We start from the raw sequence: 144,179 nt of genomic DNA on the forward strand, positions 1-144,179 counted from the left end.
TCAGTGATGCCATCCAACCATCTCATCCTCTGTCGTCCCCTTCTCCTCCTGCCTTCAATCTTTCCCAGCATCGGGGTCTTTGCAAATGAGTCAGTTCTTCCTATCAGGTGGCCAAAGTATTGGAGCTTTAGTTTCAGCATCAGTCCTTTCAATGGATACTCAGAACTGATTTCCTTTAGGATGGACTGGTTGGATATCCTTGCACTCCAAGGGACTCTCAACAGTCTTCTCCAGCACCACAGTTCAAAAGCATCAATTCTTCAATGCTCAGCTTTCTTTATAGTCCAACTCTCACAACCATACATGACTACTGGAAAAAACATAGCTTTGATTAGATGGACCTTTGTTGGCAGAGTAATGCCTCTGCTTTTAAATAGTCTATGTTGGTCATAACTTTTCTTCCAAGGAGTAAGTGTATTTTAATTTTATGGCTGCAGTCACCACCTGCAAGTGACTTTGGAGCCCCAAAAATAAAGTCTGTCACTGTTTCCACTGTTTCCCCATCTATTTGCCTTGAAGTGATGGGACCAGATGCCATGATCTTAGTTTTCTGAATGTTGAGTTTTAAGCCAACTTTTTCATTCTCCTCTTTCACTTTCATCAAGAGGCTCTTTAGTTCTTCTGTGCTTTCTGCCATAAGGGTGGTATCACTTGCATATCTGAGGTTATTGATATTTTCCCTGGCAATCTTGATTCCAGCTTGTGCTTCTTCCGGCCGAGCATTTCTCAGCGTACTCTGCATATAAGTTAAATACGCAGGGTGAAAATATACAGCCTTGATGTACTCCTTTCCCAACTTGGAACCAGTCAGTTGTTCCATGTCCAGTTCTAACCGTTGCTTCCTGACCTGCATACATGTTTCTCAGGAGGCAGGTCAGGTGGTCTGGAATTCCCATCTCTTGAAGAATTTTCCACAGTTTATTGTGATCCACCCAGTCAAAGGCTTTGGCATAGTCAATAAAGCAGAAGTAGATGTTTTTTCTGGAACTCTCTTGCTTTTTCGATGATCCAGTGGATGTTGGCAATTTGATCTCTGGTTCCTCTGCCTTTTATAAATCCAGCTTGAACATCTGGAAGTTCATGGTTCACATACTGTTGAAGCTTGGCTTGGAGAATTTTCAGCAGTACTTTACTAGCATGTGAGATGAATGCAATCGTGTGGTAGTTGGAGCATTCTTTGGCATTGCCTTTCTTTGAGACTGGAATGAAAACTGACCTTTTCCAGTCCTGTGGCCACTGATGAGTTTTCCAAATTTGCTGGCATATTGACTTCAGCACTTTCACAGAATCATTTTTTAGGATTTGACATAGCTCAGCTGGAATACTATCACCTCCATTACCTTTCTTCGTAGTGATGCTTCCTTACTCCCACTAGTGTTAGATACTAGTACTCTCTAAAAATTATTGTTCAGTCAGCATTATTATTTGAGGACACTGTGGTGCAGGGGTAAGGAATCCACCTGCCAATGCAGAAGACGTGGGTTTGATCCCTGGGTCAGGAAAATCCCCTGGAGAAGAGAATGGCAATGCACTCCAGTTTTCTTGCCTGGGAAATCCCACAGATAGAGGAGCCTGGTGGGCTACAGTCCACGGGGTTGAAAAGAGTTGGACATGACTGAGCAACTAAGCACCCATGCATGTCCATTATTTCACTGAGATTCCTGACCCCTGAGCATCATACAGTCCTAGAGCTAGAAGAACATTAAATGGCAAGCAGTCCACTCTACCTGATACTCAGCATCCTCACCAACAGGCCATTTTATACACCTTCTTTTTTTAACTGTACAGGTCATGCAAGGTACTCATGTATGGCCCAAGTGTGATGCAGTGATTCACCTAAAACAGGAAGCAAGAGATGGTATGGCACCCCAAAAATCCCAGTCTCATATTTTGTGTTTAAACTTTTATAAGTGCGTGACATGGGAATTCCCTAAAAGATAAACAGGGGCATTTAAACCATGTCCCTCTCCCTCAAAAGGAAAATCTCAGACAATGACTCCACATTCATGAGATATCCCTGTCCCAGTGGAGAAGCCTCCAAGGATTCCTACTACATTCTCTGCAGGTTAGCAAGGCTCCCATGTGTGAGGTAGCTGTCCTATTGCACGGTAAAGACAATTGCTTTTAAATTATTTTAAAAGGAGAAGATGAAACAGTTTTAACCCAAAAGTAGATTAAAGTTCACAGAATAGATGAGAGACCCATGCTAACCAATTTAACTTCTTATCAGATAGGAAAAAAGAGATGAACTCCAATGAAACACATATTTAGACACAAACACTAAACAACCCATATGTTCTGATTCACAAGCCGTGCTCTCCAACAGCTCAAAATGTGCACTGTTTTCCATGAAACCCTAAACCAACTTTAAGGGACCACAAGAATAACGTATAAAATGTACATAATAATTTGCCCTGTTTCTCCTTTATAGAGTAGCTTCTCATATACATTGGGGGTTTATAGTATTAAGTCCTTGGCATTTTCCTTCTTTGTGTTTTAGCATTTTGAATCTTATATTCTTTCTTCTACTTGACAAATAAGCTTTTAAGAGTAACCATGAGTGCTTACAGTACTAGATATTAGATAAATAAACTTAAACAAGACAGTGTCCCTATCCCAGCTAGTTTTATAGTGGCAGAAACAGACATGTAAATAAAACTTGCACTAACTAAATTGTTAAGTGGGCAATGATACCAGTGTAATACTGTAAAATTAGTGAATGCAAAAGAATGACCAGGCATTGATGTCTATTCCAGGAGTGGAGGCAGGTATATTGGAGATGCCTCTGAAGATGAATTAGGTGTGGTAGTAAAGCACCTTAGGCAGGTAATACATTAGTTCTAATACTTACTACACTTATTAATTAGACTTACTAACTTTAATACTGAACTTCCCAGGAGGCGCTGTGGTAAAGAATCTGCCTGCCAATGCAGGAGGCACAAAGACCAGGGTTTAATCCCTGGATCCAGAAGATCCCCTTGAAGAGGAAATGGCAGCCCACTTCGGTATTCACGCCTGGAGAATCCCATGGGCAGAGGAGCCTGGAGGGCTGGAGTCCTGGGGTTGCAAATTATTGGACATGACTGCCTGACTGAATATAGCATAGCAACTTTTTGTAATACTTAACAACTGAAACAAGTAATTTTTGTTTTTCCTCTGATCCAGCCTCCCCCCCCTTTTTTTTTTCTTTATACCACTCTCCTTTTGAAACTCTAATTACAAGTGCATTTGTTGTTGCTGTTTAGTAACTAAGTCCCGTCCAACTCTTTTGTGACCCCACGGACTGCCAGGTTCCTCTGGCCATAGGATTTCCCAAGCAAGAATACTGGAGTGGGTTGCCGTTTCCTTCTCCAGGGGATCTTCCTGACCCAGGGATCAAACCCTGGCTCCTACATTGGCAGGGGGGTTCTTTACCACTGAGCCATCAGGGAAGCCCTACATTAGCTAGCTTGTGCATTAGCTAGCTTGTGCATTAGCTAGCTTGATACTGTCCCACAGCTAGACTATTATCTGTTTGTTAGTTTTATTTATACTATTCAGTTTGAATACCATTTCAATCTGCCTTCAAGTTTTTGGAAAGTTTAACTATTGTATCCAAGTTGGTATTAATTTAATGACATGAATTTTATAGTTCAGTAATTTTCACTAGATGCTTTCCTCTTTTTTAAGGTGATGAATAAATTTAACTATACTGAAACAGGTGAGGGACTGGAGAACTGAATTAGAAACTTATGAAAAGTCAAGTAATGATTTTTGTTCTTTGAAAAATTATTTCTATTATAATTTTCAATGACAACTATGGTTTCTTCTTCTTAAGGAAAACTTTATTTACTTCCTAAATAATGAAAAAATCAGAAATTTATGTTCCAAATTACTAAATTTTGCATTCTTAACGTGGGCATTAGAGGAGCTATTAATTTTATTATAGAACAGCAATAAAACACCGGTGAGATCAGGGAGATACATACCTGATATAAAGTAACCACAATCCCCATACTACCTCTTTTCCATTGTTTCTCAACTTCAAAAATTAGAGCAAGAAGGGTGGGAGAGGAAATACATTTAATTTTTTCGTGAAGTATAGTTTCAAAAAAAAAAAAGATTAATCCAGGATATTATATTCTTCTATGGTAGTTGATGTTTACAGATCAGGAAATAAAATACTCCATCATCACATAAACACCTTATTTATTAACTAACCTACAGAAATAATGAAATTACTTACAGTGTGAAGCCTAGAGTCTACGCCATTCTCTGTTGTTCTGATTTGCATAGGCAGAGGTATAAGTTCCTTCTTACATCCGGAGAATGAAGGATCAATGTTTGTTTGAAGCACCAGCATTTTTCATCAGAGCTGAAGCCATATTATGGTAAAGATCCCTTTTCCAACATTAGGAATGAAAGTCCATATGTGTTCCAACAACTCAGACACTCTCAGGATTTGTAACTTGTCTGCTATTAATATCGACTCCACCTACCCTCTGAACCATCTCGAAGGCATTTGTTTTGCAGCATGTATCTCGGAAACTTGTCACAAGGTTAAGAACCAATTCGTTAAATGAAAACTTCTTTAAACAACTCTTGTAACTTTTGATCAGACGTGACCTCCAGTATATATATTTTTTTTAAGTGAGGAGCTTCGGATACTTTTTACCCAATCATCTCGCTGCCTGACAAAGAATCGATGCAATTCCAAGGGCGGTGTCTTAACTGTTTAGCCAAAAGCACTGCCAGCCAACTCTCCCGGTTTGCATCCACGTGTACTTGTAATTGGGGGCACAGTGATTCCAAACATGGCTTTTCGAGTCAACTTGTGGATGAATTCGCACCCGGATATGATACGGCCCAGCTGACCAGATGTACCCAGAACGCTCCAACCCCGCATCAGAAGTCATCGACCTGGAGCATCAGATGTAAGAACTCCTGCAAACTTCCGGCTCTGGAGCCCGTCTTGACGCTTCTGCGCAGGCGTCTGCCCCTCCTGGCTCAGGACCGCCTCGGTACCAGGCCGAGCTGACCCGCTCTGCGAAGCTGCTCAGGTCCGCCCATCAGGGCAGAGCTTCTGCTGAGCAGCCGCCGGGTCCGGGAGCCCTGGGCGCGGCGCTCAGCTTCCCACACCCTCTGCGGCCAGCGCCCCAAGTTCGGGCTGCTCTGGGCCCCAGCACAGTCACATACTGTGGTTCGCTAGAAGTGAAGCTGGTCCAGCAGGGCCAGCAGGGGCCCAGCAAGATGCACCAGGTCAGCAGGCCGTGGGTCTAGACTGCGATGGATACTCTGGAGAACGCGGCCGGCCTTGCTACCGTGGAAGAGCCCTGGGAGCTCCATCTTTGTCCCCCTTTCGGGAAGAAATCTTAGAACCAGAGCCTCCTTCACAGCTGGCAGCCCCTGAGCACCAGAGTGGGCCTCTCGCAGCCCCAGGGGCAAGACTCCTGTAGGGCTCGGGGCACCGAACCACCTGCTACGATAAAGAACAGAAACCTGGGCGCCATCATCTTGGTGATGGCCCAAGGGAATGCTGGGATTTTGGATGTCCGGCTTCTGCCCTCCAGTACCTATCGCCTACTCGGTAAGTTTATAATAAAGTGTTTAATGTGAACAGTTTTAATAAAGCGTATTAGAAGTACAGAAAATTGTACAGTTTTATTGGTATGTTGGTGTATAATATGTAAAGCCACCACAAGCAAGATATCAAACACTCTCAAAAGCTTCTTTGTACTCAAGTGTTAATTTCCTCAGGCAACCACTGATGCATTTCTGTCACTACAGGTTAGTTTGCATTTTGAGGAATTGTTTGTAAATTGAATCGTGTGGCATGTATATATATATACATATATATATACACACACATACATTTTTTTCTGACTTCTTTCAATCAGAATAAACATTTTGAGATGCTTCCATTGTTATCAATGGTTTGTGGTGCCCCCCCCCTTTAAAAAAAAAATTAGTATAGATATACCACAATTAGTTAACCTATTTGTCTTATGATAAGTACTTTGTTTCTAGCTTTGGACTATTGAAGTGAAAGTTTTATGAGCTTTGATATATACATCTTTCTACACATAAATTCCATTTGTTTTGGGTAAATACCAGAGAATGATAGTATGTGCATGTTTAATTTTTAAGTATTAATAGCTATCAAGTTATTTTCCAGCATGGTTGTACCACTTATATTTCTACTAGCAGTATATGAGAGTTCAGGTTGGTCCACATCCTTGACAACAAAAAGCATGGTAGGAGTTTTTAAAGTTAATTTTAATGACTCTAATCTGTCTGTAGTGTTATTTCATTGAGATTTTAATCCGTGATTTCTCTCATAAGTAATAATACTGTGCATTTTTTTCATGTGTTTATTAACCACTTATGTATCTACTTACATATTATGCCTGCATGCACATTCTTGATCTGAGCTGTCTTAAAAATGCTTTCTCCTAATCTGTGGCTTGGTTTTTCATTTTTATAATAATGTATTTCAGGTTCATGAAATCAAGTTTACAGATATAGATATGTAATTATCTATCTGTACGTATCTATAGATACATATTGTGGTTTTTATTATTTGTGTTCTGAGAAAACACTGTCTACTTCAAACTTTTAATGATTTTATTCTAAGAATTTTATAGTTTCTGATTAAACATTTAGATCTATATTCCATTTTGAGTTAACATTTGAGAATAGTATGAAATAATGGTCAGTTTTAAAGAGTATATGATTTCCAGTTGTTCCAATATAATTTGTTGAAAATAATATAATTTTCCATTGAACTGCCTTGAAACCTTTATCAGCAATCAGTTGGCCAGACTTCTGGAATCAGTTTGAAGAGGGTCAGAATACAGAGTATTGTCCCCACTCTTAATAGGAAAAAACTAAAATTAATAACTTTCTAAACCATCAGAGGAGTTGGTGGAGAAAGAATAGATTGATTGCAAAGGAGAATTTTTAAGGTTATGGAACCATACTGTATGAAATTGGATTACTGGGTATATTACTCCTTGCATTTGTCAAAACCCTTCCAGAGAGGACTTTAATGTATGCCGAATTAAAAACATCAACGAGTTTGTCAAGGGATCCTAGCATGGACTACATATAATGGTGACATATAAATCTAAACATATTATAACTGTATGATATGACTTCAATGAAAGAAATGGGGGGGGAAGGAACTAACTTAAGTAGCTTTGGAAGCAATGTTTTTGCTGAATATTGTAAGGCTACTGACAAGAGAACCATATGTAGTGTAAATTAATTATTAAATTGATTCCCACAAGAGTAGGGTTAGCAATTCTGAAACTACATGTATTCTCCTGCATACAAGCTCAGTCATGTCCAATTCTTTACTATGGACTGTCGCCTGCCATGTTCCTCTGTCCATGTGATTCTCCCAGGCAAGAATACTGGAGTGGGTTGCCCTTCCCTTCTCCAGGGGATTTTCCTGACCCAGGGATTGAACCCACATCCCCTGCATCTCCTGCATTACAAGTGGGTTCTTTACCACTGAGCCACCTGGGAAGCCTCACATGTATTCTAGGGATAATCAAATAAGCCAGTAGATCACAGATTATAGTAGCCAGGTTTCTAACTGTCAGATTTAAAAAAAAAAAAAAAACATTAAAAATAAGTGAAAGAGGAGGTCTACAATGAACCCTGAGGTACTGGATTAGCATTGGGTACTTTAGTTCTGTGCATATGTACGGCTGTGTGTACATTCATATTTTTTACTTTTGTCCACTGAGAGAGGCTAAAGATAATGGCATCTCAGTAGCAATGAGCACAACCATCACTCAGCTCTTAGTTTCCAGACACAATTCTCCAGTAAGTGTGGGCAAGGTCATTTAGGAAAAATGACTGATTCTAGCCTGAGGCTAGAAAAATGCAAGAAGATTAGGGAGATCTCTGTCTGGTAGTGCCAGAAAGGAAATGGAAAAGAAAGGGAAGGGAAGGAAAAGTTAGAAGCATGTGAAAAGGAAACAGAAGTCAGTTAAAGCAACTCCCAGTGGCCACATGCATAAAGAAAGAACAAATAATTGTGTGTCCACATGCACACAGAAATGACCTCTGGATATTAAATGTTAAAGATGAATTTTATTTTTATATAGGATTTTATATATTTTATATATTCTATTTTTATGTGTATCAGAGTTTTCTAACTTGCTATTTAAAAGCCCTAAATATATATTTTTAATAGTTTTCCATAGGAAAAGGAATTCTTAGGGTCTTCCCTTCAAAATGTAGTTCTGTTATTTTTAGAGAATTTTTCATCCAGGAGAACTCTTAAGATCTTTTCCAGAGCTGTGTTGCAAGCTTTGTAATTGTTTTAGAATTGATTGCTATACGAAATAGGTTTATGTGTTCTGACAGTGGGTTAATACAATAAAAGAAATTTTTAGTAGCAAAGGAGTTACAATTTTTCATTGGTTGTAATAAGTTTTTTTCTCCCTTTTCACTGCCGTCTCTTTGTAGATAAAATGGGATTTCATAAGCTCTTGTTTTTCAACATCAATTTCTAATTTTTTTTCATCAGGATGCCTTGTTCAAGGCTAAATACAGCTCAGAGGAAAATACATCCAAAAAAGCCTTAAAAAGATTTATTGTGTTGTGCTTAATGGGAAATATTGTTACCGTAAAAATACATTGTAAGTTGTAACCTTGAATGTTTGTTTACCAGGAAACTTGAAAGTAAATGTTAACAGCCTTGTTTTCTAACACAGATAAGCTGTTTTTCCTCTGGTATCTATGCAGTATTTTCACAATAATTTTCTTAGAAATTAAGTGCCTGTTTTATCATCAGTAGAATATTTCACATTTATATTTATCATTCATATGTAAGCTATGTAGTTTGGACTATCCATCCCGTAGTACTAGAAATGCTTTTATTGGTTTTATATGAACTACACAGTTTCTGCTCTCCATGACTGGGTATCACTGCTTTCTTCCTCACTTTTAATTTTAAGTACTATTTGTGAAAAGTATTCTTGCCTGGAGAATCCCAGGGACGGGGTAGCCTGGTGGGCTGCCGTCTATGGGGTCGCACAGAGTCGGACACGGCTGAAGCGACTTAGCAGCAGCAGCAGCAGCAGCATAGATCTACAGATGTGCACACCAGAAGAAGCTAGTGGAGGCCTACCCCTGATAGTGGCCATTAGCAGTGGCTCATCAAAGTCACTTCATACTGTTGGCACTCTGTCTGCCAGCTCCACGTCCTCCTATACAGTCATCCTAAGTGGATCAATGGGTTGTTGAATCACTGGATGTGAAACCCACAGATACAGAGGGATGACTGTGTCGCATACATTTTATATAAGGCCCTTGAGCATCATAGTGTTTTGGTGTCTGTGGGGCAGGTCCTGAAAACTGCAGTCATAAACACAGACATGGGAACAAACTTGGAGTAGAACCAATGTGTGAAATGAAGACTCTCTGTTCACAGTTGCTTTGCCAATGAACAATGGTAAAGAAATGGTAAGTTTTATGTGGCAGTCACAAATCTCCTAAATATTTAGTCACTGGTAAAATAAAACTAGCACAGGGCAAGCCTGGGCAGGGTACATTTCTCAAGCTCAATTCCCTACTCTATCCTTGCTGACTTGAGCAAGACAAACTGCTCTGTAGGCATCTGCTGTTTGATCGAGCCTTGGACACTCGCTGGCCCAAGGATTTTCACCACTGGCAGCGGGGAGAAGCCTCCTAGGACAGCCTCACTCATTCAACAGTCACTGCAGTGCCAGTCACTAGGTATATAGCTCTGAACAAAATCACATATGGTCCTTGGCTAACAGATACTTTTAGTGAGGGAGATAGATAATAAATACTAGCTATTTTGTTATAGTATTAATAATAATATTTTGTTAATGTTTGTTGGTCATTAATAATATATCAATAATAACTATTAACAATACTGTGATTAATAGTAATAATCATTATTAATGCTTTACATAGCTAATCTGTATTGAGTTATTTTCCAGCAAAATTTCAAAAGACTTTAATTCTTGCAATTCTCACCCAAATCTGTGTGGTTAAGCACATTGTCTTCAACTTCACAGAAAAATCTGGGGCACGTGAATTTCCAGTAGCATTGCCAGTTTCCAGTAGCTGGTGAACTGGAATTTAAACCCACCCAGCATAACACAGATTACCTTTCAGTGAGTAAACACATAATACAACAGTTAACAGCTTAAAATTAATTCTAAACAGGAAATGAATCCGGTGCAGCGAAAGGGGCTTAGAGAGGTGAGAACTTCGGTGTACATGTAATTAGTTAACCAGAGGAAGCCCCTCTGAAACTTGAAGGCTGAGAAGGAAGAAAACAAATGAAGAACAGGGGGAGGGTCACTTCAGGGAGTGATAATAACAGATGAAACGATTCAGAGGCAGGAAAAAAAAAAAATTGCCTGTGAGAGTAATTGCAGTGAGGCATTTGGCTGTGAGAAGAATTGCATGAGGAGGGATAATTAGACTGAGTCCAAATTGGGCAGGTAGGCAGGTCTTGGGACCAATTTCCTTTACGCTCACCAAACCCCTTCCAACCTACACTGAAAACTCATTAGACATGCTATACTGATGGAAGTGCATTACTCATTTGAATCATGCGGAACTAAAATAAAATGTGAGTCCAGTTCATCACTGAAGTATATATAATTCCTAAGGTTGTTTCAAACCTTAGAAGCCTTAAGTTTTGGGAGACTCAAATGTTTGCAAAATAGTTTACTGATTTTATGTATGTTCTAGGAAAATATAATCATATCTCACACCAGATAGCTATCCATACCCATCAATTCCTCCTCCTTAATACATCTAGCTTATTCCCAAATCCATATTTTTAATATGCTTTCATTCATCCGGATATACTTGTTTAGTGCCTAACTTGGCCCAAACATTACAAATCCTAGGGATACAAACGTAAGCAAGATAGGCTCGCTTGCTACTCTGTTGGAGTTTACAAGCTAATGGGGTGGCCGACAGGTTAATACATAACTTAAGTATGATAGAAGAAGTATGGGGAAAATATACGGAGGGGAAACAGAGACAGAGATCCCCAGAGAGAAGTAATATCTGGGCTGAGATATGAAGGAAGTACAAGTTAGGGAAAAGATTTGAGACGACTAATAATTTAGCTCAGGTGTTGACAAACAGAATCTAGCCTACACTCTGTTTTTTTGTTTTATAAGTTGGTTTTTTTTTTTTTTTTTGAGATATATTCATGACTGTTCATTTTCCTTCTGTCTGTGGCTGCTCTGATGGCAGACTTGAGTAGTTGCAACGATGACTGTATGACTCACAAAACCTAACATATTTGCTGTTTGGCCCTTTACAGAAAATGTTTTCAGTAGAACCAGTAGAGTTCCACTTGTGGATATTGCTAACAGGAGGAAAATGGTGGCTTGAAGATGTAGTTTTGCAACTTAGCAGTGTGTGTGGTAATTGAAACCATGAACATGAACAAGATTCACTCATTCAGGCCTAGGAAGATCATGTGTAGAGAGGGTCTTGGATAAATCCTAATATAGAACAATATCTAAGACTTCGGTGGAGGGAGATGAGACTTGTGAAGAAAATCAGGAGAATGTGTTGATCTTGAAGACAAGGGGACAGCCTATTTCAAGATGCATGGCTCACAGTATTTAATGTTCACTGTGTAAGATGTTTATTAAGGAGTGCTTGTAGGGTCTTCCAACTTTGGAAAAGCAAGGAAGGGAACACTTGGGTGGAAAGAGACGGAGAGCTATCTGTTCAGCTCAGTCCAGTCGCTCAGTCGTATCTGATTCTTTGTGACCCCCATGGACTGCAGCACGCGAGGCTTCCCTGTCCGTCACCGACTCCTGGAGCTTGCTCAAACTCATGTCCATTGAGCCCGTGATGCCATCAGTACAGGCTTAATGACAGCCCTGGCTGATCCCATAGGGAGCTCTGAAGCTGAACAGCGATTCTACAAGGATCAGCCCCTAGATTTGTGCTGCTAGGGCAAAGGGGAAGAGGGGCCTGGATGAGTATGCTCTCTGCAGCTGAGGCTGCCTCTGGAGGGATTTTCAGCTGGAAACTGTCTGGCACCAGCACACACGGCACGTTACAATCAATCTCTTCCTACAGTGAGAATATGGAAATCATCATGCATGTACTAAAGTTTGTACGTATGTTGAGATAAAGTTTGGGGGATCTCTTTAATGTTTTTTATACTTTTTTTCCCTGAAAAATAGTAGGTAACAGAATCCTTCTAACTGAATAACCTTTTTTTTTTTTTTGGTCTTTCTTTTGAACTTTTTATTGTGTAGCAGGTTACAGCCAATTAACAGTGTTGTGACAGTTCCAGGTGATCAGGGAAGGGACTCAGCCGTATGTACACTTGTATCTATTCTTCCCAAACTCTCCTCCCATCCAGACTGCCACATACCATTCAGCAGAGTTCCCTGTGCTATATAATAGGTCCTTGTTGGTTCTAACTGAATTACCTTTAAGCTTGAAGGGCAATAGTTGGAAATGTTCACATAGCAACGACAGTCATTATTTCCATATCCTCTTCAGTACCTGATTCCTAAATTTGAAGCCCACACTTACTGTATAATGTTTCTGCACTTAACTGTATAATCTCCGTCAACTTATTTACTTCTTTGAGACCTAGTTATTTCATCTATACAATAAAGGTATGATAGTGCCTACCTTAAAGTGTTATAATAAAGGCAGAGTGAGTTAACATGTGCAAAGAACTTAGAACAGCTCCTGATGTACACTAAATGCTTAACAAGTATTATTATTCTTAATTTTACTAATCTATTACTGTTATCCATAATGCTGTACTATTTTTAATTAATAGCAGTTTTTTTATTAATATTACAGCCTTTAACTGTCAGAAACTGTGACATATGACATACAACTCAGCTATATTTCAAATAAAACATGCATTACTCACACTAGAGAGGCACAGTTATATTCATTTTCAAGAAGAGAAAACCGAGCCTTGAGGAAACTGAAGTGGCAGCTTAGAAAAAGGAGTTGAAACTGGAATGTAGTATGCCATAATTCAGTAAATCAATGGTATCTAAATATCAGTGCACTAGCATTGGCAAACTACAAAGTGTCTTCTTTCTATTCATAACACATAGTTTCTTTCACAAAAATAAGCAATGTGTTTATTCCTGGGAAAAGGAAAGCAATGAATTTGATGCAGGTTGTTACCAACTTTCTAAATGTGTGATAGCATAGCTCAGATGTTGATGACGAACCAAATTATTATGGTTTTCCATAATATTAAAGTACTGTATTCCTTTTCATAAAATAATTTAAAGAAGTGATGTGTGTAACACATTCATTCAACAACCTTTTGGGAGAACCACTATGCACAGGCGCTATCTTAGTGTTTGGGAAACTGACATAGACAAGACAGCTCTCACCCTTGGTAATGCAGTAGTTTAGGAGAAAGAATAGAAAAGAATTGTCTGAAAGAGAAAAAGAGAAGCAAGTTATGTGACTGGTACTTTACAACCACGTACAAAATACAGAGGAGCCATGATGCAGAAACTGACTTGAGATAATGGTTCAGGTCAGGTTTCCTGGGTAAATTAAAAAAGAGAAAACAATACTCATGCCTAGCTGCGTTTTTGTGAATGATGATTTTAGAACTAGCTTGGTTCTTGTGTGAACTTGCAGTACTCGGAGTTCATTTGTGGGAAATTTCTCCTGTTTTCTGAGAGCCTTCTTCCGGGGCGGGTTGTGTGTCCTGCCAGTCACATTGGTCAAACCCCAGGAATCTATGAAGTAAGAATTGTAGTCACCAGGTAATGAGCACATACATTTCAACACCATACTGAATAGTGAAAAATTGGAAACATTCTGACATACTCACATACAAGGTTACAATGGAGCTGTTAAAAATAGTAAGTTTAAAATAATGATAGACTCTATGTACTGACATGGAAAGACAGCAAGGGTGTATTTTAAGTAGGAAAAGCAAGTCTCAGAAAACCAAACAAAACACGAATTTATTTAATGATTTCATTTATGTATGCATATGTATGTATGTGTATAAATTCAGTGTAAATGTTAAATGAATGCAAATATTGTTAATGTGATGGTAAAACCACAGAAAGCGGTTGGAATAATATACACCAAAATTTTATGTCTGGTTTCCTCCAGTGTGGAAATGGCTTTAAGAGACAAGGAAAGAGAAAGGTTTCTAAACTATTTGCATCATTTTAATGTTTTTGAAAATTTTAACTAACTAAAATATGCTGCTGCTGCTGCTAAGTCGCTTCAGTCGTGTCCGACTCTGTGCAACCCCATAGATGGCAGCCCACCAGGCTCCACTGTCCCTGGGATTCTCCAGGCAAGAACACTGGAGTGGGTTGCCATTTCCTTCTCCAATGCATGAAAGTGAAAAGTGAAAGTGAAGTCACTAACTAAAATATGATCCATATGTTAACTATAAATACTTTAAAATATTTATTATATTTCATATATGCCTTGTACATAGCAGGTATTCATCAAACATTTCCTAAATGACTTAAAATCCAAGTATGCATAATATTTATATTGTCTATATATGTTACTAATATTTGGTGATGGTCTGACCTGCCTCCTCTTCGAGTTATTAGATCAAATTGAATCTGGGAAAATTTTATTGTTTTATTCAGCCCTATTAGGGGAGGAAAACTTGGGATAAAAAAAATTATCCAAAGAGTGCAATTTAAGATTTTGAACTCAGTTTGACATAGCAAACACATACAGTGTCAAATCCTGTTCCTGACATTTACTCTTTATGCAATTCTGTGTAAATAATTTTTATTTGAAATTATTTCTTCTGTTAAAAAAAAACTAATATATATTCTATAATATTTTTGTGGGAAAGATGCTTATCTACGTAACCTCTTTAATGAACCAGTGATGCTTTGGACATGCTTAATACCCATCAATGAATGAGCCACTTCCCATGTGGCTCAGTGGTAAAGAATCTGCCTGCCAATGCAGGAAACACAAGAGATGCACATTTGATCCCTGGGTCGGGAAGATCCCCTGGAGAAGGAAATGGCAACCCACTCCAGTATTGTTGCCTGGGAAATCCTATGGAAAGAGGAGCCTGGCGGGCTACAGTCCATGGAGTCGTAAAGAGTCGTAAAACTATAAAGACACAACCGAGTGACTGAACAGCAACAAATGAATGAATGCTCAGGACACCCATATCCACACATCATCTTTTCTAAAGATCAATCTATAACATTTCCTTCTCAGCTGTTATGCTTTTTCTTAGTTCTTAAAACATGACAGTAGTAAACTTAACAATGTTAGCCAAATAATTTCGCAAAATGTAGACTAACATCTAATAGACATTGTTTAATTCTTATAATGTAATTTGGTAGAGCTCTCATTCTATTTCATCAAAACATAAAATATCCAAGGGAAAACAAATTATTGTTCTTACTTGCAGTCTCTATTTGCTAGTGTCATTTATACAATATAATATGCTGATTAATGGTTTTTGAAAGCACTACTGTAAAAGAAGACAATTTTCAGTTTTGTTTCTTCATTTATAAACACTTAATAAAATCTAATGAATTCAGTGGGAATTTGTATAATTATGAATAATTGGACTTTACAATTAAACCCACAAATCTGGTTATTCAAAAGCTAATATCTGAAAAACAAGGCCAGTTTTGTACATGCAATAAAATAATATGCATAATTTTAAAGGTTGATATACTCCTAAGATATGTCTAATTACATTATAACAGTGAAAAATATTTCTGAGCTAATTCAAAGATTCTGCCCAATTATTAATTACCAATTCAAAGAAATACAGACTTGAAGCTATGATATTTTCTCTATTCCTAATAATCAGAAATAAATATAGATTTTTATAGCAGGGCATCCAAAATAATTAATTCATTTTGTTTCCAGTCAAAGGAAATAATTGATACTGGGAAAAATATTAAATCATACAGGTCAAATAAAGGTCACAGAAACCAAGAATGCTTTTGTAAATTCAAGTATAAATAAAACAGTTTTACTTGGTCAAGGGTAGGTGGGCAGGTAGTATCTAGGGACTTATATTTCTAGTCTACTGGTTTTAAAGCTGTAGAGTAATATCTATGTATTGTTTGCATCGTGTATCCATAGTTTACTGGAAATATTTTAGAAAATTTTCTGGTTGTTATCTTGTTACTTGTGTAGATGAATATTTAAGTTTCTGTCTCCTTCAAACATCTAACACTACAAATCCAAGTTTCTCATGTGAATCAAAAGTAAGCCAACAAAAGCCATTTCTAGAACAATATCCAAGTGTAAATTGGTGGTATGTTAGCTTAGCGCATATGTGCTCAATTGCTTCAGTCGTATCTGACTCTTTGTGACCCTATGGCCTACAGCACACCAGGCTCCTCTGTCCATGGGATTCTGCAAGCAAGAATACTGGAGTGAGTTGCCATGCCCTCCTCCAGGGGATCTTCCCCACCAAGGGATCAAACCCACATCTCTTATGTCTCCTGCATTGTCAGGCAGGCTCTGTAACACTAGCACCACCTGGGAAGCTCATATTAGCTTAGTGTTCTTTGTAAATAATATTTGGTCTTGAGATTGTAGTCTTTATAGGAACTGAGAGAGTGATTTGCTTAGATACAAATGATTTTTATTAAAATAGAAATATTAATTTCACATTCATTGGGAATAAAGTAAATAGCTTTACATATAGTACTACCAGTTCAGTTCAGTCGCTCAGTCATGTCCAACTCTTTGTGGCCCCATGGACTGCAGCACATCAGCCTCCCTGTCCATCACCAACTCCCAGAGTCTACCCAAACCCATGTCCATTGAGTTGGTGATGCCATCCAACCATCTCATCATCTGTCATCTCCTCCTCCTCCTGCCCTCAATCATTCCCAGCATCAGGGTCTTTTCAAATGAGTCAGCTCTTCGCATCAGGTGGCCAAAGTATTGGAGTTTCAGCTTCAACATCAGTCCTTCCAATGAACACCCAGGACTGATCTCCGTTAGGATGGACTGGTTGGATATCCTTGCAGCCCAAGGGACTCTCAAGAGTCTTGTCCAACACCACAGTTCAAAAGCATCAATTCTTCAGCGCTCAGCTTTCTTTATAGTCCAACTCTCACATCCATACATGACTACTGGAAAAACCATAGCCTTGACTAGATGGTACTTTGTTGGCAAAGTAATGTCTCTGCTTTTTAATACACTGTCTAGGTTGGTCATAACTTTCCTTCCAAAGAGTAAGCGTCTTTTAATTTCATCTGCAGTGATTTTGGAGCCCAGAAAAATAAATAACAAGAATAGCACTATATAGACTATTTAAAATGGGCAAATTGGAAATATTCAGAGTTTATATTCTTGTTTGTGTGTATTTCTCCATGTACAATGCTTGTTACAGAGGCTTATGCTTAAAAATATATGAAGAGAGTTATGAATGTGGAAAATGGTCTCCAATAGTAAATGAATATTTAAAAATTATCTGCAGATATTTAGAAAGCTTTATTACCATTCTTTCTGCAAGCTTTTAGAAATGTAAATTAAATATATTAAGCTGCCTATGCTGCCCTGAGCTTTTCCTCATCAGTTCTTACAGTGAACAACTTTTGTTCCTGTGACCTATTTTTGCATATACAACTTTTAGAATCAGCTGCTCATTTTCTACTCCTTTCCTCTGTTGTTGCTGTTTAGTCACTGAGTCGTGTCCTGCTTTTGCAATGCCATGGACTGTATAGCCCACCAGGCTCCTCTGTCCATGGGATTTCTCAGGCAAGGATACTGGAGTGAGTTGCCCTTTCCTTCTCCAGAGGGCTTTCCCCACCCAGGGATCGAATGCATGTCTCCTGTGTTGGCAGGTGGATCGTTTATCACTGAGTCACCTGAGAAGCCCTACTCTCTTACTCTATAAAATATAATTAATTAACTAATTAATTACTATTTAAAATGCCTACTGGCATTTTAAATAGAATTTCTATAAGTCAGCTCATATTTTTGGAGGAAGCAAACATCTTAACTAACCACCGTGGTGTATCTTTACATTTACTTGGGTCTTCTTTTATTTATCTCAACAACATTGTGTTGTTTTACTGTACAGATCTGGCACCTGTAGTTTTAACTTGTATCTCACCTTTTCTTGTTATTTTAAGCTACTGTAAGTGGTATGTTTTAATCATTCAGTTTATAAAGTTTCATTGCCAGTATATAAAAATACAGTGGATTTTTATACATTGATCTTATGTTTACAGATATTTTCCAAGAATTCTAAAGAATTATATATTCCATCACATTGACAGTCTGCATGTGACTGAATACCTTAGATATCTAAGTTAAAGTTTTCAACTGATCTTGAAAAAAAGAAAATGACCCTTATTTGCTCAACTTTGTTTCTGAACCCTCTACTTTCTGGAACTCCAATTCTATCCACCTTGATAGGATCCCACATGTCTCAAAGCCTCTGTTTATATATTTCAGGTTTTTTCCCCCTCTCAACTGAATAGTTCAGTGTGATGATTTCTGGTTCAGTGGCTTCCTGTTCATTGGTCTTTGATACTGTTCTAAAGTTTAGTCTGCTAATTCCATCTAGAATAGAATTGTCTTTTATAAGCTAGTTGAGTTTGCTTATTGATAGGCTTATTTATTTTAGACTTTACCAGAGCTTGTCTGCAGTAGTTTTATTCCAGGGCTGGTTGATCCCTGCCACTGAAGTGTGGCCCTTGTCTCCCTACTTAATGCCAGTGTTTAACAAGGTCTCTCCATTATGGATTTATTGGCACTCGGATATCTTTAAGCCCTTTTGAGATCTGGAAATGATTTAAATTTAGTTTCCTGATGATTGTTCCATGCCAGTTTTCCTAGAACTAGCATGTTTCTGATAAAGCCAAGTTGCATAGGTTCTCCTAGAACCAATGTTTGCACAACTTGGTATTCAGCAGAGACTAGAGATAACTGCAATATATATGGGTTGAGTTCCAGTCCCTCTGTCCTTGTGCACCACAGTTTTCAGTTTCCCCAATGTCTGATCTCTGTGTATTCAAAGCAGCATTCTTCCTGTGGTATCCTTGAGTACTACTCCCTGTGCTAGAGTCCAGGGAGTAGATTCAGACCAAAAGCCATGGTCATCAGAGGATTCACTCTTTGTCTGGCCTCTCCTTTCAGATCCACAGTCCTGTTTTACCTATTATTGTTCAGCATATGAAAACAATTATTTAATATGTTCCCTTGAATTTTCAACTCTTACTGGGAGATAGACATTCTGGTATCAGTTTCTCCATCTTTAGATTTTGAAGGTAACAAGAACCAAAAGAATGGGTAGATAATTCCAGAAAAAAAAATCTATTCCCAAAATGAAAAAAAAAAAAAAGTATGTGAAAATTCAAAAATAGAGGTAATAGAGATAAAGTGTGTGGGAGTAATTTTTTAAGACTGGGCTTGACTTAATTTTTCAAACTTCCACATATATATTCACATTCCCTTCTTAGGAAAATTTTCCTTAATGGGACTGTGAGATGAGAAGTTCTCCAATACCCTTGAAGAGTAACAGAATAAATGTAATCAGCAAATACTGAGAACCATAAAGAGAATGCTCAAAGAGGAGAACAAAAGAGGGCAGTCAATATAATACTACTAGCTCACAGTTAATTTCACATTTTTAATACAGAAACAGGAAACAGTATTTATAATAAGGCCTATGTAATGTTTCAGAGTATAGGGAAAAATAAACTGAAGTGTCTCTGATTTAGTAGATACAAATAAAATATATTTATACTGTTACTTAATTTTAAGTCAGATTTCTGTGTATAATCTTTATAGAGCTGTATGATTTGGTTCTTCCCTTCACATCTTAATATTGTAAGAAAAAAAAGTGAGAGTGAAAGTGTTAATCCCTTGTTCATGTCTGACTCTTTGAGACCCCATGGACTCCTCTGTCCATGGAATTCTCCAAGCAAGAATACTAGAGTGTGTAGCCATTCCCTTCTCCAGGGGATCTTCCCAACCCAGGGATCGAACCCAGGTCTCCCACAGTGCAGGTGGATTCTTTATCATCTGAGCAGGTTAGAGGCATGCAATAATTCATTGAAGAATCCATATTTTCCTACAACATCCTTTCGGTGTATTCTTTTAAGTATTGTTTTATTTAATGTGTGCAGTAGTGACCTTCACTTAAAAAAATTCCTAAACAAAAGATCAGCCAGTTCAGTTCAGTCACTCAGTCGTGTCCGACTCTTTGCAACCCCATGAATCACAGCACGTCAGGCCTCCCTGTCCATCACCAACTCCTGGAGTTTACCCAAACTCATGTCCATCGAGTTGGTGATGCCATCCAGCCATCTCATCCTCTGTCATCCCCTTCTCCTCCTGCCCCCAATCCTTCCCAGCACCAGGGTCTTTTCCAATGAAAAAGGTCAGTTTTCATTCCAATCCCAAAGAAAGGCAATGCCAAAGAATGCTCAAACTACCGCACAATTGCACTCATCTCACACGCTAGTAAAGTAATGCTCAAAATTCCCTAAGCCAGGCTTCAGCAATACGTGAACCGTGAACTTCCAGATGTTCAAGCTGGTTTTAGAAAAGGCAGAGGAACCAGAGATCAAATTGCAAACATCCGCTGGATCATTGAAAAAACTAGAGAGTTCCAGAAAAACATCTATTTCTGCTTTATCGACTATGCCAAAGCCTTTGACTGTGTGGATCATAACACACTGTGGGAAATTCTGAAAGAGATGGGAATACCAGACCACCTGACCTGCCTCTTGAGAAACCTGTATGCAGGTCAGGAAGCAACGGTTAGAACTAGACATGGAACAACAGACTTGTTCCAAATAGGAAAAAGAGTACATTAAGGCTGTATATTGTCACCATGCTTATTTAACTTATATGCAGCGTACATCATGAGAAACGCTGGGCTGGAGGAAGCACAAGCTGGAATCAAGATTACCGGGAGAAATATCAATAACTTCAGATATGCAGATGACACCACCCTTACGGCAGAAAGTGAAGAGGAACTAAAAAGCCTCTTGATGAAAGCAAAAGAAGAGAGTGAAAAAGTTGGCTTAAAGCTCAACATTCAGAAAACTATGATCATGGGATCTGGTCCCATCACTTCATGGGAAATAGATGGGAAAACAGTGGAAACAATGTCAAACTTCATTTTGGGGGGCTCCAAAATCACTGCAGATGGTGATTGCAGCCATGAAATTAAAAGATGCTTACTCCTTGGAAGGAAAGTTATGACCAACCTAGATAGCATATTAAAAAGCAGAGACATTACTTTGCCAACAAAGGTCCATCTAGTCAAGGCTATGTTTTTTCCAGTAGTCACGTATGGATGGGAGAGTTGGACTGTGAAGAAAGCTGAGTGCCAAAGAATTGATGCTTTTGAACTGTAGTGTTGGAGAAGACTCTGGAGAGTCCCTTGGACTGTGAGGAGATCCAACCAGTCCATCCTAATGGAGATCAGTCCTGGGTGTGCATTGGAAGGACTGATGTTGAAGCTGAAACTCCAGTACTTTGGCCACCTCAGATATTAGCATTTAAAATATTTCAAAAGACAAAATGAAAATTGTATAAGTTTGAAACTCAGCAGATATAACTGGTTATGTGGAGAACATTTTCTGCAGCACTTAAGTATGTGATTGGGCTTCCCTGATAGTTCAGTTGGTAAAGAATCCCCTTGCAATGCAGGAGACCCTGGTTTGATTCCTGGGTTGGGAAGGTCCCCTGGAGAAGGGATAGGCTATCCACTCCAGTATTCTTGGGCTTCCCTTGTGGTTCAGCTGGTAAAGAATCCACCTGCAATGAGGGAGACCTTGGTTCAGTCCCTGGGTTTGGAAGATCCCCTGGAGAAGGGATAGGCTCCCCACTCCGGTATTCTGGCCTGGAGAATTCTATGGGCTGTATAGTCCATGGGGTAGCAAAGAGTCAGACACGACTGAGTGACTTGCACTTTCACTTTCACTAGGTACGTGATTACCAGTGGCTACAATCTTTGTTACAATAGCAATATGAAAAGAAAAAGCGAAGTTCTAAAACGGGCTCTTACAGCTAAATATTCTCAGCTCTTCCAACCTGTTCCCTACCACAGTAGTTTGCTAATACTGCTAAAAATAAGAGATACCAAAGGCTGAAGAACATAGGGGAATAATTTCATGGAAGATGTTTGTGATTATCACCCATTATCACCTCAGAAAAAGGCATAATTTATAAAGCACCCACTTTAAAAGCATGGAAAACGTACTTTTCTTACCTTCCAATAGTTTAGTGTCTGCCACGGAACTTACTAAATACATGAACAAAGAAAAAACTGTTAAAAAATGAAAAATATAGTCAGAGAAATGAAACTTCCAGAGAAGAAGACTGACAGAGGGAAACACACCGACCGAGTTACTGAGTTTTTAAATATTGAAAGAAAAAGGAAGGCAGAGAAAATAAAGGCCTGCTAACAAATAGAGAGGGACATAAAAATCAATGAGCCTTTGATAATGTGTTATAGATGCTTGTTTTTTAAAGAGGAAAATGAAGAAAAGAAATGTGGGAAATTGGGAAATAATGACCATCTGGTTAAAGTAGTTATTGATGAAATGTGGGTAAGAGGATGCTGGGTCTTTGGGGACTGAAGAACAGGTTCTTCCAAATTTGGGAGGAATGTCTAATGAGGCTCGATTAAGATAGATCATCATCCTGTTCTAATTCAACACCGTTCTTAGTGACACAGAGGAAGGAAATATTACATGATTGAAGATTGTACAGGAATTGAGTTTACAGTTACTGCTGGAAATATTGCAAACAGAAAAGAACCAAAGAGCCAGTGGATTTAACAAAAGTGAATATAGATATATAAGCCAAAATAAAATTATCTCTGCCAAGAAGGCAGCCATGAATATTAATAGAGGAAGAAGAAAAGCAAATATAACCTCTAATTGATATTGGCATATAATCTGTTATAATCATTATAACAGATTATAACAATTATATAATTTGTTATAACATAATAATCTGTTAACTAGTAATGTACACATTCTCTTTATTCTTAGAATCTTACATAGAGTAAATCCCTTATAGACACTACATATCAGAATTATGATACTCTACGGACTGACTCTCCAGACCAGAGAAACACAGGTTCAGTCCTCATTTCTACAGATTTGTATCATATACTTAGCTGTTATTAAACTATCAAATTAATTAACCAAGGGAACCCTAGCTCTGTCTTCTAAAAGCTAAGGTTTAGCTAGCTTTAGTAGTATGAGGAGGAAGGGAAATTGCCTAAAGAAAATTTTTCACGTGACCCTCTAGAAATGGGGAAAATTAGAGAAAGCGATAGCAAGAAAGTTAACAGATGACAGTTTCATGAAAGGAAATGATAACCTATATGCCAGATGATACAGAAAGGTCAAATGAAAGAGGAGAGAAATGTTGCCATTGAATTTGGCAATTAGGATGTCATCTATGAGAGCTGACAGGTAGTTTTTTGTGCAGTGGCTGGAGCACAGACTGGATAGCTGTGACGGATGAGTGATTGGTTGTTAAGAAAATAGAAAGTGCAGATATAAACTGTTTTCTCAAGAAGGTGAGTCCTGATGAGACAAAGTGAAATAGGATGGTCACAGGAAAAAGACATAAAGGATAAAAAAAAAATGATGTTTTAAGATGAGAGATCTATGCTGAAAGTAAAGCATTAGTAGATGGATAAAGGACTTTATTATTGAACTCATACTGATTTTTCATGACTCAGTTCAAAAGCCACCCCCCTTGTAAGCTTTCTGATTGCTCACTGGACCCCCTCTGGCTAACTTAGGTTATCTTTTTTGCTGCACCTCCTCTGCCATTACACACTACCTTGTCCACACCTCAATGATAGCTCTCTCTGTAGTATTCTAATATTTTTTCTCTACTCTGCTAGGTTGATTTTCTTTAGAGTAGCTATTATGACTGCATCCTCAGTCTCTATCAGTTAATGCTACATCATTTTTGATTAATAAAACTTGCATTAATGAATGAATCAACAAATGGCAGAGTTGATATAGTTTTCTAAACCATACAGAACTCTTAGCTAAAACTTAATCTCAATACAAGAATATAGATTCTGGAGTAACCAAGGACAAGAAACAGCTTAAAGAGGCAATGGAACAGAGATCAGAAAAATAAGACAGAAGATCTGACTTTGAGACTAGAGGGCCACAGTGATGAGTAATCCTAAACAAACCACCCAAAATGTTAGTATATGAAACACTGAAAATAAAGGTTCTGGAAGACAGATGCTAATGCACAAGGAGAACTTTTAAAATTCTGAGGCTTCAATTCCTTCTTACGTTAAAACTCTCTAAGTACGCAAGGGAATGTTTCATGGGCCAACAATTGATATAATTTCAGTTTCAGTTTATAGAGCTAAAAGAAATTCACTCCTTTAATTATTGATATAAGTTGAAAGAGTAGAGATGTATTGAGAACCTCTTTCCAGTGGTTTAAAAGGAGAGAGTTGGAACAAAAGTCCTACAGAGAACATAAATGGGAGAAGCTTTTATTAAAAAAAAAAAAAAAAAACGAAGTAACACTAGGAACAAAAAATATCTCCAAAGTGGTTAAGATCAAGATTTTCATAACGGACTTTGTGAAAGATCTTGTGGCCCTTTTCATCCTATCTCGTGTTAAATAGTTGGCAGTGAGAATATGAAGATCTTTGCTAGCATCAGAATGCTTGACAGACTGTACAGTTATTAACATGACTTGCTTACAGCCCTGAAGTCATGTACAGTCTGGCTTCAGGCTTTTAGGCTTTCATCATCTTCATGGTGCAGTAGAGATGATCTGAAAATTAATGGTGCCAAAGGACAGGTCAGCCATACCACCACTTGAGCTGATGATCAGAATCATCCACAGTTGAGGGATGTATGCAATCCACTCAGGAGAGAGTATTCCTGACACACTGAACTGTCAGCGAAAAAAAAAAGAATGAGTCCATAACTCTTGTTGGTCACTATGGATAACACTAAAAATAATATGACTGAAAAGTTGTAGAACGTGATGTATATGAACCAAGACCTTGGAACTTTGACTTTTAGCTTCAAATGCCATTTGCAACAAACTAGGTATCTTAGATCAGGCTGCCATAAGCAATTATAACAGACTGGGTGGCTTATAAACAACAGAAAATTTCTCACACTCCTGGAGACTAGAAATCTGAAATCAGAGTGCCAGCTGTTTCGTTTCTGATAAGGCCATCATCTGGGTTGCAGACTGCCCACTCGTCCTTATGTCCTTCCATGGAAGAAAGGAAAGAGAGCTCTCTGGAGGCTGTTGTTTGTTTTGTTTTGTTTTAAGCTAGTTTATTATCATTTGAAGCAAAAGGAATTTATACAATGGTTATTTTCTGTGCTCCCATAATACTTGTTCTTCCCTGGTCTGGAGTCTTTTTTTTTTTTTTTTTTATAAATTTATTTATTTTAGTTGGGGGCTAATTACTTTACAATATTGTAATAGTTTTTGCCATACATTGACATGAATCAGCCATGGGTTTACATGTGTTCCCCTTCCTGGACCCCCCACCCACCTCCCTCCTCATCCCATCCCTCTGGGTCATCCCATTGCCCCGGCCCTGAGCCCTTGTCTCATGCATCGAACATGGAATGGTGTTCTATTTCACATATGATAATATACATGTTTCAATGCTATTCTCCCAGAACGTCCCACCCTCACCTTCTCCCTCAGAGTCCATAAAATTGTTCTATGCATCTGTGTCTCTTATTCTGTCTCGCATATAGGGTTATCGTTACCATCTTTCAAATTCCATATATATGCATTAGTATACTGTATTGTTGTTTTTCTTTCTGGCTTACTTCACTCTGTATAATGGGCTCCAGTTTCATCCATCTGTGTCTCTTATTCTGTCTCGCATATAGGGTTATCGTTACCATCTTTCAAATTCCATATATATGCATTAGTATACTGTATTGTTGTTTTTCTTTCTGGCTTACTTCACTCTGTATAATGGGCTCCAGTTTCATCCATCTCAGTAGAACCGATTCAAATGTATTTTTTTTAATGGCTGAGTAATATTCCATTGTGTATATGTACCACAGCTTCCTTATCCATTCGTCTGCTGATGGACATCTAGGTTGCTTCCATGTCCTGGCTGTTGTAAACAGTGCTGCGATGAACATTGGGGTACACGCGTCTCTTTCAATTCTGGTTTCCTCGGTGTATATGCCCAGCAGTGGGATTGCTGGAGTCTTTTTTATAAGGGCACTAATCCCACTGATGAGGACTTCTCCCTTGTGACCTAATCAACTCCCAGAGTCTCCACCTCCCAGCACCATCACCTTGTGGATAGGATTACAATATATGTATTTTGAAGAGAGACAGATGTTCATTGCATAACAGTAAGTATCCTCTCTGTTAAACATTCAAATGAAATTGCCTTTAGCTAGTAGGTCATGAAGAATTAAAAAAAAATTTCTTGTATTTAAATCATTATATCTCTTCAATTCTAGCATTTGCCCTTTAATCCTAGAATTTGTCCTCTCTTTCTCACTCCCATCGCCACCTCATTGCCAGGCTTTGCTGTGAAGAAAGGCAAATGCAGAGAAACCGCATGGAAGAGAGAAGAGGGGAGGTGTTGACAGGGCAAGGAGTGATCTAAAACCACAGCCAAAAATGCTGAACCTACCCCGAGTCTGAACGTACAAAGCCAAGTGACCGAGTGAAATAAAATACAGTCAAGGGAAGGTGTCAAAAAGTACATGTGGTTAGGGAATTCCCTAGTGGTCCATTGGTTAGGACTCCAGACTTCTATTGTAGGGGCCACAAGTTCAATCCCTGGTTGGGGAACTGGACTGCACAAGCTATGTGGCCAATAAAGAAGGACACATGGTTTGAAAAGATATCTTCAAAACACTTAGTTCTGGGGGAGAAGAAAAAGCAGGCAGTCAGGAAGAAGCCTCTTTTGAAAAGATTGGGTAAAGAAAAGACAGGACCCCAAAAGGACCACAAAAAAAAGGAACCACAAAATCAGAGGGACTCACTCTCCCTCTCTCTGCCACCCAAACAAAGAAAAATAACAGTAAATTTTTTGCACTTTGCTATACTGATTGCGGGAAAACTTGCAAAATTCAAGTCAGCCCTGTAGATTACTTAATAGGACTGCATTATTATTAAATTTCCTGGTTTCAGTAATTGCCCAGTAGGCACGTAAGGTATTGGCGTTAGGGGAAACTGAACGAGTTATCCACAAAGATTGCACCTCTCCAGTAAGCCTCAATTACTTCAAAACAAAATGTCAAAATGAATGTTACACACAAAGAAATTGCTCATGTCATGACTTACATTCTAAAACTGTGAGAGCAGGCTAGCCCATGTACTGTCTGGAGGAAAAAAAGGTGTGAATGGCACATCTCATGCCAAATAGGTGCTGTCCCTGCGCTGGCACCCGAAGGCTGCCATCTTAGAGCTCCGGAGGCGTGACTTTGGCCCTCGGGAGGCGTGACTTTGGCAGGCAACTTCACTCATCTGAATTTTTGCCAGAGAAACCGCTTTTCTCACCCTTATGAAAGGTTGTTGCTGAACCGTGAAAGACGCCGGGATTCTTGGCCTCCAGAGAAGAAGAATTCAATCCGGGGCCAGAGACGACGCTTAATCGCTCAGAGCTTTTGTGTAATAAAGTTTTATTAAAGTATAAAAGAGATAGAGAAAGCTTCTGACATAGACATCAGAAGGGGGCAGAAAGAGTGCCCCCTTCACTAGTGTTAGCAAAGGAGTTATATACTTTTAATTAGTTATTACAGTGAATCAAAAGAATGTCTGGAGGGTGTAAAGACCTTACTAGACCCACTCCCATAATTTACATTTTAAGATTACAGGATTAGCCAGAAGGTTTTTTCCAGAAATTGTCCTCAAGCAGGATACATTATTGTTGTGTAATCCTAAGGAATGTAGAGGGAAAAGTTTGTCCTTTCCTCCTCCTTAAGAATTCCAGACCCCTCTCTCCTTGGGGAACCCAGGACTTCTTATCCACCTGCCTAGGAATTGACTCTCACTTATTTATTATACCTTGCTTTGTGTTCTGTAAGACTGTCCCAGATCTGGTTTCCTTCTTTATCTCTGCTACAGCTTCTATTTAGATTCTCAGAAATACTGAGTGTTTCCTTTCTTACTGACCCTCCTAGAACTCAGATGTTCAGCTCTCTTCTCTTGTCCATTATTCCCTTTTCTCTGGATTCTGCTGTCCCAAAGTGAATCAGATTATCTGAGAGAGGCTGAAAGTATAATTACTAGCCGATCTGCTTCTGTGATTAGCAAACTTATAGCCACTCTATAAGCCAACTGAGAGGTACAAAGATTCTTTCATTTCTGTGTTTTGTCAGCGTGAGTACAATTTGGCTTGGCATCTATGGATTGACTAAAACTTAAAGAAGCAGTAACGATGAAATAGTAATAAATAATAAATAAAAATACCAAAGTTTTCACTTTGTGTCAGGCTGAGAGCTTCACACTTGCTACGTTTGAGGCAGGTAGTGTTCCCAACCACATTCTAGAGACAGGGACATTGGGGGACACAGATGTCCAAAGTCACATAGCTGTTAAGTCACAGATACTGCAAGATTTGAACTCAGGCAGTCTGACTTCAGAGTCCATGGGCCATTCTGTTTCTATAATGCAGTATTTTATACTGTTTCTAAAGTGGAATTGGAAATATGCTCCCTTAACTGTAAAAATGACAGCCATTTTCCTGGTGAATTGCCGAGATATTCTAACACAGTATAAAGAAGGACACGTTGCATGTTTGCAGGTTTGGGGAAGCACCTAAAGAAGATCATCCACCTCACAATGTGATGGCTCTTGGTTTCTGGTTGAAAGATATAAAATTAGATCCAAGATAGGAAAACAGGGAATGCAGTGGGAGATGAGAGGAGGGTTCATGTTCTTAAGACAGATCTCGGACCCCTGAAGGAGAGAAGGGAATACAAATAATAAATTAAACCCCTCAAGGAAATCCAAGCAAGAGACACCCTCACCCCCACCCCCTCCCACCCTGAAGAACATCTGAAGGAGGAGCTTTGGCCGCACTGGTCCATGGAGCATCCAAACCCAGAAAGCCTATGAGAAATAGGAGTCAGGGATTCCCTAGGGGGCTCAATGATAAAGAACCCGCCTGCCAAAGCAAGAGATCTGTGTTCGATCCCTGGGTCAGGAAGATCCCCTGGAGTAGGCAATGGCAACCCACTCCAGTATTTCTTGCCTGGAGGATTCCAAGGACAGAGGAGCCTGGCGGGCGATGGTCTACAGGGTCTGTAGGGCTCCACTCAGCACGATGCACGTGCTCACAGACCTTGACCATGCTGTACCCTCATCGCTCATGTCAATGTGCTACAAGGTTTGAATTTGTTTATTTTCCCTTGATCCACTTTTTTTGCATAATTTCTTCACAAGGGGTTACAATGAGAAACTGTGACGGAGGAAGTTGTTAGCACTAATGGCTCTGAAAGTTGTTAACTTTAATGGATTAGAACTGGAGGCATTTTCAACTCAGTAATTTCAGGTAGCAGGGGAATTGAGCAAAAGACTTTCTAGGCTCTGGCTGGAATTTCAGAGTTCAAATCACATTAATGCCATTAGATCAAATCCACCTAAAGAACAGTTCAAGCACAAATCCTGTCATTGCCCTGAGCTCCCAGGATTCACTGCCTGGTGAAGTTCAGACTTGGGTAGCTCCAGTGGAAAAATCAGAATGATTTTGTCTCATTGCATGAACATTGTATGTATGTGCATATATATATGCACATATATACACACATATATACATACATATATATGTGTGTGTGTGTATATATATATCTTCTCAAAACTTAATAACACGGATTTTTCTGAATACACACATTTTTTCACCCAGGTCTGGGGGTGCCTGAGGTGACCTCCTCGAACAGCCAGGCATTGTTTTTTGGGGAGCTGTCAGCTCCTCTCCTGATTTTGTACCAAAGTGCTCAGGTTACCTAGTGCTGCCATTTGTGCTTTTTATTCTTCAATAAAGAATTCTTATAGAATTGTGTCAACTCTGCAAAGGAAAATGGATTTTCCTGGGTGGAGAGTTTATCAGAGTACAAGAAGTTGTTTCCTGAAAAGAATTGCCACTCATCCTGACATCGGAAAATGGATGACTCTGGGGGAAAGAAGAAAATTGTTCTAGTCCTGGAATTAATGGGATGCTGAAATTAGGAAGAAGGCCATTTCGGGGGCCAGGATTTGACCAAGACCCCAGACCTATCAAATCCAGCCTAGCGTGTTTTGTGTTTTAATCACCCAGCAATCTGTATGGTCGTCATGGCCTGGCTCACATGCTCTGAGAAGGTCAGGACACTGGTGGGAGGGGGTGCTTCCTTGAACATTTGAGTGGACCCATGTGAGGCCAAGAAGTCTCAAGTCTCAAATCCCCAAGATCCTTTGCTGCCATTGGAGCCAGTCCATCTGCTCCTGTCTGTTGCTACCCAGACTGTGGTACTTTGTTTTGATGACCCTAAAAAACTAACAAAACAGCATTCTGTATAATAGCAGATTCTGGTGATGTGAAACCAAAATGTTTTTACACAAGTCCCTATCTCTGAATCTGTTCCACGAGCACTAAAGTTAAATCGATTCTTTCCGTTATTGTTTTAAGTGTGCTGAGAAGTCTCCTTGGGGCTCTGGAAAGAGCAAAGAGCAACATCCAAAGCAGTACTCTCCCTTGGTCTTAGGGACTGTGTCACCCCAGAGGCGCTGACACAAATGGCTTTGCCCCCCAGGAATCTCCGCGAGTGCAGAGATCCACCAGGGCCGCAAAACACAGGCCTCTTAGGGGCTCCTCCTGGGGCTTGTGTTGTTTCCCTGTTTTAAGATGCTGCCTGGGGAATTGAGGGAGTATTTACTCTGAAATTTTACTTTACATTCACTGCCTTTTAAATGCTGTAGGGGAGATCAGAAAGTTTGTTGCAAAAATGTTACATGAAGCACAGTTGTATCAAGAAAACTGTATCATAAAGTTCACAAGCTGGACTTCCCTGGTGGTACAGTGGGTAAGACTCCACCTACCAATGCAGGGAACACAGATTTGACCCCCTGGTCCTGGAAGATCCCACAAGGCTCGGAGCAATTCAGCCTGTATGCCATAGCTGCTGAGCCCGGAGCTGCAACTACCGAGCCCATGAGCCTAGAGCCCCATGCTCGGCAACAAGAGAAGCCACCGCATTGAGAAGCCAGAGCTTACCACAACCAGAGAAAGCCCAAGTGCAGCAATGAAGACCCAGCACAGCTAAAAAAAAAAAAAAATCACAAGCTTTAAAAAACAGATCCTTATATATATATATATGGAATTTGAAAGATGGTAACGATAACCCTATATGCGAGTCAGAATAAGAGACACAGATGCATGGAACAATTTTATGGACTCTGAGGGAGAAGGTGAGGGTGGGACGTTCTGGGAGAATAGCATTGAAACATGTATATTATCATATGTGAAACAGAACACCATTCCATGTTCGATGCATGAGACAAGGGCTCAGGGCCGGGGCAATGGGATGACCCAGAGGGATGGGATGGGGAGAGAGGTGGGAGGGGGGTCCAGGAAGGGGAACACATGTAAACCCATGGCTGATTCATGTCAATGTATGGCAAAAACTATTACAATATTGTAAAGTAATTAGCCCCCAACTAAAATAAATAAATTTATAAAAAAATAAATTAATTAATTAAAAAAAAAATAGATCCTTGTAAAGATTCTTGGTAATTGTAAGGTACAGTCATAACATACTAAAACTTAATCACTTATTCAGGAAATACAAAAATTAAGCAATATTCATCACTTATTTCATCACTAATGCCATGAAGTTAGCATTCCTATAATGGAAAGAGCCCAGGATAGTGAGTTAGGAAACCATGACTTTTGTCTCAATTCTACTGTAATTTTCTTTGAAGCTCAGGCAAGTAGCTTGACTTTTTTTCATTCACAGGTGCCTTTTCTGAATAAAGGATGAGTTGCAAATAATCTTGAGGTTCTCTTAGTGCTTTAAAAGGGTTATATTGCCATACTTATCTTTCTAATTAGTAACATTACTGAATACTAAGTAGTTCATTCATAGAAAGACTTCCCTTTCCCCTTTTTCCGTTTATTACATGGAGAGGGCGGGATTTACTCTGATAGATCCATTCCTTACCAATAACACACCCTCTCTGATTAGAGAGAAACCTGCATAGTGGGAAAAATTTTATTCCTGAGGACTGGCCTGTACTCGGAGTGTATTTCTCAGGACAGTGGTGGTCAATGCATCCCTGTTCTAAGTATTTATCATTCATTCACTGACTCCTGTACATAATTCCCTCCTTCATTTATTCAACAGAGATTTATTAAGCACTTTCTGTCTTCTAAATCAATCAGTGCTCACGATAGCGACTAAAAGACTTGAAATTATGATTCCTGCCAGTAAAAACTTAACAGAATACTCAAAGGTAATGGAGTAGAGGATGAATCAATGGAGAAATCATGTCAGAGTAACACATAAACAGGATCATGGTGTTTTAGTGTAAAACAGAATATATGTAGCCAATATGGATGTCTGATGCCTTATATACATTGTGCCTATGTTGAGGGCCACAGCAGTGGCCAGGACTTGACCTCTTTTAATAACATAGCATCTAATGTAGGAGGTTTGGGTGGTATGTATTAATTTTAAAAAGAAGATAACAATTCTAGTGTTAGAATAAAGGGTTACACATTATCTGTAGGAAAAAAAAGGAAGACTAATCCTTCCTGGCTAATTAGAATTTCATATGAAGAGTAACATTTTCCTGGAGCTTGATCTCAGTAGGGTTTGGCAAGTGGAGACAAAGGGAAAAAGTCATTCCTATGAAGACAACTGTGTGTGTGGCAGGAGCAGTCATCATAACTCAGGGTGAGGTTACTGGAGAGTTACTAGACTGACAATGTAACTCAAGAAGGGGCAGAAGTAATATTAGATTCAACTAGAAACACAGGCTCAGAGAAGGCATTGAAGGAATGATTAGATATATTATGTTTGTATATAAGCAAATGGGAAAAAGTTTCACTGATGATCAAGAGTTTAAAATACTGAATGATAATCAAATGGGTTAAGAGCTGAGAAGAAGCCACACAATTTCATTTCAAGAAGTGTATCTCTTGAGATAAATATGTGTACTTTCATTTGTTGGAACATGACAGTAAGTTAATCATATTATGTAAGAAAATGCTTTCACCATAGTTCCCATGATATATAAAGAAAATATGATTGGTGAGTTATAATATTTGGCTCATCTTTTGTGGGTAATGGTATTTCTGTTTAATATTGTCCTTGACTGAATTCTGTTCTGGCTTTATGCCTAATAAACTACTACTTCAGGACCAAGCCCCTGCCTACCTGCAATTCAGTCTTAGCTTTGTCTCTGTCCCTACTTCGTGCACATTCTATCATATATTCCATTAATTCAAAATTAGTTGTTATTTCCCAAATACACTCCTATCTTTTGTATCTCCATTCTCCCTCCACCTGTAATATACTTCCTGAATTCTAAGTCTCATATCAAGCTGAATGTCATCTACCTCAGATACTTTCATAAATTCATATACTTTAAATTCGTAATAGATAAAGGTATTGTGGTAAACTTTTAATATAGAGTGTTATAATTTTTTCCATGTTTAGGCTTACCACCTTTTGTGTTTTCTAAACATAGAGCTTAAAGCTACTTATGATTTATTATATCGTAGTTATCTAATGGACTTCCCAGGTGGCGCTAGTGGTAAAGAACCCACCTGCCGATGCAGAAGACATAAGAGACACGGCAGATCCCCTGGAGGAGGGCATGGCAACTCACTCCAGTATTCTTGCCTGGGCAATCCCATGGACAGAGGAGCCTGGCGGCTACAGTCCATGGGGTTGCAAAGAGTCAGACGCGACTTAGCATGCACACAGTTATCTAATAATGGGAGTAGAGTTGAAATGTCTCAGCCAAAATTTATTACTCATTCAGTAGATTCCATTACATTATTCATACTATTACTATAAAAAAAATACCTCACTCCCTAATGAGTGTCAAAATGTGCTGAAGTCAGGTCTGACAATTGATTATGCAGAATTAGTGGCAGTCATTTGGCATGTGTTTATGAATTACCTTCTTCAGGATATAAGGAGGCAATTTTATTCATCTCTTGAAAGCTAGCTAAAATCCCATTGTGAGAGTCAGCTCAGGGACTCTAGACACCTGTTCTCTGTTCTCCACAGAGACAAGGCACCTGTTGTCAAAGTGCTAATAACGAGTGCAAATGTGTGCACAGCATTGCTTGTTAACGCCGCTTCTAAGGTAGACTTTTCTTTTACAAGAGACAAATAATCGGCACATCAGCACACCAACTGAAATTATAGAATGCCTTTGATTCCACACAGGAGACGCGCAGGAAGTATTTGCAGCAACTCTATAAAAATACATATAACTCAATATAGAAGTTTAAGATGGTTTCCTTTTTAATAATACACTTATACGACTTTTTTCTCTTTAACTAGTATTTTAAAGTAATAAAAGAAGATAATAAATTCCATCCAGAACTCTAGCCAGTCTTACAACTTCACTCCTTGGTAAGATGTGTGGAGAGAGAGAAAGAGAAAGAAAGAATATTAATGAGAAAGGTAGAATGAATTCATGAGCAAAAGAAAAGCAAATTTTCACTTCTCACCATTCTTTATTTTTCCTAAGACATATTGTTTACAAAGATTCTATCACTTACCTCAATCACTTGATTCCTAAATTCCAGGGGAAAAAAGAATCAGAAGATATTAACATACTCCTGAATATTGGGTAACAAGAGATGATATTGGCTCAGACAGTCAACAATCTGCCTGCAATATGAGAGACCTAAGTTCTATCCCTGGGTTGGGAAAATTCCCTGGAGGAGGGCTGTCAACCCATTCCAGTATTCTGGCCTGGAGAATCTACATGGACAGAGGAGCCTGTTGGACCATAGTCCATGGTGTTGCAAAGAGTTGGACAAGACTGAATGACTAAGCAAGCACCTTATTCATCAGAGGGAACATTCTCTGACCCACATTTTTCGACTAAGTTGCTATGTGACTTTAAACAAGTGATTTCTCTCTCTCTCAGATTCCTTATGTGGAAATTAAACTAGAACATTTCTATATTCTCATTCAATTCGAAAATTCTGCCTATCATCAGATTCATAGACTTCCTTAAGTCTAAGAAGATGCGGGTTTGATCCTTGAGTCGGAAAGATCCTTGAGAGAAGGAAATGGCAACGTACACCAGTATTCTTGCCTGGAAAATCCCATGGACAGAGGAGCCTGGCAGGCTACAGTCCATGGGGTCACAAAAGAGTCAGACTCAACTTCGCAAGTAAACAACCACAACGAATCATTCTCTTCTATTCCTGTCTGTGAATATTCCAGGCTTTCACAGAAGTCTCCATCCACACTTAAGATCAGCAGTAGTCCTTTGGTCTCTCTTAGCCCCTCCAGTTGGAGAAGAAAATGGCAACCCACTCCAGTATTCTTGCTTGGAGAATCCCATGGACAGAGGAGCCTGGTGGGCTGCTGTCTATGGGGTCAAGCAGAGTTGGACATGACTAAAGTGACTTACCAGCAGCAGCAGCCCCTCCAGATCAGCTCTTTACCCCTCACGCTGAATCTTTGCACTCAGAAAGCTTCACAGTTAGTACTCTATTGTACCTTCAACATTCTCCTTTCTACTGTTGCCTTAGACTCTAAATGTACTAAAGCCTCTGCTAGCCAGTTCCCAGCCAGCTGTGCTGTGCTGTGCTAAGTCACTTCAGTGGTGTCCAACTCTTTGTGGCCTATGGACTGTAGCCTGCCAGGCTCCTCTGTCCATGGGATTCTCCAGACAACAATACTGGAATGGATTCCCATGCCCTTCTGCAAGGGATCTTCCTCCCCAAGGGATCCAAATGGTGTCTCTTACATCTCCTGCTATTGGCAGGCAGGTTCTTTACCACCAGTGCCAAGGCCAGACCTCTCCGACACCCCCAGCCAGCTAGTGTTCCATTTATAGCTCCTACTTCCACCTGCAATTAACCAAAGCTATGTTCCCACCCTTCTCAGCCTCTCCTTACATTGAATGCTCCAGTGCCCTGGACATGGGCTGCTACTCTATCCATGGTACTGAAACTGCTTTGGTAGTCATTGGTGGTCTCCCAATTTTGAAACCAGTTACTGAGCTCGTTTGCTACTTTGGAGGACGCTGCTTAATTTTTTATTCTTGATGCTTTCTAAGCTCTTGGGTTATATCACACCGCAGAGTGCACTGAGCTGTCTGTTTTAGGGACTGGCCTCTGATATTTTATGTTCTCTACTAGAGGATTCCCCTTTTTTAAAAGTTCCACGTTCTTGTTCCCACAGTGTTATTGTTTGCTTCCCTATTATTCTGACTTGATATTTTACCCCAGGCTAACTCACTTATTCCCATGGTTTAAACTGCCACAGACCACTGAGAACTCCTAACTTTATTTTTCCAACCCAGGCCTCTCTACCAAAACTTTATATTCAGAGCAATATCCTTGGATATATTCTCTTAATTATCTCACATAAGCATCAAGATTCATGAGATAAAATGATAATTTCTCATTTTTCCCTCTCAACTGACTTCTCTAATGCCCCTTTCCTTGTGTTCTGTTTCTTACTCACTTTAAATATAATAATAATAATAATAATAATAAAATCTTTCCTAATTTTGCCTCTTCTACATTTTTTATCTGTCTGCTTCCCTCCATCTCTGCTAATAAGTTTCACACGAGGTACCATCACCTTTCACTTCGGTAACTGTGTACATTTCTAATTGTTGTCTTTCTTTCTGGTTTTGCCCTCCTCAGATCTATCCTCCACTGAGCTGCTAGTGGTAATTGAAACCTAAATATGCATAAATATTTATCCCTATTTTTATGACAATCTGTATATATTTCACTCTGTATAACTAGGAAGAGAATTTTTCAGGGTAAGAAATTAGGCTTTTTCATGTGTGTATTATTAGTAGTATATCAGGCACACAGGAAAGAACTAGAAATATGTAGAATAAGACAGAAAGCAATGGTAATTTCCTAAAAGAATACTAATTATCCTTCTTTGGAGATATGAAAGATTGTAATGTCAATAAATTCAATTTATTGTACTCATTCAGTAAATACTTATTTGAAAGTGAAAGTGTTAGTCGCTTAGTCATGTGCAACTCTGTGACTCCATGGGCTGTAGCCCAGTGGTCTCCTCTGCCCATGAAATTCTCTGGGGAAGATTATTGGAGTGGGTAGTCATTTCCTTCTCCAGGGATCTTCCCAACTCAGGAATCAAACCTGGCTCTCCCACGTTGCAGGCAGATTCTTTACTATCTGAGCCACCAGGGAAGCCCCAAATATTTATTTAGTATCTGCTCTATAGCAGGTCCTGGTTGTACAGCAGTCTAGAATATGATCTTTGTCATTGAAATTTAAATTTTTAATGGAAGATACAGATAAAAATGGGTGACATGAAATAAAAATAAAAAAGCAGTGGATTATTTTTAAAAAATGTAGTGGAGGCTGGTTGCAATTTTAAATATTGTAGACAAGGTAAGTTTCTTTGAAATTTGATAATAGGTTTTTAAATACAAGAAGGGAGCAGACCAAATTAGGCAACACAGACATTTAAGGGCATCTTATATGGAGGGAATAGAAAGTATTAAGACCCTGAGAATGGGGTTTTCCAATGGGCTTGAGGAAAGTTAAGGAGATTGTTGTGGTTGGAGCAGTTTTAGTGAGTGACAGCAGATATGTGTACAAAAAGGAAGTGGCCTTATAATCAACGTTGCAGAGTTTTAAGACCTTGGAGAGATTACAGTCTGAAATTGGCAGAGGAGCAAGGAGAACATTTACCCCAATGTTAGCCCACTGGGATAAAGGCCAACAGAGATGATGAAACAGCTTCCACCTGATTGCCTGCAGAGGCAGCCACATTCTTCAGGGAGATTTAAGTTTCACTGAGAGTGAGTCAAAGGTAGTTTTTAGAGAAGAGAACATGGGAGTTTTATTTATGATAGACCGTAAATTCCATAGGTCTCACTAGAGAGGCTTTAGGAGTTAGTGAAGATGCAAGACATGGACATTAAAAAAGGATATGCAGAAATGTATAGTGATTAAAATGTGTGCAGTAAGGGGAAACCTGGAAGCCCAGAACTCCTTGTGTGATTGACATAAACAGGTAATAGGCTTAGTGAGAATAGTTCTGGCTGGTCTCCAAGTAGACAGTGGTGGCTAGACTGTCACTGTTTGGGGATAGGTCCCGCTTTTCACCTGCTGGTAGAGTTATTGAAGCCTGAGTGGGCAGCTCTTATCCCACTGTGTGGACCTATCCCTCCAGACCCTTGTTCATGATTATTTTGATAGAAAAATATACATATTTTTAGCTTAAGTATGTGTGTGCATGCTCAGTCACTCAGTCGTGTCCAACTCTTTGCTACCCTTTGGACTGTAGCCTGACATGCTACACTATCCATGGGATTTCCCAGACGAGAATACGAGAATGAGTTGTTATTTCCTACTCCAGGGTAATCTTCTTGACCCAGGATAAAACCCACATCTCTTGTGTCTCCTGCATTGGCAGGCAAATTCTTTACCACTGTACCACCTGGGAAGCCCCAGCTTAATTATAAAGCTGAGTAAAATATCCTTGTCTTCAGAATAAAATTTTGTGGAACTTAACATTGTATTTTAAAACACTTGATGGTTTATTCGGACAGTTTTCATTGGAAAATGTATCCAGAGATACACTTTTACTAAATTCATGTTGTGGTAAGCCTTGCATTATTTCAGTGGTATTTAGACTCTCTGAAATACATAATCTAGCTTGTCTGCTAGCATTTCCACTCTGGAATTTATTCTTTATGTTTAAGTCATGTACTCAGTGGAGAGAAGATGTCTGTCACTCACTCACATGTGGGGAAGCAATTTGTCCAAATCCTCCAAGCTTGAAGATGTCAAGATGATTAGACATGCAAGAGGTTACTGAGGCAAGTGCCTGGGAGGGAAAATGAGAATGGAAAGCCGTGAACCTACAGCATAGCTCTCACCTTGTGAAGGGCAGGGAAAGAACGGAAGGTCTTAGACTGCAGTGCAGTTCATTGACAGTTTAATGAGACTGCTGTGAGACCTTCAGGTCAGCATCTCCAGCCAGAAAAGCTCTGCATCTCCTAGGAGAGCACCTGCCTTAGGACCCTTGCTGCACTCAGCCACCAGCTAGGAGCAGCCAAGGGGAGTGGCACCTTGGTGCAGATACAACAGAGGACTTGGAGCACTACAGCCAAGACTGTTTGTCAGTCAAGCTCACTGCAGTAGAAAATCTAAGAGACAGAGTCTCTCATCAGCTACAGTAAATCAGCATGCATTTTCAGATAAGTTCAGTTAAATATCGTGCAGCAAAGGGCATGGGATTGATGCTGCAAAGGCAAGTATTGAGACAGAAGAGGGTGTTGAGTTGTAGGAATCCAGAAAGCATCCTGTGGGCAAAGAATGGTGTTGTGAGTTGAATTGTGTCCCTTCTAAGCTCACATGTTGAAGCCTTCAGTTCAGTTCAGTTCAGCTCAGTTCAGTCGCTCAGTCGTGTCCGACTCTTTGCGACCCCATGAATTGCAGCACTCCAGGCTCCTCTCTATGGGATTGAAGTTGAAGCCTTAACCCACATTAAATCATAGAAAATCAAAAAGTAAAAGTGTTAGTCACTCATTTGTGTCCAACTCTTTGCAACTCCATGGACTGTAGCCTGCCAGGTTCCTCTCTTGTCCAGGCAAGAATACTGGAGTGTGTTCCCATTTCCTTCTCCAGGGGATCTTCCCATCCTAGGGATTGAACCCAGGTCTCCTGTATTGTAGGCAGACACTTTACCATCTGAGCCACTAGGGAAGCCCCCCAATTTTTATAGGACCACTGAAGAGGTGATTAAGCTAAAATGAGACCTTTAAGGTGAGTCCTAATCCAATTTGACTGCATCCTTACACAGAGAGAAATTTTGATCAGAATGAGACATCAGGGATATGTTTACACAGTTGAACGGCCTTGTTAGGACACAGCAGAAGGTAGCCAAGTGCAAATCCAGCAGAGAGGCCTCTAGAGAAACCAGATCTGCCAACACCTTGATCTCAGAATTAGCCTCCAGAATGGTGAGAAAATAAATTTTTTGGTTTCAGTTCAGTTCAGTTGCCCAGTCGTGTCCGACTCTGCAACCCCATGGACTGCAGCACGCCAGGCCTCCCTGTCCATCACCAACTCCCGGAGTTTGCTCAAACTCATGTCCATCGAGTCATTGATGCCATCCAACCATCTGATCCAGTGTCGTCCCCTTCTCCTCCCACCTTCAATCTTTCCCAGCATCAGGGTCTTTTCCAGTGAGTCAGTTCTTCCCATCAGGTGGCCCAAGTATTGGAATTTCAGCTTCAGCATCAGTCCTTCCAATGAGTATTCGGGACTGATTTCCTTTAGGATGGACTGGTTGGATCTTCTTTGTGTCAGCCCAGGATATTTCATTATGGCAGCCCTAGCGAATTAGTACAGATGGTCTCCTCTGCAATGTGTTTGCATAACAACAAAATTTCTTATCCATGGAATAGCAGAGCTGCTTGGGTTTTCTTTTACTTTTTTACTTATCCACGAAGGTCTCTGAGAAAGTAATGTTTGAGCAAAGACCTAAAGATAGTAAAGGCCCCAAGTCTGCAAAGTTCTCAAGTCACAATTATTCTAAGCAGAGGGGCACACAAGAGTGGAGACCCTGAGTGGGGAAGAAAGACTAGATGAACACCTATCAGGAATGTAACAGGAGGAATTTCAGCATTATGTATAGTACTCCCAGGGCCTCTCTGCACCATGAGGGCAGGAGACACCATCAACCCTAACATGGCTTAGTGCTACAGGAGAGTCATTTTCTTAGGCCCTTCCCTGATGGCTGTATGAAAAGTGAAAGTGAAAGTTGCTCAGTCGTGTCCGACTCTTTGTTACCCCATGGATTGTAGTCCATGGAATTCTCCAGGCCAGAATACTGGAGTGGGTAGCCTTTCCCTTCCCCAGGGGATCTGCCCAACCCAGGGATCAAACCCAGGTCTCCTGCATTGCAGGCAGATGCTTTACCAGCTGAGCCACAAGGGAAGCCCAAGAATATTGGAGTGGTTAGCCTATCCCTTCTCCAGCGGATCTTCCTGCCCCAGGAATCAAACCAGGGTCTTCTCCTGCATTGCAGGCAGATTCTTTACCAACTGAGCTATCAGGATGCCTGTATGCGGGCTATAAAACATGGCCGCAGGTTATGTGTGCCTAAATGATCTTTAGAGGTCATTTCTTAGTTGTATCAGGTTGGCCAAAAAGTTCATTCAGGTTTTTCCATGAGATCCCTTGGAAAAACCCAAATAAACTTTCTGGGCAACTCACTATTTTGTAGAGTTTGGTTAAAATACAAGTTAGTGAGAATACAGTGACATACTTGGCAGCTATGGAGAACCCTGTAACACACTCTTAAAAAAAAAAAACAAAAAAAGAATCTGATTCTTTCCAACTTTGCTCAAGAAGCAATGCCCTTTATTTTTATTTTTACAAAAATAACATAATATACATGAGAGGGTTCTTATAGCCTAGTTTAATAAAACGAAAAGAGATTGAATTTTTTCCTTTATATGAAGCAAACTGTGAGTCTCATTAAAGACAAAGTTTGTTCTTCATGCAGCAAGCTGACAATTATCAAAATTAGCACCAAAGGCCCTCATTAAGTAGAAATATTTGTAGGTCAGAAATAGCCATGATAATAACTACAGATTTGGAAATTAATAAGCTGAGGATATGTATGTAACATGAGTTATGTGATTTACCAGTTTGATAAGAATAAACTCAGACTTATATTTGGATAAATAAATAATAGTTACTTTGTGTAGAATATATGTATAACAGAAAAAAAAAATAACCTGATTGTCAGTATCAGCCTATCCCTTATATTGGTCAAATTTGCTTTTAGACCAAACCCATGTAGCAGTATAATTAATTTACTATGACATACAGATGAGTAATGGAACAGTCACATGGGTTATCATTTAGTTTTAATCTGAGAAAAAAGGCATGTAATCTTACTATATAAATCAGAAATTAAGGACATTTAGGAATTCAGTGATTCTAAAGTTCAAAAGAACAAAACAGGTTGCTTAACATTTTTATAAGAATTACACTAAGATGATTACAACTCTAATTGTACATTCAACTTTTGACAACCCATTTCTGCTCCTACTGGTTTCAAAAGAATTCAAGGAAAAATGTTCTATGAAAACATTAAAAAAATATGTCATGATGTTTCTTAACTACATTTCTAGATTAGATTTTTTAATGTATACTTCCCTTGAGCTCTCTGTGGGAGAGATTTAATTTATCTAAGCACAGTTCCGAGCTTGAGTATTGCAATTTCCCTGACAAGGGTTGAGATCAGATCTTTAGCTTAACTATCTAGGCTTGCATTTCTACTCCACCACTTATCTATAGTAAAGGACAAGGAAGCCTGGTGTGCTGCAGACCATGGGATCTCAAAGAGTCAGATATGACTTATGACTGAACAGCAACTTATCTATGCAAACGTGGACCACTAAACCATTCTATGCCTCAGTGAAATGTGGATAATAATAGTAACTTTCCCAAAGGCTGTTACGAATGATAAAGGAGTTAACACAAGTAAAGCATTTAAGGCTGGCATGACTCTATGTGTTTAATACCTATTGGCTCCTCTTACTCCCTGAACTACAGAAGAATCCAAAACAGTGTGCTTGGATATTTTGTTGTTATTCAGTTGCTAAGCCACGTCCAACTCTTTGCGACCCCATGGACTGTAGCCTGCCAGGCTCTTCTGTCCATGGGATTCTCCAGGTAAGCATACTGCAGTAGGGTGCTATTTCCACCACCAGGGATGTTCCCAACCAAGGTATCAAACCCATGTCTCTCGCGTCTCCCACATTTGCAGGAGGATTCTTTGCTGCTGACACATTGGGGAAATATATAGTCATTGTAGAGTGTATAGACTCTCCAAATCCCCCACCCCATCCCTGTGATGACCCCTTCATCCTGTAGAGAGGGAGTGGGGGAAAAATTCACTGATGCCTGGTATTTGGGTGGGTCTAGTATAGGTCATCTATGCACATGGAATACAGTCACTGTTCAGCTCAACACTGACACCATCTGCATGGACACAGGGATGAACCGCAGCAGCCAGTGGGCTGAACTCAGAGGCTTTGGCAGGTGGTCACTCATGAACCTGGTTGTTAACTCTTTACACTGTCTGATGGGCTGCCTAAAGGGACTGACCCTATGACTTGGACAATGGGAAGCTAAGGGGAGGATGATCATGAATAAACTCTTGTGGGGTCAGGATGTGCGGAAAGACATTTAGGTTCACCTGCAAGAGCCTGAGTTTCAAGTCCTGGCTCCTAAGGCATTGATGAAAGTGAAAGTCGCTCAGTCCAGTCGTTTCTGACTCTTCTTTGAGACCCATGGGTATAATCCATGGAATTCTCCAGGCCAGAATACTGGAGTGGGTAGCTTTTCCCTTCTCCAGGGAATCTTCCCAACCCAGGGATAGAACCTAGGTCTCCGGCATTGCAGGCAGATTCTTTACCAGCTGGGCCATAAGGGAAGCCCAAGAATACCGGAGTGGGTAGGCTGTCCCTTCTCCAGTGGACCTTCCGACCCCAGGAATAGAACTGGGGTCTCCTGCATTGCAGGCAGATTCTTTACCAACTGAGCTATCATGGAAGCCCACCCCTCTGGCAGTCAGGAAGCATGTGCCCTGACCCAGGTATGACCCCCAGCAACTGAGCCTTCAGGAGATCCAGCTGATGGACTGCAAAGAAAGAGCGGCCACTGCAGCTCCCAGGTGCAGTGGTACATAGTCAAGGGTGCCGGATTGCCCTTGAACTACAGTGCTCCATTAATGCAGTAATAGCATGTCCTGTGTGTTCTAAACAACCCAAGGCAGCTGCCAAAGGAGCCATTCACAGATTCGCAGGAGTTCCCAACCAGTGAGTGGCTGTTAAATCGATCATATTAGGCTCCCCTTTTTGACTGAAGGTTCTAAAGACGCCTTGATTTGTGTGGACTCCAAATCTGGTGTAACCCAAGCTTTCTCCTGTCATTGTGGCAACCACGCTGCCACCATTAGGGGATCAGGAGAGGCTGAGCACCATGTGTGAATACACTCATCAAATAGACAGTGATGGGGGTCACATTTCACAGGGCATGATATGCACAGCTGGGAAAAAACATCATCAGGTTGAGTGGCCCTTGTATCTCCTCTATAGCCCACATGCAGTAGTGTTAATAGAAAGGAAAAAAGGATATTAAAGCAACAGACACCCCACCTGTCAGTCATTCAAGTGTATTAGAGCCTGAGATAGTACCCAACTTAAGTGGTTTACTTCTTGGGAAAATTGTCTTCATCTGTAATATTTGTCATGAAATAAAAATTAGCTATCAGATAGGGCAATTCTAATTTTTTGTGTTTAAATATTTCCAACTAAGTATGGTAGCTTTTAAATGTTAAGTAGCATTATTTTGTGATAATATTTTCTTTAAAGCTTCCTATTAACAAATGTACATTTAAAGTCAAAATTCAGTTCAGTTCAGTTCAGTCGCTCAGTCGTGTCCGACTCTTTGCGACCCCATGAATTGCAGCATGCCAGACCTCTCTGTCCATCACCAACTCCCGGAGTCTACCCAAACCCATGTCCATCGAGTCGGTGATGCCATCCAACCATCTCATCCTCTGTCGTCCCCTTCTCCTCCCGCCCCCAATCCTACCCAGCATTAGGGTCTTTTCCAATGAGTCAACTCTTCGCATGAGGTGCCCAAAGTATTGGAGTTTCAGCTTCAACATCAGACCTTCCAATGAACACCCAGGATTGATCTCTTTTAGTCAAAATTATTTTACATTTTATCTGTGATGGCTATTTTCATGTGTCAAGTTGGCTAAGCTGTCAACGCCGCATTATTTAATCCAATATTAATCTCAGCTTTGGGTGGAGGTATTGTGTTCAGCTCAGTTCAGTTCAGTGCAGTTGCTCAGTCGTGTCTGACTCTTTGCAACCCCATGAATCACAGCACACCAGGCCTCCCTGTCCATCACCAACTCCCGGAGTCCACCCAAACCCATGTCCATCAATTTGGTGACACCATCCAGCCATCTCATCCTCTGTCGTCCCCTTCTCCTCCTGCCCCCAATCCCCCCAGCATCAGAGTCTTTTCCAATGAGTCAACTCTTCGCATCAGGTGGCCAAACTATTAGAGTTACAGCTTCAACATCAGTCCCTCCAATGAACACCCAGGACTGATCTCCTTTAGGATGGACTGGTTGGATCTCCTTGCAGTCCAAAGGACTCTCAAGAGTCTTCTCCAACACCAGAGTTCAGAAGCATCAGCTTTCTTTATAATCCAACTCTCACATCCATACATGACTACTGGAAAAACCATAACCTTTACTAGACGGACTTTTGTCAGCAAAGCAATGTCTCTGCTTTTAAATATGCTACCTAGGTTGGCCATAACCTTCCTTCCAAGGAGTAAGTGTCTTTTAATTTCATGGCTACAGTCACCATCTGCAGTGATTTTGGAGCCCCCCAAAATAAAGTCAGCCACTGTCTCCACTGTTTCCCCATCTATTTCCCATGAAGTGATGGGATGAGATGCCATGATCTTAGTTTTCTGAATGTTTAGCTTTAAGCCAACTTTTTCACTCTCCTCTTTCACTTTCATCAAGAGGCTTTTTAGTTCTTCTTCACTTTCTGCCATAAGGGTGGTGTCATCTTCATATCTGAGGTTATTGATATTTCTCCTGGCAATCTTGATTCCAGCTTGTGCTTCTTCCAGCCCAGCGTTTCTCATGATGTACTCGGCATATAAGTTAATAAGCAACGGTGACAATATACAGCCTTGACATACTCCTTTTCCTATTTGGAACCAGTCTGTTGTTTCATGTCCAGTTCTAACTGTTGCTTGCTGACCTGCATACAGGTTTCTAAAGAGGCAGGTCAGGTGGTCTGGTATTCCCATCTCTTTCAGAATTTTCCACAGTTTGTTGTGAACTACACAGTCAACAGCTTTGGCATAGTCAATAAAGCAGAAATAGATGTTTTTCTGGAACTCTCTAACTTTTTCGATGATCCAGTGGATGTTGGCAATTTGATCTCTGGTTCCTCTGCCTTTTCTAAAACCAGCTTGAACATCTGAAAGTTCACGGTTCATGTATGCTAAAGCCTGGCTTGTATAATTTTGAGCATTCCTTACTAGTGTGTGAGATGAGTGCAATTGTGCGGTAGTTTGAGCATTCTTTGGCATTGCCCTTCTTTGGGATTAGAATGAAAACTGACCTTTTCCTGTCTGTGGCCACTTTTGAGTTTTCCAGATTTGCTGGCTTATTCAGTGCAGCACTTCCACAGCGTCATCTTTCAGGATTTGAAAGAGTTCAACTGGAATTCCATCACCTTCACTAGCTTTGTTCGTAGTGATGCTTTCTAAGGCCCACTTGACTTCACATTCCAGAATGTCCAGCTCTAGGTGAGTGATCACACCATTGTGATTATCTGGGTCGTGAAGATCTTTTTTGTACAGTTCTTCTGTGTATTCTTGCCACCTCTTCTTAATATCTTCTGCTTCTGTTAGGTCCATACCATTTCTGTCCTTTATCGAGCCCGTTGTTGCATGAAATGTTCCCCTGGTATCTCTAATTTTCTTGAAGAGATCTCTAGTCTTTCCCATTCTGTTGTTTTCCTCTATTTCTTTGCATTGATTGCTGAGGAAGGCTTCCTTATCTCTCCTTGCTATTCTTTGGAACTCTGCATTCAAATGGGAATATCTTTCCTTTTCTCCTTTGCTTTTCACTTCTTTTCTTTTCACAGCTATTTGTAATGCCTTCTCAGACAGCCATTTTGCTTTTTTTCATTTGTTTTCCATGGGGATGGTCCTGATCCCTGTCTCCTGTACAATGTCACGAACCTCCGTCCATAGTTTATCGGGCACTCTGTCTATAAATTGACCTTAAGTAAAGAACACTGTCCTCCGTGATATGAATGAACCTCATCTAATCAGTTGAATGATTAAAAAGAATAAAACTGAAAGTTTCCGAAAGAGAAGAAATTCTACCTACAGACTGCAACCTCAGTTCCTCTGCAGGCCTGCTATATAGATTTCAGATTTACCAGCTCCAACAATCACATCAGTCGGTTCCTTAAAATAAACCTCTGAATACACACATACACACACATCTTGATTTTGTTTCCCTAGAGAACCCTGACTGATACAGTACTGGTACACATCATCTTCCTAGTGTATTTGTACTTAATAGTAGGACATGCTATTATTATTATATTTTTATCAAAAAAATTTTAAAACTTTTTGTTAACCTTATAACATAAAAAAGTGACTTATTGATTATTATGCTGGGTGTTGTTGTTGTTGTTTTTATTCCTGAGTGTTAATAAGTGTTAGGAGTTTAGAAACATGGAAACCGTTGAACAACGATAAGAAATGGAATGGAGCATCAGTTAATCAAAGCCAGTTAACAGTATGGTTGGAGGCTTTATGCTAATAGTTTTCTTGGCGATCCCCCAATACTGAGGAGGAACGGGTGGAAACCATCAGAGATGGGCTTTGCTCCTATTTCCGACTTCTGGTCTTCAGCTCTCTGGTTGACTCATTTTATGTATCAGGTCTCTATACACAGCTTCATTGGAACATAGAATCCCACTGCTAAAGTTTGATAAACATTGCCTTGCCAAATGAGTTGTCATGAGCTTAGATGGGAAGCATATGGATAACAGAAATAAGGACATGGATGTTTCATAGACACCTCTTCCTCCTTTTTTTGAAGAAAATGTCACAGAATTTGTCAAGTCTAAGTTTGGGAGATTTTTTTTTTTCCCCAGAGAAAGCAAACAGCTTTTATTTTAAATAGAAAAGTTTGCCCAAGTCACAGACTTTCTTCAGAGTTGTTTGGAAATACACAGGACCTTAAGGAGAATTTTCAAAGTTAATTTTACGAAAGGAAAATATAGTCATTAAGTGATATTAATAAACATAATATTAATCTTAATCGATATTTTCTTCCTTCTGTTGTACTAATGGTTTAAGAATCTCATAGAGTTAGGTTTATCCAGCCTTTGCTGCATTCTGCCTCTGTAGTTAAGATACTGTCAAGTTTTCCACTCTAATAAAATCTCTGTTTGGGGATTTATAATTTCATTTCACGTCTTCCCTATGGAATGACACTTCGTAGACAACCTTGCCTGGGAGATAGCTTCTTTAATTTTGAATTGAGAGGAATATGCCGAGTAGATTTTTCACTAATACTTGTATAGTTCCTCTTTTCCTTTAATAGAATATTATGTTTATTTTTTCATAATGAGCAAGTAATTTAATATTAGAACTGTTTATAAAATTTGAACTCAGAAACATGGCAAATATTTACTCAACCATTATCAAAATAACGCACACAGGGTTCGTTTTTTTTTTTTTTTAATACACTCAAGCCGTAAGTTTCTAAATAATTTAATGTGACCTTACATTCTTAGAGAATGGAGAAATTTCCCGAGGCTGAGACAGTTAAAGTCGCTTGGCATTTGTGCTATTTTTGGAGGTAATAAGCTATTCCCTCCTTTTCAGTGTCACAGACCCTAGTGTTTACACCGTATTGTAAAACCTGATGACAGACAGCACAGCACCGGCTGGCAATGTGACCTTTCTTTCCCTTATGATTCCATACAACGCAGGCACTTTCTTTTCACTCCATCTTTCTACACTTTTCCTCCTTATAGTCTTAGCTTTAGCTACTATAGATTAGAGAATTAAATGAGATTATACATGAGTCACAGCAAAGTGCAAATGAAAAGTAGTTAGTATTTATATTTTAGATAGCTGCTTAAATGGTTACCTTCCTCTCCTGATGCCTGAATTTTATTATTTGCTTTCTTAGGTAACCAGGTTAAGTGGGAAGAGCATAGGCTGTGACCATTGACAGTTCTGGACTTGAGTGTATGTTAAAACACCAGCCAGTAATGCATGATGGCAGAGGATTTGACCTCTTCGCATTTCAGTCCCCTCATCTGTACACCTGGGATGATAAAACCCACTTTTGATTGTATTTTATTTATTTACCTTTTTATTAGAATAGAATTGATTTACAGTGAGTGTTATGTTAATCACTGCTGTACAGCAAAGTGATTCAGTTATAGATACATTCTTTTTGAGTATATTTTTATGAGTGTTATAAAGTGTTGGCATCCAGTGGGCATCCGTGCATTGGAGTTGTAATAATAACTGTAAAGCTTAATTTTTAAGAAAAATGATATTGATGAAGACTAATTTTTATAATTTCATAATTTGCTAAGAGCTTATTGGCCTAAAAGGTTTCATTCATCACTGCTACTACTGCAGGATGGAGCAGGAACAGTCACCAAGGGTAACCTGGAATATGACCGAGTGAAAATCCACCTGTCCATAGTTCGCTTGCACGTGCTCAGGGCTTCCTGCAATGTACACAGTTTTCTGTCACTCTGTGGACAGCTCACTGTTGATTCCTGCATTCATCAGGGCCTGGACAGCTGCAGAAAGAAAGTGTTGTTTACCAATCCCATTATAAGAAACAAACAACAAAAAAAAAGCACTCTAGTTAAAAAGAAAAATTCCTGGAAAAAGAAGTTTCCCAAATGAACAAATAGCATGGAGTTGTGGGATATAATGTCTTTCATCAAAAAAAATAAAAGGAATTGTGGTTTCTCTGTCTAGCTTGAAGTATTAGGAAATTCACAGGCTTAACCTCAAATAGGCCTGTATTTAAATTTCATCTCTGTAATTGTTTATTTCCATTTCTCTATGTGAACAATTATATTGCAAAGGACTGATCTGACAAATACAGAAGGGATGAGAGTTTATGAGATTGATGGACAATCAGGCAAAGTTGCCTCAAATGCTAATTCTCTAAACTTGAGCCCAGTTGTATACACTTGCTGGATAAACTGTGCTCACATGCTGTGAGAATTAGTTTTCCCCATAACATCAATGCTTACTTTGTGAAACAGCAGGACAAGCTATTTCAGAGCATGTTCAGAGTCCATTACAAACAGTCTAAGTGGGATGAAATTTTAAAATAAAACCCTAAATTCTGATTGATTCTTTCCCAGAGCTTATAAACTTGAGAGTAATGCAGCTCAAATATCTGTCTGCATCCTGCTTTTAAAACCCTCAGGGCTCAGTGGCTTGTCTGCTCGCTTACCTGCCTAGGCTGAGTCAAGGAGGTATTACCCTGATGGACTGTAAGCAACCTTGCCTTTTTATCTCCGTAGGTATCAATGATGGGGCAGGATTCTTCTTAGGATAGTTTATTTTCTGAGACATATACATCAGCCGTTCCCCCCAAAAAGCATTGTTTTATATACCAGACACTTCTAAGTAACTAAAGAACAGTGAAATAGTTAACTCCACAATAATTAGCAATAAATCTGAAAACATTTTAGTTTACAAAGCAATATCCTTTTTTTATTTTGTTGTTCACCTGTAAAGGACAACAAAAAGATAAGCCAGGAAACTCATTAAAAAAACAGTTCATTGCTCCTAGAATATATATTCATATTAAGCAAAAGGAGGAGAAATAAGTTAATAATTATAAAATGAGTGTTTCCATGAAATTAAAGGGGGCTTCTCTGGTGGCTCAATAGTAAAGAATCTTCCTGCCAGTGCAGGAGACACAAGGTTGATGGCTGGATTGTGAAGATCTCCTGGAGTAGGAAGCGGCAGCCCACTGCAGTGTTCTTGCCTGGGAAACCCCACGGACAGCGGAGCCTAGTGGGCTATCATCCATGGGGTCTCAAAAGAGTCTGATGACTGAGCAACTAAACAATAGCAATAACCACCCAATGAAAACATTGTGTTAGATATGATGGAAAAATAGACTCCTTAAGTCTTTACCAGAAAAAGAAGCTTATAATCTAGTAATTACCCTCTTATAACAAATGTCATATCGGGTGTTATTTCTGTTTTGGAAAGAATGTAAATCATAATCTTAAAAGTGACACTGGTCACGTTCTACATCATTAAAATTGTATAGGAGCGGCTTCACCGTACACCTGACAGAAATTAGTTTTTCTTAAAATGAAGTCTTCTAAATAATTTTATCATAAATGTTTAAAACATAAGAACACTACATTCAAAACAAGCAATAAGATAAAGAACAGCCTTCAAACCCAAACACCTGGAGAGTTCATTATCTGCTTTGTGAATTCTCTCAACTGGATGTGCCTTTCATACAAAAGAGTTTATTAAGAGCAGGGTAAGCGAAAGGCTATTTTGCCAGTCAGGGAGAATTGTCAGCATCTCTGGGAAATATCTAGAGACTCTTGTTTTTGGCTGTGTTGTATCAGAAGGAGTTTTGTGGGTTGTCAATGCTCTCAATCAAATCACTCCTTCATTCATATGTAATATCAATAGCCTCAACTGCAGTGTTGTTTGGAAGTAATATGTCGATGTAGCATGATTGATAACAAATTGAAGGAAGCAGAAACTGATAATACCAGAAGTGCATTCAGTTGATTTTGCTTCCAATTGCTAGCGGTGGTGGTTGTATATTTGTGGAAAAGAGGCAGAGAAAGAGAAGAGAGCTCCATTTTCTATATATGTTTCTATAAATTTCTATAAACCATGGTAATACACTCAGAGTTCAGGATTTAAAAAAAAAAAAGAGAAAAAAGCAAACTAAACAAATTGACAGAATAGGCTAATTTACTACTCCTGATTTTTAAAATTATATATTCATATAAATGTATAATAATTGTAGCAGAATAAAGTGATAGTTACCATTAAACTTATAGTTAAAAATAAGGCAAACCCATTAAAATCAGAACGGTTAAACAGTTACCTGGTTTTATAATCATTAGGTAATAATATTTAAATGATAGCTCAATGCAATGAGATAAAAAGGCAGAAATGAAAGACTAACATGCTAGAAATGAGCAGATTAAATTATTTCCACATTCTGTGATTATACATAAAATATGCCACAAAATCAAGTAAAACACTATTCATGTTCTTTAAAAATTAGCGAAAATGAGAAACATAAAATCAGCACACATAAATAGATATAAGATAATTTTAAATAGAACAAAGGTCTTGGTGGCACGGTGATAAAAACTCTGTCTGCCAATGCAGGAGATGCAAGAGACATGGGTTCAATCCCTGGGTCAGGAAGATCTCCAGGAGAAGGAAATGGCAACCCATTCCAGTAATCTTGCCTGAAAAATTCTGTGGGCAGAGGAGTCTGACAGCCTACAGCCCATGGGGCCACGTAGAGTGAGACACAACTGAGTGGTGGAGCATGCAAATAAAACAAAGGGGCTATATGTATTGATAGCAGATGCTAGTGCTAGAGAAGGCATAATATGCTAGCCTTAAATTCTTATGCAGTGCACAATGTAGTATCTGTTTATATACACCCCAGTTATTAGAAGCACAAAAAGTCTGACTACTCTTACTCACAGTAGATTTTAATGCTTAATTTTTCTAGATTTGATAGAGCAAGCAGGTACCGTATAAATTAGATTTGGAGCAGAAGTCCTTAACATTGGCAAATAGACATAAAGGAATCCATGATTTTCTTTCAGAGGAACCAGGAGCTCCTTAATTTGTATGTCATATTTTACCTGTATGTTTTATGCATCTTCTACAGAAGGATATGGGCTTCCCTAATGGCTCAGCGGTAAAGAATCCACCTGCCAATGCTTGAGATGTGGGTTCAATCCCTGGTTTGGGAAGATCCTCTGGAAAAGGAAATGGCAACCCATTCCAATATTCTTGCCTGGGAAATTCCATGGACAGAAGAGTCTGGAGGGCTACAGTCCCTGGGGTAGCAAAGAATTGGACATGACTGAGCAACTAAACAAAAACGACAGAAGAATATCCATCACAATGTAATCTGAGATTCAAAAAATGTTACTTGGTATAAGATATCTAAATATCATCAAGGTTTTGGATATATATTTTTTCAAACCCTTAACTCTAAAAAGAAAATAAAATATTATGAACTGCTTGTGGATAATTTATAAGACTTTATGATGATACACCAAAATATAAAATTGAAAATAAGAAAACATTCTCATATGAAAGTATTTACCAGTTAAAAACAGTGAAAATAAAACACAATGGCAGCCCACTCCAGTATTCTTGCCTGGAGAATCCCAGGGACGGGGGAGCCCGGTGGGCTGCCGTCTATGGGGTCGCACAGAGTCGGACACGACTGAAGCAACTTAGCAGCAGCAGCAGCAGCACTAATACATGTGCATATGCTATTTGCAAATACAAGTAAGGTGAAATATGAAAGATGGATTTGAACAAAAGCACACAGTCTCCCTGGGAAACGGAAAAGGAGGTTTGAGTAAGTTGAGAGATAGAGCATGATCCTTCCAGTTTACACCAAATTAATCTTCTTTCAACTTAGTAGGTTCTTAGAAATCAAAATAATGAAACAGTGTTTGTTTAAAATAACAGTAGTAATTGCTATGCTATCAAGGGAAGAAGGCAAGGTAGATCATGCTTGCCATATATACCAGGATGAACAATCAGCAGGAAAATAGCAGAACTGTCAAAAATTACATTGAAACAGACATATAAGCTGTGATATTTTCAATTGTTCTGCAACAGTATAAAGCATATAATTTGCCTTAATAATGAAACAGAAAGCTAATTATATGAACTCTTCCCACAGATCATCTGATTGCTTCTTTGTGGAAGAAAGACTTGCACAGCCAGAAGGCTCCCAGTTACTAACATGTAATCCCACTGATAGAGTGAGGCAAAAATCAGTTAAAAAATAATAATAATTCAGAAATAATATGTATCAATAGCTAGCTATTAAAATCTTTTTTTGTCATCACTTTGAAGTGGTAAGATTCTGAGTGATTTTTATCTTCTTTTATCTTCTTTGTTTTGTTTCTGAATTATAAAGAAAGGAATTCTATTTGTTGGAATTAGGTGAAGATGAAATCTCTTCCATTATATAAAAATCTTTAAAGAGCATATATATAAAGAGCATAAATTATATTTAAATAAAATAAAATGGAAAAAGTTTGTAGACTTTAATTCATACAAGATGGAAAATTAAAAGACAATTTTAAAAATGAAAAGAAAAAAAATCAGAACCTCCCTGGCAGTCCAGTGCTTAAGACTGTGCTTCCAGTGCACGGGGTAAGGGTTCAGTCCCTGCTTGGAGAACTAAGGTCCTGCATGCCACAAAGTGCAGCCAAAAAAAGAAAAAAAAATCCAAAAATGATGAAAATAGTTAATGGACCCAAATAAAAATTGCTTACAAATATTCAAAATTAATGTATACAATATGCTTATGAAGAATTCATTGCCACTAGAAATCAAAGAATGAAACTTAAACCTTTTCATAGGGTCTCTGCTCAGATCCTTCTGCTGAGTTCCCCCGGATAAAATTTGATGTCCCTGTCACACCCTACAGGGCTTTATGTTATCTTTATGGGCATCCTCTTCACCTCACGATCTCCTGGGCCCCGTATGATGCTGTCCCCTTCCTCACTTTCATTACAGGAGCTTCCTTGCTCTTCTTTCTACTTTCCAAGCAATTCACATCTCAAGAGTCTCAGTACTTGCTATTTATTCTGCTTGGAGAACTCAGATCCCAGAAACTATGTGCATTCCTCTCTTCTCACTGCCTTCCAGTCATCGATCATTCTTTACATGTCACCTTATCAGAGAGGTTTTCTCTGAAATCTTTATAAAATAAATCTGATTGCATAATACTTGTAAATCATTGACCATATATATATGTGTGTGTGTGTATCCCCAAGGTTGCAAATTAAAAATTATAATAATGTACATTCTCAACTTTGTTTAAATAGAGATCAAAAACAAACATAAGTGCAAATATACATGAAACAGAAATCAGTTGAAAGAATTACACCAGATAATTATTCATTCACTCAGTCATGTCCAACTCTTTGCGACCCCATGGACTGCAGCATGCCAGGCTTCCTTGCCCTTCACTGTTTCCCGGAGTTTGCTCAAGCTCATGTCCATTGATTTGGTGATGCCATCCAACCATCTTATCCTCTGTCCCCCTCTTCTCCTCCTGCCTTCAATCTTTCCCAGCATCAGGGTCTTTTCCAATGAAACCAGCTCTTCGCATCATGTGGCCAAAATATTGGAACTTCAACATCAGTCCTTACAGTAAATACTCGGTGTTGATTTCCTTTAGGATGGAATGGTTGGATCTCCTTGCAGTCCAAGGGACTCTCAAGAGTCTTTTCCAACACTACAGTTCAAAAGTATCAATTCTTCGGCTCTTAGCCTTCTTCATGGTCCAACTCCCATATCCGTGCATGACTACTGGAAAAACCATAGCTTTGGCTGTACAGACCTTTGTTGGCAAAATGATGTCTCCGCTTTTTAATACACTGTCTAGGTTTGCCATAGTTTTTCTTCCAAGGAGCATCAGATAATATCATTAGAAATATTTACCAAATATTTTAGTTTTTCCTAACATATGGTGGAATCATATGACTTATCCCCTTGAAGGTAGGGATCCTGAGCCACTTGATTTGGCTGATCAAAGGTGAACCCTTTACTCCCCAAGGACTTGTAGCCAGAGTTGGTAATGAGCCTATATTCCATTGAGTCACTGTGGTTTGGGGGTTTATTTATACCTCAGCATTCTGGCTGACATGAACTTTTATAGATGGATATCTCTGGGTGGTATGAGTATGTGTGATTGCTCATTTTTTTGCCTCTATATTATTTTACATTTTGTAAAATTTATAAAATAGCCTAGGCATATTACCTTTTGCTCATTACTAAACTTACTTTAAAAAAGGACAGGGACTTCCCTGGTGGTTCAGTGGCTGAGACTCTGTGCTCCCAATGCAGGGGATCTGGGTTCAATCCCTGGTCAGGGAACTAGATCTCACATGCTACAACTAAGAGTTTGCAAACCACAACTAAAGATTCCCCATGTGGCAAGGAAGATTGAAGACCCCAGTGCCACAAGTAAGACCCAACACAGTCAAATAAATAAATGTTAAAAAAAAAGAAGATGGATCTAGAGAAATAAAGAGATTGAAACCTAGCACTAACTATGTGCGAAACCCTTCTTAATGTTGTCAGCTTCTCATGTATTTTTTTTTTTTTTAATTCGAGTTGATACTCCTGATTTTGGTCCCCAATTTCTATTTTTTTTTCCTCAATATTTTGCTAGTAGTAGTTAATCCTGATAAATCTAAGGAAATTCCAGTATTTGACATTGATGGAAAAACACAGTATATATTGAGTGTTTCACGTATATTTTGTAGTTTAATTCACAGATAACCCACTTAAGTTAAGCTCAATGCCTGTGTGCATTTTACTGATGTGTAAATGTAGGCATAGTAGGATAAGGCAATTTGTAACTAGTTACAAAGAGGAAAGTCTGGAATAACCACTGCATGGGGCACTTTAGATGGACTTTATTTCCTGCTACTTTCTGCCTCTTGTTGTTACTGTGTTTTTGTCCCTGTCAGAGCCAGCTATCTGACTAATAGCATGTAGATTGTAAAAGACTAAATGTAAGGACCCGGTATGTATGCCATAGATCTGGAAAGGCTTGATTTCCCAGGAGTGTGAAATTATGTAAAGTATAGTAACAGGGACCTGGCTGCTACTGATTATTCTCTTAATACATATTAAATCTAATTGCTATCTAAGTCAGAATCCTTCTCATCTTTCCCTATGCCCATTAAAATGAAGCTATGACTCTAGGATAGCCTTATTAAAAGGATTGACAATAAAATATTAAGTCAAAAAAGAAATAATGTGATCTTAATTAAAGTGGTTATTTCTATTCTACTCCTATGCAGATAATTCAGGAGGGAACAAGTGCCAAGACCCAGCTTGGGGGTCAATAGAAATCTGAGAATCTCATTTAAATGGTCTGAGGAACATTTACATAATCACTAGTTTTCTTTCTTTTAAAATACTATTAATTTTTAATAATCTCAATGAATATATTGTTGAATAGTCCTTTTTAAGCAAATATAGAATTAGAAGCCAAAAGTTACATGGATGTAGTTGTATGCATACACATAATATTCACTCCTTCTAGGTAATTATGTTTTCTTAAATAGCCTTTTCTAATTACAGCATTCACACATGTTCGGGTTTTGAGATATAATCTCTACCAAAAGGTAATACAGTTTCCCTGCAGTGATTGCTTAAATAATAACAATAATTTACATATTTTAGAATAGCTTTAGATTTAGAGAAAAAAATATGAAAAATAGTACACAGAGTTCCCATATAATCCACACCCTGTTTTCCTTATTGTTAAACGCTTATTGTGGGAATGGGTCATTTGTCACAAAAAATGAACCAATACTGATGTTAGACCATTGGGGGACCTTTTCTACTTGGCTCCTTTTTCCCTTTGAAATCCCTTTCATTGTGTTTGTTTACTAGCAGTTTCTTACTTTCTGGCACTATAAGATACTACAAGATATTCTAGGCTCATGTCTCCAGCAAGCCTGAATTCCTTTCAATTAAGGATGGTAATAGAAACCAAGATTGCGGCTACACGTGCTCATTATCATTGGTGGTCATTTAGTTTAGGCCGTCTAAGCATGGAGATCAAACACAGGAGATCAAACCAGTCAATCCTAAAGAAAATCAACCCTGAATATTCATTGGAAGAACTGATGCTGAAGCTGTAATACTTTGGCAACCTGATGTAAAGAGCTGACTCATTGGAAAAGACCCTGATGCTGGGAAAGATTGAGGGCAGGAGAAAAAGGGGGCGACAGAAGATGCGATGGTTGGATGGCATCATCAACTCAATGAACATGAGTTGGAGCAAACTGCAGGGCAGGAAAGCTTGGCATACTGCAGCACATCAGGTCGCAAAGAGTCGGACGTGACTTGGCAACAGAACAACAACGAAAGCAGGGAGATCGAGGAAATACAGGTGTGTACACAACCTATGTATGTACACATATCTATAAATATCTCTATGTGTAGCCTTTAGTTTCTATATTAAGCTAAGCATGAGTTCACACTAATGTCTCCAACTGGAACCCATTACCACATGGACCTGTTCGTTTTCATTGGTTGTTTCTTTCACTAATATGACCCTTGGTAACTGTACATGCACATCTCCATCTATGAGGGTGAGTTCTCCAACTTTGTTGTTCTACTTCAGTATTGTGTTGAACATTCTATATTGTTTCCATTTTCATATGAACTTTAGAGCCTGTACAAATAGTTTATTGGTACCTTCATTGTTAGTACATGGAATCTACACATCAGATAGGTAAATGAAATGAACTGCAGGTCACTCAGTCGTGTCCCACTCTTTGTGACCCCGTGGACTATATAGTCCATGGAATTCTCCAGGCCAGAATACTGAAGTGGGGAGCCTTTCCCTTCTCCAGGGGATCTTCCCAACCCAGGAACTGAACTGGGGTCTTCTGCATTGCAGGCAGATTCTTTACCACCTGAGATATCAGGGAAGCCCAAATAGGTAAATATTGACGCAATAGCAATATATTCCAGTGCATGAGAATGGAAAAACTCTGTATTTAAATAAAACTCTGCATTTATTTATTTAGGTCCTCTTTGATTTGTTTCATCAATGTTTTGTAGATTTTTACCCACAAGATTTTCCCTAATTATTTTTCTCCTTTTGGTGCAATTGTTAATTGTATATTTTAATTTCAAATTCCAGTTGTTCATGACTGGTATACAGAAAAACTATTAATAAATATTATATATCTTTTATTCTGCATACTTGCTATAATCACATATTAGTTACAGGAATTTTGTAGATTATCTGGGATTTCCTATATAGATAATAATTTCATATGCAAATAAAATACATCCATGTCTTCCTTTCAAATCCAAAGTTTTTTTTTTAGTGTTTTTTTTGTCTTAATTGCTGTAGGTAGGGCTTCAGAGTAATATTAAATAGATGTGGAGAGAGATGATATTCAGATGATATTCTGAATTTTTTTTTTTTGGTGAGAGTAAGGGGGTTAATCTGACTATAGATATATTAATTTTACTGGTCTTTTCAAACAACCAACCTAAAAAATATATATTTTTATTTTCCTGGCTTCAATTTTATTGATTTTCACTCCAATTTTGTTGTTTCTTTTATTCTACTTGATTTATGCTTAAATTGTTCTTATTTCTCTAGTTTCTTTAGGTGATTGCTTGATTATTGATTTTATATCTTTTCTAATGTATGTATTTAATGCTATAAGATTTCCCCCAAGCATTACTTTCACTGCATTCCACAGATTTTTATGTTTTACTTCTGTTTTCATTTAGTTCATAGTTTTTTTTTTAATTTTTCTTGAGACATTTTCATTGATTCATATGTCTCTTAAAATTATTTTGTTTAATTTCCTAATATTTGAAGATTTTTCAACTGTCTTTTTGTTATTGATTTCTAGTTTAATTCCCCTGTTGTATGTCTTTGTGAATGTTCTATGTAGGCTAGAGAAAAATGTATTCTTTTGTTGTTAGTTAGAATTAAATTATTTTAATTTATAGTATCAAGCTATCTGTACTTTACTGATTTTTAGCCCCCACTATTTATTTATTAAGAAAGGGACATTAAGGCTCAATTATAATAGCACTTTTTTCTGCTTCTCTTTTCAGTTCTACACATTTTGGTCTCAGATATTTTTACACTCCCTTGCTGGCTGTGTAAATGATAATGTTCTTGTTCTGATGTCTTCATTGTCTGAAAATAATGTGGCTCTTTATACAGCATAGAATTGGGTATTGTTTATTTATCCACTTTTTATAGTCTGTCTTTTTATATGCATATCATGAAATTCATAATGTAATTATTGATATATTTGGATTAATGACTACCACGTTTGTAACTCTATTCATTGCATTTGCATTTGGTTTTCCATCTTAATCCTACTTTTTTTCTTAATTCTTTGGTTTCATTTGTTCATTTGTATGCTTTCCCTTTATCAGCAGTGTATAAAGTATAGTTTAAAAAATTTAGTTGTTTCCCTATAGTTTACAATATATATATATTTTAACTAATTTAAGTCTACCTTGAAAAAATACTGTATCACTTCTCAAATAGTCCATAAACCTTACAATAAAGAATCCCCAATTGCCCCATCTTCCTTCCCATCACTTTTTTTATTGTTGCCATCCATTTCAGTTATCCACACAATGTAATAATCATCCATATATCATTATTATTACTGACTACAGAAAAGTAAGGATTATATAAATAAATGTTATATCAATTCAAAATAAGAAAAGTAAAATGTCTTATTTCCATTCATTCATGCCTTCTCTAACTCCTATTTTCTTTGTGTAGATTAAAGTTTCTGACATATATCATCTGCCTAACAAACTTTAAAATCCTTTCTTGCAAGGCAGATGTGCTGGTGATGAAAGTACTCAGTTTCTATCCGCTTGAGATAGTATTTCTCTCTCATTTTTGAGGGAAAATTTGAATGGATATAGAATTCTAAGTTGGCATGTTTTTTCTCTAGGCACTTCATATAGCTGGCATGACTTTCTTCCTTGCATGGTTCCTCATGAGAAGTCTACTGTAGTTTTAGAGATGTTTCTCTCCAGGTAAGCTGTACTACTTCTCAGGCTCAGAGACAGTGGTACAAAGTTGGAGAAGGACAGAACATCCCTTTTCTTGTTTTCACAGCACACACCAGGGCTTCCCTATGTAATTGCTTCTTTGACAGGTGGTTATTTAATTCCTGCTCTCTTCCTGTCACTTTTGTGAAACTTTTAGTGTAAATAGTACAAAGACTTTTTTTTTTAATTTTAATCAATGCTGTTATTTCCATTATAGTGATATAGAATCCACAGATTTTTGAGGCACATAGTTGTCAGCATACCACTTTAGTGATTCTAACCTAAATAAAATAAATTCCTATGATTTTTAGCAATCAAAGGACATTTCATTTAAAAGCAGCTGAATGTTTAACAGCACAGAGGCAAACAGCCTGGATGAAACATTATTGTGTCACTTACTCATGTGATTCTGGACCAGTTAATGACTCCCTGTGTGACTACTTCCTCATCCATAAATGAGGATAATAATGATGTTTGTTGCCTCAAAGGGTGGTTGTAAGGATTAAAAGAATTGACAAAGTAGCAAACACTTAGAACAGTGTTGGACTATGGTATGGACTATATACATAAATGTTATTACTTAGACACTGAGCATAATTTATTATCCCTAGTATAATTTTTCATCTTTTTCATCTTCGTAAGTAAGAGTTTAATTAGGGGAGTATGATTTACAGTGAATAAGAAACACTGTTTTTTTCAGCTTTCTATGTATACTCTTCATCAGACATGTTCAGTTCAGTCGCTCAGTCGTGTCCGACTCTGCGACCCCATGAAACGCATCACGCCAGGCCTCCCTGTCCATCACCAATCCCGGAGTTTACCCAAACCCATGTCCATTGAGTCAGTGATGCCATCCAACCATCTCATCCTCTGTCGTCCCCTTCTCCTCCTGCTCCCAATCCTTCCCAGAATTAGGGTCTTTTCCAATGAGTCAACTCTTCGCATGAGGTGGCCAAAGTATTGGAGTTTCAGCTTCAACATCAGTCCTTCCAGTGAACACCCAGGACTGATCTCCTTTAGGAAGGACTGGTTGGATCTCCTTGCAGTCCAAGGGACTCTCAAGACTCTTCTCCAATACTGCAGTTCAAAAGCATCAATTCTTCGGTGCTCAGCTTTCTTCACAGTCCAACTCTCACATCCATACATGACCATGGGAAAAACCATAGCATTGACTAGATGGACCTTTGTTGGTAAAGTAATGTCTCTGCTTTTAAATATGCTATCTAGGTTGGTCATAACTTCGTTTCCAAGGAGTAAGCGTCTTTTAATTTCATGGCTGCAATCACCATCAGCAATGATTTTGGAGCCCAAAAATATAAAGTCAGCCACTGTTTCCACTGTTTCCCCATCTATTTCCCATGAAGTGATGGGACCAGATGCCATGATCTTAGTTTTCTGAACGTTGAGCTTTAAACTAACTTTTTCACTCTCCTCTTTCACTTTAATCAAGAGGCTCTTTAGTTCTTCTTCACTTTCTGCCATAAGGGTGGTATCATCTGCGTATCTGAGGTTATTGATATTTCTCCCTGCAATCTTGATTCCAGCTTGTGCTTCTTCCAGCCCAGCGTTTCTCATGATGTACTCTGCATATAAGTTAAATAAGCAGGGTGACAATATACAGCCTTGACGTACTGCTTTTCCTATTTGGAACCAGTCTATTATTCCATGTCCAGTTCTAACTGTTGCTTCCTGACCTGCATACAGGTTTCTCAAGAGGCAGGTCAGATGGTATGGTATCCCATCTCTTTCAGAATTTTCCACAGTTTATTGTGATCCACACAGTCAAAGGCTTTGGCATAGTCAATAGAGCAGAAATAGATGTTTTTCTGGAACTCTCTTGCTTTTTTGATGATCCAGCGGATGTTGGCAATTTGATCTCTGGTTCCTCTGCCTTTTCTAAAACGAGCTTGAACATCTGGAAATACACAGTTCATGTATGCTGAAGCCTGGCTTGTACAATTTTGAGCAATACTTTACTAGTGTGTGAGATGAGTTCAATTGTGTGGTAGTTTGAGCATTCTTTGGCATTGCCTTTCTTTGGGATTGGAATGAAAACTGACCTCTTCCAGTCCTGTGGCCACTTTTGAGTTTTCCAGATTTGCTGGCATATTGAGTGCAGACTTTCACAGCATCATCTTTGAAGCTTTGAAATAACTCAACTGGAATTCCATCACCTCCACTAGCTTTGTTCGTAGTGATGCTTTCTAAGGCCCACTTGAGTTCACATTCCAGGATGTCTGGCTGTAGGTGAGTGATCACACCATCGTGATCATCTGGGTCGTGAAGATCTTTTTTGTACAGTTCTTCTGTGTATTCTTGCCACCTCTTCTTAATATCTTCTGCTTTTGTTAGGTCCATACCCTTTCTGTCCTTTATCGAGCCCATCTTTGCATGAAATGTTCCCTTGGTATCTCTAATTTTCTTGAAGAGATCTCTGGTCTTTCCCAATGTGTTGTTTTCCTCTATTTCTTTGCACTGATTGCTGAGAAAGGCTTTCTCATCTCTCCTTGCTATTCTTTGGAACTCTTCATTCAGATGGGAATATCTTTCCTTTTCTCCTTTACTTTTTGCTTCTCTTCTTTTCCCAGCTATTTGTAAGGCCTCCTCAGACAGCCATTTTGCTTTTTTGCATTTCTTTTCCATGGGGATGGTCTTGATCCCTGTCTCCTGTACAATGTCACGAACCTCCGTCCATAGTTCATCAGGCACTCTGTCTATCCGATCTAGTCCCTTAAATCTATTTCTCACTTCCACTGTATAATCATAAGGGATTTGATTTAGGTCATACCTGAATGGTCTAGTGGTTTTCCCTACTTTCTTCAATTTAAGTCTGAATTTGGCAATCAGGAGTTCATGATCTGAGTCACAGTCTGCTCCTGGTCTTGTTTTTGCTGACTGTATAGAGCTTCTCCAGCTTTGGCTGCAAAGAACATAATCAATCTGATTTTGGTGTTGAACATCTGGAGATGTCCATGTGTAGAGTCTTTTCTTGTGTTGTTGGAAGAGGGTGTTTGCTACGACCAGTGCGTTCTCTTGGCAAAACTCTATTAGCCTTTGCCCTGCTTCATTCTGTACTCCAAGGCCAAATTTGCCTGTTGCGCCAGGTGTTTCCTGACTTCCTACTTTTGCATTACAGTCCCCTATAATGAAAAGGACATCTTTTTGGGGTGTTAGTTCTAAAAGGTCTTGTAGGTCTTCATAGAACTGTTCAAGTTCACCTTCTTCAGCGTTACTGGTCGGGGCATAGACTTGGATCACCGTGATATTGAATGGTTTGCCTTGGAAACGAACAGAGATCATTCTGTCATTTTTGAGATTGCATCCAAGGACTGCATTTCAGACTCTTTTGTTGACCATGATGGCTACTCCATTTCTTCTAAGGGATTCCTGCCCACAGTAGTAGATATAATGGCCATCTGAGTTAAATCCACCCTTTCCAGTCCATCTTAGTTCGCTGATTCCTAGAATGTCGACATTCACTCTTGCCATCTCCTGTTTGACCACTTCCAATTTGCCTTGACTCATGGACCTAACATTCCAGGTTTCTATGCAATATTGCTCTTTACAGCATCGGACTTTGCTTCTATCACCAGTCACATCCACAACTGTGTATATTTTTTGCTTTGGCTCCATCCCATCATTCTTTCTGGAGTTATTTCTCCACTGATCTCCAGTAGCATATTGGGCACCTACCGACCTAGGGAGTTCATCTTTCAGTGTCCTATCTTTTCACTTTTTCATACTGTTCATGGGGTTCGCAAGGCAAGAATACTGAAGTGGTTTGCCATGCCCTTCTCCAGTGGACCACATTCTGTCAGACCTCTCCACCATGACCCACCCGTCCTGGGTGGCCCCACACAGCATGGCTTAGTTTCATTGAGACATGAGAGAACCTAAATGGAGTTTGAAGAATAATAATAAGGTTTCATTCTTATGATGTCTGTGACCCAAAGTCCTCTTATCAAAAAATTAAACTTCTTATTGATATTGTGTTAGAGTAAAAGAATAGGAGTTTATTCCAGAATATCAGAGAATGATACAAATTATGGCCTGAATTCTGATCTTTTGCCCTGTTCAAGAGATTAAGATACACTTGAAGACTTACATGTTCACATATACTGAAAGTTGGCCCACAAAAAGCAAGAAAAACTGCGTATGATTATAAAGGATCCATCATATAAACTATAAATACTTCTTTAGCTTCTGAAGGCTCCTTTTGGGGTTTTGTCTTTTTGGTTTCACATGATTGCTTCCGTACCATTAGCAGTGAGTCCATTCGAATAAAAATAAAAAGTAGCACTTAAAAATCCTCTTTGGCACTTCAAAAGGCCATATATTAGAGAACTAATTGGTGTAGCTTTTACAACTTTCACATTGATTTTTTTTCCCCCATTGATTTTTTTCCCCCTCCTTTGAGCAGTCTTTTCATCCTGCTACTACTGTGAATTCTTCTTCTTAGTTCTTGGGGAGTAGATTATATGCAAGAAAAGATAGTCAGTGAAAGTGACAGGATTCCCAAGAACTTTTTTGTTCTTCTGTGCTGCTATATTTTAATTTCAGATAAGTAGAACTAGTTGAGAGTATACTGATTGGACTATGTCAAAAATCTTTCTACTGCAGAGTCTCCATGAAAAGGAGATTCTCTGGCAATTCTGCCTGGGAACACTGAATTTGTGTTTTACAGAGAGGGTCTCCCATCTTAAAAAAAAAAAAAAGAGAGAGAGGAATGACAAGATTTACTTTTGAAAGCTAATTTCCTTCTACACATAGGGTCATGAGCTAAATGAGAAATACGCTCAGTTGCTAGATCATGTCTAACTCTTTGTGACACCTTGGGCTGTACCCCACCTCTCTAGGGAATCTTCTTGGATCAGGGATCAAACTCTAATCTCCTGCACTGGCAAGTGGGTTCTTTCCACTGAGCAATCCAGGAAGCCCCATCTAGTTCTGTACTTTTATGGAAGTGTTTTCTACTGCAACCCTGCCTTTATCCCAACATATGATTCATGAATTTGACTTTGCATAAAGTTTTCCTATTTATCACACCCTCACCTCATCTAGAATCACAATCTTTCCTTTGGAAAAATCACAGAATTCAGTTACATGTTGTTATTAGAGTCATTTAAAATTTTGATGGCCCCAGTGTAATTGCGTTGAGATTTAATGAAAAAAGATATTTTTTATTAGGTGAGAAGATTGGCCCCTGGATGGTAGTCCTTATAAGCATAAATTCATGTTTTTGCTTTTCCATGTATTTCAAAGAAAAGTTTAACAAATTCTCTGAAAAGTATAATATCCATAATTTAAATGAGGAAATCTTCTGGCCAACCCGAGGTCAAAAAGTATCTCCTAATTATTATTATTATTATTTTCAATGTCTACTCTAGTATCATGCTGTCAGAACGGACTGGCAAAGCTAATAAAGATCCGTAGTTTAAGTCTTTAAAAACAGGACTCAGCAAGCTTTCTGACAGAAGGTATTATATTGATATTGCAGTTTCACTAATCAGCTTGAAACATCTCTCAAATGGAAGGAAAACAAGATATCCTTGCAAGTAAAATTCACTATCTAATCTCAGAGGGAATCAGTTAATCTCTGTCTTTCCATTTGCACTACTTCATAAACAGGTGAGCAGTATGGCTTATTCCAGAGCATTGGAAGTGTTATATGTCTCTTAAAATATTTGGGGATTATTATATCTAATTTTATAGAGAATAATGTTATTTTAAGTGGAAGTTTTTTGTTTCAAAAGGGAAACAATAATATTGCCACACTATTTGAGGGCTGTTAATTAAAATGTGATTATCTCAGAAGGGATAAGTTCGTTTTTGTACTCTGACAAAAATATGCTACTCCACTGTATTACATATGTAAAACATATTGCAGAAGGTATACTTTACCTACAGGCTTCTCTAGTGGCTCACTGATAAAGAATCTGCCTGCTAATGAAGGAGACATGGGTTTGACTCCTGTGTTGGGTAGATCCCCTGGAGAAGGGAATGGCAACCCACTCCAGTATTCTTGCCTGGGAAATCCCATGGACAGAGGAGCCTGTCCGGCAACAGTCCATGGGGTCACAAAGAGTCGGACATGACTTAGCAACTGAACAACAGCAATACTTTACCTACATGAAAGTATTTTAAGACATTCTTTTGATGATCACAGTAGCAGTTTGTGTTAATTCTATAAGGTTTGTACAATACAGACAGGCATGCAGGCAAAACCGAGATCAGCTGTGATTCCAGCATGCCGCCATTTAATAGTTCATTATAGTTCAAACTTTCTCCGCTTCTCCAAAGATAATTATATAAATACGTATACTTGGTGCTACATATTTAAGACTTATTTTACTTATTAATTTGTACACTGCTGGTCTTCTTTAGTAAGGGACGTAGATGTTTTCCCAAGATATTAAATATTCTTTTACAATATATTCTTCAGTATTTTGTTGCTTACTATTTCCAGTTTCACCAATCTTTGGGGATACTTTCAAAGTATTGTTGTTTTACTTATAGGCAAACAAAATGTTCATTACAAATTTTAATGTACTCATAAAATGATTCCCTGAGGGATCTCCAAAAAATGAATTTTTGGTTGTTTTTATGTTTGAATATTATTCAAAATACCTTAAATAATTAAAATGAATCAAGCTGTTTTATTTTAAATATTTGCTTGAATTAGTCATTAAGTCAGTCTGGATATGGCTTAAAACATTAATGACACATGTACACCCATGGCCGATTCATGTCAATGTATGGCAAAAACCATCACAATATTGTAAAGTAATTATCTTCCCATTAAAATAAATAATGAGAAACTCTGGGCTGCATGAAGCACAAGCTGGAATTAAGATTTCCAGGAGAAATATCAATAACCTCAGATATGTAGATGACACCACCCTTATGGCAGAAAGTGAAGAAGAACTAAAAAGCCTCTTGATGAAAGTGAAAGTGAAGAGTGAAAATGTTGGCTTAAAGCTCAACATTCAGAAAACAAAGATTGTGCCATCTGGTCCCATCACTTCATGGCAAATAGATGGGGAAACAGTGGAAACAGTGACAGACTTTATTTTTGGGGGCTCCAAAATCACTGCAGATGGTGACTGCAGCCATGAAATTAAAAGATGCTTACTCCTTGGAAGGAAAGTTATGACCAACCTAGACAACATATTATAAAGCAGAGACATGACTTTGCCAACAAAGGTCTGTCTAGTCAAGGCTATGGTTTTTCCAGTAGTCATGTATGGATGTGAGAGTTGGACTCGAAAGAAAACTGAATGCCAAAGAATTGATGCTTTGGAATTGTGGTGTTGGAGAAGACTCTTGAGAGTCCCTTGGACTGCAAGGAGATCCAACCAGTCCATCCTAAAGGAGATCAGTCCTGAGTGTTCATTGAAAGGATTGATATTGAAGCTGAAACTCCAATACTTTGGCCACCTGATGTGAAGAGCTGACTCATTTGAAAAGACCCTGATGCTGGGAAAGATTGAGGGCAGGAGGAGAAGGGGATGACAGAGGATGAGATGGTTGGATGGCATCACTGACTCGATGGACATGGGTTTGGGTAGACTCTGGGAGTTGGTGATGGACAGGGAGGCCTGGCGTACTGCAGTCCATGGGGTCACAAATAGTTAGACACGACTGAGCTACTGAACTGAACTGAAAATAAATAAATTTTTAAAAAAATTATTTGCTTTTGAAATAGAAAATACCCGGAATAAAATCTTGATTTCAGGAACTATTATATCAAAAGAAACATCTAGAAAACTATAGTTTTATTCTAATATCTGTGCTCTTGCATGTCATGATATGAATATGGGAAAAATAATTATAGTTTCATTTCCACCAGGAAACAAGCACAGAGGAAAAAAAGAAGCTAGAATCTAGAGATAATGTCCTGTCCACTTCTTTGGTTTAAATGTAGAAGATTCCATTTTTTGTAGAGTCTTCAACAAGCACATTTTGAGAATTCTGCTCAGATGATTTATTTCTTCAGAGGGAAGTTTCATTTTGTACAACAAGAAACCCCAAAAGAATCAAGTCCTCTTAAAGGGAAAATAGTACACAGAACATTTTGGAAGGGAGGGGATCTTTGCTTATGCCTGATAGAGAAGAAATCGCTTTTCATTTAAAAAATAGGTCTTTCTTGGGGAGTTCTGTTCTTCTTTCTGCTAAATAAAACAGCTTGAATTTCTGATGAGAGCTCTTTAGAGTATATTTCTCTTCTGCTGACACTGAGATTCATGGGAATACTTGCCATTAACACAAATGAGAGCTAAACACATCAATTGCTTCATGTGAAGATTAAAATGCTCCTCTTCATTTGAACCCAGTACATTATTGGTAATTACATTATGTGTCAATAATAATTACTCTTACTCTGTTTAACACTGCTGCTTAGAAACAAGCATCTTATTGCACCACAAGGATTATTAAAAAAAGAAAAAACATGGAGATACTTTATTTCAGAGTTTTACAGGGCTCAGCCTGAACACAGGAAAATTTGTTAAAATTGTATCTATTGCCAACAGACACAAAATAGAATAAAATATTTAACACATTTATATAGAATGCTGGATTTACAAAATTTAGTTTTTCCAGATGAGATTCTCTTCTAATATGTGCCAAAACCAATTTGAAGATGATAAAAAGATATCTTAAAATATGGTATATTTGAATACTGACTTCTCTAATAAGGCCAGTAAAGCTTGTTCATGTTGTTTTATTTTTTAAATAATAATCATATTGTTTACTTAACAGTAAGTGAATGCAACTATAATTTTTTCTAAATATTCCAAATATTCTACTTTTTAAACTATTACAGAATATTCTTAAATTTATTATATATATCTTATTTTACTTTATAGAATTGAAACATCTTTCTAGACATTTTTGAAGATATTTTATTATTTATCATGCCATAATGCATATAATGTAAAAATTCAAGTAAAATAAACTTACCAAAGTTTTTTCCAAAATGCTTTTCAAACTCCTTTGACAGTCATTGTAGTTTGTCTTTTACTTTAAAATATACTGTACCATCAAGAGCGTTGCTGATCTAGAATTTCTTAAAAGAATGTTCCACTATTATATCTGGTATTTTCTTCTAACCCATTGACACACATTTTGAAAATTTTGATGCTGGTACCTTCTCACTCTTGTGAAAATGCTCAATAGGACATTTTCTATACAATGAAAAAAGTGAAAGTGAAAGTCACTCATTCCTGTCCACCTCTTTGCGAACCCACGGACTATACAGTCCATGGAATTCTCCAGGCCAGAATACTGGCGTGGTAGCCATTCCCTTCTCCAGGGGTTCTTCCCAACCTAGGGATTGAACCCAAGTCTCCTGCATTACAGATGGATTCTTTATCAGCTGAGCCACAAGGGAAGCCCAAGAATAATGGAGTAGGTAGCCTATCCCTTCTCCAGGAGATCTTCCCAATGCAGGAATCCAACCGTGGTCTCCTGCATGGCAGGCGGATTCTTTACCAACTGAGCTATCAGGGAAGCCCCAATAGTTTTAGACAACTTCTAGGCACTGTGACTCCTCATTTGCTCTGCAATTGCTTGTTAATTGAAATATCGAGGAGTTGGCACTACCTATTGATACCATAAGGAATAAACAGCTAATTTCCCTCATCTGAGAAAATTGTAAACCATATCACCTGAACAACAGCGACTGTAAGATGCTACTAATTGTAAAATTTATTTTAATCAAGAAATGTTAAAATGCACATGCATATCCTTTAACAATAAAATGGGAAATGCATATTGTGGTATATTCATACAAGAGGTGCGTTAATAACAATGAATGTGCACAGTAAGCTTGTTTCAGAAACATTATGTGTTTTCATAAATGTGAATCTGGTCTCATAAAATATTGTTGAGTGAAAGAAACCAAAAATTCATGAATATATCCTGTGTTATTCCACTTCTATAAAGAACACCATTCCATGTTCGATGCATGTGACAAGGGCTCAGGGCCGGGGCAATGGGATGATCCAGAAGGATGGGATGGGGAGGGAGGTGGGTGGGGGGTCCAGGAAGGGGAACACATGTAAACCCATGGCTGATTCATGTCAATGTATGGCAAAAACTATTACAATATTGTAAAGTAATTAGCCCCCAACTAAAATAAATAAATTTATTAAAAAAAAAAGAAAAAAAAAAAAGAAAAGGAATTTGAGGAAAAATAAATAAATAAATAAAAAACAGGTAAATATATGGTCGATGGTGTTTATAGCTAGGATAAGGGTTTCTCTTTAGAGAAGTATGATATATACCACTACATACACAGGCAAAGCCATCTTCTGTTAGAGGTCAAGGTTACCATTGCTTTGTTGTTTAGTGGCTAAGTTGTGTCTTACTCTTTTGCAACCCCATGGACCGTAGTCCGCCAGGCTCCTATGTCCACAGAGTTCTTGCCAGAGTCACCTGCACTGGCAGGGGGATTCTTTACCATTAGTGCCACCTGGAAAGCCCATGGTTATTCCACTAGTTTCTGCTTATACCTCTCTGTATTGAATAATCACTTGGTAATGCCCCCATCACAGAAGATAATTTAGTATTCTTATCCTTCCTGCTGCTAACTTTCCCTTTATTTCCTTCTTTTGTTTTTTGTCTTGTTTTGTCTTTTTTAATGTAATTACTTCATCTGGTGTTTTTAGACTTTTAAAGAAATGAGTTAAACCTGTTTTTTTGTTTTTTTTTTCTCTTTGAAACAACTTCAAATTTATGGAAAAGTTACAAGGATACTACAAACAATAATTCTATTTGACTCACCAATTAATAAGACTTTGACCCATTTGCTTTCTCTTTCTTGTGCTCATGCTGTCATTCATATATATTTATACATACATGTATAAGCACATAAATAGCATAGCTATATATCTACATAGATATATGAAAGTGAAACTGTTAGTCATTCAATCGTGTCCAACTCATGATCCCATTGATTGTAGCCCAACCAGTTCCTCTGGCTATGGAATCCTCCAGACAAGAATAGTGGAGTGGATTGCCATTTGCTTCTCCAGGGGTTCTTCCCCACCCAGGGATCGAACCTGGGTCTCCCACATTGCAGGCAGACTCTTTACCAACTGAGCCACCAGGAAAGCTTATGTAGATATAACGACTTAAGAGTAAATTGCAGACATCATGAATCTTTACCCCCTAAATAATTCAGTGTTCCCGTGTATTTTCTGTTTCTAAAGGAAACATTTTCCTCACTGAAAAACAATCAAATTTGGGAAATTTAACATCGATATGCTATTTTCTGATACAGAGTCTGTATTCAAATTCTGATGATTTTCCCAATAGTGTCTTGTAAGCTGTGCGCACCACTTGTTTACTTTAAGATCTAAATCTGCTTTATTTGGACAAGCCCCTTAACCTTTCTTTGCCTTTTGCTGATGGTTTTGAAGATTCACAGGCAGTTCCTTAGAATCTCTCTCAAATTGAATTTGTCTGATGAATCCTCATGCATTCAGGTTATGCATATTTTGTAGGACTACATACGAATGACATCTTTTCTTTCTTAGTACATCACATCAGAAGGTGCTGCTTTGACCCATTATAGATGGTGTTACCTTCAGTTCTTTGGTTAAGGCTCTTTTCAAAAAATGTCTTTGACTTGCAAGTATTGAATAGTATGAGGTGATATACTGTGGACTTACATAAGTATCTTGCTCCAAATGAAATTGTACTGAGTAATTTTAGAGTCTGTTGAAAATCCTTGCCTGAAATAATTATTTTCTAATGGTTGTAAAATGACTTACCTAAATCTATAATGTCTTCTACATCTATTTATTGGTTGATTTGCTTTCTCACTTGTTTTATTATCAATTATGGAATTGTATTAAATAAATTATAATACATTACTATTATTACTCATTATATATTCATCTTCTCCACAGATTTGGTCCATTGGAAGGTTTTCATGCTGGCTGTTTTTTGTGTTTTGAAATACCTTTATCTCTCGTTTCTTCTTTTAATTGTTAGCACTTTTTTCCTGACACAACTCATCATTCCCTTCCGTGTCTCTTGTATCAATCATATCACCAATAAGTCCTAGTTTTTTTTTCAGAGCAGAATATTACTTAGAAATCCAGGCTCTCCAGGTAGCAATTTTTATAATGCTCTCTGAGTTCAATGTATATGAGGATCCAGGAGGGAGGGGGAAAATGGAGGAAGGTGTGGAAAGCCAACCAACACAGTCATTCTATATAGACTATTTCAGCTGTCACTCTGCCGAATCCTTGTTCTTACTTTTGTCCTTGAGAGTCAGTTGACTCTGGTCTTAGAGCCTCTGAAAGGTTCTACTAGCTGTTCAACTAAATCCTTCACTGAAGCTCTTTCTTCTTGATTTTGAGTCGTTGCCTCCACTTTCTGTTATTCCTTGGCAGGTGTCCATTCACTTCCTATGATCTAGATAAATGTGGATGTCTTTTGTGCACTGGTGTCTTCCATGCCACTCTCCTATTCTTTTTGCTCTCCTGTGGGGTGAGTAAAGAGTGGAGAACCCTCCAAAACACTCATATCATTGTGAACCAGAAATATGTACAAAAACACATTCTGAGATTACATCTATATACATATGCATACACACACATCGCCCATAAACAGTGTCTCAATAAAGTGCTGCACTTAGAAACTATCTTGTTCTTGTTCAGTCGCTAAGTTGTATCTGGCTCTTTGTGACCCCATAGATTGCAGCACATCTGGCTTCCCTGTCCTTCACTATCTCCCAGAGTTTGTTCAAACTCATGTCCATTGAGTTGGTGATGCCATCCAACCATCTCATCCTCTGTCACCCTTTTCTCCTCCTGCCCTTTGGGAAGATGAGAAAATTTATTCAGAAGATTAGTTTTATGTCTTTTTCCTTACTGTGAATTTCATAGGATGTTTAAATTAAAATTGTAAATTTTTAAAATATCCTGATAAGGCTAAGTTTGTGGTCCAGAGTTACAGTGTGGAAAGGAAAGCCGATATTATACAGTTGGATCTGATTCTTTGTTTCTGTCTGTTGAAAATTAATAGATAAAAGCTGGGGTAATTTTACACATGTCTCAGTTCATTTGGGCTACTGAATGAACATACCATATACCAGGCAGTGATAGAAACTATATTCAACAGTAATTTATTTCTCACAATTTTGGAGACTGGGAATTCTAAGATCAAGACACCAGAATGGTCCAATTCAGGTAAAAGTCCTTGTTCTGGTTCATAACTGGTGGCCAGTGCCTTCTCACTGAATCTTCACATGGTGGAAGGAATTAGGGATTTTTAGACCCTCTTTCATAAACACTAATCCCACTCATGAGGACTCCATCTTCATGACTTAAAGTGAAAGTCGCTCAGTCATGTCTGACTCTTTGACACCCCATGGACTGTAGCCTGCCAGACTCCTCTGTCCATGGAATTCTCCAGGCCAGAATACTGGAGTGAGTAGCCTTTCCCTTCTCCAGGGGATCTTCCCAACCCAGGGATTAAACCGAGGTCTCCCTCATTGCAGGCGGGTTCTTTACCATCTGAGCCACCAGGGAAGCTTCATGACTCTAAGCACTTTCTAAAGGCCCTGCCTCCTAATACCATCATCTTTGGGGGTTGCAACATAATAAATTTGAAGGGAACAAAAACATTCATAATTCATTGTAAAATAACTTTTTTTTAAGATAAATGTTAATTCTGTTAAGGGGCTTCCCTGGTCCTCAAAGAATAAAGCGTCTGCTCGCAATGCTGGAGGCCTGGTTCGATCCCTGGGTCAGGAAGATCCCCTGGAGAAGGAAATGGCAACCCACTCCGGTACTCTTGCCTGGAAAATCCCATGGACGGAGAAGCCTGGTAGGCTACAGTCCATGGGGTCGCAAAGAGTCGGACACGACTGAGCGACTTCACTTTCGCTTTCACTTAATTCTGTAAAAGCATTTTATAATTACAAAACCTATTACCCAGTAAGTTGATTTATTTATGAGAAAAAGTGGAAGTGTTAGTCCCTTATTGTGTCCGATTCTTTACAACCCCCAGTTCCTCTGTCCATGGAATTCTCCAGGCAAGAATACTGAAGTGGGTAGCCGTTTCCTTCTCGAGGGTATCTTTCTGACACAGGGATTGAACCTGGGTTCTCCTGTGTTGCAGGCAGATTCTTTCCCATCTGAGCCAGCAGGGAAGCCCATTTGTATATTTTACCAAAACGCTGATTGTATATCCCTTTATTTTAACTTAATTGTGAAATCCAGCTCATTTATTATATAGAGCAAATCAGATCTTTGAATCTAGGTAGCATAGGACTGAGCTCATCAGCAAAAATCAGAGCCAACATATTAATTCCTAATTACCATTTTATTTAGATAAAAACATGCTCAAATCATAAAAATACTAACATTCCTAGAATATTCAGATTCTACCTCCCCAAATAACTTACTGTTATTTAAAATATTCGGTAGTGGGTTAACACAATTTAGACTTTAGCTGTGTAGTTTGAAGTGGAAAGTCAGAAGGAAAAATATAACTTTTGTAGGCTTGCAGTGGAAATGAATCCTTATAAATCTAACTTAGAATAATGCAATTGATTATTTCCAGGTTGGCTTTCTAACACAGCATTGCTAAAGAAAATTACTGGATGTTTCTGCTAGTCTGCAATTAGATGCAATCATGTTTATTTGTATTTGCAAGTGAAAACTGTAATTTACCAGTAGCTCTTCTGAGAATAACTGTCTACAAAAGGATTTTTAGCAAACCCCTATGTATGATCGAACTTGCCAGGTTATACTTTGGGGAAATCATGTTGCCCAGTTTTTTTCTTTATGAAAGGATTCTGCTACAAATCGAATGTTTGTGTTCCCTCAAAATTCATATATTGAGACCTTAATCCCTAAAGTGATGGTATTTGGGCATGGGGTCTGGGAGATAATTAGGTCATACAGTTGGAGCCCTCATGATGGGATTACTGCCCTTATAAGGAAAGAACTTATGCTTACTTCTCTCTGTCCTTCCTGCCCCTCTCTCTGCCATGTGAGAACACAGAAACCAGGAGATGGCCATCTGCAGACAGAATGAAGACCATCACCTGAACCTGAGCTTGGACTTCCCAGCCTCCGGAAATCTCAGAAATAGATTTCTGTTGTTTAAGCCACCTGGTCCGTGACAGTTTGTTACAACACTGCAAGGAGCCTCCATCAGGCTTCTACCTCTGTGATATGACTGTCGACTTAAAAAATAGCCACGGCCTAGAAATTGAGAGGTATGTTTTCTTTGGTGGGAATTTTTAGGAAAATTTCACAAAACTTCGAGATCAACTGCCAACTTTTTCTTTTGGGCACAACAGCGTGTACTAATCCCGAATTTATGGATTTTTTTTTCCTTCTCTCTTGCCTTAATAATTATTAGGAAATATTGAAGATATAAATCAATTTAATAACTCAAAATATACTTTGGCATTCACACTGCCTCTCCACTGTTAATGTGATTGTGGATATGAAAACATTGGGTGGAATTAGTAAAAAGAAATATAAACAGCTTGAGACAGAATTCAAGACAGCATGCTGAGCAATTACCAATCTACATCAGAAATGATGGCCCTGATATAGACGCCCTCAGAGTCGGGCCGTCGCAATCTGTCTGCAGCAAACACAGGAGCTGCCCGCTCCACGCGCCCACCTGGCCCCACAGCATGCGCAGCGTGGAAACCACTTGCCGGTCTCATCTTCAGATGCTTAGATTATTCTTTTCAGAACAGTGTCTACTTTGAAACGTTCAGATGGATTTATTCAACATGACATTTATGGCAGAGAGGACAATATACCTAATGTTGATCCTAGAAATGTGAAATTTTATTGTTTGGGGACATGTGGTTTTGTTTTTGTTTTGTTTTTTTGCCATTTCTTTTTTTTTTTTTTTTTATAAATTTATTTATTTTAGTTGGGGGCTAATTACTTTACAATATTGTAATAGTTTTTGCCATACATTGACAAGAATCAGCCATGGGTTTACATGTGTTCCCCTTCCCGGACCCCCCACCCACCTCCCTCCCCCTCTCATCCTTCTGGATCATCCCATTGCCCCGGCCCTGAGCCCTTGTCACATGCATCGAACATGGAATGGTGCTCTGTTTCACATATGAAAATACACATGTCTCAATGCCATTCTCCCAGAACGTCCCACCCTCACCTTCTCCCTCAGAGTCCATAAAATTGTTCCATGCATCTGTGTCTCTTATTCTGTCTCGCATATAGGGTTATCGTTACCATCTTTCAGATTCCATATATATGCATTAGTATACTGTATTGTTGTTTTTCTTTCTGGCTTACTTCACTCTGTATAATGGGCTCCAGTTTCATCCATCTCAGTAGAACCGGTTCAAATGTATTTTTTTTAATGGCTGAGTAATATTCCATTGTGTATATGTACCACAGCTTCCTTATCCATTCATCTGCTGATGGACATCTAGGTTGCTTCCATGTCCTGGCTATTGTAAACAGTGCTGCGATGAACATTGGGGTACATGCGTCTCTTTCAATTCTGGTTTCCTCGGTGTATATGCCCAGCAGTGGGATTGCTGGGTCATATGGCAGTTCTATTCCCAGTTTTTTAAGGAATCTCCACACTCTTCTCCATAGTGGCTGTACTAGTTTGCATTCCCACCAACAGTGTAAGAGGGTTCCCTTACAAGAGGGAACCCTCTTACACTGTTGTTTTTGTTTTTGACTCTAAAGCAATATTCATAGAGAAAATTTGTTTACCAGAGGTCTTATAACCACTGAATTTTCTAGCTCCTGTTACTCTGAAACATGTCACTTAGTTTACATCTGTTTAAAAAATCTGCTCTGGCTTATGGTGAGAGTGATTATAGAATTTAAAACACTTTAATCGGTCCAATTGTGGAAGTGGGTTGTTGTGTTATTTGTTGCTTTTTAAAAAGTGTCTTCCCCATTGAACATCAGACCTCTGCTTTGAATTTAGAGGAAAACCAGGGTATTTCCAGATAGGCAGCAGAGAATAGAGAGTAAGCAGAGAGCATTAGTAACTCAGAGCAAAACAGAGCGAAGGCAAATTGCCAAGAGCCTGCTCTTGAAAGAATCAGTAGCTTGTTTTCTAGATAAACATCTCCCATTTTGTTTAATCCATCAGATAAAGCGTTCTTGCAAATGTAGCCATTTGAATCCCTGTGATCTCAGTGTTTGTATTTTAGCAGCTAGAAAACCTTGAAAATATGTTCCCTTTCATTCTTACCCCATTAGTTTAAAATGATGAGACTATTCTTTGATGATGGATTCCTGCTGAAGAAGAACCGGGCTTAGGTGTTAAAAAAGAAGCTAACAATTTGCTATCCATCTCCTCTACCAGACAGGTCATATTACAGAAATGTATGTTACTATTCTAACTGTCCCCCTCAGATATTGGATATTTTGTCTTCCACCCTTTTAAGACACAGCACCATTTCAGTAAAAATTACAGTACCCACTCCAACTGTGACTTGAGTTAAATTAGGATTCCACGGATCAGGTTGATGTGGCCAAGTCCATTTCTTGGTTACTTGGCTAGTATGAATAAGCAGAAGTGAATGAGAAAGCTTTTTGTATCATCAAAAAAGGAAAATCAAAAACAAACAAGAATAAAGTCCCAACCAATTCTTACAGAAGGGTTATTATTTAATCTAATATTGATAATAATGTTAATATGGAATTTTTGTTAACATCCAGATGTTCTGCTAATCAGGAAACATGCTTTATTTGGCTTAGCCTTCTAAAAATACCTTGAATTAGGCATTGTTGTTGTTGTTTAGCTGCCATGTCCTGTCTGACTCTTTGTGACCCCATGGACTATAGCCCGCCAAGCTCCTCTGTCCATGGGACTTTCCAGACTAGAATACTGGAGTGGATTGCCATTTCCTTCTCCAGGGGATCTTCCCGACCCAGAGATTGAACCCACATTTCATACATTGGCAGGTGGATTCTTTACCTCTGAGGCACCTGGGAACCCCTTTGACAATAAAGAAACTGAGTCTTAGAGATATTGCATAAATAATGAATAGTACCCAGTTCTCTTTTCTGCATTCCTCTGACCCCAACCAATATATATTAGTGACACCTCTATATTTATTGTTTAACATTAATGATATAGATAATGTCAATATTGGAAAAATAAGGATCATGGTCCAAAATATTATGGTGATGTAAAATGTCTTGTTTTGGGCTACGGCATAATAGGATTCCTTAGGTATGCTTCTATAGAAAACTCTCCTAATTGTGTCTGGTGAGAAGAGAGGGTTATCATTTTTATCTTTGTTTTTAATACTTTGTTTTCTTAGAGCAAATTTTAGGTTCACACAAAACTGAGAGGAAGGTACAGATATTTCTCCCCAAACCTCTGACCACACATATGCATAGCCTTCTCTTTTAGCAACATCACTCCCCAGAATAGTACATTTTTTTACAGGGATGAACCTACATTGATACATCATTACCCGAAGTTCGGAGTTTATCTTACATTTCATGTTTGGTGTTGTATATTATTAGGGTTTGGACAAATGTATAATGACACATATCCATCATTCTAATATTATACAAGGTATTTTCTTTACTCCAAAAATCTTCTGTGTTCCACCTATTCATCTCTCACCCTCCATCCCCCAATAACATATACTGTGGAGTCTCTTTTATTTGCCATCTTTGTATCTTTGGGAAGATATGGTATATTATGGTTGACAACCCTTTATCAGAAGTCTTTTGCAAATATTTTCTCCCACTCCTTTGGCTTGTCTTCCAATTCTCTTGATACTGTTTTTACACAGAACAGAAGTTTTCATTTTAATGAAGTCCATCTTATTGGCTATTTTATGAACTGTGTCTTTGATATTGTATCTAAAAAGACATCACCATACCCTGGATTGTCTAGGTTTTGTCCTATGTTATTGTCTTAAAAGTTTTTTATTTTGTGTTTTGAATTTAGGTCTAGGATTCATGAGGGTTATCTTTTTATTAATGTTGGGATGAGAAACCCTAAGCCCATACTTTGCATATCCTCACTAAAAGCAGCAGCTGAAGCAATTTAAAACAGCTTGGAGGAATTTGGTGGAGTGAGTTCCTATGCTCCTTGCCTCTCTGCCCCCACTCCAGGAAAGCAGCTAGTCTGACTGGTGAGCACATGAGCTAGGTGTGTTAGAATCAGAGGCCAGACCAGAGGACCTGAGCTCAACCTCCAGTCCTGCTGCTCTTTTTGTGAACTTGAATAACTGACCTGACATCTCTATATCTCAGTTTTCTTTGTAGCAAAGTAAGGTTCAAATTGTATCACCTTGTAGGTTTGTTGTAAAGATTTTATGAGTCAATAGATGCCAAGTACTTGGAACTGTGCCAGATGTATAGCAAATACTCAAAATACATTAGAACAGGTAGGCTTTTGGTTGTATTACCAGTGGGCATTGTTATTGTGCTTTAAAATTAACAGTCGGACCAAATCCCATATCTTATCTTTGATTCTGCTAAGAGTCTCCTTGCTGCCTGATCTTATGTTTTCCTTCCTATAAGTTCAATGGAAGAAATTCTCCTGATTCTGGTGTAAGGACAAAGGTTGTCATTGTTGTTCAGTCGCTAAGTGGTGTCCAACTCTTTGTGACCCCATGGACTGCAGCATGCCAAGCTTCTTTGTCCTTTACTATCTCCTAGAGTTGGCAGTGGCACCCCACTCCAGTACTCTTGCCTGGAAAATCCCATGGACGGAGGAGCCTGGTGGGCTGCAGTCCATGGGGTTGCTAAGAGTCAGACATGACTGAGCGACTTCACTATCACTTTTCCCTTTCATGCACTGGAGAAGGAAATGGCAACCTACTCCAGTATTGTTGCCTGGAGAATCCCAGGGACGGCGGAGCCTAGTGGGCTGCCGTCTATAGGGTCGCACAGAGTCGGACACTACTGAAGCGACTTAGCAGAGTTGGCTCAAACTCATGTCCATTGAGTCAGTGATGGCATCCAACCATCTCATCCTCTGTCGTCCCCTTCTCCTCCTGCCCTCAATCTTTCACAGCATCAGGGTCTTTTCCAGTGAGTCGGCTCTTCAAATCAGGTGGCCAAAGTATTGGAGCTTCGCTTCAGCATCAGTCCTTCCAATGGATATTCGGGGTTGATTTCCTTTAGTATTGATTGGTTTGATCTCCTTGCTGTCCAAGGGACTCTCAAGAGTCTTAGGCACCACAGTTTGAAAGCATCAATTCTTTGGCACTCAGCCTTCTTTATGGCCCAGTTCTCACATCCATACATGACTACTGGAAAAACCATAGCTTTGACTGTATGGACGTTTGTCAGCAGAGTGATGTCTCTGCTTTTTAATATGCTGTCTAGGTTTGTCATAGCTTTTTTTTCAAGGAGGAGCAAGAGTCTTTTTTGCTCACCATTAGCTCTATTCTTGGAGAAGGCAATGGCACCCCACTCCAGTACTCTTGCCTGGAAAATCCCATGGACGGAGGAGCCTGGTAGGCTACAGTCCATGGGGTCACGAAGAGTCAGACACGACTGAGCGACTTCACTTTCACTTTTCCCTTTCATGCACTGGAGAAGGAAATGGCAACCCACTCCAGTATTCTTGCCTGGAGAATCCTAGGGACGGCGGAGCCTGGTGGGCTGCCGTCTATGGGGTCGCACAGAGTCGGACACGACTGAAGTGACTTAGCAGCAGCAGCAGCAGCTCTATTCTTTGATTGATGTGGGAAAAGAATGGAAGGAGGCCCAATTGAACACTATTGTAAAGTAATTAGCCTCCAATTAAATAATTAATTAAAAAAGCAATTAGAAAGTGACATGTTATAAATAAAAATGCAAGCTTTAAAAAAAACAGAGAAACACTCTTTTTCATCAAGTGTTTATAGGAGAGACTTGTTTTGGATTTAAATATTTCTTTACAGGGCCATTCACATAAAGCCTACCATTTGATTTGCATTTAACTGCTGTTTCTTGCATGTATTCCATCGATAAAAAGCCAGAACAGAATAAGAGGATTGGGTTACAAGAATATGTCACCTGACCAGAGAAGTTCACATAAGAAATCTATGAATTATGAAACATTCGTTATTTGCAATTATTTTCCCTCAATCTTGAAGAAACAAAGTATCATTTTTATGGAATTTAAAAGGATATGTTGGAGGTGAAAGAGATTGTTGTCATCAGCTAGCCTAGAGGTCTCCTATCTTCAGAACCATAGACTTCTTTTGCATTGTGAGGTTTTTGGACTTCTTTAAAAATAGTATATTTAAATGTATAATGTAAAATATGTGGAATTATTAAAATATGTGTATATTATTATTTGTCTTTACTAATACAGAGATGACAAGATATACCAGTAGGTCTAATAGTTATTAAAATTTTGAAGCAGTGATGAACTGAAAAGACAGAGTGGATTATCTATAGTATCGTAATGTAATATGAAATGCCTGTCATTCCTATTGTTGATAAAATCACAGGTACTGCTGATACTGATGTGGTCTATATCTATACTCAAAATTGAAATAAATGCTAAATTTCAGATGGAAGGTCAGTAATGTCGAGTAGTTGTAATTTCCTGTCTGAGATGCCATCCTTCTTCTCCTCACCTCACCCCCCAAGGATACGTTAGACCATGGTTAGGTACCTTGAATCTCAGGTTCAGGTCTTGGACCTAGGCTGGTGTGATTACTTAACAGATATGGACACTGAGGCTCAGAGAGTTAGAGTTCATACTTTGTTAATTTCAGGCAAAGCTGAATTCAGAAGGAAAAGTCCCTGATTACTAATCCATTCATTGTTCATTGTCTCATGCTGTTCTGTCTGCTGTGAAGCTATTTCAAATGAAGATGAAGAAAGATTTCCTATCATTATTTTCTAACTATTGAATTAACTTCATTCTAAACTGGAATAGTACTAAAGAACTTGTAAAAAATGGGCAACTTCAGCAGATTAAGATCCACTAAGAATCTAGTTTAAAAAAGAAAAAAAAAAGATCACCCCAGGAGAAAATCAGTCAGTTCTTTTGAGGTTTTCATATAATCCTGATTTTTCATCTCACCAAATGCAAATTAACTTTTTGTTTTAATTTGAAGATGCTGAGTACAGCTAAATTAACTTTGATGAAGGGTTGCTTCAGCTTAGAGTAAAGAACTATTTGACTCCTCTAATAAAAAAAAAAATCAAGGTAGTATTATCCATCAGATTTTTTTTTTTTCCTACTATTGTACCCTTTTGCTTTATTCTCTTGAATTCTCTTTATTTCTCCAGCTAACCTGGCTCAATAGTTATGTGATTCCTTGGATGTTGCTTATTGTTGAATGCATTAAATGAAAATTTTTAATTTCAGAGCAGAATGTGAAATTTTATGCTCATGCAAGTAAAAAAGCAGCCTAGTTAAACTTCTTGGGGAATTATAAATTAGCCAAAGATAGAATATTGAACTTGATATTTAATCCTAAAGGGTGCATTCTCACAGAGGTCATATTTTGTCTTGTAACTGCACAATATATAAACAGGGATCATCTCGCATCTAAAATGTTCCCAGGTTATACTTGTTAACAATAGCTTCTTATACCGTAATGATGGAATCCTAGTGCAAAACTGTTGAGTCCTTTTGGAGTGTTTAAAATGGGGACTAGGATATTCATGGGCTTCTCTGGTGGCTCAGTGGTAAAGAATCCACCTACCAATGCAGGAGACATGGGTTCAGTTCTTGGGTCAGGAAGATCCTCTGCAGTAGGAAATGGCAACCCACTCCAGTATTCTTGCCTGGGAAATCCCATGGACAGAGGAGCCTGGCAGGCTACAGTCCATGGAGTCACAAAGAGTCGGGCACAACTTAGCAATTAAACAACAGCAACAGATTCGTATTTTGTTAAAATTAATGATTTGAGGGTAGTGTTTGATAGTAAAGTTATTAGCAATATAATACTATAAGCAGCAATATTACTTTCTTCTAATGAGTCTTTCTTATAAATGTTTATAGCTTAACTCCTTTTGAAAACTAATGACTGGCAATAACTCTCAGAAAGATTTTTTTTTTTAAGGCATTTTTTTTGCCATTGCATGCAAATTATACATTCTTTGCAACTAGACAAGAATTGGAAAAGTTAATAGGAAGGGGAATGGGAGAATTGTAGGCAGAAAAACCAAAGCCACAAGGGACTGGTCAACAATCTGTGCAAAACAGTGAAAGTGGATGATAAGCATTTGGTGAAACAGGATGTAGAGAGTGATTGCCTGAATCCAGTTATTCATCTGGAAAATGTGTTGAGATGTCTAGGATTGCCAGGCAGCTCAGTCCACCATGAACTCAGATGTTGCAAGTGTTGGAATAAAGGATGCTTTAGAAGCAGCATTTATATGGAATGTCGTATACCTAAAGATGTGATCACTAGAGTGTAGTTGGTAGGCATGAATATTGTTTCAATTTTTCTTTCTTTTATTCCTAAATGCACACTTTCCCCCCCTCAACCTCCCAAACAACAGGCCACCATTCTGATACTGTGTGTACATTTTTATATTTTTTAAACTGTACACTGTCTTTTAGATTTCATTACTGCTACTATTTTGAGCATCTGATTTTCTTTACTTCTTTCAATAAGCACTACATTTTAAAGGTCTTTCTATGTGTTCAGCTAATTCTCTGCTCCTTCTTGTTGTGTGATGCTTCATGATGTACACGCAACACATTTTTTCCTATCTCTTCTCTTAACAAGGCTGTAACCCCGTGTTGATTTCAACTCTTTGCCATCAAGCATGATACTACAGTAAACATCCTTGTATATGTGAGGATGCAAAGTTTTACACAACGGTTTGGTGGTGGGTATTTTGCATCTGAAGTGAGGGTGCTGGTGAGTACACCCCTTTTCATCTGGATTCGGTTCGTAGTCACTATGGGGCAAAACTATATTGATAGGAGCCCAAGTGGATCACCAGGGTTCAACTTGTATTCCAGCCTCTCACATTTCTCCTCTTGTTAATTGTAATAAATTACTTCTGTCAAGTTGGGTGACTTCTCTTCTTGGACACAGTGAGTCTAGAGACCCCTGTGGGAAACCATACCTTGGGATGCAGTAAGGACTTTGATGTGTCCTGTGCCAGGTGTTATGGTTGGAACTGGGTGTGCTCCCCCAAAAGTAATAGGTTGAAGCTTTAATCTGCTGTGTTGCATATACAGATAGGGCCTTTAAGGTGGTCATTAAGGTTAAATGGGGTCATAAGAGTGGAGCTTTAATCTGATAGTCTGGTGTCTTTAAAAGAAAAGAGGAGACACCAGATATATATGTCTTCTCCACACACACACAAGAGGAAGAGGCTCTGTGAGAATAGCAGACGGTGGGTACCTGTAAACCAAGAAGAGAGGCTTCCATAGTAACCTACCCTGATACATTGATCTCAGACTCCTAACCTCCTGGACTATGAGACCATACATTTCTGTAGTGTAAGACACCAGGGCTGTGATGTTTTATTATGGCAATCAGAGAATGCTAATACAGATGGAGTCTATCCCTTTGGAGAGCCATAACTTCCAATGTACATAGTTTCAAGTTGTGAGAACTCTTTCCACCCCAGGGTCACCAGTTCCTACAGAGAACATCATGCAATGTAGAAATCTTGGCTTTGATATATACACATCACATCCTGAAGGACAGCACCCATTTTTTCAAAGTGTTTTCTCTGAGTTAGTGTTTCAGATGAGCCATTATAAGACCATTTCAGTGTTCTCTGAGACTGGGTACCTTCAGATATTCTCCATATTGGTGACCACTGACCATACCTGAGGCCTCTGTAATCTCCAGCAATGATACTACATCTGGCAAAGCAAGATGACCAGGCCTTCTGCTTGGTTAAGTTTGTAGTGGCCTGGAGTTATTCTCCAGGATTCACTCCGTGTCAGAGTGACAAGTTAAACGAAGATATCACAGAAACTAACACCTCTGTGTCAATTAAGTTTTTAATAATAGCCATCTGGTGGCTCAGTAGAGACAGGGATTCGATCTCTGGGTCGGGAAGATCCCCTGGAGTAGGAATTAACAACCCACTTCAGTATTCTTACCTGGGAAATCCCATGGACAGAGGAGCCTAGCTGGCTACATTCCATGGGGTCGTAAAAGAGTCGGACACAGTTTAGCGATTAAATAGCAACAATCCTCCACGGGGACTTTTTTTTTTAATTTACAATCTTGATTGGGTAGTGATTGGAAGGTAAGGGTTTATGCAAGTTCAGAACATTTCACTTGGCCTGTCTGCTCCAATAACTCTTATCTGGCAGAATAGAGAACCAATATGGTGGCAACACCAAATGCCAAGCATATCAGTTCCAATTATATTCACAAGGACAGGAGAAATGACCACTGATGGGTTCAAGGATATATCTGACCCAATGTCAATGGACTTTCATTATCACAAGCGCTACTTAATATTTATGAGCAAATTCTGAGAGATATTGGAGGACGGGAAAGCCTGGCACGCTGTAGTCCATGGGGTTGCAAAGAGTCGGTCACAACTTAGCAGCTGAATGACAACAGCTCCATGCAGGTCAAACACCCTGACTACCAAGCCCAGCTCTGTGACTGCCTCTCCCATGGTGGACCCTGGTCTGCAGAGGAAAGCCTCTACTGAAATTATTGATGCTCCAGCCCTCTGTCAATCATCCTCACTGTAGTCAAAGATCTGAGCAGCTCATCCCGTATGGCAATCACATTTTTACAACCCTGGGCTCTCAGGACAGAATGACTCCTTCTCTTTATGTTCCTGGAATTAATGACTTAAGCTGCATAAGAAACATAAACATAAAAGCAATATTGCATGCATTGAGGGAGAAGAAAAAGGTTGACAAATGTATAAACACTTCATTTACCTTCATCTTAAGTTATTTGTGGGATTATATCAGCAGGTTCTACAACTGAGTTAGGAAGGGACTTAATGACTTAATGTGGGTAAAACTACATATTGGGAAGACTGAATAAAAATGCAAGGAACAAAAAGGAAATAAAAAATACTAAATGTGTAGACATGTATACTAAGGGTAGTGAAAAACAAACAGAAAAGACAAATGGAAAACAGAACAAATGGAAATCTAATGAGAGAAATGGGTAGACAGGGAGATGACAGAGAGCTCCAAAGGTCATTAATAATAATAATAGTTTTAAAAGGCAGTTGGAAACTGTATGGGATTTGAAGGCTATGGTCAGAGTAATATAAAACTGAAATCTCTTCTGATGAAAAGTTAATATTATGTTAATTATGCTAATTTGAGTCCTCTGAAGAAAGCAAAGACTCCAAAACCAAAATTTTAAACTAAAATTAATTCATGCATATTTCACACGTACAGCATGTTCTGGCATTACATTTATTAAAGTCACTAGTGGGTGGAAGTAGTAAGCAGACCGCACTTTTCCAGTGCCTTCATAAATCCAAAATAATTAGCCAGAGATTTTGGAGACTACTCATTAGTAAATTATTTTTCACAGGATGCCTCCAACTTCAAATCCCTTTTAATTTGAAAAAGGTATATGTTATTCAGCCCGGACATTAAGAATATTCTTATCACTGATTTCCATTAATTTCTTAACCAGTTCCTATGAGGGTCCTGTGTCCTGATCACTGTAGGGTTGCCGTGGAGGACTGTACAGATGTGTTTCCAGTTCTCATGGAGTCAAATGATCTACCCTCACTGCTCTATTAAAGATTATTTCTTTTTTCTAAAACATTTTTATTTCTCTTTAAATTTTAACATATAACCTCACTGTATAATTATTTTTGGTAGCTTATTGTTGTTGTTTCAACCATTTAAATATTTCACTCCATAGTTTTCTTTGCTTGTCTGGTTTCTAATGAAAAGACCTCTGTAATTCTTATACTTGTTCCTCTAAAGTAAAGTGTTTTTCGTTTGTTTGTTTATTTGTTTTTCTCCACTATGGTTTCTTTTAACATACTCTCTTTGTCTCTGGTTTTCTGTAATTTGAATATGATATGCCTCAATGTAGGTTGGGTTTTTTGGGTTTTTTTGTTTCTTTAATAACCTTCTAGGTGTTCTCTGAACTTGGTGTCTGTCAGTTTTGGAATAATCTCAGCTATTATTACTTCAAATAAATTCTCTTCACTGTTCTGTTTTTCTTCCTCTGGTATTCCAATTAATCATATGTTCTACCTTTTGAAATAGCCCTGAAATTTTTAGATAGTTTATTTTTTCTTCCATTGAATTTCAGGTGAGACATTTCTATTTATACATGTTTAAGCTCACTGAATTTTCTTTTGGCCATATTGAGTCTACTGATGCACCCTTTGGAGATTCTCTGAATTGTTGTTTCAATGTGTTTTATTCCCAGCATTTCTTTTTGATTCTCAGAGTTTCAGTTCTTTGAATATATTACACATCCTGTGATGCTGTATGCTTTTTCTAATACATCTCTTAGCATACTAGTCTTAGTTATTTTCAATTATCTGTCTGATAATTCCAATTCTATGTCATATCTGAATCTTGTTCTGATATTTGTATTATCTCTTCAGAGTAATTTTTCCTTGCCTTTTGACAGCCTTTGTAATTGTTTTTTGTTGTTGAAGGCTGACTACTTTGTGTTGAATAAGATGAAGCAAGGTTAAGCGGCCCTCAGTGTGACATCTGTGTCAGCCTGGCTAGGGATGGAGCTGTGTTTGATGTTTGCTGGAGCTGTTACGTGTCAGAAGGGTCCAACTCCTGCACTGTAAGTTTCCTTCTGTCCTCTCAAGCTTGGGTTTCTCTGTGTACTCCTCCTCAGATGGAGTCTGTCTTCTTGTAATGCACACTTATTTTACTGCAGCCCTATTATTTTGTCAGTAACAGATGAGTAAGGGGAGGTTTTCTGTAATCTAATGGTCACATTTCAGTTTGCAGTGGGCAGACTTGCGACTTTCACAAGTGTTTCTCTGGTGTTAGAATACTGTCTCTCTCACACAGGAGAGCAAGAAGTGTCTAAAGTGGGGAGAATGCCCTTCCCCAGCTGGGTGATGCTCTGGTTAAATATTTTCCCCCAGAAAGCACGCCTTTGTCATGCAGAACACTTTGGGTGTATTTTATGTTGATTTCTCTCCCACATCTCCTACCAGGTCCACGAAGCCCTTAGAACCTGGTGGTAAAACCAGAAGCTGGAGTTCCTGAAGGTAAAACCTGTGTAACTGTGTGGGCTCCCCAAGGCTCCTGCTGCTTCCTTGAAGTTTTTCTCTTCAAGCTAGTGGACACCCTGCCTCCAGCAGATCTTGACCTTGATTTTCTGTATTCACCTGTTCCTCCAGATTTCGAGGTGGTATCTTATGCTGTTGGGCTTCTGTGATGGCTCAGCAATTAAAGAACCTGCCTGCCAATGCAGGAAACACGAGTTCAATCACTGGGTCTGGAAGATCCCTTGGCAAAGAAAATGGCAGTCCACTCCAGTATTCTTCCCTGGGAAATCCCATGGACAGAGGAGCCTGGCGAGCCACACGTCATGGGGTCTCAAAGAGTCAGATACGACTTAGCGACTAACAACAACAACTTATGCTGTTAACCATGTTTCTGTGAAAGAACAAGAACAGCCATTGATTTTTCAGTTTGTTTATCTTTTACTTGCTTTAAGGATAGAAATGATGACTTCCAAGCTGTTTAAATGTCAAAACTGAGATTGAAAGTCCCTCTAATTTTTATATACAGTATTTCATTTTTCCTCTCAGAGTTCATATGAGCTATATAGTGAATTGCTGCATCTTAAAAACAGGTCACTTCTTATCAATGATGTAAATTTTTTCATTTTGAAGAACTTAGGGACATGTAAGTATATGACAATATTAAATTAAAAGATGCTTGCTCCTTGGAAGAAAAGCTATGACCAGCCTGATAGCATATTAAAAAGCAGAGACATTAATTTGCCAACAAAGGTCCATCTAGTCAGAGCTATGGTTTTTCCAGTAGTCATGTATGGATGTGAGAGTTGGACTATAAAGAAAGCTGAACAGTGAAGAACTGATACTCTTGAACTGTGGTGTTGGAGAAGACTCTGGAGAGTCCCTTGGATTGCAAGGAGATCCAACCAGTCCATCCTAAAGGAAATCAGTCCTGAATATTCATTGGAAGGAGTGATGCTGAAGCTGAAACTCCCAATACTTTGGCCACCTGATGCGAAGAGCTGACTCATTTGAAAAGACCCTGATGCTGGGAAAGATTGAAGGTGGGAGGAGAAGGGGAGGACAAAGGGCAAGATGATTGGGTGGCATCACCAACTCTATGGACATGAGTTTGAGCAAGCTCCGGGAGTTGATGATGGACAGGGAAACATGGTGTGCTGCAGTCCATGGGGTTGCAGAGTCAGACACAACTGAATGACTGAACTAAAGTATATGACACAGAAAATACTGAAGTTCTGTTTTCCATATTCTGTTTGTGATGTATTATATTACATTTCTCTCTTGAAGGTAGAAAAAATTGGCTCAAAAAGCTTGTGTTCAGTAACTCATTCATTCACTCAGTTACAAGTATTAGGAAGAATGTACTATGGGCTGAGCATTGCATAAGATCCTGCAGGTACTCACAATGAATAAGATAGGATCCCTGTTCTAAAAAAAGAAAAAAACACTCCGAAATCCAGTGGAAAGTACAGAAACCTAAACACATAATTTAAATACTTTGAGATAAGTGGCACAATTGTAAGGGGTACAATTCAAGTTTAAGGAATGAGAAAATAAGTTTGTAAAATCAGAGTTGCTTTCCTAAAAGAATTTATGTCTCTCCTTCCCAAGAATAATTCCTCATATAGTGTTCTTGATATTTTAGCACTCAGCAAATATTTTGTCTGTTTGGCACTAAAACACCTAAAATTTTTTAAAAAAAATTTAAAAAAAGACATATTTTGCATCTTGGACTGTTAATGGAAGTACCATTTTCACTAGCAATTTAGTGTCTGAACGATAATAATTTTACTTTTTGTTAGAACTCAAAGGTCTATCCCATTTTAGAAACAGACTGTTATGTTTTAAAGGGAGCTCGAGAGGTCTAGGTGTACTGACACTGATATTTTTTAACAACTCTTCCAAAATGTATGTGCTCAAGTGACTTTTGCTCCCTCTAACACGATAGTCACCTTCAGAAGCTATTCTGTTATTTCAGTAATGCTGCCGTTGACCAAAAAATTAGTGGACTGTCTCTCTTGGAATTGCTTTTAGACCCTGAAACACATTATTTTGTGTACCTCCAATGGTAAAAAATCTTCTTCCTCTGAATGTGACTTATGAACATAACCCAAAGTCAATTGTAAGCTAAAGATATTTATTAGATTTATCTAAATGAATAAAACAAATTTTAGTCATACTGAGTTTCCCTTGAAAACAGAAATAATTTTAATGTGATTCATAAAAACATTCATCTAATATAAAACTTAAAGGGCACGGATCAAAATTTACCGTATAACACCTAAGAGGATTATTTTGTAGGCAATATTATTTTAATTTTATATTTTTGAAGCTTTTAAAAACACTATTACTATAATAATGTATCAAGCTTAAACTTGCATCCGAACCAAACTTCCAGCATTTGTATTTAGTAGACGACAAACAGATTGGATAAGTCAGAAATCATTACCCCAGAATTATAGGTTTCAATCAAAATTGGCTCAAATACATGAAAACACAATGAAAGTATAACTTTCCTCTTAATGCATGCTTGACATCAGAGTCCTGAATCCTTCCTTTTCCTTTAAACACTTTCACCATATTTAAGAATCTCATCAGTGTCTATTGTGTCTGCAGAACCACTTAAAGAGAAAACAAAGAGGAAAAAACATATATTAACATATAAGCAGATGATAAATATGTATCAACCAAGGCAGAGGTGAAGATGGAGATGGGAAGTAATAAAATAAGTGCTTGTTCTCCCAGTCATTTCTTTCTCCATGGAATAAAATTGCACTATGAAATACCTGACATTGCACACATTGCTTTGAAATTGTATCTTGTGGGTGTCCCTATAGTCAAGGCAATAAAATGTGATGGATTCCCAGCCTCTATCGCTTCGGGTAGGATAAATTTAGGAAACAATCGGGGTGTAATTGAGATCAATACCAGGTGCTGAGAAACTTTACAGCAGTCTCCCTGACTGATGGGGAATGCGGACAAGCCCCAAGTAACCTGCCTTTTTGCCAAAATCTCCGTTTTTTAGTCTCACCTCTTAGAATTTGAGGACTCAGAGAGGGGAGAAATCGGTTTCCTTTCAGTTCAAGAGCCATCTATGGTGTGTCCGGACTTAAGTACCAGGATTCCTGTTAGTTGTAAAACATCACTTATAAGTGCAGAATTATAGTTTAAACTATAGATTCAGCTGAGTATGTTTAGGTAAGGAAATAAGTGCAGCTTTGTAACACTGTTGAAAAACAAAGTCATTCAAAAGGAAAATCATCTTGCTGCAGAATGTGATGAATAATAATACCTAATATTTATTGAGAAGTTAAGATATAGCACTTATTTCATCCTCATAGCAACCTTTCAAAATCAGCCCTAATGCTATTAACCTTTTTTATATCCGTGAGTAAATATCAGCACAGAGAAGTTAAGTTGCTCAAGCTTTCACAGCTGACAAGTAAAGATACTGGAATTCAAATCCAGGTAGATGGACTCCAACGTTGAGTGTTTAATGCAATGCTGTACCCAAAAGATGGGCTTCCCTGGTGGCTCAGACAGTAAAGAATCTGTCTGCAATGCGGGAGACCTGGGTTTGATCCCCGGGTTGGGAAGATCCTCTGGAGAAGAGAGTGGCAACCCACTCCAGTATTCTTGCCTGGAGAATCCCGTGGACAGAGGAGCTTGTTGGACTACAGTCCACAGTGTTGCAAAGAGTCAGACAAGACTGAGTAACTAACACTTTCACACTTTCACCAAAAAGATGCCATGTGGGCTGGAAGAATTGCAGGATGTTCCTCCAAAAGCCATGATGTTGTTTTTGCTTGGGATATATATATATAATTTATTTATTTTTGGTTGTGCTAGGTCATCATTACTGTGCAAGGGCTTTCTCTAGTTATGTCACGAGGGTCGATTCTCTAGTTGTGGTGCGTGGGCTTCTCATTGTGGTGACTTCTCTTGCTATGGAACATGGATTCTTCTAGGTACACAGACTCTGGTACTTGGCAACACTCAGACTCAGTAGTTGTGGCTTTCGGGCTCTAGAGCACAGGCTCAGTAGTTATGACTCATGGGCTTAGTTGCCCTGAGCTTTATGGGATCTCCCTGGACCGGGGATCAAACCCGTGTCCCCTGCATTGGGAGGGGGACTCCTATTCCCTGAGCCACCAGGAAAGTCCCAAAAGCCATGGTTTTGACTCCATAAATACCAGAAACCATTTTAATCTCTCTCAATTTGTTTGTTTTGTCTCCGAGTCACGTCCAACTCTTCTGCAACCCTATGGATTGTAGCCTGCCAGGCTCCTCTGTCCATGGAATTTTCCAGGCAAGAATACTGGGGTGGGTTGCCATTTCCTTTTTGAAGGGAACTTCCCAGGGATCGAACCTTTGGCTCCTGCTGCATTTCTTGCATTGCAAGCGGATTCTTTACAGCTGAGCCACCAAGGCTTCACTCTGTTCACAGGTATAAGAAAAAGTCTGTGTGCATTAATCATGCTTAAGAATGTAGCATTCTTTTTTGTTTTAAAGGTTGGTACATGCCGTGCAAGCTATCTGGTTATTAGCTTCACAATTGCAGTAGATTCGGCTCATCCTCATGTAATAAGTTACCAAGTTCAAAGATCAGAAATGTAATGGCAGTGCCTTCAAAGGATCTAGGGCTGTGTATGCTGGTCTCCCCTCCACTTCCCCTCCTTTCTTGAGTTTCTTTTTGATCTCAAGCTAAACATCAGAATCTGCCTTTTAAAAGGACTTGAAGTGCCTTTCATTTTCCCTCAGCTGCCTGAGGAGCAACAACTTCTGCATCTTACATGAAAAAAAAAATGTCATTTCTCCCTAAAAATAACTTGGGTTTCAAATGCCCCCTGCAAAGAGGTTGAAATAATTTATCTTGAACTCTGAGAAGACAAAAGAAGGTAATTGCATGGGTGAGCCATTACCTGCAGCAGGGGAGGCAGGCAAGGAGTCATTACCAATCCGGCATAGGCAGTAACAGAGTATTTCCTGCTTATGGCTTTGCGGGAGAAGAGGTCAGGGTGCAGGCAGGCTCTTCAGAGCCATTCACATCCTTTTTTGGATTATGAACACTGGCCGCATCAATGTACACTCCTGGAGGTGCTCTGGTGGTTTTGTTCTCTGTGGTTGTCTCCTTCCTCCCATTAATGCTGTAAGGGCTGTGAGTAGCAAGTGCCCAATCTATGAATTTTCTCGCTCTTTAGCTAAAAATAAACTTGTTCAAGGTAAACTGCATATGAAATGAAATGATGTATTAAATTAGTAGGGCAAGACATGAAAACGTAAAGACCAGAAAAGGAATATACAGGCAAATGTGTTAGTGCTTTGCCTGTGGTAAACACTTGCTATGCATTAAATTTCAAAATGAGTTAATACATTCATTTGGACTTAAATTCTCTGTTGCTGCACAGAGTCTAGAATGTTCACAGAAACTTTGTGCCTGAAAAATATATCTTTTGCAATGGTCTACTGTTCTGCCAAGAACAAGTTCTTCTATGTCAAGCTTAGTCCATTTAATAAAAAGGTACTTTTTCAGTGATTGAAAAAAAAAACAAAAACTGTGTGTTTAGCACTAGCTATAGCGCATCAGTCATTCATTAGAATTATACATTTCCTTTCTTTCTCACGTTCTTCAATCTCTCTGTTTCTTTTCTCCCTACTGTTCTAATCCTGCTTCAACTACTCAGTTATTTTTTTCCTACAGTGGATGAGGTTGTAGTGATTTGATTTTTTTTCTTTTTAACTGCTTACCACATACTTCCCTGCAAACACAATGATATAAACAATAGTTATATTCCTAAGTAAGCCTACAAAAACCATAATAAACCTGAAATACTACATATTTGCAATAGTAATTTCTCTTGCTATTGTTCATTGCAAGTCATCTAGGCAAGTCATTTAACCTCTGTGGGCCTCAATTTCCTCTTCTATAAAATTAGGGGGCTGGACTCTGTGACATCTGTGGCCCCGTCAGCCTCAATCATCTGTGGTGACATTTCTACTGCATTGTGAATTAGGGGGAACGAACCGTGAGCCTAACCAACATCTCCAACATTTTCAAGTTTCTGTTTGAAACCCTAATTGGTTTCACTCTGATAAAGGATCCTGTTGACAAACTTGGTACTTAAAATACAAACTGTTGGTTTTTTTTTTTTCTTTTTAAGTTGCCTTACATTGTATAAAACTAGGAAAGGTGAGATATAGATAGGAAGGTCAGAAGGCTATAAGTACTCTCAGGTCGACTCAAATTTAAGTCAGAGTAAGAAGACCACAGTGCTGCTGGGAGCCTGGCCATTGAGGTCAACCCAAGTTCAAGGTCCTGAGACGTTGACTCACTCTGTGACTTTGAGTGAGTTATTTAGACTAAGTATGCTTACCCTGGGCTTCCCTAGTGGCTCAGTGGTAAAAAAATCCTCCTGCCAATGCAGGAGACGTGGGTTCAGTCCCCAGGTAAGGAAGCTCTCTTGGACAAGTACATGGCAACCCACTCCAGTATTTTTACCTGGGAAATCCTGTGGTCAGAGAAGCTTGGTGGGCTATAGTCCGTGAAGTCACAAAGAGTCAGACGCAACTTAGCAACTGAACAACAATAACATGCATGTTAGGTGGGAGGGGGTTTCTGGATGGGGGGATACATGTACACCCATGGCTGATTCATGTCAATGTATGGCAAAAGTTACCACAATGTTGTAAAGTAATTAGCCTCCAATTTTTAATAAATAAATTAATTTAAAAAAATTATGACATTACTTGCATTATAGGGTTTTTATTAGGATTAAATGCAGAAGTGAATTAAAATACCTGGTGAATACTTAATAAGCTATAGCCATCAGTGTCATGAAAGGTAATATTTAGAAATTTATCTTCCGGTTAAGTCAGACTGCACAATAGTCCACTGTATTCTAATTCATTATTGCTCTTCTACAAACTTATGCAGCACAAAATTTTTAATACAACTTACTCTGTTACTTGTCTTAGATTTAAATTTCTTTTTATTTTTTACATGTGTTATTTTTTCCTGTTATTTCCAACCTTTTGAGATATAACTGATGTATAACATTTAGTACGTTTAAAGTGGTCAATAAAATGATTTGATATGTGTATCTATTGCAAAATGATTACCATAGTAAGATTAGTTAACACCTCAATCACCTCACATAGTTACCATGCTGTTGCTGGGGTGGTGTTTGTTGAGAACATGTATGATCTACTCTCTTAGTAACTTTCAAGGATGCAATGCAGTATTATTAATTAGAGTCACTACTCTATGCATTAAATCCACAGACTGTATTCCTCTGATAAGAAAGCTTTTTTTTTTAACAAGAGAAAGTGGATAAACAAAAATTGCTTGGACTACTACTGTTGCTGCTGCTGCTACTGCTGCTAAGTTGCGTTAGTCGTGTCCGACTCTGTGCGACCCCATAGACGGCAGCCCACTAGGCTCCCCCGACCCTGGGATTCTCCAGGCAAGAACACTGGGGTGGGTTGCCATTTCCTTCTCCAAGGCATGAAAGTGAAAAGTGAAAGTGAAGTCGCTCAGTTGTGTCCGACTCTTAGCGACCCCATGGACTGCAGCCTACCAGGCTCCTGCGATTTTCCAGGCAAGAGTACTGGAGTGGGTTGCCATTGCCTTCTCCGTACTATTTTTGAGTCGTAGTCATTTATTCATTTATTTTAACTATGTAGATTTCATGTATACAAGTCTGATTTTCTGTTTGAATTTAGGATTGATATAAATGTTTCAGAGTGAAATAAATAGATACAGTGTTAAAAAAATAAATAGTAAAGCCAAATCTGTTTTTAATACATTTTCTAAAAATAAGTGTTCAGTGTATATTGTTAATGAGATAACATTTTAAAATAAATGTAGTTCTCTTCAATCTACTGCTTCCTCTCCATTTCTCTAAAATGGCCAGGCCAGGAGTATGAACTCTGGACCTTAGAGTGTGTAGGAATTTCAGACAAAAGGGAGACTCAGGCCTCATGTACTGTAGTTGCTTCTGTTCTGCCCAGAGGAGCCGGCACATGATGTTATCTTCTAACACTGCTAATCAATTGTGAAAATATCATTGATTACTGGTGTGTATGGATTGCTAGTCACATCACTTTGAAATGGTAAGAGTAATTCATGAGCTATGCCTTCTAGAAAACCAGAGTCAAAGTTTTAAATGATCAGCTATAAAACACTGGAAAGATCAAGACAGAAAATCAGAATTTCTGACTGGGAGAATGTTAGGGCAACTTCAGTGTGTTGATATAATAGTGATAGGGAACTGGATTTTTGAATGAATAAGGTGAGGCAGAGAGGAAGGAAAGCTATGATTACAAAGCAGACATACCTACCAGGATAAGACAAGTCACATACATTTCTCATTTAAGCCTCAGAGTAATGAAACTTCAAACTTTCAGATGAAGAAACCATCAGTCAAAAAGTTAAATAATTTGGCCCAGCATCGTTAGCTATAAATTGTACAGATAGAATTTAAATGCATGCAAAGCCTGTGATTTGTCCTATATGTTCATCAGAGTAGGAAATGAACTAGAGAAAACAGAGAATAAATAACACTATAAAAAAGTTTTTATAGTAAAAAAGTATCTAGAAGTTGATTGATTCCCAGGATCAGGACTTTTACATACGTTACTGGCAATTATTGAGTACCTAGTATGTACTTTAACCTGTACTTTTGTCCTTGTGAAAGAAAATGAGAAGACTATTATAATTTTTATACGTTATTATTTAGACTTTTTAGAGCTTATACTCTAAGTTGCAAATTAAACGGTAACAAAACATTGCTATAATATTGGAGTCTATGTGAAAATTGCTACAGAATGACAGCAGAGAGAAATTTGAATTCTTCTTGGCAGATCAGGAAATAATTTACTGAGGTATTATTTGACATAAACTTTGAAGAATGACTGACAGTTTTAACAGATGTCGGAAAGAAGATGAGCATCACAATAGAAAAAAATATGAACTTAACAGGGCAAGACATTTTCTGAGCAAAGTACAAAGTTTAGAATAGAAAGAGTAATAAGGAAGAAGGCAATCAAAAGATGGTCAATAGATGAAACAGGAAAAAGAAATTGGAGCTAAAAGTTAGCAATGGAATGAGTAGATTCTATCTGTGAAATGTGAAGAAGAGGGCAGAGATCAGTGTGAAGGTAATTTAAAGGATTTTTCCAAATTATGATAAAATCCTGAGTTAAGTAAATGATCTTGGAAGAGATAGAGACATTTTAAAAGCAAAATTATTTGGGTTAGGGGTTAGATGAAATAACACATCTAAGAAAGAAAGAAAGGGCAAAGTGACTCAGTATTTATTGAGAAGAGTGACATTACCTGATTTGGGAAGTTGGGCAGCTTCCCTGGTGGCTTAGACAGTAAAGAGTCTGCCCGCAGTGCGAGAGACCCTGGTTCAATCCCTGGGTTGGGAAGATCCCCTGGAGAAGGGCTGGCAACCCACTCCAGTATTCTAGCTTGGAGAATCCCATGGACAGAGCAGCCTGATGGACTACAGTCCATGGGGTTGCAAAGAGTCAGACATGACTGAAGCAGCTTGGCAAGCACACATGAAGAATATAGGTTGAATGTGGGACATTTGGTTGAAAGCCTGGTAGAAAGTCTGCGATGGAGTGTAGAGCTTAAGACGTGGACTGAGAATTTTGAGACACATTTAATTCTAAAAGAACAATAAGTGGTAGTTAAAATGAAGGGCATGGCTTGAGTGGTGTCATTCACATCCTCCTTCTCACAGTGAAAGGGTCAGGTGTGCCCTTCATGCATGTAGAGGAGATGTGCATTCTGGAAGAAAACTAGAACGCCTTCTGTCCTCAGAGAACAATATCCAAAAGCTGGAAAAGCCTAATGTAGACAAAAGTAGATACTGAAGAGTTATTTGTGGAAATGAAGAGGAGTGTTCAATTTTATAACACAACGTAAAAGACGTTATGGATAGATGATAGATGAATGGATAGAGAGATGAGGGAGGAGATCATAATTGACTCTTCTGAGCTTCAAAATCAAAGTTAAGAGCAGTAATATGGACTCTGGGTGATTATGATGTATGTGTCAATGTGTATTCATCAATCATAACAGATACACCCCTCTGGTAGGGGAGGTTGATAATGGAGAAGACTATATGTGTTGGAGAAGGGGATACATGGAAATTTCTGTACCTTTCCCTCCATTTTTCTGTGAACCTTAAACTCTTCTAAACACTAAAGTCTTAATTTAAAAAAAATAAAATGAAGTTAAAATCTGCAGTCATGTATGTGATTGGAAGTACAATTGAAGTCATAAAGTTAAAGACATATAAAGGTATAAACCTATTAAAACAGATAACAGCCTGAAATAGATGCACAGCACAGCAAAGGAGAAGGAAAATGAACTTTGAAATTACAATGACTTGTGCTCTAAGTCCCAACTCTGCCTCTTAATTAGTCATATGACTTTGGGCAAGTGATTCAACCTCTCTGAACTGAGTAATAATATCCATCTTACAAGATGTCATTATGAGAATGAACTAGATAATATGCATAGTATATCTCAAAATTCCTGGCAAATGATCAATAATTAATAGACAATATTATCACTATTATAACACCCACACTATAGAAATTCACATGGCCTAAATTAATATTGTTTTGGATCTATCTGTAGTCTACTATTGGTGATACTTTCTGAGAGCCTGAAGGAAAAGTGTGATGGAGAAAGAACTCTTTCTGCCATTTTGTTATTATTACAATTGCTGAATTAGAGTGAAGCTCATTTTAATTTAGAAAGTATGAATATCAGCAATTTCCAGAACTTTATTGTAGCCTGGGAAGAGGATCAGAGAAAGGCAAGGGTCTGTAACAAAGCACTGTGCTCAGAGACTGACCATCAAATAGAGCAAAAGTTTTACATCACACTGGAAGGGGGGCCAAAGATATTAGAAATGTCACAGCAGATGTGGTTTCATCCATGCTTCCTTATTCTGCTTACTGCAATCAATGGATCACATTGACAAAACGGAATAGGACATTGTGTAGCCTTCAGCTGCCTAATGAAGCTTTTCGCTCAGTCGTGTTCAACCCTTTGCGACCCCATAGACTATACAGTCCATTTGGTAGCCAGGCCAGAATACTGGAGTGGGTAGCCATCCCCTTCCCCAGGGGATTTTCCCAACCCAGGGATGGAAACCAGGTCTCCCACATTGCAGGCGGATTCTTTACCAGCTGAGCCACCAGGGAAGGCCAAGAATACTGGAGTTGGTAGCTTATCCCTTCTCCAGCAGATCTTTCAGACCTGGGAATCGAACCGGCGTCTCCTGCATTGCAGGAGGATTCTTAACCATTCTGAGCTTCCAGGGAAGCCCTAATGAAGCTTGTCCTTACTTACAAATGCACAATGGGATAATCTAATATTTTATGGTCATCTGATGAATTGAATTAAATTGAACACTTTTGGTGTGCTCAGCATAGTCCTGGTTTCCAAGTAAAATGCAAAATAGATGATCTCTGCCTTAAAGTTGAATCTCCTTGTTGACTCAGATGGTAAAAAATCTGCCTACAATGCCAGAGACCTGGGTTTGATCCTTGGTTCAGCAAGATCCCCTGGAGAAGGGAATGTCAGCCCACTCCAGTATTCTTCCCTGGGAAATCCCATGGACAGAGGAGCACAGTGGACTATAGTCCATGGAGTCAGAAAGAATTGGATACAACTGAGGTACTAAAACCTAATGCCTGCCTTAAAATCACTTTAAGTGAAATGTAATTGCAGACTGAACAGGAAAAAAAATGTTAAATTACGAGTATGAAATAAATATTAATATAGAATATAATACTACTCATAATAATAATGATGATGACAGTGGTGATGATGCTAGGTAATATTTGCTTGCAACCTCTATGTTCCAAGCACTGTTAGACACCTTATGTAATTGTGAGCATGTACTGTTTACAACTACAAACCAGTTAGAAATCATCCTCTTGAATTTAATGATGAGTAATATGCACTGAAGACTATATCCTTGGATCTCAGACGTGCAGTACTCTTATCTAAATAACTAGTCAAGAAAGAGTTTATAATCAAATACCACAAAAATTGGAAAAATTGGATAAATGTATACAATTGCAATTGTTTCTCCAGTGCATTCACAAATATATAAGAAGTACAGGATAGTGTGAGTTTTAATAACCCTTGGTACAAGGAATTTACTTTTTTATGGACTCGTAAAAATGTGTTTATACCACCAGTAATTTAAAATAACGATGCTACATGCAACAGCTATTATTGTAATACGTAACTTCAGTGAACCAATAATTATATAACACTTCAAGTTGTTCCAGCACTTCTGTCATGTATTTCTAAAATGAATTGCCTTATATCATCAAAGCCTCACTTTTCTTCATTATTTGAAACAGTTTCTGAGACAGGGATTTCCAACAAGTGTGTTTTAGTGCAAGCGCAGTGTATATTTCTCTAATGCACTCTCTTTTAATGGCTTGGGTATTAAGCAAACAGTGATAATATATAAAAGTAAGACTGTCTTCCCACAGTGCAATTAATTCAAGATCATGTTCCAGCGATGATTAGCAAAGTCCTTTGTTCCTCATATTCAGTTGAAGAGAGGGTTGGTTTGGGCAATGCTTTTTACAAGGGATTAAGTCTGAGTGTGGAAATGAATATAGTGGCAAGTCTGCCCATAGCATTATCATTCAAATTAAAGTTAATGCTTTAATGATCACCTTATAAATATTAATATACTCATTAGTTCACGTTGGCCGCAGTTACTTTTCATACCTGTGTCATATCCTACCCCAATAAAACGAAAAGAAAATGTCAGTAAGGGAGTTTGTATTTGACAGTATCCTGCTCACTGAGGGGTCCTTCTTCATTTATTTTACTTAAATTTAGGGAAAAAAATTTGGAAGCATAAATATAAAGGAAACAGTTTAGCTCCCAAATGTAAGCTTCTTGTACCATACACAGAATAACATAATTATTTAGTCTTCTGAACATTGGCTCTAAAGGGTCAGAAAAATGCAAAAAAAATATGGGATTTAGATAATATCTGTTTTATAAAAAAGTAAGTGTTAAACTGAAAGATAACATAAAGGCAGAGTAAATTAAGAGGGAATAGAGAAAATGGGGAAGTAAGAGAGAGAAAAGAAGGGAGAATGCAACAGAGGAATAGACGGAAGGAGACCACATAGACAAGAGAGGCGGTGTCTTCCATTTGGATCTATGGGTGAACAGGGGCTGAGTTCCCTTAGGATAAGCCTGAAATGTTTTTTGTTTTTTTGTTTTCAAGGTCCCGATGAAAGTTTTGGCAACAGTGCGATGCCAATACAGAAGTCTCTGCATTTCTCCCTGCCTCTTCCTCTCAGTCCTTGGTGTGGATCCTACAGTGGGAAGCACCTTTGTTCAAGTCAGGGAAAGTGAATACAGTTCAGTTCAGTGGCACAGTCATGTCCAACTCTTCGTGACCGCATGGACTACAGCACACCAGGTTTCCCTATCAGCAACTCCCAGAGATTACTCAAACTCACGTCAATCGAGTCGGTGATGCCATCCAAACATCTCACCCTCTGTCATCCCCTTCTCCTGCCTTCAATCTTTCCCAGCATCAGGGTCTTTTCCAAGGAGTCAGTTCTTCACATCAGGTGGCCAAAGTACTGGAGTTTCAGCTTCAGCATCAGTCCTTTCAATGAATATTCAGGACTGATTTCCTTTAGGATGGACTGGTTGGATCCCCTTGCTGTCCAGGGACTCGCAAGAGTCTTCTCCAACACCACAGTTCAAAAGCATCAATTCTTCTGCGTTCAGCTTGTTTTATAGTCCAACTCTCACATCCATACATGACTATTGGAAAAACCATACCTCTGACTAGATGGACCTTTGTTAGCAAAGGAATATCTCTGCTTTTTAATATGTTGTCTTGGTTGGTCATAGCTTTTCTTCCAAGGAGCAAGCATCTTTTAATTTCATGGCTGCAGTCACCATCTGCAGTGATTTTGGAGCCCAAGAAAATAAAGTCTCTCACTGTTTCCATTGTTTCCCCATCTATGCCATGAAGTGATGGGACCAGATGCCATGATCTTAGCTTTCTGAATGTTGAGTTTTAAGCCAACTTTTTCACTCTCCTCTTTCACTTTCATCAAGAGGCTCTTTAGTTCTTCACTTTCTGCCATAAGGGTAGTGTCATCTGCATGTTTGAGGTTATTGATATTTCTCCCAGCAACTTTGATTCCAGCTTGTGCTTCATCCAGCCCGGCATTTCGCATGTTGTACTCTGCATATAAGTTAAATAAGCAGGGTGACAATATACAGACTTGACATACTCCTTTCCCTATTTGGAAACAGTCTGTTGTTCCATGTTCAGTTCTAACTGTTGCTTCTTGACCTGCATACAGATTTCTCAGGAGGCAGGTCAGGTGGTCTGGTATTCCCATCTCTTGAAGGATTTTCCACAGTTTATTGTGATCCACACAGTCAAAGGCTTTGGCGTAGTCAATAAAGCGGAAGTAGATGTTTTTCTGGAATTCTCTTGCTTTTTCGATGATACAAAGGATGTTGGCAGTTTGATATCTGGTTTTTCTGCCTTTTCTAAATCCACCTTGATCATCTGGAAGTTCATGGTTCATGTACTGTTGCAGCCTGGCTTGGAGAATTTTTAGCATTACTTTGCTAATGTGTGAGATGAGTACAGTTGTGCGGTAGTTTGAACATTGTTTGGTACATTCTGGGTTATATTTTTTATGAAAACAGGAATCCACGGTTTGGATGTGGGGCATGAAGGAAAAACAAGAAAATAGCCTTAATTTTAGTTTTGAGGCATTAAGTGGATGGAATGGGTAAAGGAATGTTGAGAAATAAGAGAAATCATGATGTCTGTTTCGGAGAGTTATCTCATCTCTTTTATCACAGATGTTCTAATGGGTGTGAGGTTATAACTTGTTGTGGTTTTGATTTGCATTTCCCTGATGACTAGTGATTTTGAGCATCTTTAAATGTACCTATTGTACATGTCTTCTTTAGAAATTTCCTATTATGGTTTATCCTTTGCCCATTTTTAATCAGTTTTTTTTTTTTTTATAGTTGAGTTGTGTAAGTTTCTTATAAATTTTGAATCTTGACTCCTTACAAGATACGTGGTTCACAAACATGTTCTCCTGTTTCGAGGTTGCTTTTTCATTTGTTGATTATGTCTTTCGTTGTACAATTGCTTTTTAGTTTGATAAAGTCTCACTTGATTTTTGCTTTGATTATTTGTGCTTTTGGTATCATATCCGAAAAATCATTTCCAAGACGAATGCCAAGAAATTATCCCCTTATATATTGTCTTCTAGGAGTTTTACAGTCTCCTGAAATTACATTTGCATCTTTAATCTGTTTTAAGTTGATTTTTGTTAGCGATGTTCCAATTTAATTATTTTGCAGGCAAATATCCAGTCTTCCCAACATATAAAGTTTTCTTTTCTTTATTGAATAAATTATCCTCACTGATTATTCTTGATTATCCTGTCAAATACTAGCTGACGATATATGCCTGGGTTTATTTCTAGATTCTTGATTCTGTTCCGTTGATCTATGTATCTGTTTTTGTGGCAGTACTATACCATGTTGACTGCTGCAGCTTGTAATATCATTTAAAATCTTGAAGCCTGATGTCTCCAGTTTTGTCAAACAGGTCATATTTTATCCATGACTTCCAGGCTCTCCCTTTCTGTTGCATCTCTCTGACTGTCTCTTCATCTTCCTTCAGTTGGACACAGTTCCACTCTCTTCAAGGTCATAAGAATCTACCCATCTAGAACCTGCACATCTAAAGCCCGTGACCTTAATTCCATCTGCAAAGACCCTTCACCATAGTGTCGAGATTAGCATCTGGTTGAATAATTAGGGGATGGCGATCTTATTGGCAATCTTATGGGGTCATCTTTAGTATTCAACACTTTGCCTATCATGTCTCCCATCACCCAAAAACACATCACCCCTTCCTCTCATAAACCTCCAGATCTGTCCCTTTTTTTTTTTTTAAATCTCTCTCACCCCCATATGAAACCAGCAGCTTGTCAGAGCCTGTGCAACGATGTCAGTGTGGCATGAGGACTGAGGAAGTGGAGAAGGAAAGGTAGAAACAAGAGTCTGCAGTAATTACCTAGAGATCACGTCTTGAGTTAACATGCTTGGTTTCATTTCTGACTTAGGTCTCCAACCACCGCTGTACCTCAGACCACCGCAGTCGGCTTGTCTCACCTGTCACCTCTCTGCTTCCACCTGGGCATTTAAAAAAATTTCTAATGTTAATATGCACAATATGATTTTCATTTGTATGTGATGAATAAAAACACACCTCTGAATAGTACTCGATGAAGCAGTTGGGGGAGAAATAAGGTACTGTCTTATAAAGCAGATTGTATAGATTATAAATGCAACTCAACTCACTGATTTTTTACCATTTTTTCTAACATTGATTAATCATATATTGCTTTCTCCAATACTCCACACAACCAATTTAGTGATTACAGAAAAAGCACCTCAGCTTTCTTGTTTGTAAAATAACTGAGATCAACCAAGGCACAGCAAATATAGTATCCATAATCCTAGTTCCCCTTCTGTGTCTATAAATGATGACAGTGGAAAACTTTCTAATTAAACATAGTGTCAGTTGCCCAGTCATGTCCGACTCATTGCAACCCCATGGACTGTAGTCGGCCAGGCTCCTGTGTCCATGGCATTCTCCAAGCAAGAATGCTGGAGAGGGTTGCCATTTCCTACTCCATAGACATGAAGCAGTTTCAACGTAATATTTGTATTTAAAGGTTTATTGTAAGTTAGCTAAACTTATATATTTTTTTCCCTAAATTAAAAGTATCATAAAAAGTAAATGAAGTAATACACACAAAGGACTTCCCACACTGCCTGGCCCAGGGTGGCAGCCTCTGCCGATCACAGAAGCAGCTTACTCCAGGGATGGAAAATTGTATTTTGTATGTTGCCTGGAATAAGTGGTTTCTCGTTGCTTGGAACACTTCTGCAAGTGGGAGTAAATGATTCTAATGAGAAGAAAAAATAAAAATCAGTAGTAAGGATACTGGCATTCGTTGTTTCTTCAAGGAATCTCAATGCCTCTCCCCAAGTTGAGGAGGGAAAAGCAGATCCCCTGAAATCTAAGTTAAATGGAGAGCAAAAATCAAATGTGGCAAACCCATAAAAATGCTGAAAACATAGTAATGAAAAATCTAGTGGCAATAAATTTTGTTAATAAGGCAGAACCAGGATTTTGCTTTAGTGGCAGCATCTGAGGCACTCATAACTGTTCTTGTATTCCAGTGCAGATGATTTTCTACTCTGAGATGTCTTGTTAAAATGTCTTTGTAATAAAAGTGTGCAGGCATTTTGATGGCTTTCAGTGGTACTATTTACTGATTATCTGCTTGTTGAGCGCCAACTGTGGTACCAGCCTAAGCAACAGAGATGACAAGTCCTGATAAAATAGGGGCTGTGTTTACAGAAGTGATTCTCCAAGTGTGATGTCTAGAAGGCAGCACTAGAGACCTTATTGCAAATGTAATTTCCTGGACTCTGGTTTCATCCCAGGCCTACTGAATTAGATACCTGGGTGGAGCCCGGAGCCCTTTGGTGTTTAACAAGCTTTCTGGGAGATTCTGATGGACACTAAAGTGTGAGAGCCTTTGATGTGGTTTATCAGTAAAAGAACCTGGAACTTCGCCTCCCTGTATTTATTACAAAGATGTTTTGCACATGTGAAACCTGTTAGACAAATGGATTCAAAAAAATCCCTAAGTAACAAGAATCCTTCATCAGCTTTAGATCAGATAACAAATATCCAGGAGCCATTTAAAGCTCCTCAAATATTCCTAGTTTTCTAAATTAGAAGTATTATTTGTCTTGCATTTCTGCAGTTGGATATTATTTCCTAGATATGAATAATTTCCTTTGAAGTCCCTCAATCCAATTATTCCCTACTTGTTTATTAATATAAATAGTCCCAATTTATGATAGGATTTTTTGCCTTTACAATGCTACAAAAGTGACACGCATTCAATAGAGACTGCACTGGAAATTTTGCATTCTGATCTTTTCCTGGGCTAGTGATAGGAGGTAAAATGCTCTCTACGGACGCTGGGCAGTGGTGGGGAGCACAGTTTTGAATCAACCAGAGGCTCGGAAGAGTGAACAACTGATATACTTACCACCATTCTATGCTCAGTCAGACAGTCATTCTGTTTTTCCCAATGGAAAATGTGTTAGATGGTTTTGCCTAATCGTCGGCTCATGGAAGTGTTCTGAGCACGTTGAAGGTAGGGCAGGCTAACCTATAATATTTGGTAGGTCAGGTGTATTAAATGCATTCTCAACCTATGGATATTTTCAACTTACAATGGGTTTATTGGGTTGTAACCCCATCATAAGTCAAGGAAGACCTGTAGTTCATCGTGAAGCAGCCCTGAATGGTTAGATAAAGGCCAAGAAGATATATCTGCTTTGTGTTGAAATTGCAGATTCAGGATCTTTCAGTAGTGGAGAAGTACTTTGAATATCTATCAGCTTACCAATAATTTTTTTCAGCCTGTCAGTCATTCTAACACCTGGGACAAACAGTACCAAAGCATCTAATAGTAAAATGTGGGGCTCAAAGAATCATACAAGTTTTCTCTTTCTAATTCTAAATTTCTTTCCAGTATTCTGGTTTATTTCAAATGATTCTGATTCTGAAAGTATAAGCTCCTGATTTATGGCATGGATAGGTATTTATGCCCTGTGATAAAAAACACCAATAAAATATATTCCCAAGCACTGTGGTTACTCTGAATGACTGGAGCCCAAGCCTTTTGCTGTGATATGATGCTTCCTGATATAGGTGCTTGTGGTAAGAGAAATTTGGGAGCCCGGGTATCTATGAATTTCATGTCCTCGCTTTCATAACCTTCATAATATGACACATATTCAATCATCCAGGGAAATGGCAAGTGGATAGAGATGCATGCATAATTAAGAGACAACCAAATGGCTGAAAATAAACAGTTAAAGCTTGCTGATTGGGCAGAGGGGCACAGTAATTTTATAATTAATGCTAGATACACATTCCCTTTAATTACATAAGGAAGACTTGTTTGGAGGGATTTGTGTATAAGTGTGAGCGTGTGCATGTATGTTTCTCTGCAGAATGAGTGAGCCTCTAATGAAGGAGTTTTCTCCCTTCAGATAGAGTGCTGGGCCAATCCAGTTCAAATTTTCTGCTTGGTGTGAGGGCAGGCAGAGTGGAAGAGAAAAATAAGATGCACAGGAGACAAGTTAAACCAGAAGACATCTCAGGATGTTCTTCAGGGAGAAATGATTTTATTGATAATGGACAGCAGAACTGACGCTACGTTGAACTCCTGCTAGAAAAGCATTCTGTCGGTTGTTGGGCAAATGCTCTGACAAAGCGAATTCTCTGAAGGTGTTCAGATCCAGTAAGCAATCAGTAACCCTACATTCAGGCCAGTATTTGTTTTCACCCTGAGTATTTGTCTAGGTGGCAGTGTAGATGGTTAGAAATGATTTACTTTCTTGATTTATTGAGTTTAGTTCCGTAATAATCTATAACCATGCGGGCTAGATGGAGACAATGAGTCTAAAGCAGAATTGTGTAGGAGCACTGTTCAGTTCCAGTGGCTATTCCTTCTCCTCCAGATCCCCATCACTTCTTGCCATTTTCTGGCTCTCTAGCAGTTCTCAGTCAACCTCACTTGGACCTGTCTGGTTAAGATGTGTGCTTGCTTTGGTCAAAGGTACCCTGGTGGCTCAGACTTGAAAGCATCTGCCAGCAATGCAGGAGACCTGGGCTCAATCCCTGGGTCAGGAAGATCCCCTGGAGAAGGAAATGGCAACCCACTCCAGAATTCTCGCCTGGAAAATCCCATGGACGGAGGAGCCTGGCGGGCTACAGTCCTTGGGGTCACAAAGAGTCGGACACGACTGAGCAACTTCACTCACTTTGCTTTGGTCAAAAGCACATAAACCAGAGCAGCAGGAGTGGAGTCGAGCTGCTAGAAGTGTTTTTTTGGCCCATAGGATGTTTTCTATAGATTTTTTGTTTTGTTTTGCTTTTTATCTTTTTTTTCTCACCTTTAAAAAAAACTGAATTAAGTGCCAGCAATTGGCTCCACTAGAAAAGCCTGCAGGACCAGCCACATCCCACCTCCATTCTCCCTGTGGGACCATGCTTTTGAAGAAGGGCAAAAAACTACCCTTTTAGAGGTAAATTTACATACGAATGGGCTTCCCTAATCGCTCATTTGGTAAAGAATCCACCTGCAATGCAGGAGACCCCTGTTGGATCCTGAGTTGGGAAGATCTCCTGGAAAAGGGATAGGCTACCCACTCCAGTATTCTTGGGCTTCCTTGTGGCTCAGCTGGTAAAGAATTTGCCTGCAGTTCGGGAGACATGGGTTGGATCCCTGGGTTGGGAAGATCCCCTGGAGAAGGGAACGGTTACCCTACTACAGTATTCTGGCCTGGAATCTAGATGATGAATAAAAACAAAAATTTCCACTACCTAAATAATCATTTTTAGTAAAATGATGAATATTGGTATATCCATATGATAGAATACTAGGTTTGTGTTACTCACTCAGTTGTGTCTGACTCTGCGACCCCATGGACTGTAGCCCATCAGGCTCCTCTGTCCATGGGATTTCCCAGGCAAAGATACTCGAGTGGGTTGCCATTTCCTTCTCCTGAGGATCTTCTGGACCCAGGGATTTTACCCACATCACCTGTGTCTCCTGCATTGGCAGGCAGATTCTTTATCGCTGCACCACCTTTTTCAGTAAAGTGATAAATATTGGTATATCCATATGATGGAATACTATTGAGTAATAAAATTAGGGATTATGGTGAATTTTGGGATAAAGGGAAATTGTTATATGAAAGAAACAAAGGATTATTCTGGAGTACCACCTGATAATATTCTGTTCCTTAATCCACCTGTAGGTTATATTATGTTCTGTGTACTTTTAATGTGTGCATATATTTCATAATTTTGAAGAACTAAAAATACTTCCTGTTAATGGTGCACTCATATTATGCATACTAGTATTTCCCATCCAGACTAGGCATAGCTAAACCTACTGGGCTTCCCTTGTGGCTCAGCTTGTAAAGAATCCGCCTGCAACGTGGGAGACCTGGGTTCAATCCTTGGGTTGGGAAGATCCCCTGGAGAAGGGAAAGGCTACCCACTCCAGTGTTCTGGCCTGGAGAATTCCATGAACTATATAGTCCATGCGGTTGCAAAGAGTAGACACGACTGAGTGACTTTCACTTCACTTCACTTCAAACCTATTAAAGTGTTTGTCAAAAAAATAATAGCTATTCTATCAGAGATCCCCAGGTATAGAGTAAAATTATTAATATATTATTATATATTAATAATTATATATTATATATATTATATATTAATTATAGACAATATATAATATATAATAATGATAATTATATATAAATATATAAAATATATAAAAATACATAATATAAAAATATATAAACATAATTATAATTATATATAATAATTAATAATATATTAATATATAATAATATATTATATAACACATAATATATTATTATAGCCTAGGAATCATAAGGAATCCCTGGTTGATATGAATCAGTAATATGATGCAGTTATTTTTAAGACAAATACGCAACCTGGGCTGCAATAGCAAAAGTATTGCTCTGAAAGAAAGTGTTGGTTGTTGACCAGAAACCTGAAAAAAATCACCAGTCCAGTTTTGGACTCCATAATTTTCAGTGAGCATAGTCAAGCTGAAGCATACCTATCGTAGGAAAACGGTGAATGCATGATTTAGTTAAACGACAAAAGGTAAACTCATATGAGGAAAGTCGATGACTTTTTGATTTCTTGCTGTTGCCTACAAATGACACTAAATACTGGAGAGTGATTCCTGTTGACCAGACTCAGCCCAGCAATGTTTGTGAGTCTAGTGGCTGTTCTTAGTGCAACCAGCCTCTGCTGCCCCGACAGTGGACCTGCTAGACACCAGCAGGAAAAAGAAGGAGAAGCAATGATTTCCTGACATTGCTGCTGAGTTTTTAGTACCAAAGACCAGAAGAGTCCAGTTGAAAGTGTAGCAGACCACAGCACAGTAGTTCCCTCTGTCAGATGACTTCGTGTTAACCTTGAATCTGCGGCTGAAATCTCAAATATCACAACAGATCCTCCATATGCAAATATGGCTACAAACATCCTTTCATCTAGATGAAAGGTAAGGGTTGTATTTTTGAGACCAGAGTACGTAGCAGTCCCCAGAAACCCTACAGCCTATCTACATGTGTTACAATTTAGTTAAACTATGCTGCCACCTACCACTTGATACTGACTTTAAAACAGCCCACCCCAAACATCCCACGTATAAACCTGAGTAGCACTTCTGGTCCTCCAGAAGGAAAATAATGTTTCCTTCACCAGCATCTCTCAATAGTGCTACTGGGACCATCACTCTGAGTTCTGAAGAACATAGAAAATAGCTTGTCAGAGCTGGTCAATTATCAAAGTTTTGGAAGGATGTTGGTTGAAAAAATTAATATTAGTTCTGCTAATTTTTATTTCAAGGACCTTCTGAGAGTCAGAAGTGAAAGGAGATCTGATAGTTGTGCAGCCATGTGCCTGGAGTCCTCATGTGGTTATATAACACAGATGAACATAATCCTTCATCCTTGTTGAAAATAAATAGTTGAGCTTCTTTGTTCTAAGCTCTCTTGTCCCTTTCTGTCCACATACAAAGCCACCATGGTTGCCATGGTAAAAACCTTGATGATAATGTTCCCAAACAGTCTTGCAACATCACAAACAGCGCTGAGAAAAGACCTCACCATGTACCTTCACACAGTTGGAGGTAAGCAAGGACTACCCCTGGAACTCATGTGTTAGCTTTTCAGCAATTAAAGACCTTCCTGTGAGAAACACACACGCACGCGCACACACACACACACACACACACACTCACCTTGTCTTCTTGGCACATCCCAGATTTTCTCTTCTCCATCCAAGAATCTCTGTGCATCACAGGAAGGACCACCTCTACTAATTCTAGCAGATTTAGAATCTATTCACTCTCAGACCTCGACACTGCAGATGACTGTCAGAGTGTCTGCTCGGCCCATCTGTTTGCACTAAGTGAAGACAGATCACTGTGTGTGGCTGGAAGGGCCTGTTACACCTCCCTCAGAGGAACTTTTCAGAAAGTCCCCAAAGAACACTGTGATTGCTCTGATTCCTTCTGAGTTATATTTACACAAGTCATCAGTGATGGGTACAGATGAAAATGTATTGAGAAAAGATAGAAGTTGCAATAATAGAGATCTGGCTCATCAAGGATCGAGAGTTCATTGGTTACCTGCATGTGTTCACTTTTTGAGAAAGAGAAGTCTTAAACAGTCTCTCTTCTCATGATCTTTTATATCTAGTTGGAGGGATGGGTCTAAGCATATAAAAATAAAGGTCACTCTGCTATATTTAAAATGGACAACCGATAAGGTCCTATTGTATCGCACAGGTACCTCCTCTGTTCATTGTTATATAGCAGCCTGGATGGGAGAGGAGATTGGGAGAGAATGGATACATGTATACGAATGGCTGAGTCCCTCTGCTGTTCACCTAAAACTATCACAGCATTGTTACCAGGCTGTGTGTGTGCTAAGCCACCTCAGTCATGAGGACTCTTTGCGATTCTGTGGACTGTAGCCCGCCAGGCTCCTCTGTCCATGGGATTCTCCAGGCAAGAATACTGGAGTGGGTTGCCATGCCCTCCTCCAGGGGATTTTCCCAAGCCAGGGATCAAACCTGCATCTCTTATGTCTCCTGCATTTTTGGCAGGCAGGTTCTTTATCACTATTGCCACCTGGGAAGCCCTGTTAATTGGCTATACTCCAATACAAAATAAAAAGTCTTTTTAAAATGATGGTCAAACAATAACTGAGGTTACTGTAGCACACGACACTGTCTCTAAACCCTAGAGGAGTGTCGAGAGAGAGAGAGAGATGAGCAGTTACAGCCTCCCTGAAGGAGGTTGGGGTTCCCACATCCCCCAAGCCCATATTCCTAAAGAGTGTGGTCTCCATAGTCACAAAAGGAAAGCCAGCATGCCTGAGATGGAGGCATAGAAACCAGCCCAAGGTAGCCCGGCATCACAAACACAAGGCGATTTCTGGGAGCCATCCTTAGAATGGGGAATCTTCTTCCCCAGGAAAGGCTTCTTTTGATTTAGGATTCTTTACAGCAGAGCTCTCCCTGAAGACTTAAGTAAAAAGAGAGATGAAGCTGTAAGCTTCCTCCTTTTCTTTTTAGCCATGGCCCCTCCCCAAACCCCCTTCACATACTGCTGCAATCTTAGCATTCTGTGCACCTGAATACACGTAGCCCCAACTACACACTCAGCAACATGTTCAAATGCTTTCGTCCTTTGAGGCTAATTACCCTCAGATTCTATAAGGTGAAAGTAGTGGCAGCAGCCTTTACATCCTCGAAGATACATCAAACACACTGATGTAAATCTGTGGAGCCGGGAAGCAAATACCTAGCTTTTCTGAATTAAATTGAGAATCTTCCTTGACATCTGAGGTTTGATATCTTTCAGCAGAGATGACAGCCCTGAAACTGCTCTCCAAGTGCCAGGCAGAATATAAAAACGATTCAGGGCATCATTTACATATCACACAGACACCTCAAGCTGGCAGGCTTGTTGCTTAGTAAAGAAAATATAAATGAAGCATGGCTTAGGCGATGGGCCCTGGGACACTTGAGTTAGTGTGGTAAGTGCTGGTTGGCTAATTAGGCAGTGTTATGCCTTGGAAGGGTTAAGGCAGAAGCACAGTTTAGTAAAGAGGTGTTTTCCTTCTCACTGTTCTCCACTTATCACCTCTCACCATGAGACAAGGCTCTGTGCAACCAGAAGCAATGATTGTGCAAATTATTTTCTTTCAAACATTGACGTGGTGTTGAGTTGAGGAGCAAGGTGGTAGGAAAAGAAACAAAATCAAAACACACAGATGTGTTTCTGTGATGCAAAAAAAGAAAAAAAAATCAGCTCAAATAGCTCTAAGTCAGGCTTCTTCAGTAATAGAATGCTTTCCACTCTTAAATCTCATATTTCTGAAATTGATCCTTATCTCTTTCTTACATCTTATTATATAATATATTACCTTGTCTTCCTTAGGCTGCTATAACATTCCCTATTCCTAAATTAGTGTTTGATACACAGTAGACATTCAATAAACAGTTACTATATAAAATATCAATTAGTTAAGTCCATACATAATAATCTGGATTTCATTATTTATTAACAAAGAGAAGGAACAATGAAATTCTGGAAAGACTTTTTGTATTAGAGTCATAAACAGCTTAATTCAAATCCTGGTTCTGAAATTATAGTTTCTGGGGGGAAGGATGAAGGGAAAGGACAGTTAGAGAATTTGGGATGGACATGTACACACTGCTGTATTTAAAATGGATAACCAACAAGGACCTACTGTATAGCACATTGAACTCTGCTCAGTGTTATATGGCAACCTGGATGGAAGGAGAGTTTGGGAGAGAATGGAAACATGTATATGTAAAAAAAAAAAGTATCCTGGTTCTGTCAATGACTATATGATCGTCATCAAACTAAATCATGTAAGCTTTAAGTTCTTTATTTATGTTAGAAAGACAAGAAGGAAGAAGCCTCAGAATAACAATGAATATTAATTGAGTGCTTAGTACAAGCACTGTTCTGAAAATTTTGAATGCATTAGCTGATCTAATACTTGAAAAAATTATCATCCCCATGAGAAAACCGAGACATAGAAGTTAAATAATTTTCATAAGTTTACACAGATGGTAAGTAGAAGAAATGGGATAGAAATCCAGACAATGACTCAGTTCAGTTCAGTCGCTGAGTCGTGTCCGACTCTTTGCGACCCCATGAATTGCAGCACGCCAGGCCTCCCTGTCCATCACCAACTCCCGGAGTCTACCCAAACCCATGTCCACCGAGTCGGTGATGCCATCCAACCATCTCATCCTCTGTCGTCCCCTTCTCCTCCCGCCCCCAATCCTACCCAGCATTAGGGTCTTTTCCAATGAGTCAACCCTTCGCATGAGGTGGCCAAAGTATTGGAGTTTCAGCTTCAACATCAGACCTTCCAATGAACACCCAGGATTGATCTCTTTTAGGATGGATTGATTGGATCTCCTTGCAGTCCAAGGGACTCTCAACAGTCTTCTCCAACACCACAGTTCAAAAGCATCAGTTCTTCGGCGCTCAGCTTTCTTCACCGTCCAACTCTCACATCCATACATGACCACTGGAAAAACCATAGCCTTGACTAGACGTACTTTTGTTGGCAAAGTAATGTCTCTGATTTTAAATATGCTATCTAGGTTGGCCATAACCTTCCTCCCAAGGAGTAAGCGTCTTTTAATTTCATGGCTGCAATCACCATCAGCAGTGATTTTGGAGCCCAAAAAAATAAAGTCTGACACTGTTTCCACTGTTTCCCCATCTATTTCCCATGAAGTGATGGGACCAGATGCCATGATCTTAGTTTTCTGAACATTGAGCTTTAAGCCAACTTTTTCACTCTTCTCTTTCACCTTCATCAAGAGGCTCTTTAGTTCTTCTTCACTTTCTGCCATAAGGGTGGTGTCACCCGCATATCTGAGGTTATTGATATTTCTCCCGGCAATCTTGATTCCAGCTTGTGTTTCTTCCAGCCCAGCGTTTCTCATGATGTACTCTGCATATAAGTTAAATAAGCAGGGTGACAATATACAGCCTTGATGTACTCCTTTTCCTATTTGGACCCAGTCTGTTGTTCCATGTCCAGTTCTAACTGTTGCTTCCTGACCTGCATACAGGTTTCTCAAGAGACAGGTCAGATGGTCTGGTATTCCCATCACTTTCAGAATTGTCCACAGTTTATTGTGATCCACACAGTCAAAGGCTTTGGCATAGTCAATAAAGCAGAAATAGATGTTTTTCTGGAACTCTCTTGCTTTTTCGATGATCCAGCGGATATTGGCAATTTGATCTCTGGTTCCTCTGCCTTTTCTAAAACCAGCTTGTACATTTGGAAGTTCACGTTTCACGTATTGCTGAAGCCTGGCTTGGAGAATTTTGAGCATTACTTTACTAGCATGTGAGATGAGTGCAATTGTGCGGTAGTTTGAGCATTCTTTGGCATTGCCTTTCTTTGGGATTGGGCTCAGGATACTGTTAATCATGCCCCTCAAACACACATGATTCTCCCTCTCACAAGACTATAATATACTGCCTCTTAGACTACGGTGGGGATTGAATAAAATGATGCATCTTAAGGATATCACTTGCCAGTAGTGTTCCATTAGTGTTCTTTTGATGAAAATGCAGAATAGGCATTCTCATTCCACCTGGAGCATGAGCCAGCTCTGAGTCCTACCCCGTTCTTCTCTCAACTTTACAACCTTATTTGGAAGACATGTCCACCCACATTCATCTTTGATCTTGTTGCAGAACAGAACTTCTTCAGTAATTTGACTTCAGGGTGTATGTGTAAACATGACCTGTACTCACTTTCTGGCTTCAGATGTTTGAAGTTAGTCTGCAGCTAACTGTCCATAGACTTTTGTTTCTAGTGAATTTGTGCAGATACTCTGACTCCAGGATAGTTTGCCAGCTGTTGGGGAAATTTAAAAGATATGGATGATTGTTATTAATGATCACGTGAAAAATCATGGCATAAGGGAATCATATATCTCCCAACATCTACCTCTTCTGTTCTTTTCTTCCCTGATTATGTAATGGACCAATGTTTTTCTCTTATTGTGCAAATATTCCTTCTACACTTTCTTCTAACTACTCCCAGTCAAAGAAACTGACCTTTATGTCCATGGGTCAATCTAGTTAAGCAAGTATTTGATTTGGTAAATCCGTGTTACATATGTGAATGCCGGATTAACACACACTCTTTCCTAGGGTTTTATATGCTTTCATATACACTTTTAATTTGCGTGAAATCAATTATAGTCAGGGAAACTTTTCTAATATGTAGGGTTTAAGGCACTATAGACAATATAAAGCATTTGAAAAATCTGTATGTTCAGAGTGATCAGGGAATATCTCCAATTACATTACCTGGACCACAGTCTGCTTCTCATGAGTTGGGGAATATTCTAGATGAATTCTAGCTTCACAAGGTCTTTAAGAAGAGACTCTCCAAGAATCCTGATGAACTTAGGTGGCTTTATTGAACAAAGCTAGTGGAGACGATGGAATTCCAGTTGAGCTATTTCAAATCCTAAAAGATGATGCTATGAAAGTGCTGCACTCAATATGCCAGCAAATTTGGAAAACTCAGCAGTGGCCACAGGACTGGAAAAGGTCAGTTTTCATTCCAATCCCAAAGAAAGGGAATGATAAAGAATGTTCAAACTATCACACAATTACACTCATCTCACACACTAGAGAAGGAAATGGCAACCCACTCCAGTGTTCTTGCCTGGAGAATCCCAGGGATCGGGGAGCCTGGTGGGCTGCCGTCTATGGGGTCGCACAGAGTCAGACACAACTGAAGCAACGTAGCAGCAGCACACACTAGCAAAGTAATGATAAAAATTCTCCAAGCCAGGCCTCAAAAGTACATGAACTGTGAATTTCCAGATGTCCAAGCTGGTTTTAGAAAAGGCAGAGAAACCAGAGATCAGCTTGCCAACATCCATTGGATCATCAAAAAAGCAATAGAGTTCCAGAAAAACATCTACTTCTTCTTTATTGACTATGCCAAAGCCTTTGACTGTGTGGATCACAACAAACTGTGGAAAATTCTTCAAGAGATGGGAATACCAGACCACCTGACCTGCCTCCTGAGAAATCTGTATGCAGGTCAAGAAGCAACAGTTAGAACTGGACATGGAACAACAGACTGGTTCCAAATCAGGAAAGGAGTACCTTGAGGTTGCGTATTGTCACCCCGCTTATTTACCTTATATGCAGAGTACATCATGCAAAATGCTGGGCTAGATGAAGCATAGGCTGGAATCAAGATTTCTGGGAGAAATATCAATAACCTCAGATATGCAGATGACACCACCCTTATGGCAGAAAGTGAAGAAGAACTAAAGAGCCTCTTGATGAAAGAGGAGAGTGAAAAAGTTGGCTTAAAACTCAACATTCAGAAAACTAAGATCATGGCATCTGGTCCCATCACTTCATGGGAAATAGATGGGGAAACAATGGAAACAGTGAGAGATTTTATTTTGGGGGGCTCCAAAATCACCACAGATGGTGACTGCAAACAGGAAATGAAAAGACGCTTGCTCCTTGGAAGCAAAGCTATGACCAACCTAGACAGCATATTAAAAAGCACAGACATTACTTTGCCAACAAAGGTCTGTCTTGTCAAAGCTATGGTTTTTCCAGTAGTCATGTGTGGATGTGAGAGTTGGACTATAAAGAAAGCTGAGTGCAGAAGAATTGATGCTTTAGAACTGTGGTGTTGGAGAAGACTCTTGAGAGTCCCTGGACAGCAAGGAGATCCAACCAGCCCATCCTAAGGGAAATCAGTCCTGAACATTCATTGGAAGGACTGATGCTGAAGCTGAAACTCCATTACTTTGGCCACCTGATGGGAAGAACTATCTCCTTGGAAAAGACCCTGATACTGGGAAAGATAGAAGGCAAGAGGAGAAGGGGACAACAGAGTGTGAAATGGTTGGATGGCATCACCAACTCAATGGACATCAGTTTGAGTAAACTCTGGGAGTTGGTGATGGACAGGGAAGCCTGGCATGCTGCAGTCCATGGGGTCACAAAGAGTTGGACATGACTGAGTGGCTGAACTGAACTGATTGAACTAAGTCTCATCGGGTCTCCACAGAAAACCCTAGTGGCTGCTTCCAAAACAAGTCTTATTTTAGAATCTTCCTTAAGGGATGTGATCCTGGATATAAAGGAATTCAACCTCCTAATCCCCTTGCACCCTCAAAATCTAATTGACGGACTCCAGATGTTCCAGAACATTCTCCAGGGTGCTGACATTACCAAACTGCTAATGAAGCAAATACTTCCTCAGCAGAGAAATAATACAAAGGGCTACTTGGGAGCTGGGAAACAGGGTATAGCAGCAATATTTACCTTCCAGTTACATTTCAGAAGCTGAGATTTCTCAAGAATCACTACTAATTAGATATTCAAATTAAGTTTAACTAAGACTAAGCAAAGTCTCACTCAAGCAAATTAAAATAGGCGAAGTTACTTTTCAGCATTTTTAACCATTTCTTCTCTAAGGAACAAAGGACCTCCTTCTGGTCAACGTCTTTCATCCTTCTTAGCACTCTGGGTAATTCTCTCAGCTCAACTGAGCTCTCCATCAACTCCTGGTCAGACTCACTCTTTGTAATGACTCTAAAAGGCTGTTAAATTCAATCATGCAACAGTATAATAACTAATAGACTTAAATACTACCCTATGTTGTGAGGATCTCAATTTTATAATCAAATAATATTAGAGTTATTAGATTTTAAAGGGACCTCAAAGATGTCTTGCTAATTTTCCCACCTAACTAAGAAATTTTATTTATAGATTTTTCCTCCCCACAAACATAAAATAGCCCTTCCTTGAACCCTTCCTACTACTGGTTGCCTACTTTATCACAAAAAGCGTTTCCATTGTCTAATGGCTTTAATTACTAGAGTTATTTCAGAGGTTTAGCCATATTTATTTGATGTATTCATTTCTGTTATTTTTGTTCATCGTGGTTTCTGAACCTTTCACACTTTTTTACTCTCCTGTGAACATGGTAATAGTTACATGTATGCCAGGATATAAGGTAGGTGCTTTAAATTATATTATTAGTCCTTGTCACAGCCCTATAAGATAGTTCTTTCTAATGATAAAATAAGTTATTTCTTACCAAAGGATGGTTATTTCTAATGGTAAAGGAAGGAAGAAAGCCATAGAGAGTTAAGTGAATAGCACAATCTTGTCCTACTCCAAAGTCTACATACCTCTGCTGCTGCTGCTGCTAAGTTGCTTCAGTTGTGTCAGACTCTGTGAGACCCCATAAACGGTAGCCCACCAGGCTCCCCCATCCCTGGGATTCTCCAGGCAAGAACACTGGAGTGGGTTGCCATTTCCTTCTCCAATGCATGAAAGTGAAAAGTGAAAGTGAAGTCGCTCAGTCATGTCTGACCCTTAGCGACCCCATGGACTACAGCCTACCAGACTCCTCCATCCATGGGAGTTTCCAGGCAAGAGTACTGGAGTGGGTTGCCATTTCCTTCTCCGCTACGTACCTCTACGTTAAGATAAATTGCTTCTTACTCTTTCTTATATTCAGGAAAGTTCTCACTATGATATATTTTTGGGCTTTCCAGGTGGTACTAATGGTAAAGAACCCACTTGACAATGCAGGAGACGTAAGAAACTTGGGTTTGATCCCTGGGTCTGGAAGATCCCCTGGAGAAAGGAATGGCTACCCACTCCAGCATTCTTGCCTGGAGAATACCATGAGAACAGAGGAGCCTGGTGGGCTACAGTCCATCGGGTCACAAAGAGTCAGACACAACTGAGCGAATTCACACACACAAACATAATGTATTTTTATTTTCTGTATTTCATATTTAATTCACTTAATATTTAATATTATATGATAATACACATCAATATATGTCATAAATGTAATTGCATATATTTTGTTATATAAAATACATTTATTAAATATACTCAACTTATTATATTAATATTTAATATAAAGTTGATTTTTGGAAACATCTAGCAGTGTATATCTCAGCTCCTCTGTGAGGAATCAGGAAGGGTTTTGTGGTCCATAAATGTGACAGTCTTAAATTTGGAACAGAATATTCTTGAAGGACTAAAACAGAGTTAGCAGCAGGAATCAAAATACTGACAGAGAGCTGAAACAAAAACAGGTAAACATCACAGCCTAAACTGACTGTGGCTGAGTTCTTCCTCAGCCATGCCAAATGGATACACAATTCCATCACCTACTGACAACTGTAACATTGACGTCAAACAAGTCTTAATCATCAGAAACACTTTAGAAACCAAACTTCTGCTCTGGTTCATCACAGCCTCAAACTCTAGGGGAGGGTGGTGTAGATCAAAGACGGGCTGAGGGCTTTAGGAGCTCACTGTTCACAGTGGGAAAAGCTGAAACTTCCGCAGTGACAGCTACTTAAAAATAAATTGTAATATCAGTCACATTGTGAACTGGCCTTCATTCACAGACCCTGAATAAGTCAGAGAAAGCTGCTGCTAGGGATGTGGAGCACAGATAAATGCAGGTTCACTTACTAGTGATGGAGGTAGAAAAGAGAATCTGGCTACAAACCAGGAAAATCTGAGTTCAGTCCCATTTCTGTAGTTCACATATCTGGGAAAACCTTTTATTTATTCATTTATTTACTTATTTATATTTTGGGCTGCACTGCGGGGCATGTGGGATCTTAGTTCCCTAACCAGGGACCGAACCCACACCCCCTGCATCAGAAGCGTTGAGTCTTAACCTCTGCACCACCAGGGAAGTCCCAGGAGAACCTGTTAGATATTCTGAGCCTGCATTTCCTTACTTGTATTATAAAATAGAAATGGGATTATATGCCTAACCCGCAAAGTTATCATAATAATGACACAAATATTTTAAATATGTTGAAGAGCTTTATAATTTGACAAAGAAAATAAGAATCAGTGTGTTTCATCAGCAAATATTAATTTTATACCAGGTATTCTGTGGAAGGCACAGAACACGGCATAATTAGCTGCGTCAAATGGGTCCAGGTGTCCCAGCTCTAACCTTCTGAATGGAGCTCTCAATGGAGGGTCAGCTGAGTCAGGAGAGGTCACGCAAACTGACATAACAGGAACAGGGTCACCAGTCAAAAGACCACTTCCAAAGTTCACATTGCAGCTGCGGGGGCTCATACAACAGCAACTGAATTGAGGATAGAGAAAGGGAGAAAGATTTGAGCATTATTTTGGAGGTAACAGTTACACAACTTAGAGATTATTGTTTTTGATGAAGTAGAGGAGAAAGTGAAAGAAGGGTGAGAAATTCAAATAATTCTGTGAATTCACCTCTCATTCCATGACTTTTCAGTGGGTGTGTTTCCACCAGGATAGGAAATAAGGAAACAAAGTTGTGGAGGAGTTTGGGGTATGAATAGAGGTGTATATTTGAGCTGAGTAGCCTAAGATCCAGGAGCAGTGCCTGACAGTGAATTACATCTGAAGCTCAGGAGAGAATTCAAGGTAGAGGTTTGAAAGTTATCACATCATAAGTGATAATTGAATCCATAGGAAGAGTGCGTAAAATAAAAAAAGGTGAGAAGAGACAAGTGAGATGAGAAGAGAGCCAAAGACAAAACCTTGGGGGGAAAGTGACACTTAAAAGTTAGGCAGTGAAAGAAGAATTAGAAAGAGAAAGTGAATAGCGAGCATAGGTTGAAAGAAAACAGAGAGTGGTCCCATAGACATCAGGAGAGAAATATATTCAAAATGGAAGTGCTCAATTTTGTCAAAAACTAGGAAGACTTGTATCACAGCCATCAAGAACTTCATAGTGAAATGAGCCAGTCTTTGAATCCTGAGCTTGCTGGTTATGGAGGGCGATTTACACAACCTCTCCAAGCTTCAGTTCCATCTTCTTTTATTTGGGGGAAAGCACATGATCTCTTCTGAAAGGGTTAAATGCTTAACCCTGTACTGATTACATAGACAGCACTCAACAGATATTACTACTGATGAGTAGTATTAAACAGATATTTAGCTATCTTTATATCCAGAGAAGTGAAGAGTTAATTCTCACATTTTGTAATTAGGATGTTACTTGTGTATCTTCAAGAGTAGATTTAGAGTGGTAAAGCTAGAAGTCTGACACTAATGGGTTGAAAAACATTAAAGTAGACCAGATATAACTGTCATTTTGTGCCTCGAAACCACCTGGTGGTCAGCAATTTCATATCATTCACCTTAATAGGCAGTTGATTCGTTGTGGATATCTTAGATGCACGTTATCCTTTTAAAAGTCTTGAGACAGGTTTATATTAATTAGTGTAAGTTTTCAGGTTTGAGGAGTTGGTTTTTATTCTGGTTTAGGACTGAGAGGTTTGAGTTCATTTCAAAAGGAGTGCTGTTGCTGCTGCTGCTGCTAAGTCACTTCAGTCGTGTCCGACTCTGTGCGACTCCATAGACGGCAGCCCACCAGGCTCCCCCGTTCCTCGGATTCTCCAGGCAAGAACACTGGAGTGGGTTGCCATTTCCTTCTCCAACGCATGAAAGTGAAAGTGAAGTCACTCAGTCGTGTCCGACTCCTTGCGACCCCGTGGACTGCAGCCTACCAGGCTCCTCCGTCCATGGGATTCTCCAGGCAGGAGTACTGGAGGGGGTGCCATTGCCTTCTCCGCAAAAGGAACGAGGAAGTGCAAGGAAAAAGCATAGAACTGTACAAGAGTATGTTTTGTACCAAAAGAAATTCGAGGAAACATAGAATAATTTTCATAACCACAGGCTTTCTCACACTATAGCTATTGACTCTGAAGAAGTTACTTAACTTTTCTATTCTCTAGTTTTCTCCATCCTTAAAAACAATAGCGATTGTGAGCTTTAATATTAATACCTTTCATGGTTCCCTTTCATGCACTGGAGAAGGAAATGGCAACCCACTCCAGTATTCTTGCCTGGAGAATCCCGGGGACGGGGGAGCCTGGTGGGCTGCCGTCTATGGGGTCGCACAGAGTCGGACACGACTGAAGCGACTTAGCAGCAGCAGCAGCAGCAGCAGCAGCATGGGCAAGGAGTGCCCTAAATAATAGCACATTACTTTTGTCATCACTATTACTTTTAAAATCAACATGGTCAAAGCACTAGAGATGAGTTTCTCATAATCTGACACACATCATCAGGGGAGGTTTTACAAGTCAATGAAACCATTTGTTCCCTCCATGCCTAAGGACCACAAAAAGAACCAGTGTAAACTCTGAAATTCTACCATGAGAGCATCCATCACCTTTGAACCTCAAAGGCTTTAAGTTGCCAAAAGAGTTCAATTAGAGTGAAAATATGAGAGGGGATGCACTAGTTCCCTAGAGACCCTGCAACAAATACTACACCCTTGAAGGCTTAAAACAGGAAAATTTATTTTCTCACAGTTCTGGAAGCCAGGAGTTCTAAATCAAGGTGTCAGCAGAGCTGCACCTCCTCCGAGGCTCCAGGGAACTGTCCTTTCTTGACTCCTCCACCTGCTGGTGGCTCCAGCTGTCCCTTGGCTTGTAGGTACGTGTGTGCTCAATAGTTTCAGTCATGTCTGACTCTTTGTGACCCCATGGGCTGTAGCCTGCCAGGCTCCTCTGTCCATGGGATTCTCCCAGCAAGAATATTGGAGTAAGTTGCTGTTTCCTACTTCAGGGGATCTTTCCAACCCAGGAATTGAACCTGCATTGGCAGGCAGATTCTTTACCAGTATAGCAGATATATCTTAAAACCTTTCATCCTCTTCTCATTACTCTACCAAACGCTGGGTGAGATGTAGATTTTGCTTCTTCCTAGATGTCATGAAATAAACAAATTTGCCTCTGTTTCAGTACCTTACCCAATAGTATGCCTATTAGGTGCACAGTTGCTGCTGCTGCTGCTGCTAAGTCGCTTCAGTCGTGTCCGACTCTGTGTGACCCCATAGACGGCAGCCCACCAGGCTCCGTCGTCCCTGGGATTCTCCAGGCAAGAATACTGGAGTGGGTTGCCATTTCCTTCTCCAGTGCATGAAAGGGAAAAGTGAAAGTGAAGTCGCTCAGTCGTGTCCGACTCTTAGCAACCCCATGGACTGTAGCCTACCAGGCTTCTCCGTCCGTGGGATTTTCTAGGCAAGAGTACTGGAGTGGGGTGCCATTGCCTTCTCCGAGGTGCACAGTAAATATTATTAAATAAGAATATTTGAAATAAGCAATATAGGGTTCTACTCTCAAGTAGGTCTTGCTATGCACAACATTTCAGAGTAATTCAGTCTTTTGATTTTATTTAATTCTACTACACACATGACGATAGCTTTTGGGAATAGTGAGAAAAAATGGTAAAAAAAAAAAAATAGTCACAATTCAAAATGCCTACTTTGAAAAAATAAAATTACAAGGTTTTACAGCCTTTACCATGTGTATATTTTCTAAAAAATGGATTATTTTATTTATTCTTTGTTGTCGTTATCGTTGTTTAGTCTCTAAGTCATGTCTGATCCATTTGTGACCCCATGGACTGCAGCCCACCAGGCAAGAATACTGGAGTGGATTGTCATTTTCTTCTCCCAAGGATCTTCCCCCACCCAAGGACTGAACCCACTTCTCCTGCTTCTCCTGCCTTGGCAGGCAGATTCATTACCACTGAGCCACCAGGGAAGCCCTTGTTTTCTCTATTTTGTACTAATGATCTCCTTACTGAAAACATGAAGCTGAAATGATTTATGAATTTGCATTTTAACATTGACATTATAAAAGATATACATTTCATCACTATTATGATCCATAATAATCACACATATTATGTATTATTATGGCTTCACGAGAAATAGATTTATATTATTTTCATAGACCCATCAAATCATGAATAGACAGAGTAATATATTTAAGTCAATACTTCCTTAAAATAGGACACTAGAGCTGAATTCTCAATTTTCTTACAGTTAAACACGCTTGGGGTTGTCACCCTCCGATAAACCTTGGTATCTCTAACGCATTAGATTTAAAGACATGAGATCTATTATGTAGTTATCATATGATTGCTTCTGCATATTATGTGCTGCACATTACATAATTCTTCTCTCAAAAATGATGTTTCTGGGAGGGCTTGAAGAGATGGTCTCTAATACCCCTTCTGGTTTTCACACTCATAAGTCTCCCGACCTGTCAGCAGGTGTGTCTGAGTTCATTTTCCCATCAGGAAATAGTGCCAACCCCCTCCTCTTCTGTCTCCAAACTGTTTCTGTGACACATGACAAATGTTTACAAGATAAGTGATCTTGATCAGAGGTGCAATCTGTGTGGCCTTTGAGCAGAATGGCACTAATTGCCCTGCAGGAAAATAGATCAATGATCTCGATAACAGAGCACTCTAAGCAAATGTCTCTATACAACAGGTTAGATTCCATGTCTACACAGAACTAGATTGTACTGTAAAGAGACTTGTGATGTACAAAACAAACTCAGGCCCTTTTCACTTTCTAGAGCCACTAATCCCTTTAATCAAGGTAACATGCTTTAGTTTACACAAATAAGCATTTCTATGGCCTTCCCTGGTGGTTCAGACAGTAAAGAATCTGCCTGCATTGCAGGAGACCAGGGTTCCACTTCTGGGTCAGGAAGATCCCCTGGAGAAGGAAATGACTACCCACTCCAGATTTCTTGCCTGGAGAATTCCATGACAGAGGAGACTGGTGGGCTACAGCCCATGGGGTTGCAAAGAGTCAGATACAACTGAGCGACTAACACACATACTCTGTACATGGTAACAGGAGCATCTCAAACTCTGTGTTTACATTCATGGTTTCTTTCTTTTTGGGAAAAAGATAATATTTTAATCAATGTGCATGTGTGACTATAATTAAATGTGAATATTCAGCAGGTTAAATATTTAAGTCAATGATAGTGTTAAAAAAACTTCTGTAATCAATAACATTTCCTTAAAATTGGATCACTGGTTTTCTCATTTAGTGGAAGGCAGACAAATGAGATATAGCCATGTGTTCATTAATTTTATGATGTCCATCTCAAGGATCCAACATGCTCTCTGATAAAGTTCGGAAATGACATTCCAATTTTCAAAGAGTCTGGCAAATATATTGCCTACTAAATTTCTATCTTCTATCCAAGTCCGGAGGCACCTCTGGAGCTCAGTAATCCAAACAACATGTCATTCCTAGAGGGCCAGAAATATTGCTATTTGAACACAAAAACAACCTGGAAAAAGATGCCTTTCTGCTACGATATATAATAAACCATGGGAACTTTTGTTGACAATATAAGACATAAAGGAACTTTCACTACCCCAAACGGAATCTTGCAGCACCTACAGATTCATATGAACATGGGTCCTTTTCCTTAAATTTCAGTCGCAGACAGTTCTGTGGACATAGTTACACAGTCTTCCAGACATATATTGAGATATATGACATATATTTCATTTCTCTGAAGAAATGGGACTTGTCCTATCCAAGCTTATTTCCATAATATATTGTGGCTTTCTCCTAATATTTAGGATATTAAGCATCCCACTTATACAGAATTCTGTGGTACCTAAATGTTTGCAGACTTTTGAAATTATCTTTTGCTTTCAGTCATTTCTGTTTTGATTTAGATTAAGTCCTAATTTTGATGCCATATTTTTATGTGAGTGCATTTGGAAAAAAAAAATCTTCCAGCTAAGTAGGTGAATTAAAGTAGGTAAAAGAGAAAGATTTCATTACCCGAAGGTCCCAAGATATGAAGCACAGACCATTCTTTTTAATAATCTTTCTGTTTTTTTAAGAAAATTTTCATGGTGTCTGTTGTCTCAGTGCTGACCAGTCAGCCTTGTGTGGAGTGAAGGAAGATAGGTTTTTGGTCCAGAATATTACCAATGGGGAAAAAAAAAAAAATGCATGCACACTCAGTCATGTCTGACTCTTTGTGACCCTGTGGACTATAGCCCGCCAGGTTCCTGTGTCCATGGGGTTTCCCAGGCAAGGATACTGGAGTGGGTTGCCGTTTCCTTCTCCATCTTCCCAAGCCAAGGACTGAATCTGTGTCTCTTGATGTCTCCTGCATCCTGTGTCTCAGTGGTAGATGCTTTACCACTGAGCCACCTGGGAAGCTCTCACCAATGAAAAGACTATTCAAAGATGCATTTAGCACTAAGTCACACTAGTTTCCTTTGCCTGCACTGAAATATTGTCTGACTTGCTCTCAGGACAGAAAGTGAAAGGCTAGCTTCTCAGTGTGGCTAGGTGTAAGGATGTAGCATTGACTGAGCCATACCACAGGGCTACCCAGACACAAGCGTGCTGATTCACAGCACTCTGAGTCAGCTTGACCTCCTGACAGCTGCTGTCAGACGGCTGATCTCAGAAACCTTACTTCTTCCATCTCATCTGTAGTAGACCTCTTCATTTATAGTCTATTATAAAATATCTTGTAGTATATTTCTGAGAGTTAGGTGTGTGTGTGTGTATGTGTGTGTATGGCCATACACATGTAACAAATATCAGAACTATGTGATTACTGAGAAATTCCCTTAGCAGTTTGACTATTATAGTTCAAATTCAGCAATATGTGAATTTCCAAGAAACGTTAATCCCAGTTTCTTGAGATGTGATCATTTCAACACGGTCTAACAGACACTTCGTACATGCTCCCTTACAGTTTGATAATGCATCTTCCTATTCATTATCTGGGATTCTCACACTAACCCAGTGCTACAGATTGAATGTCATGAGCCCCACAAAGATTCACAGGTTGAAACCTAATCCCCAGTGTGACGATATTGGGAAGGAGGCATTGGGATGGTGAGGAGGTTGTAAAGGTAGATTAGGGCTTCACAACCTGGATTACGGCTCTTATAATAGAGACCTTGAAGAACTCCCTGTCACCTTCTGCTCACAGAGGTTGTAGCAAGAAGGCACCGTCTGTAAGGAAGGAGAGTTTCATCAAACACTGGAACCGTCAGCACCTGGATCTTGGACTTCAAGCCAACAGGAATAAATTTCTGTTGTTGATAAACAGCTCTGTCTATGATATTCTGTTGTAGCAACTGGGGCAGACTCCAGCACCCAATGAGAGAGCCGTTCTTGTTGTCAGTAGCCCAGGCTGAGAAACAGGCGTGAGATGAAGGCCGTGCACGGCCTGGCACCCACGTCAACACCACTTTTGCAGAGCAGGAAAAGGCACCTGGAACTAAGAAGTGAATGCAAGCTGTCTTTGTTTCCTTCTTTTCATCTTCTTCCCCTTGGCTTCTTCACAGAGCACTACCCAGTGATTTCTCCTACTTTAAAAAGTCCTGGCCTAAAAGAAGAAAAATATACATGTGAGGGACACAGTAGAGTCAGATTTTTAAAACCCATTCACAGAAATATCTTCAATAAGAAATATTTTGTAATTTTGCCATGTCTTTGTGGGAGGTCTGTAAAAGCAGTGTGGCATTGTCGCATTTACGATTCTCGTTAGGCAATGAGCCAGCATGCAAATGTTTTCTGGTGTCTATGTTTAGGTAACATTTAATTATCTAAAAGATGAAATTTCAGCTAAGGATTCACCTTTTCATCCATTTGCTCATATATCACTATTATCATTAGGTGAGAGCTTCTCTTTATTGTACTAAATTCTACTTGATTAATTGCTTCTATCAGTGTCTGAAAGTAAGAGATAATCTGCCTGCACTTCACAAATATCTGTCAGTTCTATTCCACTCTTACTTTTCCCAATCAGGTCTAAGCCTCACTCAATAAATTTTATAAAATTGACATTTCTCATACTGGCAAAGCATCTTATTAGAGCTAATAAACAATTATACATCACAGTAAAACTAAGGAACAGAAGCTTAATTGGTACATATGCTATTGACTGTTCTCTGTTTATGAAGTTGAAACTTGATATAGAATCATAGTCATCCAATAGGGAAATCATTTGCATACTTTGCTAAGGAACCGTGCTATGAATTTCATTAGTATTTATAAAATCTTTTGAAGGCCTCCCTGGAAGAGCTGTTTTTAGGAATAATTGTTGACTCTAAAGCATATATGGTAACACAGAAATGCTAACTAGTAGCTCAAAAAGGTAGCATAGCAGTAAAAATAACGATGAGTTGACACTCTGTAGCTCCACAGTGTAAGGGCAGAAGATTGTGTAACTTCAGACTTCAAACACAATGAAATGATAGACATGAAATGATACCAAGAAAATAGAAGCCTTTATAATAGAAAACAAGAAACTTTATGCATATAAGTGAATGAATTTAAAATGTATAGAAAAAGAATATTAGAACAGGAGGGGATCTTGTCATGGAAAATTTCCAAACTTTCTTTCTCAACCCTTTTTTTTAAAAATTTGAAATGAGTTATTTATTCATTTAATAATTCATCTAGCATTTGTTGGAGTTTTTGTTGTTGTTTTCACAGAGAGTCAGACACGACTGAACACATACACTAACAGGCACACTGTTTTTGTTTAATTATTAATACTAAGTCATGTCTGATTCTGTTGAGGCCCCATGGACTGTAGCCCTGCAGGCTCCTCTGTCCATGGAACTTCCCAGGCAAGAATACTGGAGTGGTTGTCATTTACTTCTCCAGGGAATTTTCCTGACCCAGGGATTAAACCTGTGTCTCCTGCATCGCAGGTAGATTCTTTGCCACTGAGCCACTTGGGAAGCCATAGGAGTTCCTAATCACAGTTTTTAAGATTATCTGACCCATCACATATGTGAAGATGGAAATCTTTTTCATCAGCATATTTGACTACTTTTATTGCTTTATTTCCCCCAGTGAATTATTTTTATGATAGGGTCATGATGTCTTTGGTTACCAGTTAGGGCAATCATATAAACTGGAAGTATTTGGAAAACTTTGGATCTCAGCAAAACCAGGCTTTTTTCTTAGAAAGAACAACAAAAATGCAATAGCAGAGACTCTCTTTGGTATCATATCACTTCAGGCTCCTTGGGTTGGTTATATTTACTTCATCTCTTTGACATCAACATAGTCTAGAAGTATCCATGATAAATTTGAAAGACCTCTCTAGGTCATGAGATTTATGGAACCAATGTGGAAGCTCATGTTAAATGCCAGACTTTTGGAATCTTAATCAATCCTTGCTGCAAATAGGCTGCAGTCCCCGAGTGCTGGCTCTAGAGACATAGGGGGGAAAAAAGAAGAAAAACTCTACATTCTGCTTTCTCCATCTTACATTTTTGTTTAAAGCTAATTAAAACTACCCTTTGATATTGCCTTTCATGGAATTTAAATGTGAAATTAAAGCATGAGTACATTAAGAGAGAGAAGGAAAGAGAAAACAGGACTTTTCCTTGCTTTATTTTATCCTTAGATTGAAATGTCACTTAATTTATTCATTTGGGGATTCATTCAACAAAGAGTAAGTGACAGTTTTCACCAGGTACCAGCTTGAGTACAGCCATGAAAGAGCGAACCTGATCTCATAGAGTTTACATTCTCCTGAGAGGGGAGAAATAATGAACTCATGGAAAAACAGTTTGAAAAAAAAAAAGTTTTTTAAAGCAGGGCAAGGTCATTCATTGAGTGTCATGAGACTCCTTTGGAATGGGTGATCCTAAGATTTCTCAGAGGAGGAGACATTTAAACCTATCTAGTAAAAAAGATCTCACCAAGTAAATATGCAAAGGGAATTTCAGCAATGGAAAGGACTAGGGCAAATTCCATGAAGGGGGAATGAGGTTGATGTGTGTGAAGGACATTAAGGAGGCAAGTATATCTGGAAAGTAATAAAAAGGATGCCTGGTACAAGATGAAGTCCAAGAGAGAGTCTAGGCCATGATCCAGTAAAGCCTCATAGGTCATGGAGAGGATTTGAATTAAATCCAAGGTGATGGAAAGCTGTGGAAGAATGTCAAGCAGGGGACTACCTTTTCATCATATCTTTTTCATTATTCCTGCAGAACCAAGGGCCCTGAAGATGTTTGGTCTGTAAATTGCTCCCAAAGTATCAACCCATCTTTAATTTTTCTACCACAGATAGTTTGACTCTCAAGGTAGAATTTGTAAACTACACGATGTTATACTGTGATCTGGGGTAAAGGAAATATCTCAGTGTATCAATTTCAAGTGCCTGGATATGAGAAGAAAACCTAATGTACTCTAGCTGGAAAGATTACAGTGCCTTTTGTAAATATTTTTCCAGTGTATAATTCCCTATGCGGATGAGATTTTACCTTGAATCAAACCTCAGTCCATTATAATGAAAGGAAGATGAAACACAGATTACAAATTCTCTTAAAAATAAAGGGAAAATGCTATTCTTCAATAAATGCAGAAATCTGTGCTCTATCATTCTTCCTTCATCCAGAGATCATTGTGGAATGACATCTTTGCTAACAGGGCATTTCTTGGTAAGATCATGGTCTGCTGAAATAGAGCTGTTAGGAAAACAGATGATTCTCTTTAGCATCTTGGCATGAGGGGAGGTTTTATGCAGCTATATTATGCTGTGGCCTCCATTGATATATAGGGACTCTTCCGAAGTGTTTTAAAGATGAACTGGTGGCAGAAGTTATCCTTCACTTGCAGTATTAGAGATCAACTAGAATCATCCACTGTCATCCACCTCATACTCTCATTTTTCAAGCATCAGTAACTGATATTTTGATGCATCTCTATTCATTGAATCATTTATCTCATTAAGTTTATTCTATTACTACTTGAATATACCTAGCATTCCATATACCTGTGATTCCAAGACTTTTATGTTTTAGATCAGCATTACTTCATAGACAAATGATGGCCCAGCATACACTCTAATAGTGGAAAAAATAATCTCTCAGGCTCTACTAAGATTTACTCTAAAATCATCACATGATAATGACTATTTTTAAATGAAAGACATATTCAGAATGATCTGCCTTCATGACTGGGAAATTTTAGAGAGAAGGAGAGCGATTAGTTACAATAGAGGCTAGGATTTATGAAATGGACCAGAAATAATAGGGTGAACTGAAGCACACAGATTAGCTGTGACCAGCATACATTCTCTTTATTCACACCTTCAATCAAGGCCACATTCCAGGAGTGTGGACAGGAGTAAGGACGGATCAAGCTGTTCGTAGCATTTAATCCAAGTATGGTTGGTCTACATCCTGCGAAGCTCCTTGTAGGATATTAGTAAGCCTTACATGGGTGTGGCAGCTGTTTATATTGGAAAACTATAAAAAAAATCAAGCCAACAAAAGCCAGATTTTCTAATTCAGAAATTCTCATGATGGAGTTCAGGAATATATCCTTAAGAACACACTCTCCAGGTGATTTTAAATCCATCTTTTTCCAGTCATATCTCTTTTAAAAACAAACTAAGAACCTACTGTAAAGATATAAGGAACTTTGCTCAGTACTCTGTAATGACCTATATGGAGATAGAATCTAAAAAAAAAGAAAGGATATATATATATATGTATGTATAATTGATTCACTTTGCTCCACACTTGAAACTAACACAATATTGTAAACCTTGGTTTATAGCAAAAAAAATTAAGAAAGAAAGGAACAAAATGCACCCACAATGCATGCTTGTCAAACAGATTTTTATTCTTTTCCTGATATTTTGTTGTCATCAATGCTTTGCTCCATGTATAAAATATTCTATTTTAGATTTCCTAAAATCCAAGTTTTTTTGGTATCCTATATTCTCAAGATTAATCTTTCTTCCAGTGGCAATTTCCTAGTGATGATTTTCCTCAGTCCCTTAGAGATAAAGCAAACTGAAAAATAAGGAAAATAATGGGAAATAAAAGCATATAGACTGTCAGCTGTGAAATGTGCCCAGCCTTTTACTTACTGCTGTTTTGTCTTTCTTATTTACATTTTGTACCCAGAAGACTAAAATATATTTCTTAATCTAGACCCTAAAATTTAGCTGTAATAAATGCAGACATTTTCTTCTTCTCCAAGCATCTCAAAACATAATAGCATATGCTTCACTCAGCCTCCAAATTGCAGTATTCTTTTTTTGGCGATTTTGAAATGGTACTCTAGGCTAACTCACTGCTGAATAGGGTTGTAGCAATCTCAACACAAGTTTGTAGCAAGCTTTCACTCTTCTGCTTGCTGGTGACCCAGAAACCTTCCAACTGGGTTCACTCAAACACAGCAACACAACCAACCACACAAACCCATTTCCACTTGACAGCCAGAAATACATACAATTTTGCACAGTTAATTTTAGAATATAATTCATGGGGTTCTTTCCCAGACCCCTCAGCACAGCATCTGTTCAGAGTTGGTCCATATGACACAGTCTGACAGCTTTTATTGCTTTCCCCAAGAGGATCGCTTAATGATACCAACTCCTCAGTCGTTTTTTGAACAGATAAGTATTGTCTCTGATGTGAAACCTTGGATTTGCTGGATCTGTTTCACAAATATCTATCACCAATTATATGTTGTAAGACATCCATTCAACAAATGTTTACGTAGGGTCTAGTGCTTACCTGGTGCCGTGTTCATGACTAGGAATTAAGAAATGAAAAAAAAAAAAAATTGTGGTCTCTGTCCCCAAGGAATGTCATAGGAGTGGAATCAGAATTGAAAGAATGGAAGATGGGACCCTGAAGCTCATCATCTCCATCTTTGGCTTCACTCAAGAAGGAGGCCTTCAGGTTCAAAGAGGTCTGGCACTCTCCTAAAGGTAAACAGTAATCCAGGGACAGAAAGGAGATTAGAACCCACACATCTTCATTTTCACAGTTGTTTACTTTCTGCTCTGATACTAACAGTAAAATTTATTCAACTACCATTTAAAGTTTTTTTTTTTCTATTTTCATCCTTTATTTCAGACATCTTTCAACACCCAGAGACATGATACTTGCAAATAAAAAAAAAAATGGGCATTTAAAAGAAGATATATACTTTTTTATGAGCCAGAAGCCTTAGCTACATAGAAGAAAATTGCAATTGCACCTGTCCTCTGAGGAGCTCACCATATTTTACAGACAGTGTTCAATTATTTCTGGCCATATTCCTATGATGCATCGTTATGAGATTACTTGTATTATGTACAGCACCTTTCCTCCTCAGACCTTGAAGGTGCCTTTTACAGAATCCGACATAAAAGAAGGTAATTCTCAAAGTGCTCCAGGGAGATGGAAAAAAATATATTAAAAACCATGGAAAGACCAAATTACTATTGGTGGCTAGGGAAATAAGAGTCACTGAGAGTTAAGGGGCTACACAAAAACTTTGGGGAGAGAAAATTCTTTGTTCTTGATTTTTAAAGCAACAGTCACTCCTACTACATATATATGCACACCTGTGTTCAGGGAACACAACAGAAAATTCAAGGGAAGAAGTAGTTAAGCGAAAAGAGAAACCCGTATTGATCTTTAAGTGTCAGGTCAAATAGAGGAAGTGGGAATACTCTGTTTCTCTCACCTGTTCATTTTTTAGTTCAGTCACCTTGTGAATACTTCCAGGTGTATCCTGCTAGAAAAAGAGGACATCAGCAGTGAGAACGAGAGTTCTAGAAGGTCTTCATATGTGCAAGTCCATGTCCTTCAGTAACAATGAAAGCCAAGGCAGAGCATGGGAAATCCTTAAAGGCAGTGATGTTTACAGCTGTGTCCTCCGTGCCAGACACATTGGAGGCAACTCAAGAAATATTTTTGAATATGTAAGTGAATTCCCTGAAAAGGTTTCAAAGGATAGAAAGGTGAATCTAGGCTGCTAAAAGCACTGTTGACCTTCTCCAGTTTGACTAAGAGTTCAATTATTAATAGTTTTCAGACTATAGAAGTTATACTCTGATTGAAAGACACAACACCCACACCCACCTCTCCACAAACACACACATACGCGTGCGCGTGCACACACACACACACCATTTTGTGGATAGAAGAACTGATTTTAAAATACTTTGGCCAAATTAACATTGGAAGCGGGGGACTTAATTGCAACCGTGTGTTGACATCCCCCACACTCTAGAGATTTCTATACTAGAAGAGGTGACTACAAATTAAATGTTCTGCTGTCCCGTTTGTACTTCTGCCCCTCCCAGAATGGTCAATAAAGCCACGTTTCTTAGTTATCAGAGACCACAGAAGCGTGCTGTTGCAGCTACTGATGCGTGTAGCCCTGCTCTCCCCCAGGTACCCTGGCGTCCTCCAAGCCTGCAGAGACAAAATGAACCGTCACATTCATCTCCCACTGAGCCAGCCTGATTAGTGTCTGATGGATCGTGGTGATATTTTATGCACTTAAACACTAAGAATTTTCATTTATGTCATCTCTTTCTTTTTTGTGTACATTTGCTAGAAACAATCTTTTCTCATTTTTTCAGGCATTTTCATAATATGTTACCTCTCTGATAGCCACCATTGAGATTGTCACAACACATCTCTTCCTCCTGAAACTGCTTTTACTTCTGCAAAGATCAATATTAACCTTCCTATTTCTGAAGAAACACTGTGTGACCCTAGCATCTGAATTTCAAGATGTGTAATATCTGAAGATATTGCCAATCCTAAATATAAGGGAAAATATCCCTGATCACAAGAGCATAAACAGTTGCCTGAGGAGCTGTCAAAATCCTTGTTCAAAGAGTGCTTACAGTTTAAGGAAATATCTAAGATGTATATTTTGTATAACAGGCCCTGTTAATTTGCTTTAATTTTTGAGAAGCGGGAATAATCTGTGAGGGGGAGAAAAGCAAGCAGATCATACGGCCAGTCAAAAGCGATGTATCACCAGGTTCAACCTAAGGCTAAGGCAGCAGATATCCACACTGGATAACCTTTCTGCGTGTGTCTGTGGGAGTTTTTCCAGAAGAGCCGAGCACTATGATTTGTCTATTTCTCTTGACAGTTGTCAGTTTTTGACATTCTGTTATTGTGCAGATAAGGATTTAGAGTTATTATTTTTTTAAGGAAATCATTATTAAATGATTTTCACTATCTCTTGTAAAATCCTTTGCTCTGTATAGACTTTGTGATTTAAGATAGCCACTCAGCTTTCTTTTTTTAGTGTATGTTTTGTTTAGTAGTTTCTCTATTTCTATCCTTTTAAACTATTTGTGCCTTTATTAAAAAAAAAAAAAAGAGGGTTTCTTTACAGTAGCATGTTGCTAGAAATTGCTTGTTGCGTTATGTAATATGAGAAATTCTGCAAGGTGTGGGAGTATTTAAACAATTTACATATAATATAATTGTGTATATGGTTTATTTTACATGTACCATCTTTAATTATCTTGCTATTTGTTTTTCACTTGTCCTATTGATTCTTCTCTTTTCATTCAGCCCTTCTTTGATTTAATGATATACTTTTCAACTATGTCTCCTTATAGTTCAACTATCAGTAAAATTATTTTTATTTTTAGTTTAGTGGTTACTTTTGGGTTTATAATATGCATTTTTAACTTATCACGGCCCACCTTCAAGTGAAACTATACTGCAATTGTCCCCTAGTATCCATAGGGGACTGGTTCCAGGACCCTCCACAAATACTAAAGTCCAAGAATGCTCAAGTTTGTTATAAAATATGGCATAGTATTTGCATATAATGTGCACATATCCTCCCATATACTTTAAACCATTGCTAGATTAATTATAATACCTAATGCAACACATGCTATATGAGTAGTTGTAAATACAATGAAAATGTTATTAAAGAGTTGTAGGCATCTGGTAAATTCAAGTTTCCTTTTTGGAACTTCCCAGAATTATTTCCAAATATTTTTGAATTATGGTGATTGAATCCTCAGATACATAACTCTTGATTACACTTTGTGTATAGTATAATATATAACAATGCAATCCCATTTCTTCCCTCCTGGCCTTTGTGCTCTTGGGGCCATACATTTTCCTTTTACATATGGTAGATAGACATAGTTTTAAAAGCTATAAGAAAACATTTTAATATTTGTCAATTTAGCTACAATTTCATTAACCTCCTTTCTTTCATGTGTATCTAGATTTCTGTCTTGTTATCAGTTTGCTTTTGTTTGAAGGACATTCTCAAAAAATTCAGAGTGAGATTAATTCTTTCAACTGTTGGGTGTCTGAAAAAAATCATTTATTTCACCTTCATTTTTAGAACAGATTTTCACTGAATAATCAATTCTGGATTAACAGGATTTTTGTTTTCACTTTTGCTACCTAAAGGTGTTGGTACACTGTCTTCTTACCTGCATTGTCTCCAATGAGAAAGCTATTATCATCCGGGTCTTTGTTTCCCTTATATTGGCTATGTTCTCCCTGCCCTCCCGCGGCTTTTAGAATGTTCTCTTTTTCTCTGGTTTTAACCAATTTGATTGTAACTGGGCATAGATTAATGGGTTTTAATTTTAATCAGATTTGGAAAATTTCAGATGCTGATTACTTTATTTTCCTTTCCCTCCTATTTTGGGAAGTCCAATTGCACATATATTTGGTCTCTTAGATCTCTGTCTGTTCATTGATTCTTGTTAATTATTTTGGTCTTCTTCTTTGGTATTTTCATTTTAAATGGTGTCTGTTACCTCCTAAAAGTTAACTTATCTTTTCGTCTCTATTTTGATATATCCACCATTAATGCTGTTTGTGTGTTTTTTATCTTTGACATTTCAGTTTTCATCTCTAGAAAAATCTATTTGGGTCTTTTAAAAATTATCCACATCTCTTGTTAACACGTTCAGTCTTTCCTCTAGGTTCTTGAACATATGAAATACATTCGCGATTATTGTTTACATGTTTTTGTTATATCATGGGTCATCTCTGGGCCAGTTTTGATTGATGGTTTCTCTCTTCATTAGAGTTAGTGTTTTTCTGCCTCCTTGCATCTGAGTAATTTGCAAGACTTTGTAAATTTTACCAGGTTGGGGGCTTAAATATTTTTCTATTTCTGAAAGCTTTTCTGTACTTTCTTTGTGACATGATTAAGTTACTTGGAAATAATTTGATCTTTCAGGTCTTGCTCTTAAAATTTGATAGGTAGGAATCGAAGCAGCATTTGATCTAGGGTTAAATTACCCATTACTGAGACAAGACACTCTTCAGTAATTTACATTTTATCCCTTCCATTTTGAGGTTTTTAGTCTGGCCGTTGAGAATAGGCACTGGCTGGGTGCCCCATCCCTACCCTGCAGTCTAGAAACGTCCTGGGCTGTATGCTGGGTCAATCAGAGGACTCACCTCATCTGTTTCTCTCAAGGGTCACTGTCATTTTTGCCTGATGTCCAATTTCTTGAAAGCCATCAATTCATTTATTTTTAACTTGGTTATTGTTTTGAGTAGTAAAATGAATCTGTTCTCTCTTACTCTACCCTGACCAGAACCAGAAACCTGAGACCCAGACTTTTAAATTTTATTTCATTTCACTGGTTTTTTTACAAGAAAATTACTTATAAGCTTTGGTATTTTTGTTATTTGTAAGGTGTCCTTCATCATGAACCATGCCCCACCGTTGTGTTGTGATGCCATGTGCCAAGGGAACATAAAGTATGTACTGAACTGATTATACCCTCCTGGGAGAAGACACTTGGAGAGGTCAGGAGCGTCTCAATGCAAGTAAAGTTTCCTATATCAGCATTCCAAGACTGCAGACACAATTCTGAAAGAAAGGGCAATAATTTGTTGGAGGACTAAGAATCTTAAAGGGGAAGGGTGGATGGTCTTTCACCTAAGGAAGGTTTTGAGGAGGAGAAGAAATAGGGTGAGATGGCTGGATGGCATCAATGACTCAATGGATATGAGCTTGAGTGAGCTCCAGGAGTGGGTGATGGACAGGGAAGCCTGACGTGCTGCAGTCCAGGGGGTCACAAAGAGTCAGACACGAATGAGCGACTGAACTGACTGAGAAACTAAAACGAGCCATGTCTCTGACAATTTCAAAAAGTTTCCATACGAACCCTCGGTTGCCTCTTCCCAGAATTCGTTTATGAAATGACAGTTATTTGACTGTTATTTTCGTTTTTCTTTTCGGGCAATTGAACCTATTCATGAATGATTCAGAGTACAATGTAAGAAAATGCTGAAAAAGTACACACGGTATGTGTGTCTGTGTTTGTATGTGTTAGTTGCTCAGTCGTGTCTGACTCTTTGCAACCCATAGACTGTAGTCCGCCAGGCTCCTCTGTCCATGGAATTCTCCAGGCAAGAATACTAGAGTGGGTTGCCATTTCCTTCTTCCTGACCCGGGATCTTCCCGACCCAGGAAGTGAACCTGGGTCTCCCACACTGCAGGCAGATTCTTTACCATCTGAGCTACTTGGGAAGCCTACACTGTATACCAGAACCCAATTGAGGGTGTCAGAGCAAAGCCAGGGTATAGCCAGGTTTCCACACGATGGTGAAGAGATACCCAAAGTCTGGTCAGGTCCAGGATCTGAGTTTCTGCTCCTGGAACAGTCTGAAATCAAAGGTACAGTGGGGAGGACCATGAAAAGAGGGCAGGAAGCATCTTTGTGACCTGGCCATTCAGTTCAAATGTTCCTGAATATTATTAGTAACAGCCCTGCACCCTCTCTGTAGATGTACAGTTCTGCCTTTATGGCACACTTTAATCTGCTTTATAAATCTTGATTTTCCAAACCTAATATCTGAAACTCTCATTTTACATAAAAAGGAAAAGTAATAATAGATAACTCCCTAAAACCACAGTATTCATAGTGAATAAACAGATGAAAAAGGGAAATGGAAAGTTATATGAGGTAAAGTAAATTTGTGTCTATATTTCTAGACTGTAAATAAATGAAAGTGCAAGTATACTGATGTGTGTGTGTGTGTGTGTGTGTGTTTAATAGTCAAAGTGCTGTCAGAGGCGTTGAGGAATGGTCAGAAGGGTCAGAAAATAGAAATGGGAAATGAGCAAAACCTCCGTGGGTATTGATGCTTTCAAACTCTGGTGCTGGAGAAGACTCTTGAGAGTCCCTTGGACAGCAAGGAGATCAAACCAGTCCATCCTAAAGTAAATCAGTACTGAATATTCTTTGGAAGGAATGATGCTGAAGCTGAAGCTTCAATACTTTGGCCACCTGAAGAACCAACTCATTGGAAAAGACCCTGATGTTGGGAAAAGTTGAGGGCATGGGAAGGGGGTGACCCAGGATGTGGTGGTTGGATGGCATCACCGACTCAATGGACATGAATTAGGGCAAACTCAGGGAGATAGTGAAGGACAGGGAGGCCTAGCGTGCTGCAGTCCATGGGGTCGCAAAGAGTCGGACATGATTGAGTGACTGAACAACAAAAAGGCCAAGCCCGGCATTAATAAGGTGGCTCATTAGCTATTTTGAAGCAGAGGAGTAGAACGTAGATGTGGAAGGGAGTGAAGGTGATCAGTCAAGGAGAATGGTGAGCTGAAAGCATCATCTCAGAAAGGTGGTAATGGGAGTAAAGATATGATGGAAGGAACGGCCTCACTTAGTGTGCCATTTAGATGGTCTTTTTCAAGGTATAGCGTCCTCTTATTTCAAGGTCATCCTTACTGTCCAGCAGCTGGAGGAAGCAGCACTGACTGTTTTCCTGCCCTTCCTGTGTGCCCAGCCGGAGGAGTGGGCACCAGAGGACCTGAGATGGTGCCTTCATCCTCAGAAGGCAGCGTTCTGTATACTCCGGGGCTCAGATACACAATAAATATGCCTTGTCATTTTTGGTTTCCTTCTCCATTATAACCCCTTGAAAACTGATTCAAGGAAAGTAAGTGGCAGGGACATATTATTTTTTTTAATATAAAAGAAGATACACATTTTTTTGGTTTTGCTTTTCTGGAGTTCTTCAACATCATATCCCTAATTCTATACCCTTAGAACTTTAAATGGGTAAAGAAATGACAGGGGCAAAGCTAACTTGGGGTGAGAAAGGAAACAAGCAAAATATACTGACCACAGAGATCACGCTCCATTTTGCATATTTTCTGAAGCTAATTGAACATCTTAAGCCTGAAAAAATGGCAACTAAATATGCTGGAGGGAGAAAAGAATGAGAGAGAGGGTTGGAGTGAGAGTGAGAGCAAGTGAAAGAGCAGAGAGAGCACACAGCCTACTCTACAAGGAAAGCACTCAGCAAATTCAACGTTATCAAATTAAAAGGCAAAGGAGAAGGCTGGTCAAGCATTCATTCAGTACACTTTGATACAGTCGTGACATAGCTAGACTTTCAGACGATCGAGAGGGTAAATAAGAGAAAACAAGTCACAGAAATGTAAATAGTAATTTAAAATGTGAGCTCCAAATTATTGGTAAAGTGGAAAAGAATTTATAGAGTGTTAATCTGAAAAAGTGTAACATTTAACTGATATGAATTTTTCATGGACCTATGATAATACAACTTATAATTATAATGTATATGTTATATGAATTATTACCTCTGCTGACTCATATAAATACAATATTCAGAAAGTCTACAAGTAGAACTGAAGAATATGATCCCTGATGTTTTAAATTTTTCTGAGTCTGTAGAAGTTAAGCAAAGAAAGAAATTCCCATAATAATCCATAGTTAAAACTTCTTCAGTAGATAAAAATTATTGCCCTGGGCCATGAAAGCTAGGTTTTATATAATAGAAGAAATTACATGTAGATATATAGGAGAATACCACATTTTTCCCCTGTGGTGAATTCTACTTTTCACTGACATGATAGAAGAGAAACAAGATTCAAGAAACCAAAAGCCATATGACTACTGTAAATTATTAGCCAGGTGCTAGGCTCATATGTTAATTAAAACATTTACATTTACTTTACTATGAGAATTCACTTTTGCTCCTAAAAGTGCAAATGATGTCTTTTTTAAAACTATAAGAATAATAGAGCTTAGAATTACATTTAAAAGATTCTATCTTCATAAATCATATCACTTTGTAGACAAAATGGTGAATTGGAGAAAATTTTGCCTAACATAAAACTACTTCTGCTAATGTTCTTGTTCTATATCTCTTAATAAAACCAGAGACAGTATTATATGGTCCTTCTATACAAGCCTCCTCCTATGGAATGCTGGTTAAAGCATTAGTTAGTTAGTTTAGTTGCTAAGTCATATCCGACTCTTGGCGCGACCCCATGGACTGTAGCCCGCCAGGCTCCTCTGTCCATGGGATTTTCCAGGCTGGAATACTGGAGTGGATTGCCATTTCCTTCTCAGGTTAAAGCATTAAGTTATTTTAATTCATTTCAAAGGATTAAAAGTGTATTTGAATTACTACCTTCTACATCCTTAAAATAGTAAATAACAACCAGGCATTGAAGGGGAGAAAAAGTCATGCTTGCCAATGTTCCCATATTAAAGTATCATTATTAGCAGCCTATGGAATAAAACATGGGTAAGAAAAAAGGTGTTACATCATGTTCTTTCTTTTTCTTGATGAACGTAAGAATTTTATGAGCTCTGTACTCGCCCTTTTACCCCGGAGCTCACATGATTTGGAGTTCTCTGTGACATTAGCAAGATCAGTGTTGTGTTCTGCTGAAAGCGGAGGATTTCATAACTGGATAAGAGCCCAGAAATTAAAGCATGAGCAGAAAAGGCACCTGAAAATAACTTGAGGGAGCATCTCACTAAAAAACCAGATGAAGAGAAAGTATCTACAAGAAATGATTGAGCAACAGACCATGCTGCAAATATTCTGACTGGATCTGACCCTGCAAGACCTCATATCTTCCTCTTGCTGTTCCACTTGCAACATAGCTTCACTGGGAACAGGGGAAGTGAAAGTACTCTTTGCTCAGTTGTGTGGACTCTGTGTAACCCCATGGACTGTGGCCCGCTAGGCTCCTCTGCCCATGACATTCTCCAGCCAAGAACTCTGGAGTGGCTAACCACTCCCTTCTCCAGAGTATCTTCCCAACCCAGGAATCAAACTCAGGTCTCCTGCATTGCAGGCAGATTCTTTACCATCTAAGCCAGCAGAAACAGTGTCCTTCCTTAACTTGACTCCTTCCCAACCTTCCACTTTCTGTGTAAAAAGGAAGTTAGAGGAAAGTTCCTTGCTCAACCTTCTTGCATAAGACACCTGAATATCCAAATAGCACCCTCTTTATCCTCCATGCTGAGTATTAATATGTGCACACTGAGAGTTACATGATCTTCAGTACCGTAATCTTGGGACAAAACTGACATGAGTCAGCAGTAATAAGCCTGGAATCCTAGCATCGTCTTCAGAGTCATCAACCTCTCAAAACCCCACATGGTCTCCGTAGATCTCCCCAGTGTGCTCTGCTTACTGCTGTACATGAAGTTGGACACCTGCCTCACCTTTATTCTCTTTAAAGCCCACATGCATATATTTGGATTTGGTCAAGTGAAGTCATCTGAGTTTTCAAAAGCACATACTTAGATTGTCTTAAATTTTCATATGTGTGGTTATTACTTTGTCTGCCTAAATCTTCATATTTGCAAACATATCGCATCAGATGCAAGCACTGAGGTTGACCTGAATTGTCTAACAATCTAGTAGACCAGGGTTCAGTCCCTGGGTTAGGAAGATCCCCCTGGAAGAGGGAATGGCAACCCACTCTAGTATTCTTGCCTAGAGAACCCCTGTAGGTAGAGGAGCCTGGTGGGCTACAGTCCACGGGGTCCCAAAGAGTTGGGGTGCAAAAGTTGGACACAAATAAAGCAACTTAGTACACACGCAGGCAATGTAATTGATTTGATAGCTTTACAGGAGCTGTACTGAGGCTTTATAAAAATATTTTCAGAAATTAAAGAAAGTGT

General features: G+C 38.9%; 3 long non-coding RNA genes across 3 annotated transcripts; 2 read left to right on the forward strand and 1 right to left on the reverse strand.

Moving 5' to 3' along the window:
* The first annotated feature begins 5,015 nt into the window (after positions 1-5,015).
* Positions 5,016-106,151, forward strand: LOC145534254 (uncharacterized). Its single transcript, XR_014074386.1, has 5 exons — positions 5,016-5,566; positions 66,144-66,274; positions 75,664-75,887; positions 88,189-88,328; positions 102,054-106,151. It is a non-coding gene; the product is annotated as an uncharacterized LOC145534254 (long non-coding RNA).
* LOC145534195 (uncharacterized) lies at positions 18,738-21,978 on the forward strand. Its single transcript, XR_014074330.1, has 2 exons — positions 18,738-19,745; positions 21,881-21,978. It is a non-coding gene; the product is annotated as an uncharacterized LOC145534195 (long non-coding RNA).
* On the reverse strand, positions 90,946-95,262 carry LOC145534253 (uncharacterized). Its single transcript, XR_014074385.1, has 4 exons — positions 95,136-95,262; positions 93,684-93,988; positions 91,793-91,886; positions 90,946-91,382 (listed from the first exon to the last, which is right to left on the reverse strand). It is a non-coding gene; the product is annotated as an uncharacterized LOC145534253 (long non-coding RNA).
* Positions 106,152-144,179: the final 38,028 nt, after the last annotated feature.

Source organism: Giraffa tippelskirchi, chromosome 14 (assembly GCF_054371585.1).
Source record: "Giraffa tippelskirchi isolate mGirTip1 chromosome 14, T2T-mGirTip1v1.2.pri, whole genome shotgun sequence".
NCBI lineage: Eukaryota > Metazoa > Chordata > Mammalia > Artiodactyla > Giraffidae > Giraffa > Giraffa tippelskirchi.